Below are 144,179 nucleotides of genomic sequence, written 5' to 3' on the forward strand. Positions count from 1 at the left end.
GGCCGTCCCTGTCAGCTCTAGGGCCCTGGGATTCCTTAAGTCCGCAGTAGAATCGCTGCATCTTTACCTTGGTGAGCAGAAACTACCCCCATGGTTCACCATATAAATCAACACGGCCTTCCCGTTGCAGGGCCTTTAGGCACATGGCTTTACCAGTCCAGGGAGTGCTGCCCAGGACGGTAAAGCTGCAGATCACCACCTTGCTCGTTTCAGGAACCCCCCCCCCCATATCCACTTACATGAATATTGGCCAATCAACCTCAGTATCCGTTTACCCTCCCCTTCTAACCAGGGTCCTACCCAGTTAGGCTCGTCCACGGAAAGATCTGCCCTAAACGAGTCACAGCCACCTTCCCCTTCCCTTTCAGGAGCAGATGATATCCTGCTGTGGGAACAATAAACTCAGATTCCCTTCCCACAGATGATCACCCTTGCTTAAAAGAAAAGAGATACACACGATATTTTTTGGTCCTCTAACTCCGGATCGGTTTCCTAAGCTTCTAATTCAGCATCATACGCAGATATGTACTAAAAAAATTATTCCAACTATCACTGTGATCTTTTAAAACAGAATTTGCTTCTGTAGATTGGTAATTGGTTTTAAAAAAGCGAAAATGAGTAGATTTCCCGGTTATGTGACCGTATTTGACATAGTTACAGATTTAATGGTGCGATTAGCCACTTCGGTTTTTTACCTGAACACGTAAAGCTTATGTTCTCAGATGTTTTCATAATTTGTTCTCAGATGGTTTCATAATTTGGCAATTTCTCCCTCAAAAAAGCAAAAAAGGGAGAAAAAAGGCCTTGTGATTTCTAAGCTGCAGAAATTCACTCGGTTTTTCTTCTTGAAAACTGTCAGGCCTCTTATAGAAGGAACGGTCAGATAACCCCATCCAAGAGAAGTAGTGAGAGCCACACGTGGACTTCACATTTTCTAGCAGTTACATTGAAAATAAGTACAACGAAAGGAAAATTAATTTTAAAACTCTATTTTATTCAAGCTACCATATCTAGCCTGGTTTTGGGTCTCCCTGTGGCACCAGCCAGCACTCATGCGGGCCGCTCCTGTTCAGGACACGGGAGGAGGGGCAGGTGGGCGAGGGCGGCAGGAAGGACGGGTGTGGACAAGCGCGTTCTCTGGGGACTAGAAAGGGGCGCCGCGGCCGGCTGGCCTCAGCTGAGCTCACGCGGCTCGGCCACCGGGTGACTCCTTTTCAAAGTGCGTGATGAGTATAGTAATCCAGAGCTCTCGGAACTGTGGTGAGAATTAAATCGAGTGTTCATGGCACTTAGGAAACTCCTGGTGAACATTAAGCACTGAATACACGTTAAAACAGACACGTGTGCGTGCGTGCGCACACACGCACGCACGCACACCTCTTTTTAAATCCTCATGGGTGCTTGGCGGGACCCGTGGGAACCAGTCAAACTCTGGGCTCGTCCAGGCCCAGGAATTAGCTTCCGTTTTTGCCCATGAGGAATTTGCGTGCACTTTTCATTTACTTTTTCTTTTTTTTTTTTTTTTTTTTTTGCGGTACGCGGGCCTCTCACTGTTTTGGCCTCTCCCGTTGTGGAGCACAGGCTCCGGACGCGCAGGCTCAGTGGCCATGGCTCACGGGCCCAGCCGCTCCGCGGCATGCGGGATCTTCCCGGACCGGGGCACGAACCCGTGTCCCCTGCATCGGCAGGCGGACTCTCAACCGCTGCGCCACCAGGGAAGCCCTTTTCATTTACTTTTAAAAAACCATATGATACGAGGGATGGCTCATTTTCTATCCTTTTTCTTCTCTCTTCCTCTCCTCCATCCTTCCCTTCTCCCTCCCCTGCTTCTGCTCATTATTTACGTTTTTGCCATGGACCCAGGTGATTCTCTGGAGACAAAGGGCATGTGGGGAGAGCAGAAGCATTTGGTTTTCCTCTGTGTTCACAGAAGCGCCCAAGAGGGTTGTTGGCAAGGCTCGGAGTTAAGCTTTCAGATTTGTGATGAGTCTAATCGAGCCACCGATTTATCCACTCACGGAAAGACGGGAGCTGTAGGTGTAACTCGTGGCGACGCAGGAACTCCTTGGGTCTGTCCAGTGCTGCACCCACAGACAGCACAAAGCGTGGTTAATGTAACCCTGGCAGTCCCCTGAGGAAGGTGCTGCGTGGTTTGAGGAGGGCTCTGCCTGGGAGGGTGGGATTGGCCCCTGGGGGTTTTCCCCACGTGCAGGTTTGGAAGAGATACTCCCAGCAGAGAGCATCTCCAAGAGTTAACGGTCATTTCGGGGCGTCTGTTGTCCTGGAAGGGTGTCTCCAGCGAGAGCACGCTGAGTCCTTCCCGATCGGATACGTGTATTGTTGAGAAGCTGCTGAACAAGTACTGAAGATATTTAAACTTTTCCGTCCCGGGCAAGGATTTCCCTGAGTGGCAAAGGCATGTCAGGGAGACACCGGTGGTCCAGGTGTGTCAGAGCCCAGCACAGCCAGTGGTGGGCGTGGAAGCCGCTGGTCCTCTGGGTCTTGGGCCTTATTGTTGGAATTCAAGGACTCTAGTCTTGGGGAGGAATGTTCACAATGATTTCCAGTGGCTAGAAGTTTGATCCTTTAAAAGCATTGTTAGTGTCCTGTCCCCGGAGTGCCATTCTTACTTCAAAACATCTACCACATCTACCCCTTTCCCCCAGTCCCGGATCTCATTCCAAACTGAATTAGGTAATCAGTCGCAGAAGGAAAATGACTGCATTTATATGTGACAAATACATATCTGAGGGGGAAACTCTGACACAGCAGCTGTTTCTTAAGAGCAGGAAATTTACATTCTCCTTATGTCTTTGCATATTTAGTAACTGGTAAAGGTCGGTACAAAGTGTCCTTCTACTTGTCGGAGGCCAATGCAACGCTGTCAGGCATACACAAAGCAGCTTATGACCGAACACGATAATCATGTTGTTTCGCCTTAAAAACAACAACAAAAAATGAGTTCTTTCTATTTTCCTTATTTTGGGGGCAGCAATGACCCGTATCAAGATTTTCAATCCCAGTTCGTCAAATCGATGATTAGGGTGTCACATTTGCATGATGTGCCGGTACAAGAAAAGCACATGGTAACAATGTGGCTAAAATGTGAAAGTGATGCTTCTTTGAACAACTTTATCCGGACTGGTGATTGAACTGGCCCCTCCTGCCCGCGGGCTGTAATCTGAGGCAGGTTGGGATGTTGGCCGGGGAGTTGGGGGTTGGCTAGACGGTGCTGGTGGCCTGCAGAAGGGGCAGGAGCTTCTCGGGGGGTCAGAACCGGGTTGACCTTGGACTTATCTCTGGGGTGTCAGGCAAATTCTTCACTCTCCAGGTCTCACGATGCTGGTGGGAACACTCCGTTGTGTTGTGTCTGGGAAGCTAAGAGATTCAGGAGCTCAGGACACCAGGAGGTCACATCAAGATTTAGGGATATTCCATGTGTCTGGGCCCAACAAAAATCTTTGTTTGTTTGTTTGTTTTTTTACATTCAATATTGGAAACTGCATAGCAGTATTTACTATAGCTGGCCCTAAAATTCCATTCTTAGTTTTAGACCTAATAGAAATGAGTGAGGATCAACAGATATCTTTTTTTTTAAATTTTTATTGGAGTATATTTGCTTTACAATGTTGTGTTAGTTTCTACTGCACAGCAAAGTGAATTAGCTATATGTATACATATATCCCCTCTTTTTTGGATTTCCTTCCCATAACAGATATCTTAACCTTGACTAATTCTTGTTTTCTTTCTTGCAGGTGAGACGGCCTCTAACAGGTGAGTAGACAGGTCCCCATGGGTTAGATCTTAAAACCAGTGGAAAGTGTTCAATCTGGCTGTGCCTTTTCCCAGTTTTCTGGTGTTGGGCAGCTTACTAACTTTTCTGAGCAGCAGTTTCTCCATCAGTATCACTGATATGATATTTACTACATAAACGTGTTTGAGGATTTCAGGAGCTGAAGCATCCAGGCATCGTTGATGGGGTCTGACAGTGCAGACAGTGATTAGCCAATTAAATCTGCTTGCTTTGTAATTAGCTGCTAAATAAAGAGAGGAAATAGCAGGGTACTATTCCCAGACCACAATACGATGGATGTAATGTGTGGAAAGAGATGTAGAAAACATGAGTTTTAAGAAGATTAGTAAAATATTTATGCACCATGGCAAGTTAAGTTTTAAAACTTTTTCTAGGGAGGCAAATCAAGGAATCATTTACCCTCTTCTTTTCACTCAAAACGTGGTTCCAGTAGAAGCGTCTAAGGCTCTACTTCTGTGTCTAAGGCTCTAGGGCCTTTCATGGGCTGGTGACAAGGGTTTCCATACAGCAGCCCGCAACTGATCACAGCAAAACCCATTATCAATTTTTATTTCCTACCAAGTGTCAGAGGTACAGCACTGAGCACAATTTTGTTGCCTTCAGGTAGGAAATGGTAATTGTTTGAACTGATGGAATAAATTGTCTCTAATGGAAACCGGATCTTGGCATTCTTTGGTTTTAGATCTTTCTTTGGTATTTTGGGCTCTGCGTGTGGAAATTACAGTTCTTTACCTTGGATGTTTATAATATGACTCCCTTTCCTACCTACCTGGGCTTTTCGCCTCACTTCTCACTAACTTTTGGACATTTTAATGACCTGCTCCGTGGATGACTGTCTCACCGTCATCTTCTGTAGGTGCTGTTCGCGCTGTGCAATGCCTTTCTCCCGACTTGCCAGCTCATCTGTAACCAGCCCTTTTCCCAGGAAGTCAGAGGCAGGTGGTACCCTGCACAGTGTTTCCGCGGGAGCCTGTGTACCCATCACTCATTTCCCCTCCCCCACCAGGCTGAACCCACATCGGGGTGGGCCTGGCACACATGCCTTCTGATAAAACATCTGTCGTGTGAACATAGGACCCTTACTGTTCTCTTCGACATGAGATGGGAAAAACATGCAAGCCAAACAGGTGCTGTCAAGAATTATTTTCCGGGGCTTCCCTGGTGGCGCAGGGGGTAAGACGCCTGATACAGGGGGCCCAGGTTCCATCCCTGGTCAGGGAACTAGATCCCACATGCAAGCCGCAACTAAGAGTTCGCATGCCGCAACTAAGGAGCTGGCGAGCCACAACTAAGGAGCCCGCCTTCCGCAACTAAGACCCGGCACAACCAAATAAATAAATAAATATTAAAAAAACCACAATTGATTATTTTCCTTGAATCTGTGTTCAACGGGCTTACAGGAATGCACGGATATCCTCAGCCCCCAAAGTGATGTCAGCATCAGGAGGGTGGGGCCTCTATCTTACTGCTCACTAGATGCAGGTGAATTTCCTGCTGGCGCAAGCAAAGGTTTCCTGATCTCAGAGGCATCTGCTGGTTTGCACGTGTATTTACCGAACCCCAGGCTGGGGCAGCTACCAACTGGCAAAAGTCCTGTCCACTTGGGGTGAAAAAATAAGCCAAGCAGACTAGCAGACCCCAGGGCATCAGAGCGACTCACAGGCTCAGCTGTGCACTCCCCACGCTGAGCTCCTTGGTGGGAGGGCACAGTGCTTCCCATGGGATGGCCACAAGCGTCTCTAGTAGCTCAAGAAAGACCACAGCAAAACTCTTATCAATTTTTATTTCCTACCATACACCAAATGTACAGCACTGAACACAGCTGGTTGCTTTGATGTAAGAAATATTAATTGTTTGAAGAAACAGTGTACAAACTACTTCAAATTAAAAAAACGCGTACATCATTGCCTTTCTGTTGTTTACAAAAGACCCAATTTACAGTATCGATCATTAACATAGTGGAAAGGAAAAAAAATTCAGTGCACATTACAAAACAGATCAAGTACAAAGGAGGCAAATAAATACAAACATCCTTCACAGAAACGTCCTGTTCAAACTACGCAAACACAAATCGACGAACTTGAAGTCACAGTAAATTATAATAATAAATACATAGGTCGGTAAGAGGTTTCTTTTAAATTAAATAAAATATATAACAAACTTGTTAAAATATTTAGCAAATTAAACTTTTGTCTTTGTAATAAGTGAACTCATCTGTGTGCATCTATCAAGGACTGTACAGCAAAATGTTTGCAAGTACATAACTTTAATAGAAAATTTTGTTTGGTGTCCCATTTATAATAGACAGCACACATGGTAGCTCTTTTTTTTTAAAGTTGATTTTTAAATACCCACCGTTCCTACCTAAGAACAGACATCTCATTTTCACTAGACTAAGAGTCAGGGTTCAAATGAACCCCAAACCAAAGATAAGCCCCACTTAATAGAGAACAATGACCAGTGTCATGGGGTGAAATCACCGTGGACGGTGCTGTAGTTTGTGCAGTAACAGTAATAACAGTGGAAAACATCAAGCCTGTGAGCGCCATCGCATTCAGTCTACACACCCAGGAGGCTAAGAAAAATAAACACTTCATTACAGCACAGAAATCAAGCCCATTTACACAGAGGCACGTCGCACACCCGGGGTGTGTGCACAGCAAAAAGGCAGTTTAGCTGGTTGTCTATACCTGTTTCTTAAAAAAAATAAATATAAAAAAACTTTTGAAACAATGCTTAACTACTTTACAGTCCCTGAAATAGACATTGCCTTCACTATAGCAACTACTAAACTCTGATCCACCCAGAAATGCGAGATTGTGGGCTCAGTTTCGTGTCTGTCTGTGGGTTGCGAGTGCGTGTGCTTTGTAGCACTTGTTGTTCTGCAGAAAGACTTCTGTCAAACTGAAAGCTGTCTGGCTGCCTAAGGAGGCTGAGACAATGTCGCCAGCGTTTCAGGCAACGACTCAGATCTGGGTACCATTTTTGCATGTGTGATTATACTTTCCATTTCTTCCCAGTCAACCCAGTAAGATAAATGTTATTTCAGGGGATATGGTATCTACACAGTTTTCCATTTGGATGCGTTTACATTTGCTAAGGACAAATCTACATCAATATCGTCCCTTGTATATTGTGACAACGTGTGGCAGGAAAGCCTGGCTGGTCACATCAAGCCTTACTTCTCATCTCAGGGTCAGAGCTGCCCACTGTCTGGTGTGACTTGAAAAACAAATGGACAAACCTGCATCACTAAAAAAGCTTGTTTCTTTAAACCATTTCAAATAAATACTTCATATGAATTGAAACCGTACAGCCAAGTCGAATACTTTGCTGATTGCTATGTTTAATTATTGCTAACAGATTTGGAACAGGCTGTTTTCCAGTCTACTGTGCTTCTGTGAGGGCGCACATCCCACGAGTGGGCGCCTTTTATCTTGCTGTCCCTCCTGCGCACCTTACCTAAGCCTGTCTATAAACACAAAGCCCGTGAAGGTGGGACGGGGGTTGGGGTAGAAGTGTGCAATAAAAGTCAAGCCGGACCACAGTGCAGTCCGTAGACAAGGATTTCCTTCATTCTTATCTGTCTTCTCCTTGAAACCCAGCAAGGTATGTGATTTGAGAAGAGCATTTCTATTTAAAGTCTATTGGAAAATAAATTAATAAACACACTTGTAAAAATATGGCAGACTTCAAAATGCAATTAAAAGATAAAAAAACTCTTTGATTAGAAATAAATAAAATATAAAAATGTCACGTTTATTTTACATATACTGTACAAAAAGAACCCAAAAGAGTGCAATGAAGAAATAAAAGGAAAGCATATGAAAATAAATAAGATCTAATATTTGACTGCATTGCTTTTCATCCAAAGAGTCTATCATAGTTTTTCTTTCCTTTTCACGTTAGCTGGGGGGGGGGAAAATTAGTGCAATGTTGCAATTGTAGATGCAGTACGGCGCCTGCCTGCCTTAGCGGCCGGGGGCCCTCCAGATCCGTACACGCGGCTGCCGGTGGAGAGTCCGCGGCCCGTGGCGCTGTGCTCCTACACGTGGATGCCCTTCACCGCCTGCTTGATGCTCTCCAGCAGAGCCTTGCATTCTGGGGAATAGTCCCGCTCCAGATTGCTGTACATGTCTGTGAGCGTGTTGACGTACGCTTCAAAATTCTGCTCACTGATGGGCCCCTGAAGGAGGACAAAACACATGGCATCAGTCACGTGACCCAGGCTGCTGGGAAAAGGGGAGCCAGTCCACGGGGGGTACCGTGACTCTGGCATCAGGGAGGGACGCGGGAAGGCAGGCGGCTGCGCGCTCTTCACTCGGTTAATGGGGTGAGCGCGACTGCCCGTGTTTTGGGGTCAGTTTGGAGCCACACCAGGTGGAGGTCTCGCTGCTGGGCTGGGCCCTTCCCAGCTGCACCCTCCTCCCGAGAGGGGCTCTCGGCCTCCCTCACGTGCACGTGCTCAGCATGGAGACCTCGTCTGCAGAAGGCGGGTGTGGGCCCGGCAGGAGGAGGGCTTTGCTCGTCCAGAAGCTTCCTCTGACAGCCCTGGGCCGGGGTTTCAGGGCTGTGAGGCTGGACAAGGTGTCACCAGCTGTCTGGTGGGAATTGTCCTCCTTCATCGTCAGACTCCTTTGTCCATCTCCGCCTTGAGGGTCCGAGCTAGGCTTTCCCCCTCTCTCTGTCTTTCCAGGTGGAATACGGGATTCACAGAGTCCGGTCTGTTCACCCCCTGCTCTTTGCTTGTGCGTGGGCACCTCCTGTCCCTAACGCGGTGGCTCAAACAGAGCAGCCCCTCGCAGCGTGGAAACTGCACGAGTGGAAGGAACGAGTGGCTGGGGAACTGCCGCTCCGCCACTTCTTGGGCCTGCATTTCCCAGCTTTTTGGAAACGTGCCTTACTTACTGCACAAGAGGCGTGGAAGAAGGGACTTGTACAAGGTCTCAGTGCAAAGGAATAAAGGGTATTACTGTGATTGCTGCTGCTGAAGAGCTCGGCTTTCTCAACGTGGAGCTGATTTCACTGTGCCCAGCCGAGCACTGACTCCACCAGGTGCCTGACGCGGCTCTCCGTTCCCTTGTCATTTCTGCCTTCGCCGTGTCATGAGTTTCCAGCTGGACGAGGACCCGGATGGCAGAGTGATAAAGGCCACCTCGCTTGTGCAGGCTTTGGAACCTCCATCAAGTTACGTAAGGCTCAGAGCCTCCAATCCCTCCCCCACAAGATGGGAGACCAGTGCTCGAAATAAATTGTGAACATTTAGTGGGACCCGCCCCCACATCACCGCGAGAGTGCCTTGTATGTAACTATGCAAAGTACAACTTATCTTGCACGGTAACTGTGACTTTTATGGTGCCACTGAAGAAAAAACTATTACAGAATACAAATTTGAAGTATGAGAGAAATGTTAAGAAATAATATAACAAAACAAGAAATAATATAACAATAATATTCAATAATTACCTTAATACCGGCCATAAAGTAATCATTTATTTTCCTTTGGGTTCTTTTTTATTACATTATTGATTTTTAAAAAAAAATATTGTTTTCTTTTCTTATTGTCAGGAGACATATTTGGAATTGGTGAAGATGAGGGTTCCATGCTGGGAAGTTGGACAAATTGCGAGATTTCTTGCTTTCAGGAAAACCAATCCTATTTCTTTATTAAATTGCTGCTTTTTCAAACCCTCTGTAAATAAAACTTGCAGCTTTAGAAACCTTGTTCTAAACATGCCTGTACTGAGGAAATGGAAAGCATTCAACAATGCAGCCCTCTTCCAAATGTTTATTATATTTATGAAAATGTAAAGGAAATCAATCTTCTATGAATTTTAAATTGTTGCAATGTCTCAAGCATATGGTTAGGTTTTGGAAATAGGATTCCTTGCTCACTCTTGTGCTTTTTATTCTATATGAGGAGTACTTATATATATGAAGAACATACTTAGGTAAAGACGCAGACGTAGAGAATGGACTTGAGGACACGGGGAGGGGGAAGGGTAAGCTGGGACGAAGTGAGAGAGTGGCATGGGCATATATACACGACCAAACGTAAAATAGCTAGCTAGTGGGAAGCAGCTGCACAGCACAGGGAGATCAGCTCGGTACTTTGTGACCACCTAGAGTGGTGGGATAGGGAGGGTGGGAGGGAGACGCAAGAGGGAGGGGATATGGGGATGTATGTATACGTATAATTGATTCACTTTGTTATACAGCAGAAACTAACACACCATTGTAAAGCAATTATACTCCAATAAAGATGTTAAAAAAAAAAAAGAAAGCATGGGTCTCAGATTGTGTAAGCCACGTTAGCAAGCTTCCCATCTGGAAACAAATTTTGAGAGCGGGAACTTTGGCCTCCAATTTTCATTTTACATGATAAACCTAGTTTCAGATAAACCCTCATCATCTGTGAAAGGCTCCTGCGGTATCAGAAGCCCTTGGTCGTGACATAGGCTCAACGTAAACATCCATCACGTTCCCAGGGATGAAGCGTGGGTGGCCCGGCCCCTCGGAGCCGACTTTCCGCCCCAGCCCTGGGTGACGGCTCGCCAGCAAGGGGAGCCCTGGGACGGAGCCGCGCGGCCTCAGACTCACCATCTGCGGGAGTTGGATGTCAGCGAGGCTGGAGATGAGGGCTTGACTCAGGCCCGCCAGGTCCTTCAGCAGACTCTCGTTGCTCTGTTCTATCAGTTTGTTTTCCTCCTCTATCGTCTTTAAGTTGCTCTCCATAGACGTGATCTGAAATGGAAAGAACTTGGGAACGTGGGAAGCGGGGTTTGGAAGGGCGGGGCTTTAGCGGGGTCCGGCGCTGATCAGGCCTATGGCCACCTGTCCTCAGAAAGCGGCAGCCCTGCCCGCCCCCGCCCCCCCACCTTCGCTCTGAGGGCCGGAATCACAGCCCCAAGTGCGGCTCTTCAGCCCAGATTCTCCCACGCCTGCAGTTCCACACCTCCACGTGGCTGTAAGGCGGACTGCAAGGGCAAACCTTCACTATTTCCCCAAACCCGCTCCCTACACAGCCCCCTCCTTCCCAGCTGATGGCAACTTGCTCGCTGCCCAGGCCTGGGAGGCGTCCCTGACAGCGCTTTGTCTCGCACTTCATGTCCACTGGGCTCCCCCGTCAGAGGGCCCAGGACGGAGATGGTGCCCACCTGCACTGCTGCTCCCCAGGGGCAGCCGCCGTGGTGACTGTGACCCCTTCTCAGGGGCGGCCCTGCACCCAGCTGGGCACCACCCAATCTCTTGCTGACCTGTCTTCACCCCACCTACCCACGCGGGTCTCTTCAAATGTCAGGCAGATCGTAGATCAAATATGATCGTGTTAACCCTTGGCTCTAAACCCCGTAATGGTTCTGCGTTCATTCAGAATAAAAACCAACGTCTTAAAAAGGGCCTGGGAAGCCCTGTGTGTCCCCGGGGCCTCACCTCCTACAACCCCCAGGTCACTGACCTGTAGCCACACTCACTCTGCTATTTCTCAAAACGCTGGGCCTTCTCAAGGGTTAGGGGCTTGGCACTGGCTGTTCTACTGTTGGAAACACTCCTCCCCCTTCCTGTTTGGCTAACGGCCTCAGCTCCTCGAGTCCGGCCACATGTTTCCTTCTCCCTGTGGCTGAGCCCCGCTCTCCTCTCTGTATCGAACCCTGGCTGCTTCTCCCCATGCCCTGCCCTCGTGCGATGTAGTTTATCGCTTCTGATTTTTTTGGTTATTGTTTACCTCCCCTTCTAGACTGTAAGCTCCATGAGGGCAAGGCCTTTGCTTTCTTCACTAATGTTCTCAAGACAAGTTCTCATGATTGCGAAAACCACGCATGACGCTCTCTTTGTAGCTTAGATTGCTATTAATGGAAGATTATGACACTGGTCACGCAGAAACCTGCTTTTCAGATGGACTAAAAGCTTCTGTTTTAGGCCCCTGTGAGTGAAGACTTCTGAGAGTCAGTAACCTCAGTGGCCCAAACCTCACGTTTCAGGAAAGGAGAAAAGGGAGAAAGACACTTCAACTTAACTTTGTCTCATTCTTTTCCTTCTGATTTATTGCAATAGAGTTATTATGAGTGTTTTTAAAAATCCTGGACTCGAGAGTTCCCTGGTGGTCCAGTGGTTAGGACTCGGTGCTCTCATTGCTGGGGCCTGAGTTCGATCTCTGGTCGGGGAGCTAAGATCCCGCAAGCCTTGGGGCATGGTCAAAAAACAGACAAACAAAAAAAGACAAAAAACAAATCCTGGACTGAACTTTTAATTCCCTCGTGGGTAAATTTAATCAGGGGCTGGGGCAGACCCAGGAGAATGCAGAATTGAGAAACTGCTTGAGTTTTCAATAAAGAATGTCAGGAAAATCTGGGAAAAGATCCATTTCTATCAAAGACTGACGCATTCAGAGGTGTTCTAGAAAAATCAAATTTAAAAAGTTGCATTGATTTACTTGAATTTCCAATAAAACTAAGGCCTCCTATATCTTCTCATGACGGTTTTTCTAAAGCACCACATACTCCAGAGGCTCTGCAATTATAGGAAGATCGTCTTACTTGCTGATAAAGCCTTTGGTGCACCCAGGCTCACCCAGGTGAGCAGTTTGGCTACAGCTGCCAAACCAGTGATCGTCCAGCGTGAACCATGTATTCAAGCCTTCACAAGGATGTGTACAGGAGACACACTCTGTGTGTTCATTGCAAAAGATCCGTATGTTTTTCTTAAAATTTATTTTATTTATTTTTTGCTGCGTTGGGTCTTTGTTGCTGCGTGCGGGCTTTCTCTAGTTGCAGCGAGCGGGGGCTACTCTTTGTTGCGGTGCGCGGGCTTCTCTTGTTGTGGAGCACGGGCTCTAGGCACACGGGCTCAGTAGTTGTGGCACGTGGGCTCAGTAGTTGTGGCGCACAGGCTCAGTAGTTGTGGCACACAGGCTTAGTTGCTCCACGGCATGTGGGATCTTCCCGGACCAGGGCTCGAACCCGTGTCCCCTGCTTTGGCAGGAGGACTCTCAACCACTGCGCCACCAGGGAAGTCCGATAAGTTTGTTTTTTATCATAGGGTTTAATAGTTCAATGTGTTCCCTCCATTTAGGATTATGATTACCTAAAGATAACTCATTGCTCTCCTGCCTTCTCCTTTCCTCCATCCCTTCCCCCACTGCTTTTCCCTTCCTTCTTCCTTTTTTTTTTTTTTTTTTTTACCTGCGTCTGGAGTTTCATCATATCTGCTTCAATTTTAAGGTTGGACTCATTGAGTTCCTTTATTTCTTCATCCAAATGCCTAATTTCTTCATCACTCTCTATACCTGTAAAAAGTCAGACTCTTTTAGTTCAAACAGAAAATAAGAGACTGAGACAAATCTGAGCCCTTTTACACTGAGTTTGTGGTTTGCTAAGTGAAAATAAGATTTTAATTTATAACGTTGAATTTTTACCCATATTCAAGATTCTTAAAAAGTGGGTTCAAAGAGTTGCAGGATTTTCGTCCTTAGTAAGAAATGCCCCAGTGTTTAATGTAGGTCTGCTGTGTTCCAGGGCTGCTGCTGGACACTGTGGGGCAGGTGTCTTCACCCTTCCTTCCTCCCACAAAGGCCAGAGCTTCACAGAGGTTAAAGGAGGCCACGGTGACCCCCGACGGGGTCGCATCACCTGCCCCGGGGCCAAAGGAAGGGGCAGAGCCTGCCTGAGCTCCGAAGCCCGGGCATTCTCTCTTGTGCGATGCTGCCAGGACAGGAAGACCTGGATGGTGCTGACTAACAACCAAACGTATGGGGTCTTATGAGCCATTATTAGAGGCAGAGGGGGTCCTGGCAGGTGGGCTCGAGCCCAGGGACACACAGCTCGGCTTCTCCCCGGACCAGAATCAGAAGCAAATGCCGCCCGGGGAGAGTGTGGCTTTGGAGTTTGAATGCTGCCTGGCTCCTGTTCCTGAACTTGCGTCACTTACTTCACGTCCTTGTGCTTCAGTAAAACGTTGTGAGAGTTAACGCGATAAAACATAAAGTGCTGAACATACAACGGGTTCTCAATGCACGGGAGTTATTTTCCCATCATTCTTTTAGAGAAGGAATATGAATACATTTTAAAGATTTTAAAAAGCTGGGAAGAGGAGCTCGTGATCAGGATGCCAGAAGCAGGATTTAAGGTCATTTCAACAGTCCAGAATGATGACTCTAGACCAGGAGATAACAATTCAGCGGGATAAACGCGAATGCCAGCACTTAGATTTAGTGAGACCGATGCGTGAGCAGAGCCGACAATCTGTGCGAAACAGCTCTAGGCTCTGGTACCTTCCTGGGTCGCTGCTCTGGAGCACGGTTCATCACCTACTGAAGGCGGACCTCACATGCCCCACAGCCCAGCAACGCCATTCCTAGGCACACACCTGAGACAAACCTACAGCAGCAGGATGTGTAAGGTGCACGTGGTATGTTCTTCATGGAAGCACAACCTGGAAACAAGCCACCCTTTTTAAGAGTCACACATGGATTTAAAAGATGGAGTGATGCTTTCAGAGAAATAAAGTAACAACAGGTCACAGTCCCCAGCTTGGTTCTCCCCATGTGCTAAAGACGCTATCAGATAAAATCCCCAAAGTAAAGTAATTGTTTTGCCTTTGTTTCCCAAATGCGTCAGGATGGTCTTCGAAGGAAACAACACACGCCTGAGATAATGCTGGTGAGAACTCAAGAAAAGTACTCAAGAATCAGAGGGACACAGGAAGATCCAATATAGACCTCAGCTCAGCCACTGTGTATATTAACTGTGGTTGGGGGTTGACGCTAGGAAGGCATGTAGAGAAATAGAGATAGAGATGCTAAATTAAACCATTTGGATTCTCCACAAAAATACCATTCTGAGGGTAGAGCAGAATTTAAGGATTCAAACATAGGTGCTCCAAACTTGAAATTTGATAGAGGGCTTATACCAGGAGCGCGCACACACACACACACACACACACACACACACGTGCAGGCTCATACAAAAAACTATCATTTTCAGGACTGAAGCACAAAAGTTCAGCCAGTGCACCCTAATTCATCAAAAGTCTCATTGCTTGGTTTTCTCTGCTGGAGATCCTTCTTAAAAAGTAAGGTAAACCTAAGACACGGACACCACGAAATTAATTAAATCAGCTTGACTTTTAAAACAATTAGCATCTGCAACACCACATTTACACTTTTATTTTATCACAGCAATTAAAATTCCAACTGAAAAATCAGTAGAGTTGGGGTGGGTTCTGCACAACTCCAAAATCTTAGATATTTTTCTGAGAACTAGAAGACAGAATTTTCTCTGAACTCTGTTCTCTGAAGACCTGAGCATAAATGAGAGCAGAAAGGCATTTTGTCCAGTAGCAAAAGAACATTACATACCTGTTTGTCATGCTGTGTTTATATTCCTTTTTATGTATTAAAAAAAAAATTGTCCTGCTCTAGACTGATCTTTCAACCTACAAGTTTCTGGAAAAATAACACACCAGTCAACACGCACATCTGAAGGCGGCTAATTCCGAATTTGACTCTCTTTTCTTGTGACCTAAGTCATCTTCTCATGATACCACTTGTGTTCACAAGCCTGAGTATTCCCAGGAAACTTTATTCTTCAAGCACCCTTTGTCACATGTCGCCATGCTCTGCTAACTGCCCTAATCACATCACCTGTGAATCTGACCCCAAGGGTGACAGGTGCAGCATGTTCCCCTCTCTCATCATCCCTATGAAAAATCAAATATGGAAATTTTACCGCCATAACGTAATACTGCCAAACATTTTAAATCGATACCTGAAAGAGAAGGTTTGTACCTTCTTTTTCTCCAAGATGGCTAAAGTATTCCTTAGTTGTATCTTTTATTTAAGTTTTGGATTTCACTTAAATCTCCACACATTTTGAAATAGCTCACCGAGCTCCACTCTCTGTGCTGTATGTCACTAGACGCCACTAGAGGTCACAACAAGGTCACTAGGCTATTCTCTGAAAACATCACACAGTATACAAATATACCTATTTCAGCATTTTAACATCGTCATCAGGAACTCTAGCCCCCATGACCTAATACATTCCAGCAAACAAGCCCTCTTCCTCACCTACAGGTGACCAACGAGTTCACACCAGGACTCTGGCCTGTCCTTTGAAATAGCTCTTGGTCCCTATGATGAAAGTGATGGAACTCTGATATATCAGAGCCATTTCCAAACCAACTAGTCACCCCCATGTCACTTGCAATGAAGAAAAAAAAAAAGTAAGGAAAAAAACCCAAGAGATTGTTCTTTAGAGAAAGTTATAGTTTAGTTCAAATTTGAGGAAAGCTTCCTTCTTGCCTAGTGAAATAGCACTTCCCGCACGGAGGATGGTTTAGACACAGGACCCGCCGGAGACCAGGGTCCAGACCTCGGGGGTGGCCGCCCCGCCCTGCCCTCTTACCTCCAGATGCTTTGACCTTGATGGTCATTAGTTCCTCAGAGACCTTGCCCTTCTTGATGGCTTGTGCGTTGAGAGGACATCCAGATAAGCTGTGAAAAGAGAAATCATACCGATATGTGAAACACATATTACTTCTTACAAAAATTAAAATTTTGTACTCGCTACTTCCTCTTTAAGTCTTTGCCTGCCTACTCATTACATTACAATCTGCAGTCTCTGTGCAGAAAGTAACAATATCTATTAAAACAAAAGCAAAAGGCCCTCAAATAAAGTGTTTTGTGTTTTTTTCTCAAATCAAAATACAAATAGCTACTGTTGATAATTATCACTGAATTAATTTTGTTAAAATGTTACTACTTTGCATTCATGTAAGGGCCTTTTTTTAGTAGTGGTTATTTTATTCACTGTAAATGTAAAACTGTATGTATACATTTTGCATAAGATTTGTTCCAGATTAGTCAGAAATGCCATGAATAATAAACCTAGCTCTTCCTGTCTTTATACACACTGTCATTTGATCTTTACAGAATGACTCAAATTGATACAAGCCCCCAATAATATCCCTCCCCCCCGCTTCATGGCAAATCCAGTTTGGGTAGGGGAAAGTTTCGAATTTATTCTTTAACTTGTAAACATCATTTTTCATTAAAGAATCTCCACCTGAAAGGAACAGAAAAGGCAGGGCTGTAGGTGTATTTAAGCAGCCTCACTGCCCACGCAGTGCGCTGCCCGGCAGGCTCTTTATACGCTTTTCCTGGAGATCCACACCCTTCACACCTGCGTCCTTCCTATAATGTCATCTGTTTTGTTTAAATTACACCAAAATGATAATGACAACATTGAACGATACTTGTTTCCTGTAGCACATGATGAGATGATTTCGTTGCTCTATGCAGCCATTAATTCTTTTGTCATTTGGTTATATTTTTGGAGATACCATTTTTAAATAGAATTAAAAATGATAATTAGCCATTGAAAATATTTTTTCCCAGAGAAATTTGTTTACAGTTCATGCATGAAACAATCATTTTCCATCCAAAGATTGGAACACTTGGCAGAGTGAAAGGAGAGTATTTCTGAAACAAAGCCCTTAATAAATGTTTGCAGAATGAATTTTTTTTAAGAATTTAAAATTGTTCTATATTAAGATTTTATGAAATAAAACAATAATAGATATGTAATACTACATATAAAAAGAAGGCTCTGTGGGTTGCCAAGGTTTGATAAATTATGAAATATTTTACACAGGAAAAGAAAATAATGGAAAAGCACAAACTGAACTTTGAACCTGACTTTTCTATTTTGGAAGCTGCTCACTAAAAAGAGTGGCCTTTATAAGCTACATTATCTTTTTTTTTTCCTGGAAAGTTTGGACAAGTCTGTCTTGTCTTCTGTCACATATTGTGTTCTGACAAATGGTTACAAACAGGAGTAATGGTTGGCTGGTAAACTGGATTTTAAAAGTCACCTGTGGGAGGTTTGTAACAAGATGGATGTTAATACTTCCCAAGAACTTCTGTCTCTCCCGTCAAGGGTCTGCACTGTTTAGACAACACAGGGTGAGCGTCCAGGGCGGACAGCCGTGTGGAATGCTAGTGAAACTCCACAACCATGTGCGTTAGAACCAAGTACAGTTAAGTGATGGGAGGGAGGCTTTGGTCTAAAAAAATGCCACTGGATGTTTCGTACCTCCCAATGTGGTTATATCTTCCGGGATATAAAACAAATCCTAAATTTAAGAAAACTGGGGCAAGAAAATATTTTTAATGTCCCTTTTCCTTCTGAGGATGCCACATCCTCCACAAGGCTCGGTCTTGCCGCTCAGGAAAACAGGGAGGTTGGCTGGGCGTCGCCTTTGGGGTTCAGGCTCCGTATCGTAAGGCAGGAGAAACATGCTTTATACGGCCTGGACCAAATTCACAATTCTATGAAGGAAGGGAAAGGCAATTTTTTTTTAAAAGATTTTTAAAAAATTGTTTTTCAAAATTTATTTATTTTTAAAATTTATTCATTTATATATATATTTTTGGCTGCATTGGGTCTTTCTTGCTGCACGCAGGCTTTCTCTAGTTGCAGTGAGTGGGGGCTACTCTTCGTTGCGGTGCGCAGGCTTCTCATTGCGGTGGCTTCTCTTGTTGCGGAGCACGAGCTCTAGGCACGGGGGCTTCAGTAACTGTGGCTCACGGGCTCAGTAGTTGTGGCTCGCGGGCTCTAGAGTGCAGGCTCAGTAGTTGTGGCGCACGGGCTTTGTTGCTCCGCGGCATGTGGGATCTTCCCGGACCAGGGCTCGAACCCGTGTCCCCTGCATTGGCAGGTGGAGTCTTAACCACTGCGCCACCAGGGAATCCGCAGGGGAAGGCAATTTAAAACTGTATCTTCATCTGCCCTGTTACAGTAAAACGGCAGGTGACAAATCTGTGTGGTGGACACCATTGTTTATAATATGTTAGGAAACCTCAATAAAATTACAGTTATGGCGTGGCACGAAACGAGTTCTATTAGTCACAGGACTTCTGGTTTTAAAGCTGCAGACATCCATAATGATGTGTATTTAACATAATACCATTTGTCTTCTCAGTTGCTATTCTTTCAAAGTGGAAGTCTGTAACATGAAGTCTTAAAGAAAGGTTTTAAAGTAATTAGTATGTAAACAAAATGCTGATGTAATGCACAGGTAATTGTTCTCAGCCATCCTCTAAGGTAAGTTTTGTAATTATTCCCATTTTGCTGAATCTTAAATGGGAAAAGTTACAGACCTTGCTTTAGAGGACGGCTGAGGAAAGTCTGCACGAGTGCCTCGTCGTCGGGAGGATCCAGGAAACACCAGGGATGGGCTGGCACCCAGCTCGGGAGAGGGGCTCTGGGGCCCCGATGCTGTGAGCTGTGCAGGAGGGGGGCAATCCCTGAACTTCCCTGTGCTCTGATTCTTCTGTCAACTGAGGGCCACCGCAGTCCCTGTAGCTTACAGGGTTTGTAAGGGTTTAAAGGGATAAGTCACGTGAGGAACTTAGAACAGGCTGTCTGCTGGGACAGAGCAGCCTGGAATAGCAGTTGGCCCTCGGCAGTGACGGGAAAGAGAACAGAACAAGTCAGGACGTCAGGGCTGAGAACAGGACAGATAAAGGTGTAACGTAGGTCAGTACGTGTGATCCCAGCATGTCATTCCTACTTTAATGAATTATCGCATAGCTACACATATATTCATATAATTGTACAAAAGGGAAAGGAAATAGTCTGTGCTGAACACCTACTCTGTACCAGGCAATAAGCCAGGTATTTTATTACCTTATTTGTTTAAATCCTACACATAGTAAAGAAAAGCATTCCACCCCGAAGAGAAAACCCCAGGTTACATTTGGGCTCTTAAATCCTTTGAGTAGCAAGAGTGAAAAACAGTGAAATCTGAATTATTCATCTGTCTAAATTCTTAACTGTTTTTCTTCTCCTAGAACATAGTATCTCTGCATTAATACTGCAGCCCATATTTTTGAACTCATAATTTTCTTTTCTTATTATGAAATAAATAGTATGTACACAGACACATACAACGTGTACTTGCAGTTGAAAGAATACCCTTGAGGGGCATACCTTGAATTTACCTTCAAACACAGAACGCGCTTTGAAGGTTCACCTGCCCCGTAGCAACAGCTGTCCCCTGTCCCGCAGAGACAGCCAGTAACTCCAACTGCAGATGAAAGATCACCTAGTTTTTTAAAACGTGATTTTGCTACACGTTTTTTCACTTTGTGGGACAGAATCCCACCACACGTAGCCCTCAGCGCTCTGTCCCACTCAACACCTGCTCCAAGTCCGCCTGCGGTGCCTTTGCATCCACACGGATCCGAGGCCCTGCAGGTGGAGCCACTCCTGTGCCCTGCGCTGCAGGGGCCAAGGTGGCGGGCAGGCGGTCTCCAGCCTGGCGCTGGGAAGCCGACCTCCTGGCACACGTCCGTCTCCATCTCCGGGTGCAGGAGAGCCTCTGGGACTGAGCCTGGACGCCTGGCGGCTGGACAGCAGGGCACCCTCACCAGCTCCCTTACATCTGAGGCATCAGCTTCCTGACATGGTTCTACCAATCCCTCTTCCACTTACAGCTCTGAGGGTCCCTGCAGCTCTACATCCTCACCAGGCCTGGCGTCATCACGTAAAACCACTCCAGGATTTTTCAAGAGAAATCTGTGTTCTAACTGAGGGATGCACTCGCCACAATCCAGCATTAATATTTCATTATCGATGTCAACATGGATATGACAGGGTCCACGGTGAGAAAGCACAGCTGCTGTGCAGCTACGAGGCTCACTTGACGTGTGACTGTCCTTCCTGGATGGGAAACGATGGTACAGACCCAGAAGAAAACAACGTGCACTGTTGTGAACGTGATCAGGCATCTGAGAACCGTCAAAAAATAAACCACCTGAAGAGATCAGGTTTCCTCCATAAGCAGGTGTAGCTCTTGGAAAACTTCATCTCCTGACACCGTCGGTGTGCACCTCGAAACCGGAACCAGCTTTGCTCTGCGGGCATCCTGCCCATAAGCAGAGCTTCAGGACTCGCAAAGCTTTGTTAGATCCTAAATCTGTATCGTGCGCCACAGCCCCACGACCAGAGACGTGTGCAGTGAACCTTCCAGCCCCGCTCCTTAGTTTGTATTTTGGCCGTGCCGCTTGGCCCGTGGGATCTTAGTTCCCTGACCAGGGATCGAAACTGCACCCTTGGCAGTGAAAGCGCGGGGTCCTAAGCACTGGACCGCCAGGGAATTCCGCCAGCTCCTCTCCTTGATGGAGAATGTGGACAAAAGCCTGGTTTAAGATCAGTGCTCCTGACAAAGAGCCTGGTTGACATACATGCCGCTCGATGATGAAGGAGCTGAGTCCTTGTGAAGCTAAAAGAGTTTTCTCAATCTCTCTTGTCCTCCGTGTACTTAGTAATCGCTGTGTCCTTTCTTTCTGGCCGCTGGGATGACTCACAGCTTCCCAGCTGCAACATAACTACCATCTGGCCTGAGATGGAGCCGGGTGGCGAGCAGAAGGGCATGACGTAAACACGTAAAGTGAACGTTCACGACCACACGACAGAAGGGAGGAGCTATCGCCACTTGGGACTGAAGTGAACCACTGACAGAACCATTAAAAACAGCAGCACAAGCAATATTTTAGAATTAAAAAACCACAAGCACGGTTTCACAAGTGGTGGAAAATCGTGCAGTGAATTTCAGAAATAGAGAAAATAACATCTTCCATCCTTCAAACTGGTCCAATATCTAACTGGCAAGACTCATTACTATGAGTGCTATGATTAATGACCTTGAGGGGGTCTCTCCCCCCGCCCCGGACAATCCAGGTAACAAACAATCACAGCAACCACACATTAAGAAGCAAAGCGGGGCCTCCCTGGTGGCGCAGTGGTTGGGAGTCCGCCTGCCGATGCAGGGGACACGGGTTCGTGCCCCGGTCCGGGAAGATCCCACATGCCACGGAGCGGCTGGGCCCGTGAGCCATGGCCGCTGAGCCTGCGCGTCCAGAGCCTGTGCTCCGCAACGGGAGAGGCCACGACAGTGAGAGGCCTGCGTACTGCAAAAAAAAAAAAAAAAAAGAAGCAAAGCTTACCTCCTGTGGGTGACAAACACGTTGTTCACGTGGCCCAGCCCATTGCAGCCGGGCAGCGGGCAGTGGGGAAGTTCCTGTTTGTTCAGCTTCCAGGAGAGGGGGGCCCCATTGAGAGGGTTCTCCTTCTGTCTCTTGGCGGCCAGGGGACAGCCAGAAGCCGTGCGGTGGGATGTGTATTTACCTGATATGTGACCTTGGCCGTCACACCCGATCACAGGGCATCTGGAGAGACACAGACAGTCGTTAGCAGCTGGGAGAGACGAGATAAGCCAGGTGACTTACTGAGGCGAGGCACTGATGCGAGCGAAGGAGGAGGTGGCGGTGAGAGCAGACCACACGGGGGGCACGTGGGGAAATGACAGCGTCTACCAGATGTCTTCCAACCAGGGAGACAGCAGTGCTGGCAGCAGGGATGGCCCTCAGGCTCCCAGCTAAGCAACCGTCATGCATTATCTCACGTGAGCCTCACTGCTCACCTGGTGGGCAGAGACGCTGTTACCCCACTTTAGAGGGGCGGAGAATGACTTCTAGAGCTCAGGGGACTTGCCACCAGTTTAGAAGGAGTGGAGTCAAGTGTGTGGCCACACTTCTCAGCTCCAGAAACAGCCAGGGAAGCCCTTGGTTACAGGTTACGTTGCCTCCAAACAAAGACCAAGGGTCTAACGTGTCAACTGGCGCTCCCTCATCACAGTCCCTGGCTCAGAGAACGGGAGTTCTGATTTCCAAATGTCTAAATATTGCACGTTGTCGAGCAAGCCTCTGTACATTTCTGCACCTGTATCTGCATCTGTCACCCAAGACCTGAAGCATGTATCTCAGAGGAGGGAGTTCGCTTTAGATAAAATTGCGCCTTAAGTTTCAGGGGAGCCCGCAGCCATGTGTGTCACACCAGGGCACGTCCACGAGGCTGCTTTCCTTTAAAACCGCTGGGCAAGGACCAAGTCCTGCTTTCCTTTGCACCATCGGAGACCCGTGTGAGCACCACTGGGGAGGGCGAGGTGTTCTGCAGCCTCCGAGCTCCCATGCTGCTCCCAGGGCCTCGTGATGAGCAAGACACGCAGTTGCCTCCCAACCGAAGTCCCCCCGTTTGTCCCACAAGTGGCCTCTGCCCTGATGCCGCCGCCTCAGCTGTCACACTTACTTGAGTTCAGGGTCTTCTTTTTCTTCCTTCGTAGGGGTCACCTTGACACCACCTTTCCTGGCACGAGGGCAGCCGGACAGGCTGAAATACGGACCCAACAAAGAACAAAACAGAAGCATGTGATCTCACGGGCGCGGCTGCCACCGCCCTGACTTCCATCTCGGGCATGGGGTCAGTCTTACCTTCGGTGGGAGGCATAGTTTCCGGTCACGTGCCCCGAACCGTCACAGCCTGGAGTGGGACACCTGGAAGACACGAGAGCGGAGCTGGGGCCGCGTAGGAGTGGTAGGGGGTCACAACAAATCACACAGAGACAAGCAGTCAAACAGAATGAGCTGATTTGTGGGACTCTTTGCTTGTACAGAACTGGTTTTTGGCTAAGAATCCTTTTTTAAAAAAATAAATTTATTTTTAATTTATTTATTTTTGACTGTGTTGGATCTTCGTTGCTGCACGTGGGCTTTCTCTAGTTGTGGCGAGCGGGGTCTACTCTTCATTGCGGTGCGCGGGCTTCTCATTGCAGTGGCTTCTCTTGTTGCGGAGCACGGGCTCTAGGTGCACGGGCTTCAGTAGTTGCGGCACGTGGGCTCAGTAGTTGTGGCTCGCAGGCTCTAGTGGGCAGGCTCAGTAGTTGTGGCACACGGGCTTAGTTGCTCCGCGGCATGTAGGATCTTCCTGGACCAGGGCTCGAACCCGTGTCCCCTGCATTGGCAGGCGGATTCTTTTTTTTTTTTTTTTTTTTGCTGTACGCGGGCCTCTCACTGTTGTGGCCTCTCCTGTTGCAGAGCACAGGCTCTGGACGCGCAGGCTCAGCAGCCATGGCACACGGGCCTAGCCGCTCCACGGCATGTGGGATCTTCCCGGACCGGGCCACGAACCCGTGTCCCCTGCATCGGCAGGCGGACTCTCAACCACTGCGCCACCAGGGAAGCCCTAAGTATCCATTTTTAAAGGAAATATTAAGATGTGTTAACTACTGTCCAATGCTTGGAAGACACCGTATTCATTGTAACCCTCCATTCTTTTTTCCTTCTTTTTAAGCCTTATATTTTTAATTGAAGTGTAGTTGATTTCCAATGTTGTGTTAGTTTCAGGTGTACAGCAGAGTGATTCAGTTATATATATATATATATATATATATATATACATAAAATTTTTCCGATTCTTTTCCCTTATGGGTTATTACAAGTCTCGAGTATAGTTCCCTGTGCTACACAATAGGTCCCTGTTGTTAAACCTTATTTTGGAAGGAATCTGAAATTCAACCCACAACTTACTGCTGGGCTTCTGTCTACATCATGCAAAGTTCTTATCTTTTGCTTAAGAAAAAAGAGTTTCCAAATTGTTTCTGTGTGTAATTTATTTCCTTTGATTTGCTCCAACACCATGATAATCCCTTACATTCAGATGGACAACAGTGGTGGATGGGACAACCGACACCTGGTGGATTAATGCACCTGCCAAAGAACCTAGGACACTTGCACCTGCCTGTTCTGCCTCAGGGTCCACCTTAAGAAGTCTTGTGGAAACTCTACCAATAACTCTGACTGACAGTCAACCGTTAAATTTGGAGTCAGGGGAGTGAAGGTGGAAGGAGATTCCAATTTTACTTAGAATGCTAATTAGGAACAGGGTTTAAAATACACTTGAATGCAAAAATATACAGAGATCTCACTCTTTTGTTGCCTTAAAAAATGCCAGATACTAATACAAATGTAGAGGTGGGCTTCCCCGGTGGCACAGTGGTTAAGAGTCTGCCTGCCAATGCAGGGGACACGGGTTCGATCCCTGGTCTGGGAAAATCCCACATGCCGTGGGGCAACTAAGCCCGTGTGCCACAACTACTGAGCCTGTGCTCTAGAGCCCGTGAGCCACAACTACTGAGGCAGCGAGCCACAACTACTGAGGTGGCGAGCTACAACTACTGAGTCTGCACTCTAGAGCCCATAAGCCACAACTACTGAGCCCGCACGCCACAACTACTGAAGGCTGCGTGCCTAGAGCCCGTGCTCTGCAATGAGAGGCCACCGCGATGAGAAGCCCACGCACCGCAACGAAGGATAGCCCCCACTCGCCGCAACTAGAGAAAGCTCACACGCAGCAACAAAGACCCAACACAACCAAAAGTAAAAAAGTATAAATAAAATAAATAAATAAATTTATAAAAAAATAAAACGCAGAGGCTGTCGTAAAATGTTTGCTTTCCCGAAAGTTCTTGTAGACAAGGTCATTGTTATTATTTCACTTGTATGCCCACCCGGGTTCAGATTTCTACTCAAACAAGAGTTTGAGAAAGATAATAATCCAAAGAAGAATGTGAACATTATTCCTTTCCTTAAACTCTAACCCACTGAACTTTCACAGAAATTCTTCTATATTCAATCTTGAGGCGGAACATAGGGAGTGAATGCTTTTCTCGAAGGAAATATGCAACCTGCATATGTCTCCTCGAGCTAACCAGAGAACCCTGCAATGATTCTCTAATCAAACATTTAGAGATTTAATACATATTCTATACTGAAGAAAGGCTCAGATGCTATTAATATTCTTAGTAAAATAGTGGTTTACTAGCACATTGCAATTCTGGAAAAGTCTATGCCAAAAAAACCTTGTTTTGAAATTCTCCCTGAATATCCAAACAAGAGGTCAATGAAATGTCCCCTTTTCTTTCTGTACAGAAAAAACCACAAAGATGTTACTTATTAGGTGACTGTATAAAGCAGGTAAGTACTGAACATTGCTATAGAACCACTCAATCCACATGTTTTCAATGTATTATCAACATTTTCTTCTAGAAATAATGTTTAGAGAAAATACTTAGGAGAATTGATAGCTATTTTTAAGATACGGCAATATAGAAGTTCAGAGCAATTGAGTAAGACTGAGTGAGTATGCCCAGCCCTTCTCTCCTTTCAATCTGCTAATAAGTCTCCACTTCACGTCCTGCCATTTCAATCTAGAAAAATGGTAGCCAAGAAAATGATTCCTAGAACCTACACTGACACAATCAATTGTACACTCACTTTGTATATTTTAGAGTTGTCCTTACTATTCATGGTACTAAAATTCTGAATTTTTATACCTGTTTAATATCACATCTTGTTTCATAAACGTTTTCCAGATAATTTTTAGATAAATTTTAAACAAGTTAAAAAATGGAAATACTAGCAAAATATTAAAAAGATATATTCTCTGAAATTTTACCTGTAATTTAGACACCAAGTGTTAATTCTACTATTTACACAAATATTACTTTATCACTAGACTTAGTAACACTGGTTTTTCCTAAAATATTATGTGCAAATGCATTTTTCTAATTTTGATTAATGTTATTCTTCATCTTTTCTAAATGTATGCCTTATATTTTTAAAGGGTAAATAGTGGATTATAACTTTTTATTAGTCTACAAGTATTATAACAACACATGAAAATAACAAGTGAGAAGTTTGGGATAACAGAAGATAATAGTAGGAAAAATCAAATCAATCAACGAAAGTTAATATACGTGTGACTTTGAGATCCTGTAGACAAGGTGAAAATGAGCCAGAATTGTATGTTGCCCCCAAAAGTGAAAGGCTGTCGTATAATTCAAAATGCCCACAAGGTAAAGTACTGTGCAGTTTTCCTAAAGTCAGATGATGAAAATGCTGGCCGTACCCTCCTAGGTCTGATTAGTATACACATTCTGAAGGTAACAGAGAAAAGGTGTCGTAGGTGTTCAACATCATTGCTTTTAACATTTTTTTTTTTTTTTTCTGTACGCGGGCCTCTCACTGTTGTGGCCTCTCCCGTTGCGGAGCACAGGCTCCGGACACGCAGGCTCAGTGGCCATGGCTCACGGGCCCAGCCGCTCCGCGGCATGTGGGATCTTCCCGGACCGGGGCTCGAACCTGCATTCCCTGCATCGGCAGGCAGACTCCCAACCGCTGTGCCACCAGGGAAGGCCAACACCATTGCTTTTAAAAACATTGTAAAATACAAACCTTCCAAGTCCAGCTAATTAACTAAACTAAATTCCAGCGATTTGGTTTTAGCTGTTTGAGCTTTTGGTGAGAGAGCTCGTGGTCGTAATTTACTCAGGTGTCGTCTGCCCCTGGTTAGGGCCACCCTGGCCAGACACTTACTTGAGTTCCTGAGAATTGGCCGCCATGAGGGATTTCAGAGTCTTATCTGCCAAAGGACATCCAGAAACACTGAAGAGGGAGGAGAAAGCAAAAACAGAGACACACGCGCTGACACACGCAGGCCCGACTTGGGGGCAGCCTGAGCTGGTGAACACATGTTCAATCCACCGACGGGGTTTGGGACAAAGTCTGAACCCGGCTTTGCTGCTCTAGTGAGTCCGGGCTTTGGGCACCTTGACTACTTGTCACAGACTCTGGTTTGCTATTTACCAAACCAGGGGCTTTAGCCCAGCGAGACCCCCGGCTCCAGTGATGACTGACCCAGAGAACCCTCCCTCTGCATCCCGAGGGATGGTGCTCAGAAGTTAAGGCCCTGTCCAGAGGGACAGCGAATCACATGGGTGACACAGGTGGGAGGAAGGGCCGAGCACAGCCTCTGCACTACTGTCCCTCAAACCCTTTACTGAAGCCTTCCACAGCGTAAAAGGTCAGTTCAGGTCACTGCTGTCCTCCCTGGGTTTCACTTGAGCCCTAAAGCTAGACAATACCCGAGCCTGACATGAACTCTAACTTCTGGCTGTAGCCTGGATCATAGGATCAGAAAACCGTTACTGACCAGGGAAGTACACTTTCTTTACAATATCAGTAAAAAGACTGAAGACTTAGCTTTATTTCTGAAAAACGAAACGAACCAAAACCCCAACTAACTCAGTCTCCAACTCCTGATCGAGATAATATCTTTCTAGAGAGGGTGAGGGTGAGTCCTTACGGAGGACAGATGCGGAACGCCTAAGTGAGAGGGTGGGGAGCTACCTGCGATGAGATGCATAGTTGCCTGTGACGTGCCCGCTCCCGTCGCATCCTGGCGTTGGACAGCTGGGTCAATAAAAACATAGAATCAGGGTCAGGTGCCTTCACGGATGCACTTGCTCTGACTGGGTATGAGGTAGCTTCTCTTTTCAAGACCAGTTAACACATATGGGACGTGAAGAAGCTAATGAACTAAAGATGTAGATTATATAAGGACCAGCAGACGAGACAAGAGGGAACTGCCATGATCCTGAGTTATTAGTTTCCAGGATCACATCAGCTCTCTGATTCAGACGATGGAGGACAGTGATGCTAAAATACGTGTCCTGGCAATGGATGTGAGTCAATCGACAGTCAGTGGTGTTCTATTTCTTTGAAAATATGAGTTATAAAACATAAATATAAAAAACCCATGCTTCACCGTGATAGCAGCTCTTAGGTACCAATTATATCACAGATGTCAGAAAGAAATTTTTGTGACTTTTTTTAAAGAAAAAGATAACATAGTAACTTCATAAGCATGTTAGAAAACACCTGAAAAAGAAGATCTTTGAGAATACTACATATGGCTAAAATGTAAACTGACATTTTAGATGGGACAGCTGCTGATAGTACAGAAATAGTTACGAAGTTTAGTTAAGAAAGCCTGTGATCAGTTTCATCCAAAGTTTTGAACCCAGCAAAGACGATGAGGAATTAACCACCTAAGCGGTAGGCTCTCCGGGCTGCCTGCCCAGGACCGGAGTCTGTCCCGGGCACTTCATTTATCTCAGAAGCCGGTCACGTTCTGCGCATCTTATGTGTGTTTTAAAAATAATGCAAGTGGATAGTTATCCTGAGCAGTTTTGCTGCCAGAGTTAACAGATTCCTTGGTTTTGGAGCCCTTTATTTCCCTCTGACGCTGCTTGAAAGTCGCTGGTGTGAGGTAAGCAGATTGACCCCAGCCCACTCGGTGGTCTTTGTGTCAATAATCAGGGACATCAGCTACGTCACTCGTGCTTTCTGATGTTTTCGGCACCCTGCCTAACGTGAAGGCTCACCCACGCGTGGAACGCAGACTCTGCCTCTTTAAAGGGGCATTTGGGGATAGACTGATGACATCCAAGATTTCTGAAACGTCACCTTCTCAGTATTTCTTTTCCCTGTGAGCTACTTTCCAATCATTCTCAGGTACTCTAAAGAAACCGTAAGAGTTAGAACGTCTTCATCTCTCAGAGAGATGCTTGATTTCCGGAGCTGGATCCGAGCTGAACCAGCCAGCTCTTTGCCCACCACTTTCCTAGATGCAACATCAGAAAGGAAAATGCGGAAGCTACAAATATATGTAAACAAGTAAAGAAAAAAAGAATAACGACTAACACCTGAGCTGAGTTATCTTGCAAGTGCCACTCACCCGCTAAACAGAGAAAAAAATCTTTTCTGATAATTACACAGCTGGAATATTCAGAGCGCGAGAGATGGGTCACAGTGCCCTGCGAATTCCTACTTTGGAAATACATCGCCACCTGGTGTGCCAAAATAGCTTTGCATTTATTTTATTTTACTTTAACTTTTATTTCTATTTTTAAATTATGCCTATTAACACTGCCAGGAGAGGCAAAGTGCCAATGATTTTATAAACCAGACAGTTATAAATTACTTAGGAAGTATAATGATAAAGTGTGCACTTAAATAGTGGCTATTTTGTTTCAGCTTTGTGGTATAAAGAGGTCAAGGAATAAAGCCAAGATTGAAGGGGGCGAGGTGGTGGGAAAAGGTCCTGTTTTGGATCCTGACGGCTGGTTTAATTTACAGATCTTCAATGAGAAATCTTGTACAATAACATGTGCAGATCCCAGTTGGGTGATGTATTCTGGGAAGATTTGCAAATGAGAGTATCACAACTTACAGAAAGGAAACTAGCTAGTTCCCTCAGTAAGCGGTGCTCAAACTCTAAGCAAATTCATGTTGATCAATGACATCAAAAAGTCCTATTTTAGCGGAACAGTTTCTGGTAAGCAATTAAGGTGCATTTATCTCTTAGAAACATAAAACAAAGCATAATAAGGACAGGGTGAAACTGTAAAGCAGTGAGACATTTACAGAACCGGTGTGTGCCACAGGTGTGTAGAAGTACGTGGTACCCACCCAAGCGCTCCCCTGTTCCGAAAGGAGCGGAAAACCACGAGGCCCCTAGAGAGTCAATTTCCTAGGAATTCGTGATTATATTCCAAAAATTGTTCACCATCTTTTTGGAGCCCTTTCTCTCTGCACCCATGAGAAGTGCCCATTACAAAATGATCACACTTTATTTTTCTGTCTAAAATGTGATGCAGGTTAATTATCAGTTCTTTACATTTCATTTAGCTTGGAATGACTGGAAATTTCCAAAATCTACCTTCAAAGGATAAACATTAGCCCTTTTGGAAGATATCTGAGATAATATGCAGACACAAAACGCATCCAAAGATTTTAGAAACTCGACTCGCAGGCCCGTGGCAGCCTTGACACGGCTGCGCCACGGCACCTCCCGGAGGGCACTGTGCTTGGGGACGTGCAGCTCTGGTACGTGGGCCCTACATCACCAGGAAATGTAAACCTCCTAAGAGAGCATCATGCTCGAGGCAGCAATGTCTGCCCACGAAATCCTTAAGGAATGCAGCATAACCAATTATTTAAAAATCACTTGACCATAAAAAGAAATGAAATTGAGTTATCTGTAGTGAGGTGGATGGACCTAGCGGCTGTCAGACAGAGTGAAGTAAGTCAGAAAGAGAAAAACAAATACCATATGCTAACACATATACGGAATCTAAAAAAAAAAAGGTCATGAAGAACCTAGGGGCAGGACAGGAATAAAGATGCAGACATAGAGAATGGACTTGAGGACACAGGGAGGGGTAAGGGGAAGCTGGGACGAAGTGAGAGAGTGGCATGGACATATATACACTACCACATGTAAAATAGATGGCTAGTGGGAAGCAGCCACATAGCACAGGGAGATCAGCTCGGTGCTTTGTGACCACCTAGAGGGTTGGGATAGGGAGGGTGGGAGGGAGATGCAAGAGGGAGGGGATATGGGGATGTATGTATACATATAGCTGATTCATTTTGTTACACAGCAGAAACTAACGCACCATTGTAAAGCAATTACACTCCAGTAAAGATGTTAAAACAAAATCACTTGAGTGTGGACAGGACAGACTGATGCTGGACTGGGGTCTTCTGATCGACAGCTTGTGTGTGCAGGGCCTGTGCAGCGTCTGAGGTGTGTCCCTGTCACCGAGGAAACGAGCGGCAGTGCAGTGGTACCAGGGGCCCGCGCGGGGATGTGGAAGAAGCAACCTCAGTGGCTGGAACAGGCTGCCCTCCTGGGAAAGGGGGCGGGAGCAGTGGGGCTGGGAAGGGGGGACCACAGCAGCCGGGAAGGCCTCTCGATGGGTGACACGTGGAGGAAGAGCTGAGGGAGGGGAGGACGGGGAGGGGAGGACGGCCCCGCAGAGATTGGTGAGCAGAGCATTCTACTCAGGACAGGGTGCTTAATCTATTGTATTAGAAAAACGTAAACGTACTTTTCTGCTGGGGGATTCAGAAGAGAGGGTACAGATGCCAGTGCCTAAGTGCAAGGGTCCCTCTTTGCTAGAACTCTCATTAGCTGGCAGCTTTAACTGTATTGGGTGAGAATACACATGAACGTTTAATCACTTTCCTGTGGAAAAGATTTTCTTGCATGTCACTCACTCACTCCCGGCAAACACCCCCCCCGGGACTACACTATCTGCTGAGGATATAAATGTCCCAAAGCCACGGTTCCCGCCTTGCCTTTGCCTGAAAGCCCCTCCCCTCCCTGTGCCCTCTCTCCCTCCCTCAACGTCCACCCTGATGTCTCCATGTCCCCCGCACGGTGGTGACCGGAAGACGAGGAGAAGGCGGTCAGGATGGCCTGTGTGCTGGCGATGGCCCGGGCGAACTCACACCCGTAAGCGAGCCGTGTGCGCCGCACTCTGACCTCCAATGGCCCCCGGCCAGAGATCTTCGGGGTGAAAAAGGAATAAGGGTGTGCGTGCTGGCCACAGTCCTAGTTAACATCCCTGTGTCATTTGGCGGCACGTCCCTCGCACCCCAGCTCTGCCCCCGCCCCCCGCTCCCGCCACGCGTCCCCCCGCTGGCTGGCCTCGCTTATCCCCAAGGCCCGCTCTCCTGGGGTTTGCCCTGCCTTCTCTGCTTTAACCTCTTTGAACTTGCTGTGGCATCTGAGACCATCCAAGGCCCAGGTGGGAGTTTTCTGAGCTCTCAGCTCCCATGACCATCACTTGCCTCCCCCTTGGCCCCAGGTCTTTGCTCTCTGTGGGCTTCTTTTTCCCTGTCGGGTCCCAGCAGGATGCGTGCCCTCGGATTCTGGGCCGGGCACTCTGTCCTCTTCCTCTTATACATCTTCCCTGGAGGCCCCATCTCCCAGGCCGCAGCTCACGATCTCACGTCTGCATCTCTAGCCAACATTTCAGGTGATCTTCCTGACGCCAGACGGTCCCCACGCGTACCCGGCCCCTGAAGAATTCTGCACACTGCTCTTCCTAAGATACCCCAACCCTAGTGCACTTTTCTGCCCAAACACCCTGTGGCTTGTTCATGGGAAACCTGGCCATCTTCTCAGGGCCCTCGCCCTGCTCGCTCTCTCGCTCTCTCGCTCGCTCGCTCTCTCTCTCTCTCTCTCTCTCTCTCTCTCTCTCTCTCTCTCCCTCTCCCTCTCCAGGTCACCTGGTCCTGGGGCTCAGCTTGGGCCCTTCTGCTCCGGACGGCCGGGCCTGTCTCAGAACCCACTGCAGCTCGACTAGTATTTCCTGCCCTGTGCTTTCAACTTCTGAGTCACAGAAGCCCTTGAGAATGTGACGAAAACCATGAACCCCCTTCCCAATAACACTCTGCAGTTAAGCTTTATGAGTCTGTAGGCTCCCTGAAGCTCTGCCTTGGATCCTCTGAGGCCAGCGGCTGTTAGATTAAGATCTGCTGATCAGAACATAAACATTTCTAATTGTTTTACATGTTTTGTTTTTCAGTCGATTAGACTTTTAATTCTCTTAGCATGAGATCATGTCAGGTACATTTTTTTCATAATCCTTAGTTCTGAGTATAGGTCTAGATATATACAGAACATTTAACTACCAACGGGTTGAAATTGCCCTAAAACATCTGCAAAGTCAGCTCCGTAAGCCAAGGCGTTATTTGTTACTCAAGGTTTGGAACTGGAGTCTCCGTTCTAGAACCACAGAGTAAGCCACTCCAGATGACTTACGTGATTAGTTCTTTCTTGAGATCTCTTGCGTGGAGCTTGGGTTTAGGGCTTGGTATGGAGGCCTCTCCAGGGAACTTCTTTTCCTCTAAATTTTCTAGAGAGCTCACTGGGTCTTTCTGAAAACAAAAATAATACAGAAGCACACAAGGCATTAGGAAACCCTGGAAAGACAACTGTATTTGAAGTCATTGGGGTCAAATTTGAGTTTTGGCTTAAAGACCTAGATGACATCCCTCATCGGATTTGTACACAAAATAAATAAGATAATGAGTATAAGGGTAGATCTGGACCGCTATGGACATCTATGCTCGGTGAAGAATGAGAAATTGTAACTCACAGGCACACCTTTAGAAAGTTTGCATTTTGGCAAATATAACTACAGAGGTATTTCTTGAGCTATGTAAATAAGTTAATATTTTAATATATTTTAAGTTTTACAGTATAGCAAACATTTCGTAGAGAACGTAGGAACCGTTCTTTATGCACACAGCAGTCATTGGTAAAACAAAAGAAACACTGCAAAAAATGAATCACACATATTTTCAAACAGAGAAGGAGGAAGTAAATTTAGGCTAGGAGAATGTCCTTTCTTTTCTTTTTTTTTTTTTGTGGCAATACGTGGGCCTCTCACTGTTGTGGCCTCTCCCGTTGCGGACACAGGCTCCGGACGCGCAGGCTCAGCGGCCATGGCTCACGGGCCCAGCCGCTCCACGGCATGTGGGATCTTCCCGGACCGGGACACGAACCCGCGTCCCCTGCATCGGCAGGTGGACTCTCAACCACTGCGCCACCAGGGAAGCCCACAATGTCCTTTGTGATAAGCAGATAATTAAGATTTAAATTGTTTGTTTAAATATGTAATCACCGAGTCCACAATATCTACGCAACATTTAGTTTGATTTTTCTGGATAATTGCTTTTCGTCTCACATCACTTCCTGTTTTCCTTAAACTACCTCTTTTGCTAAGTTGGCGTTTTGTAATGGTTTTACTCATTGGATGGAATCTCTTGTTGGGTTATCACTAATTTTCATGGCCTTATTTTAAGCTTGGGACCGATCCTGATTTCATAAGGAAATCTCACTGATCCTTTCAAATCATTTATTTACCATCTGATATATTATCTTACAGAAAACTAATGACGGTTTTATTCAGTCACATAATTAGCTTACTTTTATCATTAAGTTTATATCCAGTAAATATAATACGTTCTGGATTTAATATTAAAATCAGATTAACTAATATAAAAACACTGTCTCCTAAATCTCAAAAGTACTGATCCATTTAAGGTGAGAAAACAATTTTGAGTTATTCAAGATAAATCTCATTTAAATCAAATGAATATGAAATTGCAAAAGGGCAAATACAATTTTAATAATCCTGAGTCTACACCCCAAATCAGTGGAAAAACAAAATCCCTGGATTTTCCCAAACAAAGAAAAACTCTAAGCCTTCATCTCAGTCATAAAGGCAAATGCAATCTCTTTCATTAATTACTTGGATAACAGTTCAATCAATTATTTTACATAGGACCACACAGTGGTAAATACGTTTACACGACCTCAAGTAACATTATCTTCAGACCAAATTAATAAAACCTGGTTTGGTCTAGTTTCTTCTTTCATATTATTTTTAATACTGAGTATTCCATTTTATATTATTGATTAACGTTTGAAAATAGTAGCAGATAATAATACACCCCTGAAAAATAAAGAGAAATAGGTGTTTGACGATAGTTGTCTACTAAGGTAGAAGAGAAGGGCTATTTTAATGCTGCTTCCGTGGAATCTATAGAAAAGAAGTGAATTACGCGTATCCTTTTCACGTTTCACAGCGTTAATGCCTAAGGCGAAGCATTAGCACTACCTTCCGTTTCATGTGGAGCTACCTGGATTCAGCCCGGTGGTGTTTTCCACTATAATTTACAAACGACTTGGCCTTTTGAAAGTCGACACAAATGATAAATCCAATTTTGTCTCAGTGTGGAGCAGCTTTTGTTTTTCTGTTCAGATGCTGAATTTTTCACAAAAATGGCATAAAGTGAAAAAGAGCTATTCTATTATTTTCTTTGCGATGAACGAGAGCAAAGTATCTCTAAGGAGGCATGTACAGATGAACACATAAAGGTCATTAGCTGTTGTTTGTTGAATCTGCACATTATGGAAGACAAGGGAATAAGGGATTTTGAAAGAAATGATCAACTATGGAAGTGTAACTTATTTGACTCAAATGCATTCAAAATTAATGCTTGCAGAATATATGGTATTTAACTTAGCACAGTAGTATGTGCTGATGTTTCAGTAGGATAATTTTGTTGGATATGACCTTTTAAATATTTTGTAACTTCTTTTAAAAACTATGGACTCTTGGGTATGTGACTGCATTATGAAATAGTTGTCTTTTTCCCTTTTTTTTTTTTTTGCTCAGCATTCTACCTCTAGAAGCTCGCAGAGAGCATAGGTATTAAAATACAGGTGACCGTCACTATAAGAATGCTTAATTTTGTTACAGAAGCACTGTATATTGGATAAACTCCTAAAAAGCACACCATAAAAATATGCCAACATCATCTGTCAGAATTTTTTCAACATTTAAAGTATCATTTTGAAAATAATAAATTTATATTGGGGAGACATAAAGAGAAAACGTGGCATACATATATGTGTGTGTTTAGACAGTATATGGGTGCAATGAAATTCCTTTAATGTACAGACAGAAGTTTACATAGATTTCAGTAAAGACCAGAACATAATGGGAACATGAATAACAGATAATAGCATCTGGCACTTTTAACATTTGAAGCCCTGAAATCTTTGGAGAACTGACAGTTGAATGCAACTGACAGCCTAGTTATTTCTCAGCGCTTTCCTTTTGAGATAATTTGAGGTTTTTCCAGATTCAGGATTTTGCTTTTAGAGGGCATCTGGACAGGCTATTTCACTGAGAGAGACAGACAATATTTTCTGAAAATTACCACCAAAATGAGGCAACTGTTGTGCATATGAACTAGATAACAATGAATTGGAAATAATCGCCCAGTGTCTGGTCGTGGCAACGGGTGTGAGTCTCGTGTGGGATGTGCGGGGCTGGGGAGGTGGGAACAGTCCACGTTCACAGAGCACCACTGGGGCCCCGAGCTGCGTCTCTGCGGAGCTCACGGGAAGGACAGCCAGGACCATCTGTCCCTGGTTTGTGTGGTCACGTGGAGTCACGTCCTGTAACCGGGCTCAGGGGCTCTGGTCCTGCCATCCTAAGAAGCACCGAAACCACTGTGGTCTCCAGCACACACCTGGCCAGGTACCACTGCTTCATTATTCTCTTTCTCCTTTCCTTCCTGCTTTGTCTCAATATTTCCTAGCTGTCTCCATTTCCCTGTGTACTTTTTTCTTCTCCTTTTCTCCATTTTCTCCCTCTCCCTTTTCTTCATTTTAGGGAAGCCCAGGCCCATTACTTATTTTCTATGTGACCAAAGAACAACAACTTTACCCCGGCAGGCCTCAATTTTCTCCTCTAGAAACTTTGATAATAATCCTGCCTTTCAGAACTGTTAGGATAATGAGCTGCTGTTTATAAAGATCTTTAATCTTTATTCTTACTCAACATGGCCTCCCTCTGCTACCTTCCCAACGACGACATTGAATACAATCTACTTTTTCAAAATAATAACTATCGCGTATCACATTTTTCATTTAGGGATTCAGAACAGAATGTGAAAAATACTCTCTATTGGTAAATTACCTTGGCACGGATGAAAGCACAAAGAACAAGGGTGAGAAGCTGCCCCAGGCGTTACAGGGGTTCAGAAGCACCTTTGTGTGTGTCCCCGCGGGGACAGCACCCCAGCAATGAACCACCCACGTTCAGACTGTGACAATAGGCGTTAGGCTGAAACCATATTTGTCAACTCAAACCTAGTGCAGGGCTTCCCTGGTGGCGCAGTGGTTGAGGGTCCGCCTGCCGATGCAGGGGACGCGGGTTCGTGCCCCGGTCCGGGATGATCCCACGTGCCGCGGAGCGGCTGGGCTCGTGAGCCATGGCCGCTGAGCCTGCGCGTCCGGAGCCTGTGCTCCGCAACGGGAGAGGCCACAACAGTGAGAGGCCCGCGTACCGCAAAAAAACCCCAAAAAACAAAAACCCTAGTGCAAGCACTTGGACTCCAAGAACTCAGTTGATGTCTCCGAAGTCCTCTTTGCTGCTCTCAGTAACACTGAATTTCCACTTAGCTTGTCAGTTCCAGACGTCAGGATACTTAGGCTGCCATTTGCAGCAGAGAGTCTACACTGTCAGACCTGAAGGGGGCGAGCCATTCCGGAAGGAGCAGAAACCTAATCTGAACAAATCCTCTCCCCCACGATTTTGCTGGCGCGTTGCACACACTCACAGGTCCGTCAGCCTTAGATAGGAACGTGCTCCAGCTGAATCCATGAAGCCGCCTGGATGAATCCACGTTTTGATAAAGAGAGAATATTTGTCACGAGACTGAATTTTCTGGTGATCTGAGGGGTAAGTACATACAAGGAGGGCCCTGAGGTGCTCACTAGACCCCCGAGCAGCAGGAGTGTCCCGGAATACGAGGGTTACCCTATAGACATCGCTGCACAAACTTAAAACCGATGTCCAATGACACAAACACCCTGAAGGGAACAAGAACCCGCTATGCTTCGTTACTGGTCGGGACTGGACTGGACGCCTGACTGTGTGTGAGCAGAAAGGAGACTGCTTGTCAACGGCGCCTTGGCCTGTGTACAGCGGGCTCGCAGGGGTGAGGACAGAACGTCTAAGCCCCCTGCACGCAGCACCGAGACTCCCCAACACGGGGGGTTCCCTTCCAGCTGGATCGCCCAGGAACAGGGACGCCGTGATGCTTATCCGGAAGGGATCGTCCTCCGTGCCACGTGCCTTTGACTGGACCTCTACCTCCAGGCCTCGTAACTGCCATTAGGTCCCCCTGTGGGGAGTGGAATAGGCCCGGTTGGCAATCGGGAGTCTCGTGGACCGGGGGCGTCCCGCGTTTCGAGAGCTGATGTGCACAGACTGGACCGAATCAACAAACTTGCTCTCAGCCCACCCCCGCCCCGCCTCCTGACTTCCATCTCAGACCCGCGTGCCGAGCGATCGCTAATGCGAATACCGGCAGATTTCTGGATTGCGTGATGACGTAAGTTAGGTGTAACTTCTGTGATTTTGCACAGCTGAAGCAGCCGGGGACGTGGAAGAGGGCAGAGATGCACACTCACCGGTTCACAGTCACCACCTGAGGCGAAGCAGCTTCTTACACATTGCAGGGTCAGTTTTATATTTATTAGAGTCAAATGTATATGATTTAAGAAACAGTTCTTCTAAAACAGTGTTATGATAGATTAAGACCATCCCTAAATACTTGGGTGAATATTTTTTAATAAATTTATTTATTTATTTTTATTTTTGGCTGCGTTGGGTCTTCGTTGCTGTGTGTGGGCTTTCTCTAGTTGCGGCGAGTGGGGGCTACTCTTCGTTGAAGTGCACGGGCTTCTCATTGCAGTGGCTTCTCTTGTTGCGGAGCACGGGCTCTAGGCGCACGGGCTTCAGTAGTTGTGGCACACGGGCTCAGTAGTTGTGGACTGCGGGCTCTAGAGCTCAGGCTCAGTAGTTGTGGCTCGTGGGCTCTAGAGCACAGGCTCAGTAGTTGCGGCACACAGGCTTAGTTGCTCTGCAGCATGTGGGATCTTCCTGGACCAGGGCTCCAACCCATGTCCCCTGCATTGGCAGGCGGATTCTTAACCGCTGCATCACCAGGGAAGTCCTTGGGTGAATTTTTAAAAGCCAAGCAGAATGACAATGACCATACCCCGTATGGCAGACTCCAACCTGAAGCTGCTGCTGTGCCAGTCCCCCCACCCTCCCCGTGATGGTGTGGCCAGTGGTGACGCAGAGCCTGCCTTGGGTCCTGGGGGCTCCTCCGGCCCTCCCGCCTACTCTGCATGCCTGCTAAGCTACTCGCTGGTCCGTGAGCTTGGTTACAGGTTGGTCCTCCTACCAGACTGAGCACGCGTGTGGAGGAAGCGTGTGCAGGAAGCGCGTGCAGGAAGCGTGGGCAGGAAGCGCGTGCAGGAAGTGTGGGCAGGAAGCGCGTGCAGGAAGCGTGGGCAGGAAGCGTGTGCCAGGTGGTGCTGCATCCTCAGGACCGATCTTACTGCCTGGACGTGGGGATCACAGTGAAAGTGTGTGGAGGGAGGATGGGAGGGAGGGAAGGAAAGAAGGGGAACAGGAAACAGCCCAGCCTTGTCATCACTGCCATTGACATCGACTCATGCCCTGAGATGTTGAAGTAGATGCTAAAATCACACAAGGAACTATACTCAATATTACGTAATAACCTATAAGGGAAAAGAGTCTGAAAAAGAATACACACACACACACACACACACACACACACACACACACGTATAACCGAATCGCTGTGCTCTACCTGAAACCTACACGATATTGTAAATCAACTACACTTCAATGAAAAAGCACCTGCTAAATGGAATGAGTCTTCCACTGAAGTCTCTGAGCTTCACACAGCTGTAAAAGGTGAGGATGCGCACGTTCAAATGCCTATTTCAGTTCTTTAAGCATGTCAACTGGCAAGTACAGACCACTTCCCTGACAAACAATCACCTACAGTAAAGCTGGGGTCACATCTGCAATGTCACTGAGTCTAACCAGTGGAGGGTGTGGCCATGAACTCTTTTGAATGACACCGAGTCAAGGCTAATCAGACCCAGCCAGGTTGCTCCAACTGTGAGATGTGGGCTGAGAATTCCTGCACGGCCACAGTGTCTGGCTTCCAGGGGGGAAGCCACCTCCAAGGATAACCCAGCCCACACCTCTGGAGTTGCCCTGGCTGAGACATCCCACGTCCACGATCAGTCCCCGGACCACGGCTCTGCACACAGGGACGCCAACACCATCCCTCCACGAAACCACGGACGGGGATTTGACGAGACGCGTCCTTGCCCCCTATTCGTTCTCGTGTTCCGGCATCCGGTGCGGAGCACACGGAGGCAGGCGGCTTGGTGTTGAGTGACACCCTGCCCCTCACAGGCTGCCGTGTCCGAGGGAGAGATGACGTCACCTCTCACGCAGCGCACGCTATTCAGCCGTAACGGGGGTACAACGCACTCTGATGACATATTGTTTTAGGCAAGGGATGGGAAACGTTGGATTCATTTATAAATTCCTCCTGAAATTTAAAACCAACGTTTTACCAAAATCAAAAACAAGGTACAGAATTACGTATTATCTACACAGGATTGCGAGAATTAATCCAGGAGGAAAAAGCTGACCACACCCTTCGATCTCGCTCCGTCTCAAGCTTATCGGCCACATTGAAACAATACCTCTTTCTCCTCCTCTGTCTTCCCGTGAGCTTTGCTATAGTTGATAGGCGTGTTCCAGCCCTCGTGATCACAGAGGGCCTGGTAGAAGGCGGCATTGACCAACAGGCTGCTGGTTTTGAATGGGGAAGAGGAAGCAGTTGGAACAGAAGGGTTAGTGGAAGTTAGGGGTGCAGCTTTGTCCAGGATTCGGTTTTTTTTCATGCTTAAGTCCAATGTGCCATTTTCATCCACTTCTATCTCGGCTCCCTGGTATACAACAGGAAACAGAAACACATTTAAGCAGTTTGCAGTGGCAGCCTAGCCATGTGGGCTTTTAAGGGATCATTTTAAATGCAAGCTTTTATGGAAGTATATCTGATTTTAAATCTAGCTTTCCGATTTGCTTTGGTTAATGTTCAATTCTTAGGCAGACTTTTCAGAGCAGCCCCATTAGTGAGCTTCGTGTTTCTGGGTTTAAACAAAGCAAGCCTAATATAAATAAGATGGTCCAAATACTAAATGTACTGGCTAAACCTGTTTTATCTTTTTTTCCCCCAAGTTTAGCTTTAAACCTTCCTTTCTAGTTTGCAGAATTATCACTCCCAATTCATCCTTTGAAGCAGTAACACTTGAGTTTACAAAGAGGCACAATATTAATCTAACGTGAAAAACACGCACAAATAACCAGCGGGAAGAGACTTTTTACTGGGAAACATGAGAACTATATTAGATTAGTAGGAAAGTGACATTTTACCCTGGGTGCCTTGCGCCAGAAAAGCTTGGTTAACTCGTGGCGGGCGTGTTGGGGGAGGCGGGCAGTGTAAACCAAAGTTCCCCTGGGGGCCTGGAGTGGAGGTACCAGGTGTCACATGACAGGACGGGGCGGGCAGCAGGGGGTAAGTTCTACAGTGAAAACTCCAGAATAAAGGTGATTCTCCTCCAGATACTCAGTATGAGACTTGAACTCTACCTCACGGCGTTTCTCTTCGGGAGATCTTTGGCTAAGCTTCGTCTTCTTTTTAAGGTTCAAGTGCCAACAAAGTCCCCGTGTGCCCTGGACCTTCCACAACTCATGTGCCCGAGGATGGCATGCGTGGCCCTGAACCGTGAACACCACCGGGCAGTAACTCCCAGAAGGCGGGGTGAACGAGCTCGTCACCCTCGCAAGTGGGTCAAATGAATACCTGAGCGGCACTGTCACTGTCATCCATCAATTCACAATTAGCTTCTGGACAATGTCTCTTCTCTTTTCCCTTTGGCTGGCAAAGCAGAAGTCTTCTCTGATATGCTCCTAAGATCCCTAACGGTTACTTCCCAGGGGTTTATTTTAACTCCCCATTTGCACTGCACCCGTACCCCCTCCCCAGCAGTTCCCCCTGAGATGTGATCCACCGTAGCGGCCGCCTGAGTTAAAAAATAAAAGCATCTCTTCTGTTTGCTTGTTTGACCTGCAAAGTTCCTATTCTCAATCTCTCAGCCTATGAGGTAGAAATGCTCTATTATATTTGTGGGAGGTAAATACGCTTCTAATATATTTGTACTAAGATGTTTGGTCATAGCTTTCTGTCCTTTTCAGTAAATAGTTTAATCTCCTGTGATAGTTTTAAGCCCTGAATTTCACAGTACAGCTTATCCGGGATAAGAACTTAGTAACCACCACATCGTATGCCATCTGTATAATATCAAATACGTTTTTATACCAGCATTAATAAACCTTAGTTACAAAAATCCAAGATATTAACCATATCAGTGCTTCGTGCTCTCTCCACGATACAATGTATTCTGCCAGGAGTACATGAAAGCAATTTTTGGCTTCAAAACTGATACATAACTATAGAAAAGAAACAGAGCTATAGCTATCAAGTTTAATGGCCAATGTAAAGTAAAATGCTAAATATTGTAGTTGCTGACATTTTTCATAAAAAAATAAAAAAACTTGGGTTAAGACTGCACAACCAACATTCACATAAAATTCCAGACCTCTGTGACAGATGGCTTAGGAAAAAGGAGTCACGTGACTGGGCTGCAGTGTTTTATAGTGCAAAACCCATAAATAGTGCAGATTCGAGCTTGCTGAAAAAATACCAACTATTCCAAGACAACACTAATATATATTTTAGCTTTTACAGGAAAAAGAAACTTCCCATGAGTAAATTAAAAAATCGGAGATTCTCAGAGTTGCGATGGTCCTACATCTTGAGTAATCATGGGCTGATTGAAAAAAAAAATCATTCCTAACGTTTAAAAGAGGTGCTTTTCTGCACCCCGTGCCCCAGCCGGCTGCTCTGAGCACCTGACTGGGCTGGAGGCGGCCGTGTGGGTACAGATGGGCTTGAAGTGAGCTCACAGATGCATTCAAAATTACACACAGCACCAGGGAAGGGCCCCTTTCTGCCCATGGATGGGCGGCTCACACGTTTACTGCACGGATTTTATTCAGAGCATCATCAACAGACATCACATCTCTCTGTGCTTGAAACTCCAAATGGCAGGACAACGAGGACAGGGTCGGGGGGGGCGGCAGGAGGGGGAGGGAACGGCTGCACCCTGACATGGACCCCCAGCCTGGCGCCGAATACGCTCATTTCTTTTCTTTTCTTTTCTTTTTGCGGTACGCAGGCCTCTCACTGCTGTGGCCTCTCCCGTTGCGGAGCACAGGCTCCGGACGCGCAGGCTCAGCGGCCATGGCTCACGGGCCCAGGCGCTCCGCGGCATGTGGGATCTTCCCGGACCGGGGCACGAACCCGCGTCCCCTGCATCGGCAGGCGGACTCTCAACCACTGCGCCACCAGGGAAGCCCTATGCTCACTTCTTAAAGGGCTGTTTTATACCCGTGTTTTCAGTATTTGAATTTTAAGCTTTTTGAGGCTGGTCTAACACTACTCATACGCTTTCCAACTTAGGAGCGACATCAGTGACCATCTACTTCAGCTACTTTTGAGTTACAGATGCTACCCTGTAATAAGACAGATGTATTTATTCATGAAATGACTGAGAAAGCACATAATATTTTCAAGCCACTATATTTACGGGTAAAAGAAAACTGAAACGTACAGTGTCCCTGACTTCAAGGAGCTTCTTTTGTGCATATAGGACATCTTTAGTGAAATAGACTATAAATTATTATTTTAAGTTATATAATTTATACATAAATTATACAATTATAAATTAGTATTCAACTGAAAGTTGAGATAATTTTTCATTATAAGTCTTATCTGTGCTATAAAATAAGAAGTGACTCAGATGTCTGCCAACAGAGAAACGATACTGCGCTGCATCTATTAAATGGCACGTTACAAAAGTAAAACAAAATAAAAATAAATAAATTTAAAAAAAGGGCTTCCCTGGCAGCACAGGGATTAAGAATCCGCCTGCCAATGCAGGGGACACGGGTTCGAGCCCTGGTCCTGGAAGATCCCACATGCCATGGAGCAACTAAGCCCATGCGCCACAACTACTGAGTCTGTGCTCTAGAGCCTGTGAGCCACAACTACTGAGCCCACGTGCCACAACTACTGAGCCTGTGAGCCACAACTACTGAGCCCATGCGCCACAACTACTGAAGCCCACGCGCCTAGAGCCCATGCTCCGCAACAAGGGAAGCCACCGCAATGAGAAGCCCACGCACCGCAACGAAGAGTAGCCCCCGCTCGCCGCAACTAGAGAAAGTCCGCGCGCAGCAACAAAGACCCAACGCAGCCAAAAATAAATAAAAATAAAAATAAATAAATTTAAAACAATGGCATGTTATGTACTCAGTCAAATGATAATTATGAGAAGTTTGTTGCAACAGGGAAAAGACTTATGTCACTGAAAGCAGGAGACAGCCTGGCATGCTGGCTATGTGTACAGCTAGGGAAAACGGGGAGAAATTCATTTTCTGAAGAAGAGCAAATGGGAAAACACAGAAATTCTTGCATTTGTAGTTAGAGGATAGGCCGATGGCTGTTTTCCTCCGATATTTTCCGGGCAAATGATGATATTATGTTGTTTCAACAATTAAAAACGATCTTACATTCAAAGATGGTGATGAAGTAAAAAAAAAGCAAAATTGTAATTTTACCTTAAATGTTCTGATTATGAAAAGCATTAACTTTCAAGACATTGATAGGATAAGATAGCCTTGTTTTCCTCATTTGGCAGGTTTTCTGTTAATACGAGAGAGTCACCACCACCTTGCCTTTGTGACTGGGCAAAGAGGACATGCAAAGACAGGTGGCCCGCAGCCTGGTTTCTGCTTCCAACTTGCCACTTCTGCTCTTCTGCTCGTGCCTCAAGGAGTTTGTTTGGGGGAGTATCTTTTTGGTACCGAAAGTTCTCTGAAACGTTTTCAAAGCAGGCAGCGTATTGAGTAGAGTTCCCTGTGCTATACAGAAGGTCCTTGTTGATTATCTGTTTTATATATAGTAATGTGTATACGTCAATCCCAAACTCCTAATTTATCCCGTGCTATTTATAGCACAGGGCACTCTACTCAATAATCTGTAATAACCTATACAGGAAAAGAATCTGAAAAAGAATGGATACATGTGTATGTACAACCGAATCACTTTGCTGTACACTGTAAACTAACACAACATTGTAAATCAACTATACTCCAATATAAAATAAAAATTAAATTAAAAATTAAATTAATATTAAAAAAATCCTCTTGCCTATCCTCAAAAAAAAAAAAAATAAGTAGGCAGGGTATTAACAGTAAACAGATGAGAGACTTCCCTGGCGGTCCAGTGGTTAAGACTCTGCGCCTCCACTTCAGGGGTGCGGGTTCAATCCCTGGTCCAGGAACTAAGATCCCGCATGCCACAAAAATATAAAATAAATAAATAAAATAAAGTAAAATAAATCAATTAACTGAAAACATCTTATTCTTACTAAACAGCAATCGAATATTCGAATATTCGAACTACTAAGAGTATAGACTTGTGAAATGTACTCAATATAAATCCAGTGATGGAATTCAGAGGAGAATCAAGTGGCTGATATAAGGTATAAAATTAAAGTTGAGTTTGTAACCATTTCCCCCAAGTCTTTGTCTGGCACTTGGAATCACAGTGAAAACCCTTGGTGGGCCAGCAGTCTGTACACCAGGGAATGATAAACTCTTCAGGCAGGTCAGAAGTTTGGTGCGTGTGGATTCAAATTTTTGCTCCAATGGCTATAGCTGTGTCACTCGGAAGCAGTCATTTAGTATCTCCACACTACTTTTCTTCACCTGCAAAATGGGATAATTGTATCTGCTTTACAGAGTTTCTAGAAGGATTAAAAAGGATTATTATGGGCAGAGTGCTTATTTACAGTGCCTGGCACATAGTAGGTGTTCAATAAACAACAACTGATAATAAGAATAATTTGATTAGGTTTTTGGACCCGAAGAGATCTCCCTATGCTGTTCTACACTGAGGAAAAGAGGCAGTTTCCCCATACATGTCAGCTGGTTCCTTGAGATCCCAACTCAGGTCCCTCAGGACATTTCACTCACATTCTATAGCATCCTCCGACTTCATGTTAAAGTTACTGCAAAAGGCTGCTTTTGGATTCTAACCGCACCCAGAGCCGCCAGGCTACTTCTGAGAGCAGGCAGCAGGAATGGCGATGTGATATCCTGCTGTGTCTAGGCCTTGTTCAAGCACAAAACAGACTTTGAACTTTAAACATTTCAAGCAAGTGTCAATTTTTTGTTTTCTTTCAAGGCACACTGTGCATATGCCACTTTGTCTAAACAGGTGGGGAAAACACCAAAACAAACAACAGAGCGCTTGGCAAGCGGCAGCGATCGGGATAAAGATAGACTGTGTGCCTATTCCTACCTCTGCTGAGGGGAGGAAGAGGAGGAGAAAGATGGGGAAGAAGGAGGACGGAGCTCGGGTCTTAGGGAACGTGGCGAACCCCCGCCGCTCGCTTCTCCTGCCGCTTGCTTCTACTCAGCCCTGACCTCATCTCGGGAGCACCCGTCTCCAGACTAAAGCGGGACTGATTGAAGCTGTGGTCCATGTGAGCTCTGCAAACTCACATTAACTCCAAATGGAAGTAAAGGACATGATACAAATCTCAGCACCAAGGACCGTGCTAGCATTGAGATGGGGTTCATCCTTCAGACAAAAGTACCCGTAACCATGACAATCTCCATTAGGGATTTGCTGTTACTAACTTTTCCTCCTGACTTGATTCCTCAAAGAGATACTTAAAACACGCACAAGTGATTTAGGTGGCGTAGACCTGCTGGGTACGTGCTGGCCTGGATTTTAACATATAAACAATTCCTTCTAAGATCTACTTTCAGGATGTGGTGGACTCAAGCTTGGGCAGCGATGGGCAGTGTTAGCCCTGGCATCTCAGCTCAGTGCCAGGGAGGAGGTGTTCTAGTGTTGGGTGGGCAGGTGCTCAGGCTGAGAAATTCTGGAAGGGGGAGAACACTTTGGAACGTGCCTATAGTCCTTCACTGTCTTTAGAAGATGTTCTCTTGCATCTCTGAAGTCTTCCTTCACCCCCTTATCTTCCAGAAGAGTAGGGATTTTGAAAATCACGGATGCAGGCCTCCCAGTAAACCTGGAGTCAGCTGTGAGTCTGCACACAGCATGAAAACCAATCTGTATTAGCTCCGACCAGTGGATGAACGCAATCTCACGGTTAGTGACCTTTGGCTTGATTTTGACAAGGTCATGCTCCTACTCATGACCTGTAATTTGTTCTCCTCTTGGGCTCTTTAAGCAACTTCAGAGAAGCTCATCGGGTAAAGGGAAGGACATGGAGGCAGAAGGAAAATAAATCCGTTGTCCAAATTCTGATCAAATTCCTTACAAGCCACCCATGCCTCCCCTGAGCCTCAGGAACATCACCTCTGAAGACCCAGTTCTCCACCTGGAACGACCACTTCTTTCGTCCTTCTCTTCCTGTAAGCTCCTTGAAGGCGGGGTCTCTGAGGGACTCTAACCTGTGACTTGGGCAGTCCAGCACCTACAGACCTTTCAGGTGGGACAGCTGAGTCCATCTGCCAGAGTATCTCTGGTACATCAAAAATGCTTCTATGCTCTGCTATAGAAGTCAAGAGTAGGGAAAAGCTGTGTATCCTTCTTTCTAAGCTAGGAACTCAAGACATCTATGGATTTGGGCTAGAAAAAACAAACGTACTAACAGCCTGCCATGGAGGCAACACCAAATCCTGGTGGAGAGAGAATCAGGCTAGTATTCAATGTGGAGGGGAAGATCGTTTACACTTAATCCTACATTAAGCGAAGGGCACAGAGCAGAGAGCCACACAGACAATAGAGATGGCTGTCACATGGCTTCACAGGCAAATTCTATCAAACATTTAGAGAAGAGCTAACACCAATCCTTCCCAAACTCTTGCAAAAGATTGCAGAGGGAGAAACACTCCCAAATTCATTCTGCGAAGCCACCATCACCCTGATACCAAAACCAGAAAAAGATACCACAAAAAAAGAAAATTATAGGCCAAGAGCACTGATGAACAGAGATGCAAAAATCCTGAACAAAATACTAGCAACCAGAATCCTACAGAACATTAAAAGGATCGTACACCATGATCAAGTGGGATTTATCCCAGGGATGCAAAGATTCTTCAATATATGCAAATCATTCAATGTGATACACCACATTAACAAATTAAGGAATAAAAACCATATGATCATCTCAACAGATGCAGAAAAAGCTTCTGACAAAATTCATATGATTTTGATTTTGATTCATATGATAAAAACTCTCCAGAAAATGGGCATAGAGGGAACCTACCTCAACATAATAAAGGCCATATATGACAAACCCACAGCAAGCATCATACTCAAAGGTGAAAAACTGAAAGTATTTCCACTAGGGTCAGGAACAAGACAAGGAGGTCCACTCTCACCACTCTTATTCAACATAGTTTTGGAAGTCCTAGCCACGGCAATCAGAGAAGAAAAAGAAATAAAAGGAATACAAATTGGAAAAGAAGTAAAACTGTCACTGTTTGCTGATGACATGATACTATACACAGAAAATCCTAAAGATGTCATCTGAAAACTACTAGAACTAATCAATGAATTTGGTAAGATTGCAGGATACAAAATTAATGCACAGAAATCTCTGGCATTCCTATACACCAACAATGAAAAATCAGAAAGAGAAATTAAGGAAACACTCCCATTTACCACTGCAACAAAGAGAATAATATACCTAGGAATAAACCTGCCTAAGGAGGTGAAAGACTTGTACTCAGAAAACCACAAAACACTGATGAAAGAGATCAAAGATGACATAAACAAATGGAGAAATATACCATGTTCTTGGACTGGAAGAATCAATATTGTAAAAATGACTATTCTACACAAAGCAATCTACAGATTCAATGCAATCCCTATCAAACTACCAATGGCATTCTTCACACAGAATTAGAACTAAAGATCTTACAATTCGTACGGAAACACAAAAGACCCAGAATAGCCAAAGCAATCTTGAGAAAGAAAAATGGAATTGGAGGAATCAGGCTCCCCAACTCCAAACTATACCACAAAGCTACAGTAATCAAGACAGTATGGTACTGGCACAAAAACAGAAATGTAGATCAACAGAACAAGACAGAAAGCCCAGAGATAAACCCACGCACATATGGTCAACTTATTTTTGATAAAGGAGGCAAGAATATACAATGGAGAAAAGACAGCCTCTTTAATAAGTGGTTCTGGGGAAACTGGACAGTTAACATTTAAAAGAATGAAATTAGAACACTCCCTAACACCATACACAAAAGTAAACTCAAAATGGATTAAAGACTCAAATGTAAGACCAGACACTGATAAAACTTTTAGAGGAAAACATAGGAAAAACACTCTTTGACATAAACCACAGCAAGATCTTTTTGGACCCACCTCCTAGAGTAACAGAAATAAAAACAAAAATAAACAAATGGGACTTAATTAAACTTAAAAGCTTTTGCACAGCAAAGGAAACCATAAACAAGACAAAAAGACAATCCTCAGAATGGGAGAAAATATTTGCAAATGAAACAACAGACGAAGGATTAATCTCCAAAATATACAAACTGCTCATGGAGCTCAATATCAAAAAAACAAACAATCCAGTTAAAAAATGGGTGGAAGATCTAAATAGACATTTCACCAAGGAAGACATACAGATGGCCAAGAGGCACATGAAAAGATGCTCAACATCACTAATTATTAGAGAAATGCAAATCAAAACTACAATGAGGTATCACCTCACGCCGGTCTGAATAGCCATTATCAAAAAAGCTAGAAACAATATATGCTGGAAAGGGTGTGGTGAAAAGGGAACCCTCCTGCACCATTGGTGGGAATGTAAATTGATACAACCACTCTGGAAAACAGTATGGAGGTTCCTTAAAAAACTAAAAATAGAACTACCATATGACCCAGCAATCCCACTAGTGGGCATATACCCTGAGAAAACCATAATTCAAAAAGAGACATGCACCACCATGTTCATTGCAGCTCTATTTACAATAGCCAGGAGATGGAAGCAACCTAAATGTCCATTGACAGATGAATGGATAAAGAAGATGTGGCACATATATAAAATGGAATATTACTCAGCCATAAGAAGAAACGAAACTGGGTTATTTGTAGTGAGGTGGATGGACCTAGAGTCTGTCATACAGAGTGAAGTAAGTCAGAAAGAGAAAAGCAAATACTGTATGCTAACACCTATATAGGGAATCTAAAAAGAAAAAGGTTCTGATGAACTTAGCTGCAGGGCAGGAATAAAGAGGTAGACATAGAGAATGGACGTGAGGACATGGGGTGGGAGCGCGAAGCTGGGGCGAAGTGAGAGTAGCACTGACATATACACGCTACCGAATGTAAAACAGTTGGCTGGTGGGAAGCAGCAGCAAAGCACAGGGAGATCGGCTCGGAGCTTTGCAATGACCTAGAGGGGTGGGATAGGGAGGGTGGGAGGGAAGCTCGAGAGGGAGGGGACATGGGGATATATGTATGCATATAGCTGATTCGCTTTGTTGTGCAACAGAAACTAACACGGTATTATGAAGCAATTATACTCCAGTAAAGATCTATTAAAAAAAAAAAGAAATGGCTGTCACTGGGCACTGTTTGATCAGAGCCTATTTTTCAGGGTTAATTACTTTGGCTTTTTCTCTCTCTCTTTTTTTTTTTTGTTACAATAATTACCTTTTGTGGTTTCAGGAATTTATGAGGTTCTCTTTTATATTCAGAAAATAGGATCCAACCAGGATAGAATTCTGCAAACTGTTACAGTTGTGTGCAAATGCAGGCCTGGAAGAAGGATTCTGTACCAGGTGACAGTGTAGGGTGCCACAGTGATCCTATTTTAACAACCACGATGTCAAACAAGACAATTTTCGTGGGAAAAAGGTTCCTAAAACCGCCAGCATCACAAACTCTTCCTAAAAGCCGACTGGTGCACTTTCTGTCTCTTCCACCCTTATCATCAGTGGTTTGGCTTTGCAGTTAGGGCTTGGTTGGCAGTTTGGAGGCTGAGACGTGCAGAGGGTTCCTGTCGCCCGGGACAGGCGTATCAGCTCCACAGAGCAACCCCGGCTCACAGAATGCTCCCAGCAGGAGCATCAAATACACACGGCGTGTCCGCTGTTTGAATTTTCGAAATGTGACGATTTAACAGTCACTTTTCTGACCAGAAATGTGTTTTAAGAAGAGAAGAACATATATCGATAAGGGAAAATACCTTCAAATTTTAGTCATCCTTGTTTGATTCATTGTTTGGCTCCAGCAATTAATAGAACGTGGAGAATATAAAGGTTAAAGGCAGAATTCTGAGGAACAAAAAGTGTCTACCTTGCAGATGGAAAGCCTTCACTCTACAACCATTTACTCAAGTAATTTAAGCAGATTTAACCATTATAATAGCGGCACTTTTATTCTTGTAGGACAGCCTAGACAAAGAATAAAGCACCAGGAAGGAAGATAGTTCAGTATTTCTCCAACAAGCTGTATATTAGAATATCCCTTTAAAAAGAAGAAATGTATTCAGGTTTTTAAAAATGAATTTAAAAATAACCAAAGTTCCCTTTTAAAGGACCCTACCTCATTCATTTATGTACATAATTTCTGCCTGTGATTTTGGAGAGCTTGGCATTTTCTTTATATTTTTGAGGCAACGTGTTTTTCTTTGTTTAAGAACCTCATTTGTTTAAAAATTGTTTTTGAGTGGTTTTTGGCCACCAACTCTTCCTGGGGTTTACTTGGCTGAGATCTGTCCAGAAGCTAATTCTGATTCTTCTGTCAAAGGCTCGACGCACTGTGCGCCCTGCTCTCCTGAAGGCCTGGCACACGGCACAGGTGGCAGCTGACCACGCCGGGGACGGGCTGAGCTTAAAGGGAAAAGAGAGCTAGAGCCTGTGCTCGCCGAGTTTCGGGTTAGAGTTTAACCTGGGCGATCTTCCACTGAAAGCAAGGGTAACATCTCTTCTCCAAATAAGCCTGGGCACTCTCCTCCAGCTGGCTTCAGCTGTCTAGGTAGGAAAATAACTTCTTTTAACAGCCCTTAGCTTGGACAGGAGTTACAGGTCCCTGCTGACTGCAGGAAGCTCACGCTCCCTCCGAGGGTCCCTGTTACTTTGGAGCATCACAACCCCCTCCTCAAAAGGCAAGACATGAAGGATCTTTTTGCTTTTTGTTTTCCTCAAGGCATCATAAACACAGATGTCTACTTCTCTGCGTTAGTCGGCGAGGAGAGGTTATTAGAGAAATGTGATTAATTTCGTGAGCTCCAGAAAGCTGGGGTCTCCATAAACTTCACAGAATTTGATTTTGGATTTGAATTTGGGCCCTGAGTTCTCAAGACGCCCCCAGGACCCTGTCTTGTCGATTTAACGGATCCAGGTTTTAGGATGTGTCCCTCGTGAAAACTACAGCAGCTCAGACCACCTTACGCTATACGACAGTCACATGTACGATAGTGAAATTTCATGAATTTTGCCAGTGTTTTACGGGGGGCTGTGTAATGGAACACGTCCTACCATCTTTGATTCGAAGGCAGCGAAAAGCTTCCGTTGTTCAGCGTGATTCTAGTGGCAATCTCTTTCCTCGTGTGCCAGAGTCCCCAACACAAAAAGAGGTTTGGAATCTATCGAGCTGCCCCCAACCGGCTTCATACCGCACCCCTGCCCCAGCTCTGGGGCACAACCTGCAAAAGCGCCACTGTCTCCCTCCGAGGTCCTTCCTCCCACCACACTCATCCCTGCCCAGGTTCTCTCCCCGAGACAAGGGGGGCCGTGCTGCAGGGGCGGGGGAGAGTGTGGCCGGTTCACGCAGGCAGTGGATTCTCGCTGTGAGCCGCTGCCCCCCTCCGGGCTCTTGGCCGGCCTACCTTGGCAGGCAGACTCTGCGGTTTGTTGGAGAGGATGTCTGCAGCTTCCCTGCAGCGGGTGGAGAGGTTCAGGATGGCAGCAGCTGCCGCTACGTGGGTGTCTTCGCCGCGCTGACCGTGGCTGTGAGAGCTGGCACGGCCGGGGCTCGGTGTGTGAGCGCCCGCACTCAGCAGCCGGTTAGGAAATTTCCCTGGATTGGAAAAATGCTTCGCTGTTGAAGAGAGATTTGATTAGCAATTGCTCGTACGTGGATTTAGTCATTAGATAGATTTGTTTTAAAGATAGAACTTCCTTGCATGAAAATACGTGAAGAATAAATTAAAACATGCTCCATTCTCCCTGCGTACGTTAAATGAAGGTTATTCAGAACGGTTTTCACAGAGGTTCACAGATCAAATGACGTGATTGTGGGGGAAGAATGCCTGTTCTCTGAATATTTTTTTGCATTTCCACGTCTTATGACAAAAACTCCAGAACTCATGTTAGCGGGCAGGTGCCATGGCAGCGTGGGTAGCTGCAAAACCCATCAGGGACTAGACAGGCATAAGGCCGGTACAACCACAGACGGCGTACGTGTGCGGCCCAGTAACCCCAGGGGAGAGAAACGGACTTTTCGCATTTGTTTTCATAATAACAGTTTTTACTTAGCCATGGAATTGCATTGTTTTGCTATTGGATGTGGAGGTTTGTTTCGTGCTTAAAACAGCATGAGTTTTTCTTCCTCCAACTCAGGGGGACGGAGTTGGTGGCAGAGGCTTCCCTGAGCTGGCATCTTCAGGCTCGGTTCGGGGCAGTGAGTGAGAGATGCACAGAGCTTCCAGGGGAACGGAAAGGCACCGCGGCGGAAAGGTAGCATTCTCAGTGCTACCGAGAATGAGCGCTGCTTTATGTTGTTGTGGGTACCAAGGCGTTACTGAGAGAATTAACGGGTTTCTCTCCACTCTGGGTATTTGTAAACCACTCAGGGACCAGGAAACACAGCCAGCATTTAATGTGGGCTAATATAAAGGCAGTTATAGCTGTTTCACCGTAAGTAGTGTTTACTTTAAATATTTGATCATTATTTTTCACGAAATAATTTAAAACATTACCAAATGTTATTCCTGTAGTTATAAAAATATGAAAATGTCACTGAATATGCTACATTTTTAAACCAAAATCCATACTACATGAGCATATAGAGCACTCATTAATTAGTTTCACCTGAATTCAACATATATGTATGTGTGTATATTTTGTGTATATATCCTAGAACTATATCTATATCTAAATTTATACAGATAGATACAAAACATTGTGTGTGTATATTTGTGTGTATATCTTTCTTTCCTGAATCTAACAGGCTGTCAGTGGTTACTTATGTTGGCTGTACCCTATTTTTAGTAAGAACAGGTAAACTATCTTCTGGAGTTTAATGTACTTCTTGTTGGTGGACAAACTCCTTTCAAGTCTGTTTATACACTGTTAGGTTTTATACGACATTCACGTTCTTTATGGAAGGTGACCACGGCACAGAAGGGAGAAGCACCCTGTGCTCCTAAGAGTACTACGTCTGGGTTAACTACGCGTGAGATCAAAGGGATTCCAGGGATTTGCACAATGTTGTAAAAAATTCCCGGTCTATGTAGGACTCCAACTGGGGGATTATTTTGCTTGGCAGAAATCATTCCTGGGTTTATTCCCAACATTTACTTTCTAACCTTTTCATTAAAACATTCAAGGACTCTAAACAACTTGAAGAAACTGTTAGTAAAAACACCAAGTTTTATGCGTTACAGTGTCTCTGTGTTAGCATCAGAGAACTGACACATTTTAAATGTTTCTGCACTAATTCTTAAATCTGTGGATGAACATCTCCAAAGCCACACGTGTTTGTTTTTTTTTTCCTAGTAAAACCTTGATTTCTGAATTGAGTTCCTTCTTAGACTTTTCACTTTTTCTCCCACCTTCAGTGTGAACACTTGCTGATGTAAGTAGTATTTCCATATTTTTACCTGTATTTCTTCAGAATTACTGTATTTAGATTAAAAATGGCACCAAATTTGTAGAATAATTAATCCACTATTTACCATACTCAGTGTCACTTCATGCAAGACCAGTAGTACTGATTAACTTACTATTGTTATCCTTATTTTATTTCACCGTACAATATATTTTCTCTCCTCCCAGCAGTAAATAGTATATTACATATTTAAATACATGCCCCTCACCCAACATGCACATACACAAGATGCATTGTTTTTGGAATAAGTATTAGAATTTGAAGCTTACATTCAGGAAATGGTGGTGTTTTTCGGCCTTGACCTGTTTGTACGAGGGGATGTTTACCAAAAACCTGGGCATCGAAACTGGCATAATCGAAAGGTACTTTTCCAAATTTCTCTTGCTCTTTTGACACCGTAGCTCTGGGAGAGATGATGGCTTGGGATCGGAAATTGAACTCGATTTGCTTCACCAAGCTTGTCCTGAAGAGAGAGGGGCAGAGCTCAAAAGAAATAGGACGACACCGTTGGTGAGCATCCCAGCATCAGAAGTTAAAGCAGCTCAGGTGTGTCACACCTGGAGTTTCCCACTGAGCCCCGCACTAGGGAATAGAGCTGTGGTCACACAGGATGGGGTGGAGTGAGGGACAAGGGGGCACTTCGGGCGCTGGGTGGCCTCAGGGAGGCTGCACGTTGTGTGTCCGAGTCTCCCATCAGTAAGAGAGAAAGTGCCATGGAACTGTCATCAGGGCACTGATAAGGTGTGTACTTCCTGCTGCTCAGGACTGTTCATCAGAGTAGCAGTGAAAAGTCACGCCTGGAACTAGTGAGGAAATGTCATTATATTCTGATGACAATATAATGTCATTATATTCTGTTCAGCACAGTTGGCAGGGCCCTGACGCCTAACAGGGGCAGGGGCGGCACCGGAAACTGGATTCCTGAACTGTGAATTTCTTCTTAGGCTTCTCATCTTTTTCCCCACCTTCGGACTGAATGCTTTTGCTGCTTTAAGTAATATTTTAAATAGTATTTCAAAATTTTATCTATTAAATTGCCACTGTTTCAATATGAATAAAAATTACTGTATTATAACAGCTATCACATTTTTCAATAGAATTATCTTAATCCAAGCTAAATGTGACTTAAACATTCCTTTAGAATTACTGTGTGGATTAAACAAGGGTATCATATTTGTATAGCACCAATGCCGGCCAAGGAAAACACAAATGCTGTCGTGCTGTGGTCTATTGCTAAAAGGACACAAATAAATATACTTTCAGAATTTAGCAATATCAAAAATACATACTTTTATTTTGTTTTTCACCAGAACATACCTTACTCATCAGAATGTCAACGTTTTGATGATGTTTCTTGGATTAGGTAAAAAACTTTTTAGCTGCTACATCAAAATATCTGAGTGATTAGTTGAATTTGTTATTGTCTATATAACTTGCTTTATACCCCTAATATTGCAACAGCGTTCTAGTCTAAAATAATACTTCTAAGAAATGAGCAAAATGAAACTTAATGCTGTTTCTATGTTTGATAACTAACCTACTTCGGGAGAAACTAGAGAATACGGTACTGTACTCCTAACCAAGAATCTTGTTATGAGATTTTTAACCCGTGATTCAGTAATTCATGATATTTGCCTGATTTACATTCCTCACTCATGTGATTTTGACTCTCGGCAAAGTCATGACAATTTGAGTCTTTTAATTAAACCTACAGAAGCAAATATTAAGGGACATCATATCTTGAAAATGTTCCTAATAACTGTTTTTCATTCCAGTGTCTTGGTAACGACAATGAGGACCTGGTCATCTGCTGTAATCCCCAAATCACTTTTCTTATGTATATGAGTTTTGTATTAATAAGTGTATCACCTCATACTGTGTCCTCATCCATAGTTTATTATTTAGGTGTGAGTAAGGTCCTCCAGACTACTAGAGACTCTGAAGGACCTAGGACCGACAGGAGGTATTTCCATAGTTATCAATTTGGAATGAATTTTTGTTTCAAAGAGACTGTGCGCATATCTGGAAGAGTGGGACGACCATATAGCATCACATATTTTGAGTGATGAGGGATTAGGAGGTGGAAAGGTTACGTCAACCATAAGGGGGCCCCTACCTGACCAGGGGGCGGGCTTGTGCTTAGCGACACAGAATTTGATTAATCTGTTATCGTAGACTTTACATTTTTTGGATTCATCCACATTATGTGACCTCTGCGTGCAGAATAATTTCAAGTTAAACTTCTGGAGGTTCTAGCAGTTCATTTCAGTGACAGCACGATTAGCCGGCCCAGCCTCTCAAGTGGACACTGGTGGCTGTGCGTTGGAACAAAGGTGGCCCACGGTGAGCTGGCACCTGGGAGGAGAGGGACCCTCTGTGTAGGCGCTCGGCACGCAGGGAGTAACGGGAACCCCAGGGGAGCATCCTACCTGTGACCCTGCTCAGGACACTGCCCGGTTTTGGCAGAATCCAGCTGACTTTTGTCCTGGGACATTGCCAATTTTTCAGCTGCAGCAATTGGACAACCAGAAAGACTGTTTAAAAAAAAAAGTAGGCGGATCTGAGTTAAAAAGATAATGTAATTTGCTCTGGCACCTACCTCACAGCATCCTTGGCAAGCACCAAATGTTAAGTTGTATTAATAGTTCACTTAGCACCATTCTCAGCCTAAAAGATCCCAAAGGGTTTTGCAAACTACTGTGTCAACGTTTGTCCCCAAACCTCATCTCAGAGGTGATAAAAAAACAGAGTCATTTTTAAGATCAAAATATTATGTAAGGGAGGAATAACTAAATTATTGAAACCTCACGATATTTTAAGTAGAATGCGCTCATCCAGCTGCAACTGTCCAACTATGGATGTCAGCACGATAATTCTATGATAGCTTAGGGTCTTTTGCAAAATGTTAGGGACTTAATTTTATATCTCAGTTTAAATGGAGAGCACAGAATGTAAGTTTCCTGGCAATAGGCTTATAAGTCAACTAGTATCTCATGACCACATAATCTATACATGAAACACATAAACGATAAGCATTTTCACCAAAAGTATTTATATATATGCAATATATTTGTATAGAAATGCACATATGTGGTTTTAAGTTAGCTGCGATCTCAGTGAAATAAATCTCAGTGAAATGAAATGACGTTTACCTTCAGTAATCTGAAGCTCTTGGGTACCGTTTTAATGTGCATTGGATGGGATTCAAGATAACCCCTAAGCCACTCTTTCCAAGGTCAAACAGCTCTGGGGTGGGGGAGGTTCAGAGCAGAGACCAGGCTCTCTGTGTATCGCTATATAAGTATCTACCCCTGGTCTCCAAATATGACATTTTTTTGTTGGCATACTTGGCTGCTCAGCGAAAATTTATAGGGGAGTAAATAATGGGGTATTTTTTACTTTTTCCTCTGCACACATTGAGAATATTTGTCACCTATGTCAGGTGCTAACATATCTGATGCTGATCCAGGAATTTTGATAACACACGGCAAGTTCCTTGTTTTCTTGGTGGAAAGTTTCTCTCGAGTCTCATCCCAATTACCTCCTGTGCGTGTTGCGGTTGCTGTTCACATGCCCTCGTCCTGTGCATCCCGGGGTGGGGCACTTGAGCACATTTTCATGCATGGCAAGAACTAGGCACGAAATAGCACATAAAAGAATAGAGCAATTTATCATCAATACATCACACACCGACAAACTGTCTCAACTTTGCATTCAAAGGAATTCAGTTACATCGTCCACCACGCTCCCTAATTCTTCGAGAGAATAAACACTTTTCAAATGCAAACCAACCAATGGGAGCCCACACCGGACCTTCTCCTCTCTCTGACTCTCACACTCCAGGACACTCTCCACCTGCCCTAACCCCCAGGGCCAGGTCCCAGACAACCACAGACAGCGCCAGAGGCCCAGAGCCCACTAGAAACTCCAGCTGGCCAATCTGAGGCCAGTTCACTCCGCTCCCTCCCACGAAAGCTCAAAAAGGCTCTTGCTTACAACAACTCATCCCTCCCCGCCGCGGGTCCTGGTGCTTCCCCCGGGGGCCCTGCCTGGCCTGAGGTGCCCCCTCCTCTTGGGAGCTCTGAGTAGCAAATTAGGTTTTCAATGTCAGTATCTCCTGATCTACTGGCCTCACTGTACCCCAAGTTTTCTATTAATATGCTCTGTTTTAAACACCCAGCTAGATGGAAATTGTCTTGACACAGAGGGAGAAAACTTGGTATTTCCGTTTCTGACTCCAAACTGGAGGAGGAAGTGGGTAACTTGGTGGACTTATTTCAGGGCCGGCGGTACTCACTCTCCAGGGGAACCCGCACTTTGTGAGGGCACCCTGAAAGGCTGCGGTGGTGAGGGTACAGCCCTGTCACGTGCCCTGTGCCGTCGCACCCGGGGATGGGGCACTTGGTCTCCCTCTTTTCAGGCCTCGGTGAATCTGCAGAGGAATTAAATTGAGAGAGATATCTGGTTATTCCTCTTCCCTCCCCTCCAGCAAAGTGGCCTTGCACACGACCTTCTCACTCTGTTCACCCTTCTGATGATAAACATTCTTCTCACATCGCCTTGGATAAGACCCTCAGCTAAGACCTGCGGAAGCAGAAAGAATGTTTTCAATTTTCCTGGTTCCTTAAGCAGAGGCTGACACAGGGCAAGGGAGTGTTGAAACAGTGACGGTTTTAAGTTGTCACGTCACAGATCATAGTTAGAGCCTCATTATGAAATGTCAGCCCTACACCAGAGGATGAATAGGCTCTGGAAAAGGAAAAGGGAAAAAAAAAAGAGAAGGAAAAAGGAAAGCATTTATTGAAACCCAAACTGTCTCCTATTGAAGGGATCTGTAAAAGGCCAGATGCAAAAATCACACGATGAAGAAGCCGCCGTATCTGGGGAGGGCCCGTCTGGGTGGTCCAGTGGGTCCTGGCAGCAGGTCCAGTGGCCCCGGAGTTCTGGGCTTGAGCAGCTGTTCCTAGACATGTGGGGAGGCTGCTCCAATAAGAGTGACATCTCGCGCCACGCCCGGCCAGGGGGCAGTGCTGTGAGGGCCCAAGACGCCCAGAGCCCCGCGGTTTGAAGCTCTGGATCAACGCGCAGTAGCTGCAGAGGAGAAGCTATTGGTTTCACTCCTAGTGTGGAAGCGGAAGACAGAGGCAGCAGGAAGAGGCTTGGCCGCACACAGGGTGGGGACCGGCTCGAGGGGTCTGCCGGGCGCTGCCAGGAACATGGGCTGCGGGCGGAGGACCGGGTGCTGCGGCAGGGGAAAGGGACACCTTGCAACCCATGCTGCCGGGCTGCCCAGAGGGGGCGGCTGCACACAGCTCGGCACACACACTGCTGGCTTAGATAGAGGGTTATATAAATCCATAAAATAAATGAGGACTAACGTGAATATTCTCATATTCGTGACCGAGAGGGTAGATAAGCTTAAAACAGAAATGCATTCTCAGAGCCGAAACTGCCCCCCTAACTCGTGCGTGGAGTGACAACGTCAGGCATCGGGGCCAGCCTGCCCCTCACATTCAGGGCATCTAGAGGAACCGGGACCAGAGCGGGCAAGGCGGCCTCAGAGACAGGACCAGCGTGGGATGGAGGCCGGCAGGCTGCAGGCTTCTCCCAACGCGAAGTATCAGGAATCACGAACACACGACGCTGAGAGGGAAAATAAATAGTCTGTACCATCCTGCCGCAGGAAGGCTGCCGGCGATGGGTACGGGGCAGGGTCCTGGCTGCGAGGACGCCGAGGGCCCGTGTGCTCCGGCTCCAAACGTGGCACGGAGAGCAGGGCAGCGCTGCCGGAGGCGACAGACGTCCCCAGGGCGGAATTCTGCGGGGGGCAGACGTGCCCCCGTGTTGCCACGCCACCCCGGCCGTCGGACTGGGCAGGTGGGTACCGTAGGTGGTACACGGGGCAATTATCTGGGGACGTGGTTCCAGCCAAGGGGGAAGGGCCAAGGACCCTCCCCGTGAGCGCGCAGCCAGGGAGGGCGGCGTCAGCAGGGAGAGGACGCGTGTCTTGGGCGGGAAGGGAAGGACCCGAGTAGCGGGCGTGTGTGTTTCCTGAGACGGGATTTAACGCCACGAGGTGGAGACTACACTCTTTGCTGTACGAGACAAAGGTGCATACGAAGGGTTTTGACATGCTGTATGATTTTGCGGGGGTATTTCTTACTTAGTCCGAAAAGACGGCCGAATTTCCAGTCCGTTTGGGCACTCACGTGTGTAGAATATGCTAGTAAAAGTCCCCAGTGTCTCCCTTTGCGGCACGGCAGAAACTGACAACGTTGTGAAGCGGCCGTACTCCAACACAAATTAATTTAAAAAAAAGAACAGAGCAAGAAATACAGATCATTTGAATAGAATTTTGACCAGAATTACTTCTTATGATATATGGGAACTTGATGTGTGAAAAAATAAATTTCTATTCAATTGGGAAAAAAAAAATCCCCGATGTTTGATTAACATGGAATTGGTGGGGGCTGGGTGCTGACACCCTGTGAGAGCGACTTGGAAAGGATCGGGAAGAAGGAGAGGTGATGTGAATGTTGATGGGCTTCCTCCCTTGGATCTGGTCCGGGTGAGGCCGCCTTTCTAAACCACACGGAGCGCTTTGGCCACACTGTCTGCGGGAAGCCAGGGAGGGTGTGGGAGATAAGGCCAGGCTGGCACCTGACCAGGTGTGGGTTGCTGACTGTCCGTCTTGCACTGTGTCTGCCAGCCCCTCCTCTGCGGGGAGCAAAGATGCCCCACGGTGCTCTCCGGGGCCGGCGCCGGTGCCTAACACGAGCTGGAGCTGCAGCTCTGGGGGGGCTCCCGGGCCTGGCTCTTCCTCTTTGATTTTCTTTGCCGGATGCTGCTTCACGAAAATGACCTTATACTCTGGTGACCTGACGTCCCGGTTTGCCTGGGACTGTCCTGTTCATACCTGATGGACTCGTGGGATTGCGCCCATGGCTCCCCTTCACCCCGAAAGTGTCGTAGGCTGTAGGATAAATTATATGGCGACTCTAGTTAGACTAGGGGGACCCAAAGTCTCCCTATTGCTGGGTGGCAACAGGATAGCAAAATTTGGTATTGTTAGAACTGCCGACTCATTGGAAGGCTTGGGTGAAACAGTATTTTGAAATCCTAGGGTTCTGTCCCTGAGAGCAAAGTCACATGCCCAAGGTGCACGGGGATTAGTGCTTACTTAGGAGCATGGAGTACTCACAGGAGAAAAAAGCTCCTCTTTCGCTCCCACACCAGGGACGGGAGCAGGACCGTGAACCTGGGCAGCCTCTGGACAAAGCCTGGAGGCCCCTGCAGTCGGTCACTGTTTTGCCTGTTTCTTCCTGGTCTAGTCTGGAGCTCCCTGCGTGGACTTCACATCCCAATGCAGGACCTCACCCTACACACAGGCTACACTGTGGACTCATCCAGTCCCATCAGTGATTCTCTAAGTCTCCACCGTGCACATTCTATTGCCTTGTTAATTTCTGTAAACAAAAAAACCTTTAAAAAGTTCTAAAAAATGACCAAAGTATCGTCAAGTGTTTTAAGCCATGGCACAAATAATTAGTGTCTCCAAAGACTGGATTTCATTGGCTGAAGGTACTATCAGTTGCAAGGTGAAACATCATTTTATGTGCCAGTGAGGAAGGAGAAACGACTGAAAACTGAATAATGGCACATGTTTCTAATTTCACAGAGATGCTAAGATGGGAAAACTGTGCACCTTAGAATGGATGAAATATAGTATATTGGAAATGATGGGGTTTTGGAATTTGAAGTAAATTTCATCTTTTTTTTTTCTGATTTTTTAGTTCATTAAAAAAAAAAAACAAAACCAACACCCACACAGGTAATTTCCACAAGTTGGGTGTGAGTGGAGTGCTCAGAGCTGCCACCACACCCTCCTGCCCCAGACCACATACTATCCTTGATATTCCGTCTCCATCCCAGCCCTTACAGTATGTTTGCACAGAACTATTATCTTACTCCTCACTAAATGACATTCTTTTATTCTTTTTTTCTCAACTCTGAGCTGCAAGACAGTATTTGACAAGACTACTTGTAGGTGAGTACTAAAATGGACTTAAAATATACAATGGATTTCTGGGTAAATCTCAGCAGTCAGGACATCTAACCACACTAGCGCATTATTCTTGTCAGCGCTTTAGGTCCACGACCTTGATTACCTCTAAGATACTCCTCTCTGAATTCTGTGGTTCTCAGATTTTAGGGTGCCCGAGAATCACCTCAGGAACTTGCTTTTAAAAACAAGCAAGTTATGCACATGAAAAGATGCTCAACATTGCTAATTATTTGAGAAATGCAAATCAAAACTACAATGAGGTATCACCTCACACCAGTCAGAGTGGCCATCATCAAAAAATCTACAAACAATAAACACTGGAGAAGGTGTGGAGAAAAGGGAACCCTCCTACCCTGTGGGTGGTAATGGAAACAGGTGCAGTCACTATGGAGAACAGTATGCAAGTTCCTTAAAAAACTAAAAATAGGGCTACCATATGATCCAGCAATCCCACTCCTGGGCATATATCCTGAGAAAACCATGATTCGAAAAGATACATGTACCCCAATGTTCATTTCAGCACTATTCACAATAGCCAAGACATGGAAGTAACTTAAATGTTCATCGACAGAGGAATGGATAAAGAAGATGTGGTACATAGATACAACGGAATATTACTCAGCCATAAAATAGAATGAAATAATGCCATTTGTAGCAAGATGGATGGACCTGGAGATGATCATACTAGGTAAAGTAAGTCAGACAGAGAAAGACAAATATCATATGATATCACTTATATGTGGGATCTAAAAAAATGATACAAATGAACTTATTTACAAAACAGAAACAGACTTGCAGACTTCAAAAACAAACACAGTTACCAAAGGGGAAAGGTGAGGGGGAGGGATAAATTAGGAGTTTGGGATTAACATGTACACACTACCATATATGAAATAGATAAACAACAAGGTCCTGCTGTATGGCACAGGGAACTCTACTCAATATTCTGTAATAACCTACATGGGAAAAGAATTTGGAAAAGAATGGATATGGGTATATGTATAACTGAACCACTTTGCTGTACGCCTGAAACTAACACTACATTGTAAATCAATCTAATATAAAATAAAAATTAAATTAAAAAATTTTTTAAAAAAGCAAGTTCTGAAGCAGCAAGTCTGATGGGATCCTGGAAATACTCATCTTCACAAGCCAAAGACCACCCCTTGGGAAACTCCACGTAACTGGAGGCCTCATCACCGGGCCCACCTGGTGCAAGACCCAGGGGCGGGGGGCATCTTTATGGGCACACGGAACAGAACACAGCTTTCCTAAAGTCTGAGGATGGGTTTTAAGGTCTCCTCCGAGCACACTGACTGTCTCATTCAAGTCTGGTCCAGACGTTTGTGGACCCTCCGTTAGAGAGCTTGTGAAAGCACAGGCTTATGAAGGCATCAGCATCCGGTCTTGTCCTAAGAAGGATCGAGCATCCTGCCTGGCTTCCTGGTAGCTTGACACTATTTTGAAGCTCAAAAGCAGTCAGATGGGGCTTCCCTGGTGGCGCAGTGGTTGAGAGTCCGCCTGCCGATGCAGGGGACACGGGTTCGTGCCCCGGTCCGGGAAGATCCCACATGCCGCGGAGCGGCTGGGCCCGTGTGAGCCATGGCCGCTGAGCCTGCGCGTCTGGAGCCTGTGCTCCGCAACGGGAGAGGCCACAGCAGTGAGAAGCCCGCGTACCACAAAAAATAAATAAATAAATAAATAAATAAAATAAAAGCAGTCAGATGATCCCAGAAAGAGGGCGGGAAAGAAAAATTAAATTTCTGGAAATGATTTGATTCATAAAATGATTTAAAATCCAGTAAATACAAATGTACTTTTAACATACCCAATATAGTACTTTTTAACAAGTACGATATATTTTTTAAAAGCAGTCCTATTAGAAGAAATACAGGTCTTTATTTTGCGAGAGTTAAAACCCTACAAACCGACCAAGTTTTAATCTGAGAACAATCTATTGAGTAGGAAAAAAAGTTGCTAATTTTAAAATATAAATTAGGTTTTTAAATTGTGCTGTCAAAAAGCTATCTGGGAGAAGCAATCAAACCTTACTCACTTACCACCCCCCCAACCTCTAAAGACATTTTAAATAAAATAGAAGCAAATCGGTGTCTTACGTTTACTGGTAAAGACTTGTCTTCCGCCCACGTCGATGACTTTGTTTTGCTTCCTCTCCCCCGAGAGATGCTCCAGAAGAAGCCTGTCCAGCTCCTTGTAGGTGCTGTGGAAGACACAGCCTCGCTCAGCCTGCAGGGCGATCGCCTGCTCCAGCAAACTCAAGTTCCCCTTGGTTTTCTCCAGGGCAGCGGCTTCCTCCACCCCCGCGGCCGGACACCCGTGCCTGTGATCATCCTCCTTACTCCCAGGGAACGAGGGCTGGGCTTGGCCATCCGACGGGTCCACGGGAGCATGCTGTGGCTCTCTCCTTTCTGTTTCCGAATCACATGTGCTTTTGCAAGAGATAAACTTGTCACCTTCAGTTTTTATTTCAGGAACTTCCAGTAGGTCTTTCCTATCATCCACGAGAACATACTTTGGGACTCTCTGAGGTTTGGTTTCTTCTGAGAAGTTGGAGTCGCTGTCCCAACCATTCTCTGCACTTTCAGAGTTACTTTCGTTGTCATCGGAGGAGCAGAACGGCAGCTGGGAATCGTCGATTTTGTCTTTTCCATCGTCGGAATGAACCATAAAGCACTCATCCACTTCATCCCCCTCTGCTTTTAGAGACTGGATGCCACTGTCATTTAAGTTCTCACTTATGGTCTGAACAGATGCATTATTTTCAAATTTCCCCAAATGCATTAGCGATTTGACCACGAGTTCTTGATAACGGCCGTATCTGTCTTCCTTCCCATCGGAATTTTCTTGTGCAGTTGAATGAAGCTTCTCCTCCATGGGTTTTATCATGATTTCTTCTAGGGAAAAAAGAAGGCCAATATTTGAAAAATAAGAACAAAAAGTATTTTAAGGGAATTACAGTGATAGATAGATAGACATATACATATATAATACATGCAATATGTGAATATGTGGACTCCATCAATTATATAAACATTGGGTAGAAAAATACATACCCTCTTGACAAAACAAAACAAAACTCAGACCTTAATATTCTGAGAATTGCCTTTAAAGAGATGAGCTATTCTAATTTTCAGCACGTCAGAGCTAAGCTCGTCTAGTTACTGAAATACATACTCAACCATCACAGAGTCCTGAATGTGAAATTCGTGTTACTGTACCTCTTATATTTGCAAATCTCAGTCAACTGGAAGAAAATTAAGCATATGTCCTACTATACATTATAAAAAGGAAGTATTCATCGAATTTCTCTGCTAGCGTAGCAATATATTTTCAAAGCTTATTAGGTTGATTTTCTCTGCCTCCATAGAGTCCCAAACATACTTTCAGATTTTATGGAACGCTAGCTGAAATACACAACACATCTACACGAGACGATAACTAAAAGAAGCCTGAGGTTCCCGAGACTCCCTCATCACTGTCATAACTGTCACATGAAAATGCCATGACGAGGAAAACACAAGTAAATGGGAGAATGAACATGATGGAATAATATCTTGAATAGTAGCTCAGTTTCTGGCCTGGTACCTGCACGCACTTGTGTAGAAAGGAGATGAGTCAGGAGTGGGGACGGCTGGAGGATGCTGAATGTTAACCAGTTCTTCTCAGTCCTGATGGTAAAGAAGGCCTGGGACTGAGAAGAGCGCCCACCCCCCAAGTGCCAGTCTGCCCATGGGGTGTCCACTGTCCCAGAGCAGCTGTCCGTGTCACCCCCTTCCCTCTTGGCAGTGGCCCAGTCGGGGTGACAGATTGTGTGTGTGTATATATTTATGTGTACAGTCACCCTCCCCAAGCCTGTCCCGGTGCAAACACACCACCTGAGGTGCAGATTCGCCAGTGCCCCAGCCCTGGCCGCGCACATGGCGGGGTCCAGGGAGCTCGGCGCCCAGAGATCGCCAGGCTGTGAAATGCACCAGATAACCAGGCAGTGGTCCCTGGCAGTCACTGAGACGAAACAAAAAGAAGCAGCAGCAAGACTATTTCTGTGTCTCTAAAGGCAGGGTGGTGGATGGGAACACAAAATAATAAGCCCCCTTAAAGACTGTTAAAGACACCAGGTGAAGTGCATTCTGCCTTAATAAACATCTTGGGAGGAAAGAAAAGCACAGCCGTCCTGTGTAAGGGCTGCGGGAGAGGGTGTCTGTGCAGAAGACAATGTGCCTTTTTTGGGTCTCGTTTAATTTTTTATAAACATTGCGTCTGACAAGGACACTCAAAAATGCATCTCCATCATCTTCCTTTCTGGTAATTATCTCCCTAAATCAACACTGGACTGCCCGGATCAAGTAAATATTGCCATAGTAACTAAAAGCATTTTTGGATGAAGGGAAGAATTCAGTCACAACACTAGCCCCTTTAAATAATGCTGATTATAGAGTGCAGTCTTTTGTTGGGATCTATTCAACATAAACTGAAAAATTTAACGTTTTACTTCCTAGAAAAGAGGCTGGCGAAACCAGCACATAATATTTGAACGGATGGTGTATCCTCTCCTGAATTCATATCAGAGGAACTCCAGGTTTAAATAATATATTAAACATAGTCTAAAATGCAAATGAAGTTTTTCTCAATATCACAGTTGGCTGTTAAGAGAAAGTGTAAAGGGTTATGATAATTTTAGAATATTATGAACTACAGAAAACAAATAAAAAGCATTTTCAGTGAATATGCTCAATTCATTGAACTATTCTCTCAACTCCACTTAACTACCCACATGTGTACAATAATGATTTATAGACATTATACCTAATTATGCATATTTGGGCTGTGTGAGAGTGCTAACAAAAGCTCTAGAAAGCAACAATTACCTCTGTTGCTTAGCTACATAGTTTAAAATATTCCTATTAAGTGCAGATCACCAGAGAGGCGGGGGTGACAGCAATGCACGTGTGCCCGACGATGCGTGTCACCGAGCCGCTGCCAGGCGAGCGTTTTGGGTCATTTCCAGTTTACATAATTGTTTGGTTCAACTGTTGGTTATATGCTAAAAGAAAATATTTATTAATTATTCTTCAGAGAGAGAGGAGCCCTGCTGGTAGAGGTGCCTTCGTGCGTCGCCCGCGGGGTTTCCAGGGGTGCTCTGCAAACCTGCAGACCAACTTCCCACGCGCCCACCCCCCTCTGCCATCACTGTCATTGTCACAAAGAGAGAAGTTGAGTTCGCTTTTGAGCAGACGTATCTGCGATGGGGCGCCCCTTCCCCCCAGCTTTGTAACAGGCTGCCTACTTTTTCTGTGCTTGTGTGTTTTTGTTTTCCGGGGTGGCCCGCTGGTCTGTTTTGTGCTTTTGCCACTGACATAACCCAAAGAGCCCTGCGTTAGGGACCTCGTTTGATTCTGGGCCTGGCGTGTGTCTCTGTGCCAACTCCGATGGGTTCCTCCCCCTTTCTGAGCCTCGCCCTCACAGGAAAGCGGGTGCCACCCAACAGGTATGCGGTGAAGGATGGCCGCTTCTCCCTTCCCTGTTACTACGGTAGAGCCAGCAATGGCAGAGGAGACATGGGAGCTTCCACCTAGATAAGGTGCGGCCCGTTTTTCATTCAGAGTAAGTGGTGACCACGCCCGCTGTGGAAGGTCACAGTCCAAGTGCAAAGAGGACTCAGCCCAGTTCACCATCACCCACGTCACACTTGCTATGCTCGCCAACTGCCTTGGGGATGGGAGGGTCCGTGCACGGCGTGGAGGGAGACCTCCCGGGTCTGAGGTCCAGAGACTGGGGTCGTGTGGTTGGCCCAGCACCACCTGCCTGTATGGCCTCGGGCAGGCCGATGTCTCCCGAGTCCTGGGTCCTCATCTTTAAAACGAGGGTGATCTGATGTCCCAATGACTGGATGACCCTGTGACATGCTAAGACAATGAACTGGTATGTTCCTGGCATGGTGTTCAGTTACTCATTTCATTTAATCCTCACAACAACTACAAGAAAAGTACTTTCAACTCCCTGTTACAGGCGGGAAACCAGGGTTCTAAAGAGCTAAGGGCTTGCTCAAGTTCACACAACCAGCCAGTGGGGGGGCTGAGATCCGGACCCACGGCCAGGTGCCTACTATTTTCCCATATTTGGATACTTTCAAGAGTGAATTTATAGGAAAATACCAGAATACACTTGTCAGGTAACTTGTAATGAAAAGCAACAATCCTTAAAGTATAAAGAAAAACACATAAAGACAAACAACAACAAACAAAAACTAACAAAGTGCATCTCACAACAACGTGGGGTAGAAAATTCCTCAGGTGCACTTCTGGGGCTGGAGTAGGACAATACTTTCCTCATAGAGCAAAAAAGTAAATAAATAAACTTCCTTTGGGCCTGATATGTAAAACCTCACATCTGTTGATTTGCTTTAAACCAAAGTCTCTCCTCTGAGGGGTCTGGTAATCCTGAAGTTACCTGCTAGTGGATTCTCCACAGGTATCAACTGTTCTGCATCAAAACAACTTAAACAAAAGAAGTCCTCTGAAAATCACATGTTTTGAGGTTGATTCCTTCCGTACAACTGGATTTCAGATTTTAGTTCTGTTTCTGTAACTATCTAAGTGACTTTTACGGGTAAACTAGTTTTCCAGGCCTCCTGAGTATGTCAACTTTGTTGGGAATAAAAGATGAATTCATCTTTCAGAGTTTTAGAATGGGAGCGGCGTATCCTTTATTTGCTGTCTGTTGAGAGATAACATAGTCAAAGTGTCATCCCAGCTCCCAGAGCCTCCACAGGTGTGACGGGTTCCCTGGAATCACGGTCACGTGCTCACACCCCGGGAGGACCCCACACACTGGCTCACCCTGCTTCTTTCCCTCGTCTGCTCTGGGAACACACGAGTGCGTCCTGCCTCCTGAGAGAGCTCTGCAAGGTCACCTTCTGTTTGCCCCAGTGAAAACTGTGCATCTGCATGGTTTTGTCCAAATTTTCTTCTATCGTCCTTAACGCCCACCTGCAGCCCTTTGAAAGACAGCCAGGGGAGGGCATGGGGCACAATTTTGCCATTAAAGGGATTCAAGCTCATGGCCTCAGCCTTCGTGAGCCTAACCCTCTCTCATCAACTGAACCGCCTGCTTAAGACAAAATTGGGCACACACCTGGTCAGGTGAAGACCTTGGGGTGCCTGGAGTGACCGAGATGGTAGATGAAACCCGTTATGCTGGGCTTGGGCGCAAACTCAGCTCTCTTACCTTCCGGGGGCTGGGGGTCACTTGCTCAGAGGGCTGAAGGCAACTTAGACTTTTCCTCTCTCAACCAGGGAGAGAAGCATCTGTGACCTGTCATTTCTGGAAATGTGACTTCGTAATTTGACCTCGTAGGGACTTTGCCCAACTTGCCTTCCAAAGGTGGTCAGAGCATGGGAAGGGCTGGATTATGGAGCACGGTTAGCTGGGAAATAGTTATTTTGCTTGTCCTTCAATTGTTTCCTAATTATCTTCTTTCCAACGCCTACAAGCTGTGTTACCTTTAGCATTAAATCCCTTTGTCCTCAACGGTCTCATTTGTAAAGTTTTGGCCATAATAATACGCACTCACGTCACTGTTGGGTGGATTAGGTGATATGATTTATGTGCTCGGAATATATTAAGAATTCAAAAATAATAGCCACTACGGCTGTAATTTTAGCATATTCATTATGATCAGTAGTGGCTCTAATACTAAAGAGTGAACATTTGTGAAGCTGCAGATAGAAGTCCATCAGTGCTTCTAAGTGAATATTTAACTGAGAATATTTGACAGTATACTTTCCTGGTTACTACCAAGCATCTACAACGATCATTCAGCTACAAAAGAAGGCGGGAAGCTGGTGGGCAGGTACCGTCCTGGTCCTTAGGGCGCCTGCAAAATGTGTTGGTGCAAAAGATGCCCATTTTCTTAAATACCTGGTAAATTAATGTCAGCGAGATGAATGAGATAACCATCCTGACTCAAGGACTTTCCCTAGTACTAACCATACTGACTCAAGGACTTTCCCTAGTACTAACCATACTGACTCAAGGACTTTCCCTAGTACTAGATTCAACCTACAATTTTCCTGAGTCAACTACAACAAAAAACTGACCAGCTCAAGGAAACAAACAAAAAGGTCAAGGATGATTATAATTTACAGATGAGCCACGAGGTTTTACGCCACATGTTAAATCCACAGAAGCCAGGAAGTTCAGTCAAGCACTAGCAACTCAGAACACAACTGTTTTAACTACAGAATCTCCAATTAACTGTAAGCCGGGATGACTGGAGATCTGATGATTGTGATCTGAGATCTGTGCTCACTCAGTCGATATGCTTTCATATCTTTTCTATTAACACCTACTGCAATTACTACCATTCTATATGCAATAGATATTTACGATCTAAGAGGCTCGCTGCCTTCGGTTTGTATAATTTATACTTCTTTTCAAGTAACAACTTATTCTGTATATTTTGATTCCTTAAAAACTCACAATCGGAAAAAAGTGTGTATGTAATAGAACATACACACATCTAGTTTCATTTTCTAAAAGGTCAAGCTTTAGATTTCCATGTATTTCCTAAAATAAACTTTTGAGACATTCTGCATGTCCTTCGATTTTAGCCTCATGCACAAAGTGGTCTGTGATGGTCCAGGTCCTGGAGGCACTGGGACAACCAGGGTCTAGTGGGGGTGACCGCAAACTGCGGAGAAGCACGTCCTAAAATTTCAAAAAAAAAATTAGGGGCAGGGGATTAAGAGACACAAACTATTACGTGCAAAACAGCTAAGCAACAAGGATATACTGTACAGCACGGGGAATTACACCCATTATCGTGTCGTAACTTTTAATGGTGTATCTGTAAAAATACTGAATCACTATGCTGTACACCTGAAACAAATATAATATTGTAAATCAACCGTACTTCAATAAAAAATTAACAAAATAAAATTTCAAAATAGAGACTGCGTCTCATATGTCCTATCGGAAATGTCTCAAAGCTTACTTTGCAGGGGTTTTATCTTTCAGGGACTAGACATCCACCCCATTAGGGAGTTAAGGTCCTCTTCACCTTTGGGGCTTAGTCGCTTTTATTTTCTTCGGAAAGAGGCACAGTCCACACCCGTGCCTGGGGCCAAGGATGCTCTGCGCTCTGTGGCATGTGCTTAGACCCCCTACTGTTAGGGAAGGAAAACCGGTCCTCACTAGCGGATGCTGAGGGAAACCAATGTCTGGTTTTGCTCTCACGTTGGGATTTGCTCTTCCCACCATACAAACGGCACGTCCCCCTGAGGTGGGCCTGGGTCTGTGCGCGGGCAGGAACTCAAGCTGGGGCCACTCCATCTCGCTACCTGCACCGGGGTGATGGTGGGTCTCCGGGGCGCCGTCCTGCCCCAACGCCTCCGCCGTCCGCTCAGCCCGTCCCTCCTCGCGGTCCACGCTGGGGCTGTAGTGTCGGGGCTTCATGAGCAGGGACTTTCTCTTGTTGACCGGCACCCCCAGAGCCTGCTCCCCGGCTCTCCTCTTCTTGGCCGTGGAGCAGTCATGCGCAGCACTGCAGTAACGGAGACGGATTAAGAACATGATGAAAGAGTTCACGGCTGTCTGCCCTTCGACCATCACCAAGCACGACCAGAGAAACCTGGGACCCAAGGTTTGGGGTTAGTTGTCGCCATTAACGAAAACAGCCCATCCGCTGAATTCACTGAACTGTGCAGATTCTACTTTACTGCCGATCAGAAGAGCTAAAAAAAAAAATCATCCTTAATCCTGAGTAAGCATACGTTAATCTGTACTTTGCCTGGCACTACACTAAATACCCAGGGAGGGATGAAACAAGATTTGCACTGGTTTGTTAATCCCAAGAAAGAGCTAATGTGAAAAATATACCACCAGCTACAAGAAAACGTGTCCAGTATGGATAAATCACAAGGTTTTTCGGATAGTTGTTTGCTACTGAAACTGCTTATCTCCGCCACAGTTGCATGTCAACCTTGAGATGCCATATCCCGGGCTTTGACTTGAAAGACAGGGCATTAACGGGGGGACAAGCTGTGAACATCTGATCTGCCCATCTCCAGTCCCAGAAAAAAGTGGAAAGACGCTCGTGGCACTCTGCCGTCTGGTTCTTACCCATTTGGCACACAGAACAAACAAATAAAAGGAGGAGAAATAAGATTGGATTTCCCAAAAATGGACCACAGTTTATCCTTACTCCTGTTCTCGTACAGTTTTATTTGGAAGTCCTCCTGAGGATGGCCCTTTCAAAACAGATTTCCTACATATAGCTCACTTGGCATTAACGCAGCTCACTCTATGTGCTGAAGTTAAGACAAACATCCTCTTGGCAAGACCCAGGAAGACCAGAGGGTTTAGCCAACAGTGAGTCTCTGACATATATTTATTAAACACTCTTTGAAGAAAAATGCAAACTTAAAATAAAAAGATCAGGAGCAGAGAATCTGGACTCAGAGTAACGAGATATTACTCCATCGCTAAAAGAAGACTGAATATTCAGCATTATTCCTAAGACAAGGCCTTAAATTGTTTTGAAGCATCAGTGCAGAGAAACACCAGTGGTGGCCCATTCGTGAAAATTATTTAATTAGCATCACACATGAATTCTTGAATTTGGAGGAGTAGGTTTTAAAACTTCAGAAGAAAAAAAAGCGCTCTTCCTTCTGGGAAAGAAAGAGATTCTGGAAGGAGAGAGAATCCAAGAGGGTTAGAAATCTCTCACAAAAGATTAAACATTGAGAACTGAAGATTATCCCAGTAAGGAAGAGAACAGTGAGTTTCCAAAATAAACTAATGTGCTTTGGCAAAATTTCTCTGATGAGCCCAAATTTAAAGTGACCACGGAGACTTCCCTGGCGAGTGGTTAAGACTTCTCCTTCCAGTGCAGGGGGTGTGGGTTCGATCCCTGGTCGGGGAGCTAAGATCCCACATGCCTCGCGGCCAAAAAAGCAAAACATAAAACAGAAGCAATACTGTAACAAATTCAATAAAGACTTTAAAAAATGGTCCACATCAAAAAAATCTTTAAAAAAAAATAATAAAGTGACCACGCACAGACGATGGAGCGGAAGAGCATCTCAGCAGGTGGGCAGGAGAGCACATGCCTTTGTGAGGACACTGGAAAGTACAGGCCTGCACCGCCTGAGCCTGGCCTGTCAAAGAGAACAGTCTACAACACGCGTGTCCCGTGTCAGGGGAGCAAAGTGCAGAGAAGCACACGCCCCGTGCAGGAGCCTACTCTGTCCGGGGGAAGACCTCTGAAGGGGGAGGGGCAGGAGGGCAAAGTTCCCAGGAATGTGCAGAGTTCAAGGCCCCTAAACCAAAGTCTTCTAAGTCAAGTGCGTTTCCATCCAGGATGCTCAGAAGATACACAAGTGAGGCCACTAACCATTATCCCGAACCAAGAAGATTTATAGAAAAGGAGAGGCTCCTGGCAAATGACATTCAGCTATTAAAGCAGGGAAAGAAAGTGGATTCTAAACACTCATGTTAGCATAGCACGGGCACGGGGAAAAGGGCTGAGAAAGTTTATTCAAACAAGCTTCGTCAGCACCAGGAAACACTGATCAAAGAGACCTGGGCTGGTGGGCTTGGTCGGTCAGACAAACGCCATTCCTTCCTTTGGTGGCTGGGGGGATGGATGAGGCTGAATGTGTACTTCCGGTAAGATCCTTAGAGATTTCGTCTTGTTAATATTATCATCGAAGTTTACATAGAAACACAAGGAACATTCCCCAAATCACGTGACCCGTAATTGGTGGGGCTGATATTTGAGTCTGGTCTGCTGGTCCCCAAAGCTCATGCTCTCCTACGTGTTGCCGAATCAGAACAAGGAACCTGGGTAATTTCCATCCGCCTTTGACAGCCGGGTGGAGTCGGACCCGAATAAACCAGCCACGGCTCCAGCTGGAGGAACCTGCCTACCACAGGGCTGCTCCCGATGGTTCGGGACACTCTTTAGATCGGGAGATGGCGCTGAGCTGCGGCAAAGAAAAATGCTGCAAAACGTGGTGAAGACACCGCCCTGCCCCCCAACATGTCCACAGTTGGGAGCGGTAGAACGAACGTGACGAGAAGACATTAATGATAATAAAAATCAAATTCAATATTTGGGTCCAAATAATAACTTGTGGAAGGAAGGACGAAAAGGATGTTGAGGTTTTATCGAAAGTACATATATACACGAATATGTATAAAATAGATGACTAATAAGAATCTGCTGTATAAAAAAATTAAATGAAAAAAATGAAAAAAAAGAAACAAACAAATTTAGCTTCAAATAAATTATTATATTTGACACTGTGTATGAAGTTCCCTAAATAATATTGGCTGTGTCATTTGTAATGAATAATTGAATCTTTTGGAACACGAAATTCCTTAGCCAACAAAGGGGGATAATAATTCCCATGTTAGCACATGTTGTAAAGAAGGTGACATCTGTGCTGCGAGTGAGAAAAATAGGTCAAGACAGGGCTGTTCGGACTCCTGGTTCTGACTCTCTGCACCTTGGACTCCACCAAAACCAGGCTGAGCGTCACCTGCACAGACTCTCCAAGCTTGTGTGTCCATAAAGGCATTCTACTTTTAAACATGGTATTTGTATTCACATAAATCACATTAGATTTATACATAACATTTGCTTGAAATCTCCCTTTCTGTGCGTTTCTCCACTGCAAAGTAGCTATGGCCCAGGCAGCATTTGGAGCTAAAATGGAAGGCTTTATAATAAATATTACCCTTTGTGTGTGCATGGAAAATGGTCCCTTTCCCGCGTTTTCCCTGAGGGCACACTATTTTGGCTTTATTGTGACACTTCACTGTGACACTGCAATGAGGGAAAGCCAGGCTTTACATGTCACTGAAAGAAATGCCACAGAATGCTAACATATCTTCTCAAGGTTGCCAGAAATAATTTCCACTGGGTTGTGTTTTCCCATCTGTGGAGCTCTGAAATGTTAAGGAAATAAATGAGCTCTATTATCTATATTTTTCTAGTAGATGAGAAAGAAAGGGAAAAAGCACACTCAGCCCTGCATTTATTGTTCTATTCAATCAAACTGTTGCTTTAAACATTCAGAGTCCTCCAGGGGACATTACCAATGAGCCAAATACCTTTCAGTGCCATATTTCATATCTGCAGTTTTGATTTTATTAAAACATCTTTAAAGGATCTGTAGTTTTACCTGAAATTTTTGGTTACCTATGTGAAAAATGCTTCCATTTAGAAACTCGAATTCTAATTGGAAACGGTACTCCCTTTGATGACAACATATGGCTGAAATTTTATTCAAAAAGTGATGGAGGAAAACAACAGTCAATAACGCTAATGGGAGTCTCATTGCTGGAGGTGTTTAGAAGTCAAATTCACTGACCTTTCAGGTTTCGGGAGAGAGTACAATGAAGTGGGGAACTGTGAATCCCCCCAAATCTGTACAATGAACACTGGACCCTAGAACAATTTTCCAGCTTATTTTCCACTTTCCACAGTAATAAATCCTCAGTGCAAGTTACCAGAAGATACGTAACACAATTAAAAATGTAGGTGCATATATGGGAACAGAATCTAAAAAGAGTGGATATATGCATATGTATAACTGAATCACGTTGCTGTTCAGCAGAAACTAACACAGCATTGTAAATCAACTATACTCCAATAAAAATTAATTAAAAAATGTACCCAAAGTATTGCATTTTGGGTACATCCCCCAAAAAGAATAAAACAGAAAAACAAATGGAAGTTATAAATCCCTGAGTCCAAGGAAACTTGCTCCAACATTTCCATGGAAAATTCATAGTGGGTATTCCTACTGATTTCTTCTAATTAGGCAGAATACCACAGATTCATGGGAAGGGACCAGGAAGTATGAATTTGAATTAAAAAGACTGGCAGGAAAAAACAAAGGTATGATGACTGAAAAAGAAAAGAAATTATACTATTATTATTTTCAGAGACATGACTGTATTTGAGGAAGACCCCAAAGAATCTACAGATAAAATATTAAAATAAGGAAGCAACTTCAGTGAAGTCACTATTAAAAATGATTTGAACTTCTATAAACCAGTGATAAAAACATTAGAAAAAAATTTAAAATAAAACCATTTATGATGCATAGAAATATGAAATACTGAGGAATAAATCTAACACAAGACATGTTAAACTTATAAAAAAAATAACATTTTGAGAAAATTAAAGACGATCTTAATAAATGAAGAAATAAAAAATGTTCATGGAATAAAAGACTCAGTACTGCAAGATTTCAATTCTCCCTAAATTTATCCACTAGATTTAATGCAATTCCAAACAAAATCCCATGAAGAATTTTTTTTTTTAGAAATTAACAAGTTAACTCTAAAGTTTGAATGGGAATGAAAAGAACCAAGAGTAGCAAAAAGCACCTTGGATGTCAGAGTTTATCATAAGCCATCACACATATATGGTCAATTTATGGCAAAGGTGTCATTGGGGAAAGGGTTCTTTCTTCAGTGACTGGCATTGGGTCAATTGGATATTTATCTGAAAAAAAAAAGGCTTGATTCTACTTGATGGTGTATACAACAAACAATTCCCAAAGGATTATGCATTTAAACCATGCACTAGAAAACAATAAAACTTCTAGAAAAAAATGTGAGGATATACCTTCATGACCTTGGCAAAGACTTAAGCAGTTTACAAAAAGCACTAATTTAAAGGAAAAGACTGATAAATTAGAACACCTTAATCTTAAGAACCTTTATTCATCAAAAGATACCAGCCAGGAAGGAGAGCTTTCTATCAATATTCTGTTTCTTGATCTGTTTACATGAGCTTGTTCAGGTCGTGAAGATTCATTGAGCACTACTCTTATGATAAGTACGTGCTTCTATAGGTGTGTTACACTCTTCAAAACAGTTATTAAAAGGCCAATAAGGGAAAGAATTCTTCCAAATAAATAAGAAAACGACAATCAATTTAAAAAGTGGGCAAAGACATGGCAGGCACATCGCAAAAGAACTGATACCCAAGTGAAGAGGTGCTCAGGCTCTTTCCTCTCCAGGTAAATGCAAAAACATAACTCACTTCTTGACAAATAAAGTGGAATTATAAGTGGAATCTTTTAAAGCTTCTCCTTCCCATCATCAAAATAGCAAACCCAAACATCATATTCTAGAAGAAATGACAATAATTAGTGCCTCCCTTAACACTTAGAGGATGCATGGCTGGTGGTCCCTACATTTCTCCCTGAAATTCACCAGTGCAGACTCTAGTAAGACTGATCCTGGGGGTTAACAGCGGGCAACCACAAACCCAGGCAAATAATAACTTCTAACTGCAGTTGCTAGACCGAAATACGGGATCTTTGCTTTGCAGATTAACAGAGACTCAACTACGTGCTTTGCGGTCACCGACATGGCAATTACATCCTTTTCCATCTCCATCAGAGAGCGAAACCAGGAGTGTTAGCATTCCAGTAACATAGAAAAGAGGGCAGATCCACAGTCCTGCTGAGGTGTGTGCAAATCCGGCTGCCCTCCACCGTAATACAGTCTGAAGGGGCCTGCGTGATCCGTGCGTCCCACAGATCATCACGTGGGTAGATGAGGTTGATGACATCGTGTTGATGAGAACAGAGAAGCAAGAAGTGGCAACTATTTTAGAAGCTCTGGGAAGACATCTGTGCCCCAGAGGGTAGAAGATAAACCGACAAAGATTCAGGGGCACATCATATCAGTGACACTCTGAGGGCTCAGTGGCCCAGGACGTTTCAGGTGTCCCCAGTGATAATAAAGGACAAGGCATTGCATCTACTCTTCCCACCACTGAGAAGGAAGCACAACGCCAGACTGCCTGATTAGGTTCTGGGGACCGCACGCTCCACACCTGGGCCTACTGCGCTGATCCATGCTTGGGTGACAAGGAAGGTGGCCAGCCTGGACAGGGCTACAGAGCAGGTCCCGGCTGCACTGAGGACAGCCTCGCTGGTTGGACATAAAACCTGGTAGAGCCTATGGTATGTCTGTAGGCATCTGTGGTCAAAGGAAAAGATGCTCACAGAGTTTGTGGCAAGATCTCACGGAAGGATCACGACACAGAGACACAGGTTTCTGGAGCAAGGCCACGTCATTTGTGGCAAAGAACTACACTACTACATTCTAGAGATAGAATCCCTGACCGGGAGGCCAGAGCTGACCATTAGGAACTGGTTTCTATTGGACCTACTAAGTCATGACATCAAGCAGGGACAAGGACGTGAACGGTTTACCTAGAAGATCAGGGTCGAGGGGCTCTAAGGAAGACGCCTGAGGGTGGACCTGTGACAGTTAGTATGAGATGAGAAGGTCTTTCCTTGCATGATGACACCCACCAGAGAGCACATACCCGGGAAGAAGCATTCAACCACCAACCAGACAGAGTGTCCTGGTCAGGAGAAGTCAGCTAGCCTCTGCCTTCGACTTTCCTACGCTGGAGTTGATAGTGGAGGAGACATCACGGCAGGGACGGAGGGACAGTACCGGCCCCATAGCAGGGCTCCCACTAAGACCGCTTCAGCTACTCTCGCAGCCCATCGTCCAATCTGTCAGCAGAAGAGATAAATGCCAACCTCCCAACAGGACACCATCTCTTGAGGCCAACCAGCCGCTGGACTTTTCACTGTGGAAGGGGCAGCAATTCACCTTGACTGGAATTAACACACATTCTGGGTATGGATTTGCCTGGCCCGTCTTCATTGCCTCAGACGGTACTGATATCTGAATGTTCCATCAACGAGAATTCTCACACGTCTCACGGACCAAGAGACCCAGTTGGGAAGACGACCATGGGAAGAGAATAAGTGGATACACCGTTGGCATCACTTATCGCACATCCTGGAAACTGCAGTCCTGATGGGGCGATAGAACAATCTCTCGAAGGCACAGCTGAGATGCTGGCTTGAAGGAGGTACCTGCCAAGAGGGCGTGCCTTCTTTGGGGCCAATACGCACGCTTGAGGATCATTACGTCATGCCACGCCCTCCATAGTCTGAATATATGGGCCCAGGAACTAACAGGAATTAGGAATGGTTTGGTTTACCATGACTCCCAATGACCAGCTTGAAGGATCTGGACATCCCTCACCCCAAATCTACCCTCCGTGGGTCTAAAGATCCTGGTCCCCTAAGGGAGTGCTTCCACCAGGGGACACATAAGAGTCCCATCAAACTTGCAGCTCTGCCTGCCTCTTGGTCACTTGGGCTTCTTGGGCTGGGAGACCAGCAGGCCAGGGAGAGAGTCACCATCCTGGCGGGAGTAACGGACCCTGGCCGTTGGGAGCAGCAAGGCTGCTATTACGTTAGGGGAACAGAGAACACATCTGGCCCTTGAGTGACCACTGAGGCGTCTGCTGGTTCTTCCTGGCCTAGCCTTGACGGCCAATCGGCATGCACAGCAGCCAGAGAATCTGAAGGTCATGGTGAGCAAGGCTCAGCTCCCTTAGGGACGAGGGTCTCACTTCCACTGCCAGGTAAGCCGCCTAGAGGAGCAGAGATGCTTGGCAAGGAGGGCGGGCCTCCTTCCAAGGATGGAAGAGAGCGCCCAGGAGGAACGGCCTAGGCTTCCGCAGCAACTGCACCGCAGTCTGCTTCCCACTCTGCCCTGTCCTCTCGCGGCTACTGGACCAGCTTTTACGAAATCATGAGACCCCCTGCGGGAAAGCTAAGCCCTTGTTCATTGGATACGGGCCTCCTGATTCCCAAGAGTTACAGGCCACCGCAAGTGACAAATTGACTCTTACACAGACAAGACTCTGAGACACTGTTCTTTCTTGGAGGATGGTCCCTGAATCCACGCCCAGCTCTCTCAGCCGCATCGGAGAAACTTGTGCCTGAGCTCGTGTTTACAGAGCTGAGTGGTGCACCCGCAGCAAACCTATAATTAAGCTTCTCCTATGACTCATGTCACCCATTCAGCGTTGCTATCTATTGATGGTTGGTTTGCTGTCATGGAACACTGACTCCATTGGCAAGGTTATTTGATAATATCAGGTTTTTAAGAGGGGAGAATTTTTTTTCCCACAAGGCCAGAGCTAATAGATGCTTTTTCCTCATTTAATTGGGATTAAGTTTTATGAGTGATAAATTAATTGCATAACATCCACAACAGTTTTTTCATAAAATAGTCGAGCCATTAAAAGCCACATTGCAATAATAATAATAATAATAAAACTTGCTCTGAATCCTGAGTAACAGTGGAAGGAGCTAAGAAGACTCCCTGAAACCTCCTGCTGCCCCACCACCTTTTCACACCCTCACTGGCCAGACACACCTCCCTCTGGGATGTCATTCTGGTAACGCTGTCAGAACACATCCTTTTTACACCACTGTGGGTTTGGCATTTTCCATGATTATAAAACTTAGCCCTCTGAATGGTCGTTGTCTCTCCCAGGAAACTGGAACCATCTACAAGGGAATGGAGACTGCTTCTTGTTCATTTCTTATCTCCTGGGCATCTGTAAAGCTTGGTAACTGTGCCCGGAAGTTGAACTCCACCCAGATGCAAGTGTATAAAGATGACTTGGATGCAATTGCCTCTCCCCAGGAGAGTCATGAGAAAGCTACCCATTGACTGTTCAGACCACGTGGCTGCCCACCCCCTTGGAACAAAAGGTCACAGATCCACACCAGCTTTTGTATGCGGGGTAGGGGGAATTAAGTTAACAGGAGCAGATAACTCAGGAAATCCTACTTGGCCCACACAAGGATTGACCAAATAACCAACTGGTCATTCCCAAACTCTGCTCTCCAAGAAGGCAGAACGATCAGTCAGTTTTAAAGACAGTTCAACCCTCACATGAACCAAAATTTTAAAAGAAACAATATTTAATCATCAACTAAAACACAAATGAATACACCAAAATTTGGAATACAGTCTAACAAGATATAAATGTCCTCCAATTTATACCCAAAGGAAAAGGATGCATCTCAGTGAAATAATGTGGAATTGCCAAGTTCCTTGTAATTGCCTATAGGTTGACTAATTGATTCACTAATGTACAGCCACAGCTTAGCCATGCAATACATAAATAGCTCATTGGTCTCTTCAGAAACATAACATGGTAGGTCATAGGAATTTCCCCGAAAGAAGAGAAGTTGGATCTATTAAGATAAAATTAGAAAGTAAAGACAGTAAGAGGTGGTTATTATGTGGATGTTAGAATCAGGATACCCAAAGAATTCACAAAGAATTTAAACACAAAAGGAGATTTGTTGTTGTTTGCTAGCAAATTTGGCTTCATTAAAGCCACAGTTTGTTTTTTTTAATTTATTGAGTAATACTTCAAATATATGCTCTAAAGTATATAAAACAATAAGATATATATGGTTTTATATTAACTTTGTCAAATAGCACTATAAAACTAAAAGTATTATGAAAAATTAAACTGATCTTATTTTGATCATGAAGAAATATAAAAATGAAATTCACAGAGTTCATGAATGTTTGCCTTAAAAAAATCGTATTTGAGGAGAAGATAACTAAAATGGACTTACTTTAAAAAAAAACTCTAAATGATTATTGCATCATCTTAGTTGCTCTGATAAGTATTTTACTATAGATTGCATCTGCTAAAAAAATTAAATGCGGTTGAGTAATAATAGCATCTTGACAATTTAAGTTAAATGCATTTGTAGAACTGAGTTCAAAGTTACTCTTTTCACTTTAATGAATTAGGCAATAATCTGAAATTTTTTTTTTCTTAAAGTTTGTATTCCTATCCAAAAATTAAGATAAAATAAAATAATGAGAGTGGTGAAATTCCATGATAATGAGGATAAAAATACTGTGCTTTACCTTTGTGTAACATGTTAGTATATGATAAGACCATATACATTCATTTTTGTGCGTATTCACAAATACCTAGTTTTAGAAGAAATTCAAGCAATCCCGTCTAATTTCCCTGGCACAGTATTTTACATAATTTTAGGTAGCAATTGCGCTACCAGCAGAAATTCTATTAGCACAATATGCTTGCAAAAATGGTTAAATTAAAAAAAGGACCAAGAAGGACCTACTGTATAGCGCAGGGAAATATACTCAATATTTTGTAATAACCTATAAGGGAAAAGAATCTGAAAAAAACCATATATGTATAACGGAATCACTTTGCTGTACACCTAAAACTCAAGTGACATTGTAAACTAACTCTACTTCGATTAAAAAAAAAAAGCAAGAGGCTTGGGTGCTGTCAGCAGGGGCTGGGGGTGCCCTTGCTCCCTAGGCTGGATGGACAGGCTGCCGGCTGCCAGGTTCCCTGCCCCGCCCCCGCTTGCTGTGGAGGAACCAGCTCAGCTCGTCCCTGGGGAAAGGGTTGTAAGTCCCAAACTTGAAAGAAAGAGAAATCTTAAATGCCAGTATCTTCACGCTATTTCCACGTCCCCCCCGTGAATGAGATGCTTTGCTCACGCTGCCATTTCATCAGCATCCCACCTCATCTTGTTTGGAGACGTGCAGGAGACTGATGTTCCACATGTATCCTCCCTGGCCTTATACCTTACGACACTGATTTGTACTTTATGCATGCGCGTGTGTGTAACTCAGGGCCTTCCTGGAGGTCACAGAGCATTGGTTACAATCATGTAGGCACCGTGCGAGCACTCTCTACGGTTGGACGAGGACCAGAAACCTTCCACGCACACTTCCAAGGAAAGAAGACACACTTAACTTCATCATAAAACTTGGAATTCAAAGTGAATTTGAATAATCTGATTATTTGGTAATCAGAACGAGAAGGTTAAGTTTTTACAGAGGTTGTTGACTAGAACGCTGGACCAGGATCCAGGCACAGGCAACAATTTCAGTTCAGAAAGGCCATTTCAACCCTCATCTTTTTTTTTTTTTTTTTTTTTTTTGCGGTATGCGGGCCTCTCACTGTCGTGGCCTCTCCCGTCGCGGAGCACAGGCTCCGGACGCGCAGGCTCAGCGGCCATGGCTCACGGGCCCAGCCGCTCCACGGCATGTGGGATCCTCCCGGACCGTGTCCCCTGCATCAGCAGGCAGACTCTCAACCACTGCGCCACCAGGGAAGCCCTCAACCCTCATCTTTGATTGGCAACATCAGACAGAGTACGTGACAGTGACTGTAAAAGTCACACGGAAAAAGTCTGCTCCAAAAGTTACTCTTGAACCAAATTAATAAAGGTAATTGATATTTCATTCACGGTCAGGTGAATAAACTCAGGATCCTGTGAATCAGCCAGACAACTCAGGCGGAAAAAAGTTTACGGTGGGCTACTCATAAAGGACACTACTATGCACCAGGTCCAAAGCTATCAGATACCAAGGTCCTGTTTACGTCTGTGGCACAGACACATCCTTAGGAAGTGAAAACGATCTCATTTATTCACAAAGTAAAAATCACGGACTAGGGATGGGGTTTGCAGCTTCTTTTTTACCGTGGGTCATTCACTCCCAGAAACACTCGCATCAGGGCCACAGAAATAAAACCGAGTACATTGGGTAGCTTTAAATGAAGACCAGGAAGCATAAAGTACCAGCTATTTAGCACCGTAATGAGTAAAGTACAGGTGTCCTCTGTTCTCTACCGTGAACGTGTATTTATTTTTTCTTTTTCCCAAGATGTGCAGATGTGAACTCTTTCTAAGGAGCAGGCTCTGAAGGGTTGTTGAGAATGACACAGAGTAAGGCTTCATATGCTTAAAAATTTGATGTAAGAATAACATGGTTTTACATGCGATAGATAATTATAACCATATTTTGCATATTAGAAACTAACACAGTGGCTTCATTCTCTTTAAAATATAACGAGTCCACTTCTTTAGATGAAATTTATGTACAAATACTTTTGTCAGGTAGTCTTTACATTTGATTATTTTTGTAGTAGGAAGGAGAGCCACATTATTTCTGTCACCTAGAACAGAGTTCATCAATGTTGACCTTTTTCATTATTCACTAATTTCTTTCTCTGGCCATTCCTGTTGTGGTTTCTACTATAGATATTTCTCCGTGTTCAAAAGAATGGTTTTCTCAGTTTTGAGCGTGTGTGTATGGGGTCTAGTAGAAATATTTAGAGTAGAAATTTGCAGAAGAAGGAAAGATAATATGAAAAGAAGGAAAGTGAGAGAGAGGGAGAGAGTGTTAGGCGGAAGAGTCAGTGGACGGAGGCAGGGAGGCTGGGAGAGGGGCGGAAACTAAGTGTGTGTGTGTGTGTGTGTGTGTGTGTGTGTGTGTGTGTGTGTGTCCTCGTGTGCCGTGGGCACAGTGTCACAGAAAGACCAGCAGAAGTAGACACTGAGAGCAACCAACATGAGGGAGAGGTACACCCACCGAGGGAAAACAGAACAGACCAGGCACACACACAGACACACAGACACAGCTCCATCAACTAAGACGGCGACGTTTTGGCTTTTAACATGACGATGACAAAAGACTCTTTAAGACCATGTGGCTCTTTTATGACTACTGTCATAAATGCCGATTTTATTTCCTGACATTTACATGAATGCAGATACTTGGTCCATAAATCTCAGTTCCCTGAACTAAAAAAACCAGAAACCTACAGATCTACACAAGGTCTTCGGTCTGATATTTGGACGGCTTCCATTCATCCTTCTCGACTTCACCAAGACACATTATGAACCATCTCACAGAACTTGCTGTCATGCCGGAGAAATATTTAAAAGGGGGATCAACTGTTAAAATAGTCAAGCGAGTGCTGAATTAGTAGGGATCACCTCCTTTGTATATTATTAAAATGACGTGTATATAAATGCGTGTGTCATCTGGCTGCACATGTGTATGTGTAAGTATACATATATATGTACACACACAAATCTGTGCCGTGTTGTGGAGCCAAGTATCCAACTGAATCAGAAATAACTCGCGTTTAAGGGCTACTCCTGATCTAGATGCTCTCAGGCTTCTACATTAAACCTGCAAATCCACACGTCACTTCCCGTAAGTCACCCCGTAAGCGTATCCGTGCCATCCTTCCCCGAGCTCCTGAGGACGCCCCCTCCTGGCCCACCTCTATCCCCAGGCCCCACCAAGTCAGGCAGGCTCGGCCCCAACATGGTTCCGCCACCCCCGGACCCGGCAGGCGGCCGTCCTCCTGGACCACTCACGGGACGCCCTTACTCCCATTCACTGGTGGGCGCAGGGCGGCGTGACTACTTTGCCCGTGCCTGCCTTGTAGTTTACTATTCCATCATGTAACCTTTTTTAAAAATTCATATTCTCATTCAGAATACTGTACGACTGCTTCCCTGAGAACACCGAAGCGATAGGAACCCGCTTCCGAGCCAGAGTTCACTCCTCGAGACGACGCGGACAGTGGCCCCTGAGACACAAGCAGTGCTTCTGGGCCCAGAAGTGCTCGGGACCCCGTGTTACCGCTCCACACCCATGCTGGCTGGGAGCTATCCTGTGAGTCATTGTTTTCGAAATGTTTCCACGGTTAGTAGGAATCACGAAGTTAGAAACCTGTGTGCAGGCTTGGTCTACAGTGTTGTCAAGAAATTGTCCTGCATCTGTTTTAGGTGTAGAAATAAACTGGGCATCAAAGCTTAATTCACTGAGGCACAAAACGGAAGACACTGGGCTCACAGAGTCCAGGCTTTCTATTGGTACATGATTTTTCATTGCTTTTAAAAAAACACGGGGCCGTCTTGTTGAGGAAGTGGGTTTGAAGTCCTGGAGGGAACTGGCCTTCATCTACACTCAAGGGACCCCCTCTGTTCTCATCTGTCCCTCCCCCTTGACTCTCTGCCACCCAAACCCCCGGCTGGCCCAGAACCAGGCCGCTGGAAGAGTCTGCCTTGGTTAAATCTGGTTTAACCGAGTGCCTGTTTCCTGCCCGTAGGAGTTCCCTGGGTGGACACGTTCTCACCCTCCCAACGCAGGTCAAAACCTGGCCGGAATTCACTGCTCATGTCACTGTGCTCTTGTACAATAAGCCTCCCGTACAATAAACGCGGAGCCCCCTGATCCCACGACAGACGGCAGGCTCTGTGTCGGCCTCCACCTCCAAGGACATGGGCCCTCAGAGGCTCTGGAGCAATTTCCACAGACCCTTCGAGGGCAGAGGGGTCTGAACTCCCTCAGCTCTCACGGGGCACCGGGAAGAGCAGAGTCTACTCCGCGGCACCCCCGGACGTGTGCCGTCATTTCCCTACAAGTTTTATTGTCCCAGCCCTGGACAACATCCTCACCTCACGAGAAGATCCCACAGGTGGGGATGCGCCCCCGACCTCAGGTAGGGACCACGGTGAGGACTTTTAAGGATCAGATGTCCTGGGCCCCAGTTTCTCCCAAGTGTTCACACGTCCAGCAGCGGCGGCTTCACCTGCTGACCTGTGGCCTCAGGGTCTCCTGTCCACAGACTCACTGGCTGATTCCTTCCTACAAGCAACTCAGAAATGGGCAGTAGGCACTTCTGTTCTAGTTGTGATTTCTTTTCTGGACTGAAAATGACCAAGTGAAACTAAGGGAGAAGTTAACAGAATTAAGAGTACCTCATTTTTATGTTGTAGAGGAAGACACGTATTGATGGTAGAAAAATAAATTAGAAATGATTATTATAGCAAGAGCAGCATGGTTTGTAGTCAAGGGCCCGGTAGAAGCTTTGTTGACTAAACAGTCTAGACTTTAAAGGGACAGACGTAGGGGAAGAATCTAAGAACTGGAAGGAAAGAGGTTACAGGCATTATGAAAAGATAAAGAGAATCAATATGTTAAATAGAAGTTCCTTGGCAGTGAGTTACTAACTATATTATTCTCAAAACAAATATTGGTAGACAATGTAAAATAAGATATCTCAAGTAACATCACGTACTAGGGATACAACGGTGAATAAAATAGATTTCTTGTCTTTAAAAAGTTTAAGGTGTATCAGAAAGGATTCTATACGATTAATTAAAGTTTTTTAAATAGTTTATTCTTTTTTTTGATGTCTCCCCAACCAAATTCTAAAATTGAAGGCAGGGAATCTGCTTTCTTCTGGATGGGTGGACAGATGAATGGATGAGTAATAAAATAGCTACAATTCAAAGTAATAAGTGCTTTAAAACAGACAAGAAAAGAAATGCTTTGGGGACACAATGGAAAAAAGTATTAGTCAGCCTGGGAGGTCATGGGGACAGCTCATTGCAGAGATGACATCAGTCATTAGCCTTAAAAAATGAGTACAAATCCCATAGGGGATTAGATGAAGGGAAGAATTTTGCCAGGAATAGACTGTAACAGAGTTGAGATGGAAAGAGCATTATATAAAATAAAATAAAATAGTAAAATAATAAAATAAAATAAGAAGTAGCTTTAGGCTTGGGAATTCCTGCAGAAAACAGTCTGGTGATGAGATTGGAAGAATATTTGGAAGTGGAGGTGATTCGAAAAAAGGACTTTCTCCTTCAAGGAGGATAAAATAAATAAGGAGAAGGATCACACAAGTGGAAAAGGAACAAGTGAAAATGTAGCAAAGGAGAGCTTCAGTGGCAAAGACGAATCAGAAGATATGTCTGAATAAAGCCAGAGGTCAATTTAGCTCTGCTTGGAGATGGGGGGAGCAGTTAGGTGAACCCAGAGGCCAAGACTGAAAGCGCCGTACGGAACAGTTTCCTTAGTCAAGAAGGCGGCAAAGACGTGACATCTGAACATGTCTCCAAGGTCCCACAGCTGGTCTGACCGGACCCCCAGAACCCAGGGCTGCTGTTCACCCATGTTCTCGCCACCACACGCACCCGTCAAAGTCCAAGTTTGTGTTAGAGTTACGAGAAGTCACCCATGGAGAGGAAACACTGAAAACTAAAGCACACACACGCTTTGGTTGTAGGAAGTTGATGTATCAACATTGTGGGACACATTTATCTCAGTTCACACTTCAAGCAGGAAAAACACGACAGTTCTCAGAAATCTTATGTTTGCAAACATACACGGCAATTGAAACGGGACTTCGAGTGGGTATAACTTACCTAAGAGATAAGAGCAGAAATGAAGAGCTCTGCCTGGCGATTCAACTTAATCGTTCCTTCATGGAAGATGAAGGAGAAGCAAGAGATGGAATTCAATACTTTCACGTTGTGCTAGAGATGCTCCAGAGCACGTCAGGGTGAGAAGATCATGACCACATCCTAACCTGTGACGTGCCTGGGTGGGCTGAAAGGAACCTCAGCACGTCGGTTATCAGCACATCAAGGTGACAAGGCAGTCACGTGACCTATGGAAGCCGATGGAGAGTGTGGACTTTGTTTGAAACATAATAATGACATCGCCTGAGAACACACTCTAGATGACTGTAGAGGCATATAAAGTGGGGTTTCAACGCATCCTTACACGAATTCTCTTTCTAATGATCTGTGGAAAATATTTAAGGAAGATTTGGTTGATTTCAAACACGTCCAAGAGGTTAGAACAAAGACTCTCAAAAGACCAAGGCTTGTGCTTTTTGCTACACTACTGTCAACATTTTGTTTGTTCAGTGTTCTGCTTCTCTCCATCAAGTAGAAATGCAAACAGTCATTAACATTAACCCAAGAATTCACAGACCAAGAAAATTCCAAAGAATCCCAGACACTTGTCTTTCCCTGCCAACCCACGCCATGAAAATTCACAATGGAGAGAAGAGCTTTTCCAGGTACGGAGTGAAGTCTAAGCTTGTGGGTGCCTCTGGAACTTTAATATGCAGGATAACAGCTCAGAGATCTCGCTAGAACGTAGGTTCACTCCGTCTGGGGTGGGCCTGGGAGCCTGCGTTGCTAATAAGCGCCCAGGGGGTGCTCGGAGCAGCCGGGGTGGCTCCCGGTGACACGTGATCTCCGAGTGGGAGGGGACCTCTCCCGCTGCGGTGTCACCCACAGTGTTGTTATCACATACTTCCCTGGTTTATTACATCCATGTGCTAATTCTGTCTCCACTGCAGTACGTGGTCCTACACTGGGGCAGAAGAAGTGCTGAAGCAACAAATATAGATGGAGATATTCTTCCTCCTCGTTTGTGTTACAAGAAAAGAAGAGCTAAATGGATAAAAATATTATCTCTGTGGGCGAGCTGTGCAAATCTGAAAACCACGGTGAAGTGAATCTTCGCGTGTGGCCTGCAGGGGTGCCACGTGTCACGGTGTTAGAAAAGGTCTAATTTCTGGAGATGTTTGCGCCTTAGATTCCTAGAACCGTTGGCTGACACAGGCCACCGATATCCTTGTGATAACGTTGGAACATGGAAAGAAAAGGTAAAGAAAAGAAAGCGCATTTCCTTGTTCTTATTTTTTTCTGAGAAACTTCACTGAATATTTACGTATAAGCCCCATGGTGTTTCACGTCATAATGCGGGCATTATGATGTAAAATAAAACATATACAGTTAAGATGGGGCGCAGCCTGCCCCATGCAATCATCATTTTATATATGCAAACTGGAAAACACATAGCTATTCAGTCTCTAAGCTCAACTGTGAAGCGACAGGAGCCCACTGCCGGCCCAGTTCTAAATGCCCGTCCTTGACCTCACGTGGACGGCAGAAAGGACACACACCTCACACTCTGTAAAATCAGTCTCCGAAGGGTAAGGCCCATGATAGCTCATCACCTGGGAGGTAGCACTTGGAAAGGAAAAACAACTAGAACGAACGGAGATTTGTATCAAATCCAGGTATTTTAACAGACTTAAAATCACATAATTAATTCATGGAATAAAAAGTCCAGAAGGAAAGGACGGCGGCCTCTTTATAATCGGCAGTGCCGTGAATCAAGAAAATGTGCTGGCAGGGAGATCAGCTCGGTGCCCTGTGACCACCTAGAGGGGTGGGATAGGGAGGGTGGGAGGGAGACGCAAGAGGGAGGGGATGTGGGGACATATGTATGTGTATAGCTGATTCACTTTGTTATACAGCAGAAACTAACACACCATTGTAGAGCAATTATACTCCAATGAAGACGTTAAAAAAAAAAAAAAGAAAGAAAATGTGCTGGGGTTAGTTTGTAGGTCTGATATATTCCACCTTGATTTATTAATTTATTGATGAAGTTTAAGTAAATATTTCCCCCAGAACTCGGATGATAAGATAGGATCCCAGTGTGTCAGTGCAGGTTCATCAGTTGTAACGAACATACCACCTAGTGGGGAAACTGATGGTGGGGGAGCCCGGGCATCTGTGGGAAGTTCTGTCTGTTCTGCTCAGTTTTGCTGTGAACCGAAAACCACTCTAAAAAGTAAAGTCTATCGGGGAAAGAAAGGAATGCTAGGGTCTGCAGTAACAGAGGACAATACAGTGGCTGCAGTGGGTCTGGGGAGGCGTGGGGTGCACCCTGGACCACAGATGGGCCCTAAGTTCTGCCTCTGGTCCAGTCTCTTATTAGTCAAAGACCTGGCGTGTATAAAGCACGTAACCTCCCTGAACCCGGCTTGTGAGTTAACTGTGGACCGTGTCACTTGTCCCAGTCACTTGTCCTAAGGGCTGGTTGTAGGGATCTAATCAGAACCTGCGCACTATTTGCCCACCTCACTCAACAGACGCCTACTGAAGGCCGCTCATGGCAGGCTCAGTGCTAAATGCAGGCCCATAAGTACTGCCGGCACACAGTTAAGGGAATTTTCTTGTTAAACAACGAACTCTTTTCAGATTTTTATTCTTGTTGAAAGCCTCCCTAAGATATCTTAAGACACTTTATACCCCGGTAAGTACAGTAATTTCTGGAAGGATTACTCATGCCCCCGAGTTGCAGGTTGGACCCCAGCCCCCTGCCCTTTACACGGAGGCGGATGACGGGGGGTGACGGACTGTGATGCCTCTGGCACCCCCTCGCTGGAGACTTCTCTTCCAAGTTAAGTCCTTATCTTCACCTTCTTTGGTTATCAGTCTCACTTCCCCTCAAAGGGGTTTTAGGAAAATGGGTTTTCTTTAAGGTGTCAGTTCCTTGGATTCTAAGTTATAGGTTTGGCCACGTTTAGAGAGACACCTGGCTAACGGGAACGTAATAGAGATGATATGTTATTAAATATCCCAAACATGCACTGCGCCATGCATTTGGAAATCACGGCAATAAAGGAAAGAAGAGGGTTTCTTCCTTCTTTTCTCCAACCTTGTGATTAAAACAACGTATTTCCTTTAACCTGGATAACAGATTTATGACATTTAACTTTAGAAATCAGTTTCTGTTCATTGTACTTCCTTCCGTTGAACGTCCTCTCCAGAAATTCTGTGCAACAAGTAGTTCCAAGAAAATCATGACCATTAAAGGAAACTTTAGTCTCAAGAAAAAAAGAAAAATTGGAAAGAAAACTACTAAGTATTAAATATTTAACTGACATAAAGACTTTAGTGCATGAAATAACATAGAAGAAAGAAGAGAAAGCCATCTAAATCTGTAAGTCGCAAAATATTCTCACGTCAATTAAATATTGTTATTAAATCTATAGCTTACCGATTATAGAACTCATAAAATGTTTAGTATTTTAAAACTTACAAGAAAATACCAAATGCTAAGGTTTTGAATGAAGGAACAAATTACGTAAAACAAAATAAAAAGAGAAAACTAAATTAAAATTTTATTACAAAACTTAAGCCAACTGGGAGGCAGCAAGAAGACCATGAAAGGACAGTGGGATGTGTCTCTAATATAATTGAGAGCCTTGAATTCACTTGTGCCTCTAAGGAGTCACATAGGAAAGCCATTTCAGAGGCTGGAATATATTTTCCTCATTAGAGGAGAGGGGCCGGGACTGGCGTAAAACACTTTGCCAACGCAGGACACAATTACCAATATTAGCAGATGCAACTGCAGGCAGATCAGATTAAAGAGAATAGTAATAAAAGAAAAGAGCAGAGAAAATCCAATGGTCATGATTTAGACGGGCTCACGAGAGCCTTCTCAGCACCACCTGTAACCTGAATTGTGCTGGAGAAAAGGCTGGAAATGCTAATACGGCACGTGATTAACGGTGGGTCTGGGGTTATAAATTGCTTTTTTAATGGTGAAGACAGAGTATCGTAAGAAGATGAGAATGTCAGTATCAATTTTTATTAGTGTCAGGAACAATACGCAGTATATTTAAATCAGCTTCATTTGTATTAGTATTTTTATAGGTAGTAGCTCTGGAAGCAATAACACGGCCAATGCATTCTAAAAAGAAGAACTAAATAAAGTTGCCAATGTTCTCCACAAAAGACCCATAACTTTTACACTGAGGAAAATATGCCACATTTCCTGAGATACTCAGAATTCAGGTGCACAAAAATGCTGGGTTCTGGACCACAACGAAGCTGCAGAATCTACTGGAGGAACAGTTGTAGCAAATGGATGAAGTTGGACAGAATTAAAAACACGCTAAAAATAAACCTTGCATATGAATCAGAATTTTTTCCCAAGATTTATGTAGAATGGCATTTAGGGTCCATATCTGGGTCAACTTAAACCATTTAAGAAACAACTCGAGACCTGTTTAGCCTAAGCATGATCCGGCTGTTGAAAATAAGTAATTATCAAATTAGCAATAATCAGTAATTTTTATAAACTCGCTGTTAGTAAAGAAAAATAGGTGAGTTCATTTTGTTTATGATTTTCCAGCAATTATCACCAGCTTTCTGAATTGGTCTAATGACAAATTAGGTAAAGTTAAATATCTGACAAAAAGTTCTTTTAGAGAATTAGGAGACTAGGAAATGCTATTTTTAATTAAAATGTATTTTTTTTTTGAATTTCAGAAAACTAGGCTTTGAAAAATAAACCATAAGGGTTAAATTGCAGACTTTTAAGAATCCAGGTTCTGAGGACATCAACAATGGACCGTGGTTTTGATTTATATTCTAGACAATTAGTATTAACTGCATGACAGAAAGCTCAGCCCGGTGAGCGAGAAGCTGGCTCGAGTCAGAAGTCTGGATTCCTTACTAGTTGTTTAATCTTAGGCTATTTATGTAAGCTGTTTATTTTCACTTTCTTCGTCTGAGAATTGGAAGTATCATAGTTTCTACCTTCTAAGGTTCTTGGAGGATTGATGAGACAGATTGCTCCAGGACCCTCAGGACTTCTGGCTCTCAATAAATATTAGTTTTATTGTAATTACTGATGCTAATAAAGTGCTTAAACAGTAACTTCTATTTCTCCAGGAGGGTCATATTAAACATTTTTCCTCTCAAAGTTGCTTCTCTCTGCTAATGTCTTCTCTTTCTCTATGAATTATATATTTCTCCTTAATCCAAAGCACACAAAGTATTCATTCCTTCAAATTTCTCTTTTTCTTTTCAAGTTATTCTTCAAGACACATTACTCTAAAGGACTCTTCCCGCCTCTGAATAGTTTGATTCCCTAAAAAGACTCCAACTGGAAACACAATTCTTCAGCTGTGGGATGCCCGAGGAACCCACTCTGGGAGGCACACATGGCAGGCTCCTGGAGCCGTGAGCATTTTCAACTTCTCTCCGTCATTCTACAAGGACATCAAGTCTCCAAACAAATAGGAATTGTTAACGAGGGCAGACGTAAAAAGCAAGAATGTAAGGCAGCCAGACACTCCGGCCATTTAATCCTGTCCCGATGTGTGGGTGTATCTGTGTTCTGCTCTCATAAAAGTAGTTTAAAATGTAATATTTTCAACGATACAATCGACAACATATGCAGGGCCATGGATTTCCTACAAACACATCTCCACAGAGAAGAGCACAAGCCTGAAAGCTTGCACCCAATTCTGACAGATCCAGTTCCACTAAGCTGCTGAACCGAAACTTGCAGAATGAAGGTACTAAGCTAGCCCTCCAGAGGAAATCACAGAGCACAGTGGCCTGGAAAACAACCGTGGAAATCATAAATGCATACACCGCAAATGTCAAGGTGTGCCAGACGCTGTTACACATCCAGACACTGTTACACACGCTCCAGTTTTCACACATTTCCCAGAGGAACACACAGACCATCGCTGTTTCCAGAAAGGTGGATTAGACCCTGAGTCTGGGACTTTCTGGGCTTGCAAACCTAGAGAGGAGACAAGGGTTTCCTCTTTCTCCTGCAGCATTTCACTACAAAACAGCATCAGGACAGAAAATGTATTGGCAGCATGCGTTTCTTTAAATACGCACTTAAAAAAACCCAACAGCTATACCTTGCAAAGACTCTGTGAAAGAAAACCCACTTGGAGTTTATTCTGCAAAACCTAGTCAGGTGGAATTTCCAGAGCATTGCCTGAGGCGCACAGCACAGTATCTAAGGCGGAAGTGCTCAGATCCCCCCCAAACACCACCATCTCATTATCCTCAAATGTCTGCTGTCAAAAATTCACGTGATTATCTGATAGGATTATCTAAATTTTTTCAAAAATTGAAGTATAGTTGATTCACAATGCTGTGTTAGTTTCAGGTATACAGCACAATAATTCAGATACACACACACACACACACACACACACACATACACACACACCCCATATACATACTTTTCTTATTCTTTTCCATTATAGAGTTATTACAAAATATTGAGTACAGTTCCCTGTGCTAAACAGTAGGTCCTTGTTGATGATCTATTTTATACATAGTAGTGTGTATTTGTTCATCCCGAACTCCTAATTTATCCCTCCTCCCCCTTCCCTTTTGGTAACCATGAGTTTTCTATGTCTGTGGTTCTATTTCTGTTTTGTAAATAAGTTTGTTTGTATCAGTCAAGACATGGAAGCAACCTAAGTGTCCATCAACAGAGGAATGGATAAAGAAGATGTGGTACGTAGATACAATGGAATATTACTCAGCCGTAAAAAGGAATGAAATGATGCCATTTGCAGCCACATGGATGGACCTAGAGATGATCACACTGAGTGCAGTAAGCCCGGCAGAGAAAGACATATCATATGATATCACTTATATGTGGAATCTAAAAAAGAATTATCTAATTATTAAAAAGAAACATGGAGCATTCTGGACTTGGGTTATTCCTCACTCATGTTCTCGGACGAGCTCAGTTCCTTACTTCCATCAGCACGAAAACAAACCACACACGGGTGTGTGCACAGAGGCAGCGCACCCTCCAAGGAGGAAGTGGAGATTTTCCCACATTACAGAACAGCGTTTTTGTGTTTTGTTATCAAAATATTAGCTTGAATTGTTTCGGATCGACAATCATTAGTTTTTCCCTTTCTCGGTTTCTTTGGTGTAGAGACAGAGGCCAAGTGAAATAGGCCTGTTGGCTTATTCCTCACAGTAAAATGAGGATCCAGGCTTGAAAGGTACAAAACATTCTAATAATTAAAGTTGATCAATCTTAGAAAAAAGTAAAGTAGGGCAACCCTTACCTGAGCTCCTGGATTAGAGAATCCATTGGTGCTATTGACAAAAAGAAAGAAAGAAAAGGAAAATCAGTTTATAATTTTGAAAACTGTATGACAGAAACCTTTTACCGTCTAGAGATGACGACCAATGTATGATTAGTGCAGACCCCACTCAGTTTCCCTCTGGGCCGATTCACCTTTTCTGGTTCTGGTTCTTTGGAAACAAGAGGACAGGTGACCATGGCCCAGAACAGTGCCTCAGGTGACCCTGGGACTTCACAGTCATGGATTGGACTTCCAAATACCTGTCTTTAGAGATTCATTGAAGAAGTACAGGACTTGAACTATTTTTTAAATCAATTTTACTGTCTCTAGGAAAAACTTCAAAAGAATCCTGTTTACATTTTTATTGACATAAACAAGCATTTAAATAAAACTGGCAAAGTTTTATTAATAAATATCTTAAGATTCTGTTCCATAAATTTCATTCCTGTAGAAGGAGAAGTTTTAGTCACGTTAATTTCAACATCCTATTAAAAGTAAGATACTTAGAGAAAAAAAGAGCTTTGATTTTTCTGAGATGAAGGGAACGAAAGAAGTTCATGTTTATGAATACCTGCCTACACCAGGATACGCAGCATACTGAGAGAGACAACAGGTGGTTTTAAAGATGACTCATGCTGCACGAGAAAAAGTTGTCTCAGTTCTCAAAGAACATTTTGGCTCTATTTAAGGGTGTATATGTATGTGCCAAAAGGATTCAAAGTCCAAAAAGAATGGCAACTTAAAATACTCACATTTTAGAAGTATGATAGAGTTCTGTGCTTTCAGAAGTCAGAATAAGAGATTCCAATAATCCAAATACAGTTCCTAGAATGCTGACGTTTGTGGCAGACGTGAGCCTATGCTAAATAATGATAAAACTGTCCTTGTTTTAAAAACATGTATCCCATGGAGAAGTCTGCTGCACAAAAATGTGATATTTCCAAAACTGCATTCCAAATACTAGGATATATGATGTAATTACTTTTAAAGTAACTTAAACTAAACCTGGAAAACAGAACACTGTAAAACTTCAGTTGGGGTAGAGAAAAGTCCCATATCTTGTACAGCATGATTCTGCATTTTGGTTATCATGGCTGATGATAACGAGGGTTGTATTTTAACTGAAAAAAAAATCATCCTGGAATTAAAAAAAAATGGGGGATTCTGGACTTTACTGAAACAGGAATTATAAACAAAGCTAATGAAAGCGCTGAATTTGGTTAGACATCTTCATCTGTACATCTCTGAACGCTTACAAACGACTGCCTGCTCACTGTCGAACCCAACCTTTCCTCAGCAAGACCAACGCGAGAGGGTCAGGTGGGGAACAGCTACCCGGCTTCCTTCCAGAGGCCAGGCTAAACCTTCCATTTAGAATGAAGGGTCACACAAATATAGCTAATTATAATAAAAGTTATTTTCCTTAAGGGGTATTATTGCCAGTCAATCCTGTTTTCCAGATGTTTGGATCATCAAGGGCCTGTCTATATTTCAATATTACATTACCATCTGTTGGTTACAGAAAGAGAGGGATAACTGACAAGTTAAACCTTTCAGACGTTACTTCGCAGAGCTGCTGGAAATTCCCAGCAGGGACAGTCCAAAAGCAAACGTCGTCATTTTACTTGAACTAAGTTTAGACTGGAAGCCACGAAACCGGACAACATAAAAATCAAAACCTGCTTTGGCAATAAACGAACAGTTCGGTCTTTTCCCTTGGACGTTAAAGTCACGTCAATGATTTGAGGTCTCCGTGAAGTATTCTTCCCTTGCTGACCATTATGCTACTTCGCACGAGGTTTAAATCTACTCATGATTGCATTTTGTAAAAATTAGCATCCTACATCGTTTGGACTATTCTGAGTCTTCTACTCCTGGTTCATAGTATTTAGTCTCTCAATGCCATGATCCAATGTCCTGGCTTGGTTTAAAAATGGAAGCCCTGAGGAAGTTGTAATTCTTCTGACTACACGTCAGGGACTGAGCATGGAACGCCCACATTTCATGGTGTGGTGAGCACGGTGTCGTGGAATCTGCTTGCTAACTCACCCTTGGTTCCTTTCGCACGGGTGCGCAGTGTTTTATCTTCAGCCTCTGCGTCCATCTGTAACGTAAGCACAGAGTCCTGAGGTCACCGCTTTGACATTGGTCAAAACACGAACGCATGTCACTAGAAGTTCTGAAGGTCGTTACGAAAAGCAGAGTAGCCTTTCATGCTCTTGAACAGCATCTGACTCTGAAGAGAGAGAGCTGTGACTGCCTCACACCCCATGAGTTCTGGAAACACTTCTATAGATGCTGGAACCAGACGGAAGGGACAAGGGGGCAGATGTCCTTGCCCACAAGTGTTTGCTAGTGATTCAAACACTTCCGGCATGACAAAGATAGAAAGGGGGATGGTCTGATTAACAGTGATTGTGAGAGAGACAAAACCTCAAATGCCAAACCAAAAGGTTTCAGATTAATTTACTAAACCAGATTCCTTTGCATTTCTAGAAACTTTCTGCTACATGCCTCTTTCTAAGTTAGGAAAAATAATTCCCACTGTAAAAATCCAACGTGAACACAAAACCCTGAAATGCCCTCATTGTAAAATACCCCGGAAATGTTTACGATCAACAATGGCATGCATTTACTCCCATAATTCCAGAATAAATGCGGGTTATAATCGTCCAAATCCATAAGGAAAGTAAAATTTGAGTGTTGTGTCTGTCAAATTCCCTAAAACAGCATTACTGATGATTCTAAATATAATGAAGCTAATTATCAAAGGGATGCCAAGACATAAAGAACTTGTTTTTGTCCACACGGAGATAGAGTCTGACCTGACTACACCCAACCATTCCACTAGGAACCTCTAAGCATCTCGTAGTTTAATTCACTTTTGCACTTTATCAGAAGGAATTCTTAAGTAGAAAGAAGTTGTTCTGCTTGTTGAAAATCAGAAGCAGGCCGAAGGCGCTCTCCACGGCTCATCCTTAAATCCCGACGCCGGCGGGGGTGCGGTGTGACTGCAATGAGAATGGGAGACGCATCTCTGCTCTCCGAGGCTGAGTTGTGATGGAAAGCACTGACCTGCCATAGACTTATAATAGGGGAGCAGGTGTGGCAATGATGGACTTTAATTTCCTTTAATAAACCTTTTATGTGCCACACTTTTACTGCCATTCGACGCTCTCCAAGGTCCTGCACATAATAGGTTCATTACTTTTGATTACTATAGTCTATTGAGACAAACAACTCCAGAACACACTATATATTATGTTCAGTTAAACCAATATAGACTATTTATCCATCGTGCATTTTTTCACCTGCAACACTACAGACAAAATTAATGACAGCTCTTGTAAGCTAAAACTATTAAAACCACCAGCACCCTTTTGTCATCATTTCATAATAAACACCACACCAATCGCTGAACTGTTTTTCACATTAGCCAACAAAAGTGTCCACTGCTTTTTTGAGCAGCCATTGCTTTAGTCTAAGTAAAACGGTCCATTGTTAACGAATATTTTCAAACTACATGATAAGAGAAAACAACAGGAAAACAGAGGAGATTTTTTTTCCTCCTGTAGATTTCCCTTCTTTTAAAACCACACAGACTTATGATACATGTGACACTGCCTGGGATTAACGTGGCTTGGTTTACACAGGACGGTGGGCACTGCGCTGTGAACGCCTCCTCCGTGAGGGTCTCTGCTGCGTATCAAGTGGCTCAGTTCACGCAAACCCCCTTCTGTGCGCTAAACGAGTCACTTGGTTAGGAGAAACCAGTAGCTTGAGGGTTAAAATGGTGCAAACCATCACCTATTTCTGAGGGAGCTCTTCCCGTGGGAGAGCATCATCTCAACTCGGGTCTGCAGTTACACTGCGTGCAGGTGCTCTGAGAGCTCCCCCCACCACTCTGGACGTCCCCATACTCCCCCGCCCCAAAACACAGGTGAAGGTTGAGCTCCACGCGTTTCTTTACAGAAACACGGTGTGCAGAGTGCCAGCAGGCACACAGAAATGTCAGAAAACTGCTTAAACGTAACCTTCTTCATAACGGCTCCAAGACTCGTGCTATCTCACAGTTCAGCTGTCCGAGGACCTGAGCGGACTGCCGCCGCCCTGTGCAGCCACCTCCCCGTTAAAGTCATCGGAAGGGAGACATAAATATTCATGGGCCTCTGCTTGAAGGGGCCTGGAGTGCCAGCCTCACGCTTGCATTTCGTGGAGCTATTGGCCTCTTGCTGGTGGAGCACATACATCCCACACAAGCCTTGTAAGAACTGGCAACTCATCCACGAAGCTCAGCGTTCATTTTAACTTGCGGGCCAGGCTGCAGGTGTGGGATGGATCAGGCCCCAACATACAATCCATCCCTTTCACCTCCTCTCTCCTGTTCACACCTGAAGGACCGTGGCTGTTACTAAGTTCAGGGTCTAGTCCTGTCTTGCAGCTCTTTGGAAATGAGAACATCAGACACCTGGAGCATACGTGCTTTTCTTGGGGGGGCAACAATCATGAGAAAGCTCGCTCTCTGGTAGATCTCAGTTTAAAAATAAGCCTTTGTTCTCAAACACCTGACACGTGGGAGCAGGAATCCCTCAATATTCTCTGTATGGATTATTCTCATGGACTTTAATAAATTGCCAATGGGAAGACTTAATTTTTGTAAAATCGAACCTCAGATTCAGTGGGTACCACGTTCCGGTGATGGTTCATTCAAGGGGAAAGAAGTTCTACCTCACTGCTTGTGCTGAGACCCAGGGGGCGTGTGGCAGGGCAGGGGGACGGCCACCCCTTCAAGCCCTCCACGTTACAGAAGAGGCCACGGGCACGTACGATTCAGGACATTGATCTAACGAACATGGCCTATATCTTGAAAACTCTACTTCCTGTTGGGAACATGGGGGTTTTTTTCTATTGGAAAAGGACACTAGACCATCTTTACTACCAAAGTCGCAAATTCTATCGACAAGCCTGCAACTGATTTTGTGAAACTTAATGAATCATTTCTTTTCCCAAAACAGAGCTTTGATTTTCTAAAAAGCTGTCCTTCTCCTCACTTCTTAGGACCTTTCTCTCCATCCCACTGTTTATGGATGGGAACAAGACATTTTCTCACATTCCTATCACGGGTTCCTCCTGGCTTTGACAATCTACTCAATCGAGATAAAACAGCAAAGGCAAGTTTTGCCACTCTTATTTTTCCTGAAACTAAGAAAAGTTCTTTTAACCTATAATTATGGATATGTTATGTATAATATTTATGTAGAAAGGGAAAAAAGTGTTCCTGCTTGCTATCTATTTCATAATAAAGCCGTGAAAAAAAATTTTTAAGACTTTCTTCCCCAGTTCTCTGGGGAGAGGAGTTAATACAAGAAGAGGCAAGAGGGAAAGAAACTTATAAAATAAAGAAGGCAAAGAAACAAAACTTGGGGGAAGGATACGCCAGCACCAACAATGGAGATAAGCAGATAGGCGACAAAGAAGAAAAATGACCATAAAATAAATGTTCATTACTTAGTTGCATTTGGAAAGCCTTCATTTACCATCGTCACATATTTACAGACCTACATACAGGTGTGCACAGTAATTCCCTAGTGACATGGACCTGACCACCTTTTCCTCCTGGTGCTTAGTTAGTTACATGAGGGGCGATCAGGAGATCTTCCTCCTGCATTGCTCCAAGGCACAGATCTGGTGCCTTCTTTTGGGCTGAAGAGGGACCCCTGGAACTGCTGATTTGTGGAAGGGAGAGATTCAAGGAGCAGGACACCAAACTGATAAACTCAATTTTGCTTTCATTCATGCAAGCAAATTATGGGTATGTGAGGAGATTTAGTTCCCTTTGATTTTATTTTTCACTCAAAACTCCTATTTTAACCTAATGGTTAAACAAACAAAATTATTTGTCAACAAAAACAACCTCCAAGTAAATATTTAATCACTTCTTAAGATTTGGGGAAAACAAATCTCTCGGTAATGCTTACGTTTTATTTCTCCTTTCAACAGAACCCTGGACAGTGACGTCCTCAATATTTATAAGCAGTCTTGAGTTTCTTAATATTAGTAGAAAGGCCATGGTGATCATAATGTTTTGAGGACAGTTTCTCAAAATCCTTATACAATTAACTGTCATACTGTTTAGTGACATATAATTTCATGCGGGTAGTTACTTTCAATTTGAGAAGTCCTTCACATACATTCAACTTGCAATAAGTCCCACTTTTAACAAGATTTCATTGTGTTCCTCTCCTGAGAGCTGGGAACTGACAAAGCAGTTTTGTCTGTTGTGCCTCATGACTTGTGAGCTGTCCCTTCAATCTCAGGAAACTCACGGCAACGGTGAGAGGAAGTTAGTTCTGTGCCTGCCCAGAGGAGGTCCAGGGGTCCTCCCCACGAGGAGCACCTTATCCTCAGCGGATGCTTTCTTTACAAAATCATCTTTTAAAAAACGACAAAGAGAAACTCAGGAAGTTGGAAAAGGCTAAACCCAGAAAATGGAGCAGCTAAATGATGCCAGTACCTTGGGATGAAACTTGGCCAGATTGAAGAACAAAGAACCCTACACCGAGTGCCCTTTCTTTTGATGATTCTGGCATTATTTTGTTTTAAACATAGCTTTGGATCAGCCCAAAACGGCAGCAAAAGATGTTTCCCTGTTATACAAGAAAAAGATGGGGGAAATGAGTTGTGAGCCTAAAAGAATACTTGACTCATTGATAAGAATACCAAGGTTGAATGTTCAAGTATGTTTTCCTCTGTTCTTACCCTCTTATTGTTTTCCTGGCTCTCCTTTCACACATTTATTGATTCCTCAGGAAGAGTAATTCAGAAAGTAAAACGTAAAAACATTTAAATGAATAAATTCAGGAGCTTTGACATCACCCTTGATACCACGTTAATAATTTTCTGAACCTTTTCTGAATGCTTTATCCTAAATGCAATGAAAATTTTCTGAATCCTCTATTTAAGGCACAGGATCCCTGATGTCAGCTCTCTGTTCCTGTCCGTCTCTATTTGTACTGCCGTTGATTCTGCATAAAAAGCTGAAGAATTGAATGGTGGTACTGTTTACACCGGTAACCCGTCTCATGTCCCCTGATCCCCCCCAGCCTGGCAAACACCACACCTAATGGAAAAGCAGGTTCAGCGCTCTCTCAGACGAAGCACAGCTGTCTGGAAAGAGCTCTCCCCGAAGGCCAAGGGCATGCACATCCGCTTTTCAAAGGGAATTTCTAGAGTCAAGTGGAAATGCCCAGCAATGAAGGAAACCTTGGGCCTGGGAAAGCTTGGGTGGCTTTAGGAGGAGGCTGAGGTGTGTTGATTCCTGCTTCTGATTTCTGAGTTTCTGCGGCTCCTGTGTGTAGACTAACCCTCTAGCTTTGCACAGCTGGCCACGTGACCATGAACCAACGCCATACGTCTGTGTCCTTGTGCCTAACGACTCCAGCAAATAGTTCTATTACTCCCTTAGGTGGACAGCGTGTGCCAACGATTTCTATTAGTCGCCGAACCACGGCCTCTGAGTCACAGTTTTGTGCTCTAAGGGGGCAGCCGCCAGCTTTGTGTTTTCGGAGACTTAGAATTTTTTAATATTCCCTGTTTAAAGATAGCTCAGTGTAAGGAACACCCTAAATGGGCCTTAAATTGTTTTTTCTCTTCCTGATATTTTGAGAGGCATGTGTTGAAAAATGTTAGAAAACAAGCTCCTTCCTACAGGGATAGGTTATTCTAAACAGAATTTTTCCCAAGGACAACCTAATTCCTTACTTTTTAGTGTCCGTAGGAGTGAACTCTAGATGTCAGCTACAGTGCTTTTAAAAACATGCTTTAAAAACATCTCACTTATTTTACTCTTAATCCTCAAGTAAACTGATTTCAAATACAAATGAATTAAAATTGGAATTTTACAGCTATTTTAATGCTGAATCCTTCTCTAAGGGCAAACACGTTTAAACAAGTAACACATACCAATCAACATGCTAAAGGGTTTGTAGGTACGGAGAACTTCACCTGTTTAATATTTTAAAGGATTAAAGTGACTGTACTTCTGACAAAAATCATAATTCTAAATTGGGTGTTAAGAGTAAATTTCTGTCAAAGCAAATGGGCAGAGATAAAGTGCTGTTGTAGAGGAGAGTCTTTATATAAATGCTTTGGTCGGACTCATTTTATTTCGATATATTCTACTCTTTAATAAAAACGTTGCCTTACCTCTCTCTTTCTCCAGGTAACTTGTACGCTAACTTGGTTTCCTTCCTCTCTCAGAGTGACTGAATACCTTTGTCTGCTTTAGTGAGAAATCCTGCAATTCATTCTATTAAGATAAAAAGTAAGAGAAGGCATATAAGGCAGAACAAATAAATAGAAGAGCAATAATGAACAGTGAAGTGCACAATCAACAATCACCTATAATTCCGGTGGACTACGCTACAAACAGAATGAAAGCTTCACACTAACATATCAATGGGAAAACGATGTTTAGCTTTTTTACGGTAAGCCAAATTAATTTTTGTTTTTCTTACCGAACAAAAATTGGTAAGAAAATTTTCTTACCAAACAAAAACTGGTAATTTCCCCCTCTCTCTCTCTCTCTCTCTCTCTCTCTCTCTCTCTCTCTCTCTCTCTCTATATATATATATATATATATAATTTATGTTAGGCCTTCAATTTACTAGGAAAATTGGATAATAGGGACTCTCAGTATCATTATTGTCATTTTTACTTTTAACCACCAGAAGAAAAAGTTCAGACACGGTCTGGCACGTGCTATACTCAAGAAGTCACAAAAGACAAGATTCCAAAGGCATCTGTATTTAGGGCGCTGTTGAATGAGGCTGTCTTAAAAGGCTACTAACGCTTTTTGCCAATGTTTTAACCTGCTTCCTGTGGAAACAATTTGCACGTGGCTTCCTCGCTTTCACAGGCCTGTGTCACCTCTATTTGGTCCCAGGGATGGAACAGAATCTGTCTTCAGTCCACTTGGCCCTTGAGAGAATACTCTGAAACTCTGTAATACACTCAGCCTGATAAGAGACTGGCTATTGGTACAAACACTATACGTATACTATCTATATTAAGGCACATTTACAATGGTTCACCGTCAGTTCTGACATACTAGAACCCAAGTCACCAACCTTCCTGGCAGAAGATTTCTCTCGTCCGTGTTTTACCCTTTGCAGTAGGTTGGTGTGCCCAGCTTTTTAACCATGGATTTCTGTGTTACTTGAAAGCTTTGACCGGACATTAAGCAGAGGCTTCTTCAACTCACCTCAGCAACTCGAGTTCCTGGGGAGTAATGGGGATAAAACCCTCAAGAGACAGAGCAGATTATCGCACGGGATGTAAGGATTGAAAAGTAGCACAGGACTCGGGAGTTCTTAGTTTGTTTGATTGCAACTGAAAAAAAAAAAAAAAAAAGAGCTTTCTCTACAAACGTGTTTGGCTTCTTCTCCTTCACCCTCGGTCCACCTGCCTGTCCCCTTTGTTTGCCACACTCTAACCTAAGACAAAAGATCCCGGAAAACAGTGGTGGGCAGAGCTCTTTCTAAATCCTGAAAGTAACGGCTTTTTGTCTACACCCTATCGTGTTGTGTGTTTATTAGCAATACATTTTCCATTTATTTTCTCAAAGATTGCCAATAAAGAACTGAATCACATAAGGGAGTAGCTGTAAACCCTCTGAGTTCCCTAATGTCAAACTCATTAGCATCCGAATAAGCACACAGCAGCACATCATCTGCACAATTGCAATTTTTTACTACTTTTAATAGCGCTTCTCAAAGGGCTCATTTTCAACTTTCTTCAGTGGTTAGTTGGTTCTCAGGGGAAAAGTAGCTTCCTGACGCTCGCGGCTTCCACTCAACAACCCGGCCGTTTGCTGTCAGATGCATCAGCCCTCTGCCCTAACCCCATCTGCTGTCTCTCCCCTCCCCGGGGATGAGAGTTAAGGCAGCACAGCTGAGATCCACGTGGAGCCCTGCACAGAGGGCGCCGACAACGTATAAGTTTAGAAATATGATTTGACACAAACGGGCTGGGAAGTCCAAGTGCACCAAAATACGGATGGGAAAGAGGGGCCCGCGGACGCTCGCCGTTCCAGGCGTCCATCATTCGTGACTCCACCCACCGCCTTTTGGAAACACACCCTTGGCGGATACCAAAAGGAATCTTCCACTGCAATCGGTTCCCTCCATTCCCTGCTTGTGTCCTGTTATTATATCAAAGAGATACCTTAAAAAAACCCATTTTTATTCATTGCCATCTTTAATCTCTTTGATGACCTTAAACCATGTTGTAAAACTTAAGGACTTCCTAAAATTTTCATAGGAGATACACATGTTGGAATACAGTTAACCTAAGGCTTGGCATCTTGACCAAGCTCCCCCAACTTGTAACTGAGTTAGTTCTATCCCCCGCCTACCAGGATGGACACTTTTCCATTGAAGCCCATCTCTTCATGAAACAGCAATCTTAAAAGGTAAAACTATATGACACCCAAGGTGTTGGGAATGGGCTACACAGTCCTTCAGTGTGTGCTCTAAGTAAGACATGGCTTCCCTCATTAAATGGAGTCATCACAGAGTCCTCCATTTGTCTGCTCTGCCACATGCCAATAATAGTGGATGGAGTCCTAAATTTACAGCTGCTTCAGGGGTAAGTACTTGCTTCGGAAAAAGACGGTTCTTTAAACCTATAACATAATGTAATGAATCTGCAGTGTTATTTTTTAAAAAGGGTATATCAGATTATATTTTATTGGCGGTGGTGGTGGTGGCGGTGGGGTGACCTAAAGTGATAGGATGCAACCGTCAATTGTGTCCTTAAAGCAGAGAACCATAGATCTACTTACGATTCAAAGAAAACTCTACATTTAAAAAAAATCCTCCAAACTAAACTCAAAGTGAAAAGTCTGGTGCAAAGGCAAGTCAGTTGAATATGAAATGTCGTAGCACTGGTAGCCCTGTGATATAACTACTATTTTGGGAATTTGCTTACCAATAGAACCAGTTGGGATGCAAAATGCATGGCAGGCTCCTCTCAGAAGTTTGGGATGCTAATTCAAGCTCCAAACACCACTCTCAGATTTAGTCTCCTGCCAAGTAAAACGAAAACAGGAGAACGCCAGCATGTTAACCTCAGCACTGCGGACCCTCGAGGTCCTGTCTCCTAACCTCTAACACTTTTAACCTCTCAGTCACTAACTCCGGGATCTTCACCAATTGTTCATTAGTTGACATGCTGAAAAAGGGGGATTATTCCTGCTTGTTTTTTTCTTTTAATGGGAAGGCAAGTCCTCTATAGTTCTAAGTTTCCAGCATTATTTTTATACTAATCACCATGATAATTTTAGTGAGAGTCAAATTTCGTATAAATCTGCCTGGACAGACAATCGAATTCTTTGTCTTTCCATTCGCCATGTTGTGCCATTAAATTTCTAATGAAAATTTAAGCCCCTTATTTTGATGTTTCTAGTCAATGAGCTATAGAGTTGCCTCTCCTATCATAGCAAGAGATTATATATTGAGAAACGGATGCACACAATTTACGGTAGCCTACTGCCACTTTATATTTATGCCGTCAAAGATGACTCTCCTCTTCTTAGCTTTCCAGGTTGATATTAGGGGGTTAGGCTTCATTGGCTGGGGGCAAATGAAGAGAAGTGGTGAGTTTCTTTTACGTCGTTTCAGGCAAAGAAATATACTGTTGATTGGCCACAAGCTTTACTTTGACCATCAGCCCAGAATGAGGCTCCTGGTCAATGTAGGAGTAGAAGGAAGAACTTCACCAAAACTGGAACAGCTCTGCAGGAAAAACAGCTCCCGCTGCAAAGTGGGGTGGTGGTATCCCTTACTTTTAGGGGGTATGTTTTGGATTTTAAGTCGTTGCATTTTCAACGAGACTAATTCTTTGATATCAGCAACCAGATTGCTTTTCATGATCCATTCTGAACGTTTTTTGCTTCCCCAAGTGATCACTGAAGTTCAAATACAAACAAAACTTCTTGCTATGCAGTAGAGTTTGTTATTTTACAAGAAGAGGAGAAATAAGATTTGTCAATGTACAAAATTTCCATGGACGGATTTAATTGATTTTTACTGGTTTGCCTGGCGTTTTGAAATCTCTGCCCTATGGAGTCTTTCAAGGCATTGAAGTACAAGGAATGCTATGGCAACCCTGATCTTCTCTAGAAAATGTAAGTTTTTGCTTTGCAAATTGCTGCAGTCATACAGAGCATCAAAATAACTTCTGCTTTCCACTGAGATGGATAAGAAGTCACCTGATCCTTGTACTAGCAGGCATTATATTATTTGTGTTTGTCCTTCCATCACCTGTAAAAATAAAGCACAGGCCTCTTCTCCTTAAACAACTCGGAAGCAAAGCCAATAACTTGTGCAAGACCCCTATTTTTTTCCCTGCGAGAGGATTTAACTTTCACCTGATTTAAGTCACAAAATAGCCCTCAAAGCTACTTAAAGCCTTGCTGCAATTAACATAGCTGAATTCAGATGCCATTCATGACCGATAATTCCAACACCTTGTGGGGAGAAAAAGTTGCATGCTGTAAACATTATAAACATATTCAAATAAGCTTAACACAATCTGCCATGCTTATTTCTGCCTAGATCATGGACCAGCGAAATGGTTAATGCAAATGGATTTATAATTTGCTTTGGGGGGCCAGTTTCTTCTCCTTATTTATTAGCCCAGCTGATGGGGCAGATTTGATGAGGCACTTCTGGAATAATTGAGTCATCACACAAAGAAGGCTGCTAGCATTCAGAGTGGTTTTATCAGCAGTGAGCAGCCCTGATTACTGACAATTACACTCTGATCCAGTGATGGAGGAGAAGCGCCAACGAGCGGGAAATGTCCGTGTTTCTATCCAGGAATAATTTCTACATTCATTTTACATGCTAAGTGTTTCCTATCTCTGCATAATAAACTGTAAACAGGAATCGATGGCACAATGTCCCTTAATATTTCCTGGTAATGAAGACACAAATGTACAGTGAGTGCTGATAAATATAGATGAAACATAAGCTATTCTCCTAGTCTGTATTGTTACCTTTAAAACAAATGCATCTTTCTGGTAAAAACATAATCAGAGCTGATGCAAAAAAATGACAGAAGATTGAAACTGTCCTTGTAACTACACAGAAACTTTGGAAAAGTCCTCTTAATCACGGCTGCGTTAAAGGCTCCCGGGCTGAAGGTGAGACGCTAGACGTCATTCTGCTTCTCCACAGTCAACGGTGAAGAACTCCTTGGGTTACACGCATCAGAGGACACGGCCACAGTGACTGTCTTTAGCACGCAGAGCCCATCTCAGTGAAGCTGGCACGAGGGGGGCTTCACCAGCGCGGCTTCCCGTTTCCCCTTCATCAGGCCTCTCGACAGAATGGTGATCGTGAATGACCAAGTTAGACCTGAGATGGCAGGATCTGCCTTGCAGGGCAAGGCAGTGCTCTCTCCTGCGTGGCTTTTAAACCACTTGTTTACGGCATGGTTCTTAGCAAACACTGTGACCAAAAGTGCATCTCACGGAGATCATCTCATGAAACCAGCTTCCCCTCTGACTCAGAACCTAGCTGGGAACGCCCAGGGAAAGGGAATGTGCGGACTTCTTACCGTGCTGCTATGGATTTTAGTGGGAAAACTTTATTTCCTGTAATTTCCGCTTTTAAAAAGCCAATCAGGTCTAAAGCCCTGCGTAATGAACCTGCTTGGGTCTGTTTGCTTAATCTTTTCTCTAAAGCCCCTTCCTGGCTTCCAAAGAAAGAAAAGTTATCCTCTGTTCTCCTGTGTAACTATGGAAACTCTGTTTTATCAAACTCACCACTTAACTTCAAGGCTTGTGTTGCAAGTAAACGTGCTATTTTGAGTAAATCTATACTAAACAACCCTATAATGTCAAAACATTTTTAATAAAGTTCAAAGAGCACTTGTTGATTCAAAAATGAGGTTTTTTATTACGTAAAGGGAGTTTTCTCTATTTAAGCTGTTTTATTATATAGATTGTTATACAATATGCTTGATATCCTAAGACATTTTCTATTTTCCTTGCCCGTTTTTAAGAGGTTTTTTAGAATTTTTTTTCAACAAGTGTGCTGCTTTTCCCGACAGGAACTGTTCGTTTTGCATTAAAATCTTCACCATATTCTGTAAACTTGAATTAAGATAAAAGAATAGAGTCATTTATCTTTATTGTCTGACTAGGAAATATGGGATGGGAGAATCTAACGAAATTTACAAAGAAATGACCTGATTCTCAAACGCTGAAGTCAATGGGCACTGGATTTTTGCAGAATGATTTTTGGATTTTGTTCTCATTACAGTGTTTAATTTAATATGGACTCTGTTAATATCAATCTCTTTGTCCTAAACACTTTACTTATTATTGGGTCAATACACATTTATTGAGAACTGATCTAGGGAACTCCATGTTAGTCTCGGGCATCAAAAGATATAGAAAGCACAGCTCCTGTCCTCATGGTACAAACCAGAAAACTGAGGATTCCAGTAGGATGTGGAAAGTATGAAAACAGTTGCTTCCATGTCCTGGCTATTGTAGACAGTGCTGCAGTGAACACTGGGATGCATGTATCCTTTCGGGACATGTTTTTCTCCAGATACATGCCCAGGAGTGGGATTTCAGGGTCATACGGTAGCTCTATTTTTAGTTTCTTAAGGAACTTCCATGCTCTTCTCCATAGTGGCTGCACCAGTTGACATTCCCACCAACAGCGTAGGAGGGCTCCCTTTTCTCCACACCCTCTCCAGGATGTATTGTTTCTAGACTTTTGGATGATGGCCATTCTGACTGGTGCGAGCTGATACCTCATTGTAGTTTTGATCTGCATTTCTCTAATAATAAGGATCTACTGTATAGCACCGGGAACTCTGCTCAATGTTATGTGGCAGCCTTGGGAGAGAATGGGTACATGTATGTGTAGCTGAGTCCTTTGCTGTGCACCTGAAACTACCAAACATGGTTAATTGGCTAGACTCCAATATAAAATAAGAAGTTTTTTTTTAAAAAAACCCTAAATTCTCAAGTAAAAAAAAAAAAAAGAAAGTATGATAATGGAAGAGGCAGAAGCAGCGATGGGAGTGCAGCCTGGAAACGCTTCCCGAAATGATGAATCCTGAAGAATGCATCCTGAGAGATTCAGAGACTTTGGCTAAAATAAATAAACGTCCCCAAAGACCAGTTGAAAAAAACTACAAACAGTCGAAATCATACTTGGCTTGGTGAAACAATGTATTGAAGCCATGCTTTTGTATAGTTACACGAGGGTCCAGGGAGGCCAGCTGGTCAAATGACAGAGCTCAAAGTCAATGTTTAGAATATGTTGATGTCATTTGTAACTTCCAAAGGAACTTTTCCCTTCGGTGTCAGAGCTGAAAAATCTGTCTGTTGAAACGCAATTTGTCATCCATGCTGTGCTGCAAGCGGCCGCGCCTCACAGAATTGTGTCCCGGTCCTGTCCTGACGGCACCTCCACCTGGATTCATAGGTGCTGCCTGACGCCACGCTGACTCAAGGTCGCTTTATCGTCCCAGCGCCAGTAAAGCTCACGGACCTGAGGGGCTGTGTAGTGTTGACCTTTCATTGCAACATGATGTTGTGGCCAAAGTAGGTGCTCAATATGTTATGACTGAGTTCAACGAAAATAAGCCAAAGGTAATACTCTTCAGATGCTTGAGATATTATCCTATTAATTGTATTCAAAACATAACTTCCCAGCACAACACCTGGAACTTATAGATTTTGTCTGCTTGATTGCAATGCCCGGTAAGCAGAATTCACGATGTTGTCTTCCCTTGTGTTAAAAAGTCAGCTCCCAAAACACAAAGGGGAGCAAGCATAGATTGTAACAGATTTTATGGTCAGATTTCTTCCCCAATGTCTACTTTCATCTAATTTGCATGAAAAATGACAGCATGTGATTTAAATCAGTCCCTTTGTGGGGATAAAAGCCAAAGGTAAAATAGAAATATTATTCTTATTTTTCCAAATTTGGCAAGAAAACCATTTAGGAAGATCTCCAACTCACTTAAACTCCATCCAGTTTCCAGTTTCTGTATCTCACTTTTCTTACTCAAAATTGGTCAGTATGGCCAGTGTCCTAACTACTATGCACTTACATTTTATTTTAAACAAGGTACGTCCATATACTCTAAACTGATGACTTTTCTATTGGAGATAAAAATGGAACCACAAGGAAAGACAAAAGTCATCCTTTTTTTTTTTTTTTTTTTTTTTTTTGCGGTACGCGGGCCTCTCACTGTTGTGGCCTCTCCTGTTGCAGAGCACAGGCTCCGGACGCGCAGGCTCGGCGGCCATGACTCACGGGCCCAGCCGCTCCGCGGCATGTGGGATCTTCCCGGACTGGGGCGAGAACCCGCGTCCCCTGCATCGGCAGGCGGACTCTCAACCGCTGCGCCACCAGGGAAGCCCCATCCATTATTTTTTATCAAGATAGTAAAATGACATGGTATTTTCTAAATAAGTTGAGCTCACCTTGACTGAACTCTTGCCCCGTGAAAGACACTCTTATGCACACCGTCACGCACTCTTTTCCTGTCATCATCCCGTGCCTATAGGGAGACTCTATCCATTTCACAATGAAGAAAGGGAACGAAGTCAGCGTCCCCACGCTAGCACCGGGCTCTGCGTGACAGCGCTGTGGTTCTAGGCGCCAGGCTCCGCATACACTACGACGGTCAGATCAATTTTCTCTCTGCATCAGAGAGGTCGCCTTTCCCACGGACGTTCCATTCCTCTCACCCAAGCACAGTGAAACACAGATGTACTCACCACCCCAATAAAGCAGGTACTCCTTTGTACCTTGGAGGATACAGGCATCATGTTTACAAAAATATCACATGGAGAACATTTTTGGTGTGGGCAGGGTGTTGCGATGCAGAAGACAGAAATCTCAGAGTTACTGAAATAACCATCATTACAATCTACAGATTCCAATTCCTAAAAACGACTTATCAGTCTTGGCCTCTCAAGAAATTTTTCTTCTCTTCATTCAAACACAAGAAATTCTTCATAGGATTTATACTGTCAGCTGTAAAATACGTCCCATCTATAGGTTGGCTTATCTTCTGTATTAGTTTCCTGTTGCTGCTGTAACAAAAGTCCTCAAACTGTGTGGCTTAAAACAGCACAAATAAGTCAGTATCTTACACCTCTGGGGGTCCGGAGTCTGGGACGGTCTCACCAGCCTGAAATCAAGTCAGGCTGAGCTCTTTACGGGAGGCTGCAGGTCAGAATTCCTTACTGTCATAGGACTGAGGTCCCTGTTTTTTCAGTGGCCGTTCTCAGCATCTCGAAGCCACTGCATTCTGGGGCCCAAGATCCCTTCCTCCTTCTTCAAATGGTTGGTGGAATTGAGTCCTTCTCAGGCTGCATCTGCATGACTCATTCGTCTGCTTCTCTCTGAAAGTCGCTGGGATTAGCTGGGCCCACCTGGATAATCTAGGAGAATCTCCTCATCTCTAGACTCGCAATTTAATCAACTCCCTTTGCATGTAACGTAACGTATTCATAGGTTTCAGGAATTAAGACACAGATGCTTTGGGGCCGCCATTATGCTACCCACCACATTCTTCAGCCACATATGTAAATCCTGACTGTGTTAAAGTATTAATACTCCTCATATGAGACAAGTGAAGTCATAAATCAAGATGAACAGGTATACACACTTCTCAAAAAAAAATACACAATTGTGACTCAAATGACCAGGATGAGACCAACATTAACAAAATCAGGCATCTTCGGCTGTCCCCTAAAACCAAGTTCCTTAAATTCTCAAGTTTTAGAAGGCCACTGAAAAGTTAGGGATACTTCTCTTTTGGGGGGGAAAGTTTATTTCTAAATAGTCTTCACTTACCTTCCCTAGCGTCCACTGGATTTGAACTGGAGAGTTTCCATTGCTACTGACGAGAAGCATCATCAGAGGGAAAATGGAAAGAAAAAGAGAAACTTAATTAAATGGTAATTATCTACAGCTTATTAACTGTATAAAACAATCTTTTCAAGTAATTTACATACTGACTATGGGAGAACGGATCAGGGCACAAACCAATCTTCAATAGTTCAATAATATTCATTTGAAAGAACTCCCCCTCAACAAGAAAAACAGGTGTCTACTGTGATCAGAAAATGCTTTTTAGATTTGAGTCCTTTTGTCTACAAGTACATTTGAGAACCTTTTCTGGGGACACACCTGAGAGTGAAAGTGAATTATCAATGACAGTCATTTTTTTTTTTTCTTAAAAAAAAAAAAAGAATCAGTGGTTTAACACTAATTTCTAATCAGATCCTACAGAAAGGAACAGCCCGCACGGCAGCTGTACTTTTCCCAGGGTTAATTACCTTTCACTGCTCTCTGCTAATGAGTCAGCTGTCCCTGTCAGAGCACAGCCCTGCTTCATCTGGAGGCCTCGCTGTGGACAAACAGCTAGTGACAGTCCTATTTACATATGGGGGTGTTTGTTGTGCAAAAGATTTCCAAAGCCTTTTTTTAAAAAAAGATCCCTTCATTTTCATGTGTTTCCACGCTAAAAATATTCTTACAAATAAGATTTTACTTGGTCAACTATTCTTTTCTGCCCAGGCCACTGGCTTCACCACGAGAAGATGGAAAATGCCGAGTCCTGGAAAGAGGCAAACTTCACGGCCTCCACAGAAAGCTTTGTCTTACTGATTCCTCAGCATTGTAACAACGACCCTGTGGGGAGGAGGCGGGACTCGAAAGTTTGCAACCTCCTTCCCTGGTAAAAAGACTTTCTAAAAAGATGCATTCCAGAAAATTAAATCCGAGGGTAGAAAATAAGATAGAGAGACACAAACACATCTTGGATTTATTTGTACATGAAAAGTGAATTAGAAAATTGAGTTTTCAAAAAAAGTTAGACTTGAAAACTATGCTTTCTCTTAAAATGTCTAGGTCATTGTGGGATATATTGATATATATGGTCTGTATATGTGTGTATGAGTATATGTGTGTGTGTGTATATATGTACACATATGATTTATTATCCAGTTAACAGCTCTGCTACTCATATCATGGTTCTACTCTCCATCTCACAATGTAGACAGGGTGCCTTTACATATTTTTGAACATTGTAGCCACGAGGTTTACCCATCTCTTCCCCCTTTTTATTCCAGAGGGAACTGAGAGGGATCCACAAAGAGCAAAGTATCCACTGATCTCGCTCAACAAAAATGTGTGTAGTTTGCCAAGCCCTCTACTAGAGATGACTGAAAGTTTTGGCAAAAAGATAGATGGTCAGAATTTCATTTATTTAACTGCAAAATGAAGACAAACAAGGATGGAGTTATCGATAGAGGAATTACTATGTAAGTGTTTTTTGTTCTGACAAGGGACAGAAAAACTGGAAAATGGAATGAAATCACTGGTACGAAGTGGTATAAATAATAACTGGGATTCAAAGTATATCATTTAAAATATACAAAGCAGATAGTAAAAGATTATATTTTTTTTAAAAAAGGAGAGAAATAAAGAAGAAAATGGAAGTATTGATATATTGATGTAAGGTAAACACTAGAATAAAATTAACAACTTCTACCAGAAGAAATTAAAAAATAGAAATCACAATATAAAAAGCTAGGGAACATTTAATGGGTAATACTGCCTTGAAAATAATTAAGGTTTAAAGGTAATATTTCGTAGTGGTTTTGTATTTTGTTGGCTGAATGACCTATTAACTACTTTATAAAATAAGCAAAACACATGAACTCTTTTCTTTTTTCATGCTGTTATCTGCAAACATTTCTCTCTGTACTCTCAGGGTTATTCCCACAGTTCCCTAATATAAATAAGTTGAATTAGGGTGTTTGAATATATTTCGGGCAGTGAAAAAAAAGCATCCACTGATCCCACTTTGACAGCCTCCCAAATGCCCCTGAATGGCAGGTACCCTCCCCTGTAGGTTTCCTGCTCTAACCCTTAGGTCAGTGGCTTTCAGGTTCTAATAGGCATCAGGGTCACCTGGGTGTCTTGTTAAAGTGCAGGTCCTGATTCCGACACCCCGAGGTCCTGTAATCCTAATGAGGGTCCAGGGGCTCCCGTTGCTCCACAGGCCACACTTTGAACAGCAAAGTGTCAGAGCAGTCGTTCTCAAACATCAACCAGCGCCAGAGTCACCTGCAGGGTCATCTGGAGAGGGCCTGAGACAGCACCTCTTCAGCATGTTCCCAGGTGATGCAGGTGCTGATGGCCCGGGGACCACACTTCGAGAACCGTTGCCTTAGAGAGTCACTAATACAGGCTTTGAAGAACTCCAATCCCAAAGGCTACATCCCCTGCATCCACATGGAACAGAGGCACTTCCCCACTCTACTCTAGAGCTATGTATTTGCTCTGTATTTAATAGTTCACGATAGAGAAGAACAGATAAAAAGTGAACGTTCTGGCCCATCCCTGGAGTACATTCTGAGAACCACTTTATAGCTTATTGAACTTGATCTTCCCTTCAGTTGAAGCCGTTCATGTTGAGAAAGGAACAGCAATTATGTACTTCTTCATTACAGGTGCCTTTATCAAATGTGAGTTCACAAATTACAGATCTAAGACCGCACAGCATTTAAACTGGCCCAAAGCGAATAAAAGAAGAGGATGAATTAATGAAAAATGATATCATAAAAATGAATTTCCATGTCAAGCAATGATGCGTATTTCCTTGAGACGTTCAGTGATTTACCAGCCCTAGTAAACTCGGACTTATTTCTAAACGGCACAGCGAGTTTCTCACGGACGCTATGCGAAGCGTGCCGATGGCTGTTTTGAAGAACACATTATCCCGAAAACTTCTCGAAGGATGAAAACACCTTTTAGTCTGATACTAAAAATAAGTGTGCGTCGCTGTCCTGGTAAATACCTCAGTGGCAAAGCTCTTACGAGGTCATTTGTCAACATTGTTCATTGGAATACATATTTTAGAACTAGGAGAGTACAAGCAGTTGGTAGTAAAATAAATTGTAGAAGGAAACACTGCTGAGGAGTGTTTTAGTAACGAGACGGAGGGTGATTCTCCAAACAGAAAATGACTCACGGAGCAGAAGTTAGGTGCTTTAGCAGTGATGTGCTCAGGCCAGGAAAAACTATTTAGTGTCCTGAAACATAAGCTTATTAAACAACACTCCAGTAAAGCTGGGAGAATATGGCTCAATATAAGAAACAGCAGTAAGCAAATGAGAACGGTTTTTTCAAATTCTTTTCCCATTTAGGTTACTTCAGAGTATTAGGCAGAGTTCCCTGTGCGATACAGTAGGTCCTTGTTGGTTATCTTTTAAAAATAGCAGTGTGTACGTGTCAGTCCCAAACTCCCAATCTATCCCTCCCCCTCCCCCGCCCCGAAACCAGAAGTTTGTTCACAAATGAGAACAATTTTAAAGGAATCAATGCCCCTTCTGAATTCTCACCACCTCTTATGTCTTGCTACCCCACTGATATTTATTTAACAAAGCTATTTTAAAAGTATCAGCCTCATCTAAATACAAGATAATGTCCCAAATAAGTAATTTGATTAATGCCGGTATAACCAACCTTCTCTGTATAGAACAGTATTATTGAATGAACTCATTAACTTATTCGCTCAAATCTTCACTAAGCACCTATTCTTCTGGAGAAGCGGGAAAAGTGTTTATATAAACAGGTGGAGTCCTGTAGAGTGGAGAGAGGTGTAAGGTGTGTGCCCCTCTCACAGCACAGATACTTCTGTCGAACAAAGCAAAGAGGCAATAAAATGAAAATCTTTGAGAAGAGGGTGCCGCGTTTATTTCTTGGTAAGTTGGGAGAACCATCTGATGGGTTTGACAAGCTCTCTCCTGCAGAAGCACAAACATCAGGGTGTATAGTTTGAGTAGAGAAGAACTCATAATCCTACAAATTCAGGTCAGCTGTGCACGGTGCTGTCACGGCTGACTGTTGTGTCAAGATCCTAACCGATCTCTCTGCTTGGGCGGTTTTTAAGTTACAATGAATCAGACTAAATAAGAGCCTTCGGTCATCTGAACATCTGGTTGTACAGAGAGGTCAGGACCGTTCACGTCAGGCACTTTGTCCTGTGCGTATCCGATTCCGGTCTGTTATTTTTATTGGTTTTTGTTCGTTTTTGCTGGTTTCTCTCTAGATTCCGGTGTTTCATTATCTGTGGCAGGTTACTGAGGGAATCTGATCTTAGTTTTCCATCAGAGGTAACAGACTACGTATTCTGGGGGTACTTTAAATTTTTCGAAAAGTGTACAAGGAGAAAATTCCTTGGAAGAACTACAGAATGCCTGCTTTTCAAGACTTAATTTATACAGTGTGTTTTCAAAGTGAGTAATGAGAATGCTCATGAAATGAAGACTTGGCCTCCAAGTAACCTGGATGGGTTTCCTCTCACCTTTTAACTCCTCCTCCCAAGCGTGGTTCCGTGTTCCCAAAGGAAGCCCCCCTAACCCCATAATGTATCACCCTCGACATGCTCTCCGCCTGCTCACTGAAGGCTCCTGCAGGGCCGGGACAACCTCCTCCCTGCTTTCTCCATAGTCCAGAAGCTCAGTGAGAGTGCTGACTATTTGAGGACCACTGCCCAATTATTAAGAAAACAGGGAACTGTGACCAAGGCCCTGCCTCTGGGATATGAATTTTAGGAAAACAATGGATCAAATATCTAGAGATAAAGTATGAAAGTATCCAGAGCATGTAGCAAAAAGTTATGCTGGTGAAAACATACAGGGTAGATTAACTTGTAAGACTAATAAATGTAACACTTAACGTAGATTATTAATATCTGAAAACTAGTGAGGTACAGAATAACAATCTTATGAACAGTTTACTTGTGAACTGAGATTAACTTCACAAATTAAAAATAACTTTGCAAATTAAAAATGGACAGAAAACGTATGTAACTATTAATAACTAGTAATAACCTTCCTAACCATTGATGTTAACTCAAAGTGTGGGGGGGAATTAAAGCTTAAGGACTGTCACTGCCAGTTCAGTCATATGTTAAAAATAGAAGAGTGACTGGCGTGTTACAAATGCCTAAAGAAACTTAATTGGGCAGTTCTTAAAATATCATGAAATAAAATTAAAAGGTAATAGAAGAAACATAGTATTAGTTATCATGAATGCGCTAAGCAACATGCTGATCTCAAATTAGAATGAGGAGGTGGTGGGGAGTAGAAAGTGGTGGACGATGCTTGAAGTGATCTGCACGAGGCAAGACGTAAACACAAAATCAGACGAGGCTCTCAGCTATCACTGCCATCAGTCGTGCCTGGATGTTCATTCACATACCAGACTAGGCATCTCACGGTCTTATTGTCTTATTTAAGCCTCACAACAGCCTAAGGAGGGTGACATTATGATTCCTAATTTAAGTTGAGCTGGTGCTCAAGACCATGTGCGATGCCAGAGTTTCTCCTGCCGTGTAGTACTGTACGTCTTTCTTTGAGCAAACCCTGGAAAGACCCATGAACTCAAGGAATGAGAACTTCTGTGCTGCATTTAGACTGAAAATAATGGGATAGAATGTTTAGACAATCAGTAATGCGTGTTAAGATTATGGAGACTCTGAAATACGGTAAAAACCATAAAACCACATGTGGGGAAATACAGTGATAATGACCTGGGAAATGCTTGTTGATGACAGGAGACCCTGAGCCCTGGCCCGAGGCAGCAGGTGTAGAAGGGTGACGCCAACCTGAATTTAAATCCTAACTCTAACATTTGCTAGTTCTGTGATCTCAGGTCTGTATTTAACCTCCCTGATCTTCAGGTTCTTCATCTGTTAAAAAGATACCATAACAGATCCTCCCTCTAGAGCTGTGAGGACTCATGAGATGTCACTCATAAAAGGCATGGCACACAGTACAAATTCTATAAAACTCCATGATCCCCAAAGAGATCAGTTTTCATGCAAAGCCCACAGGTAGGTGGTACCCAATTAATAACCGTGCCTGGTCATGGTGAGGACATGTGTTGGTGAGGCTGATTAAGTCTGGAAAGTTGACACACCACTTTCTTTGTTAGTGCGAAAATTCATGAAGTTTTCATTCAAAAATCTCTGTTGACTTTTTCATTCTATTATCTCTTTGTGCTAGATACTGTTGTAAATGCTTTATGTTTTTATATAGTAACTCATTTTGCACAACAATTAAGTGAATCAGGGATTATTAATCTTTCCCATCTTTCAAATGAGGAGATTAAAACACAGAGAAGTCAAGTGCTTTCCCAGAGTCACCCAGCTCTCGATGAGCAGCCCTGGGACTCTCGCTGCAAGGTCCATGTGTTTAATCACAGCAACCTTTCATCATCATGAGAGAGGAGATGGAGAAGCAAGGATGCACAAGACAGAAATGATATTCTTGGGATTATATTCTTGGAGGCCAAACCAAGAACCAAGGAAACAACACGTGTACAGCGCAATCTGAAGCAGTGATAAGCGCTACGGGAAAATAAAAGATGGGGGGTATTTTAAATTGAAGTAATAATCATCTTTGTTCATTTAAGAAAGAGTACAAGAACTGTGCCTAGGTTGAAAAGAGTTAGAGCCCTCTATCCAGAATGTATAAAAAAGATCACAACTCAATAATAGAAGGACAAATTACTCAGTTAAAATTGGGCCAAGGACTTGAACAGACATTTCTCCAAAGAAGACATACAAATGGCCAATAAGCACATGATAAGATGCTCAACATCGTTAGTCGCTAGGGAACTGCAAGTCAAAACCACAGTGAGAAACCACTTTACACCCACTAGGATGGCTATAATAGAAAGACACATAATAACAAGTGTTGGTGAGGATGTGAAGAAATTGGACCTTCCTACACTGTTGGAGGGAATGTGAAATGGTGCAGCTGTGTTGGAGAAACGTCTGGCAGTTCCTCAAATGGTTAAACATAGGGTTATTATATAATAGAGCAATTCAACCCCTAGGTACATACCCAAGAGAAATAAAAACATACGTCCACACAAAAAATTGTACATGAATGTTCACAGCAGCATTGCTCATAATAGTGGAAAAGTGGAGACAACCCAAATTTTCATAAACTAATGAATGGATAAATAAAATGTGGTCTATCCAATGCATGGAATATTGTTCGGCAATCAAAACGAGTGAAGCACTGATAGATGATACAACAGAGACGAGCCCTGAAAACATGCTGAGTGAAAGAAAAGTCCCAAAAGACCACACATGATGCTCTTACGTTCCTATGAAGTTTCCAGAACAGGCCTATCTACGAAACCATAAAGTCGGTAAGTGGTTGCCTAGAACTTGGGGCAGAGAGAACATTGGAGGGTGATGGCTAAGGGGTGCAGAGTTTCTTTTGGGGGGGAAGGAAAATGTTCTAAAGCTGCTGCATAACTGAATATACTACAGACTTTACTGAACTGTAACATTAAATGGGTAAATTGTATGGCATGTGAACTATATCTCAATAAAGCTGTTTTAAAAAACAGATGGAGGGCTTCCCTGGTGGCGCAGTGGTCGAGAGTCCGCCTGCCGATGCAGGTGACGCGGGTTCGTGTCCCGGTCCGGGAAGATCCCACATGCCGCGGAGCGGCTGGGCCCGTGAGCCGCAGCGAGGAGTCTGTATTTTGCTTTAAGTGGGATAGGATGCCCTCGGACAGCTGCGAGCAGAGGTGAGAAAGCAGGGAAGTGAGTGTCCAGGTCATGGCGTCATCTGGGTGTGGGCAGGTGGACCTCCCTGGGGTGGAGGTGGTAAAGCAACAGACAGCCTTGAAGTTGCGTCTTCAGCGTAAATCAAGGAAAAGTGCAAAAAGGAGAGCGATAAAGAACAGAAATGGATCTGCTGCCTGCTACGAGACGAACGCATCACTCCCAATGTCCTCACGAATCCTGGGTGGAGAGAAGCCAACCCCTCCCCTCCCCCTCCCCCTGCTCACCTCTTCCACATCAGCCCCAGACCGAGAACACTCTCCTCTTCCCCTCCCCCTTCCTAATCGTCTGCATCTTCTAAGACAGCTCGAAGCCCTAGCTCCTCTGGTTGTCTTCAGTCTTCTGAGTTTCCATGCCAATATCCATTATGCATAACATTTAGGAGCGAAGTAGAACCTGTTGTTTTTAATATGATGTAAATGTAATAATTAATAAAAACTAACATGTTAAAGGCACTTACAGTTTAAAACCATTCCACACAGAGTTGAAATAGGACTTTGCTGCCTAACTTGACAGAAAATTTTGGGGGCTACCTACTCTGAATGGTCCTAATGTCTCATCCTTCCATGCACAGACCTTCTATCTGCATCAACTCCTACCTACTCTGAATGGTCCCCATATCTCATCTTATACATGCAGGACAGCCTTTTATTTGCAGCCTCTCCTCTCTCCCTTGCTCCGGTTTTAGGGTGAGAGTTCCCTGCTGCTTTCTGACGGTAGGCTCTCCACTGGGCTCTATGACATTTGCTTCCTACTCGATCTAGTTTGTTTTTCATCCATATCTTCAAACTTTCCAGCCTTCTTATGTCTTCTGGTTCCTGCTCTTCAGTATATAAACACATTTCTCCCTATATCTTGTTAACTCTGTTCTTCAGAGTCAAACTTCTTAAAATCCCCAGAGGCTTTCTGTTCTCAGCACACCGTTCCTGCACAGCCCAGGGCCACCTGGCTCCCAGCCCAAGTCAGCTCGAGCGTCTTTGGAAAGACCACCAGTGACCTCCTAGCCGACGTGTCTCGCGCTGCATCGTCAGTCTATTTCCTGAGCAAGCCGGTTACATCCTTGTCTTCCCTGAATCCCGGCTTTCTCCAGCCTTCTCTACATTCCTCCTTTGTTGGCTCCCCCTTTTCCATCGTCCCACCAAACACTGAGATTTCCCGGAGTTGCTAATTTTGATCCTTTTCTTACTCCGTGCATTCTCCTTGGAAACCACGTCCAAACGTCCATCTCTCTGTCTCAGATCTTGCCCTTGAATCTCAGATCCACAGATCAGCTGGATACTCAGCATCGCCACCTGGCTGTCTTGCATTCAAGATGTACATCAGCTTCTCCTCTAAATAACCTCTTCCTTCTGAGTCTCTTCACCTGGTTACCCAGCCACCTGTAATCCCAGCCACATGGCTGTCATTCACGACTCCTGACTGGTTTTCAAATGGCTGCCCTGGGGCTGCCTCTTGCATAACATGGGCCCCTTGGGACTGTGAACATCAGTTTGCCCGTGTCACCTGCTATGGTATGAGCTCTTACAATACTTGTGTCTGTACCCTCCATGCGTGACAGAGATGCTGGGACATAGTAGATTCTCAAGAAGTTGGTTGAATGGATGGATTCAAGACCCTTTAAATGCCTCTTCTATGAACTCTTCCCTGAGGCTACTGCTAGGCAAAGGTGGTCATTCTATTCTCTAGGCCATAACCTTACCTTTTAGGGGAAAATAAAACTGACTGTGCCTGGTGAGGTGCTCTGGCCCACATACAGTAGGGCTGAGTGGCAGAGTGAGGTGACGCGTGGCCGTGGCCTATTTCATCTTTGCACCGGCCATGGGGAAGCCCCCCATTCTGTGAACAATGACGCAGCCAAGGTTGGAGGCTTCACCTACACCACCGTGCTTTGCTCCGGCTCATAAAGTCCCTCAGGGCAGGTGCCACGTCTTATATCCACTGTCTATACTTCTGGAACCTTCTAGACAATATTTCTTAGTCAACTGAGAGCCTAAATAACCTGTTCACGATATTTACATTTCTTCCTTCACTCTCTTGGAAACTATAAATACAAACAATATCTTAAATCATATCCAGCTGGAATAAAATATTTTAATCTCCTGTGAACGTCACGTGGTATCTACAACACCTAGGAAGAGTTCCATTGTGATTAAAACTCTTCATCCTTAGATTCTTTATTTCAACAAACACTTTTGCATTGGAACTCACAACGTTCAAAGTTCCTATGCTAGATACTGAGAAGAATAAAATTGTTTTAAATACAGTTTCTCTTCTAAAGGATTTTTGTCAAATCTCATTAACTTGACTCTTTTTACTCGGTATTATATTTTCAACATGGTATTTGCAAAAGATTAAACAGTGTTTTTGGGTTAATCTTCTATAATAATTTAAGGAAACTATATGAGTATTATAATAGTAACTGCCTAATTAAGATCTAAAATGCAAAAGTAAATACTACAATGAGTCTAAACATATCTGTAATCCGTAATTTATGTTTCCAAACCTTTTTTTAAGCAAAGCGAAATCTTCACAAGTCCACAGAGAGAGGGGAGCACAGAGGCTGGCTGTGTAACCCACGCTGCCTGAGGCCACAGTGCCGGGCGGGGTCGGTCGGGCTCTCACCTGCAGCCCTGGGTCCCGGGCAGGCTGCTCCGTATCCCAGGGGGGGTCTCCTCATCTAGGAAAGGGGATGATGGCAGACCTCACCTATTGGCTTTTGCTCTGGTTGTGACTGTGGTTAAAATGAAAAGAATTCTTCTCTGGACTCAAAATACTGGCTGACACCAGGTCAGTGTTGTATTGTTATCATAGCAGAAAAAAATAACGTCTTCCGCTCGACACCAAAATTCTCAGAAGAATTCAATGATCAGGTGTTTCCACGTATCTGTACTTACGCTCACAGACCTAAGATTTCTGGCTGTTTGGCAAATGTCTAACTTCGATGTGATGTTTAGTCTCAGAGCTAAAGCGCATACAGTTCTTAGAACAGGCTACTTCCGATACCAAGGTTACTGGCCTGCTAAACATCTACGTCTTAGGTATACCGAAGACAAGCTGTCCGTGAACTGTTTTTCAAATCTTGGGATGTTTCATTATAAAAGTTCATGGAGTTACAGAATTTGAGGAACGAAAAGGACCCCAGTGGACACCAAGCTCAGCCCGGAATGTGACAGATGTTCTCAAAATAAAGCAACTGGTCGAGTCAAGATCATTCAACCCTTAACCATACTTGGCTGTGAGTAGAGCCCAGAGTCCACGGGACCCAGTGTCACTGGACACTATGTCGCTGACAATGTTTGTTTTTCCCTAACCTCTGTGCCCAGAGACCGCATAGCAGAGAAAGAGATTAAGAGCATGGATTTGGGGAACAGTTAGATTTGGGCTCAAGCCTCAAGCCTGCTGGTGACCTCAGGGAAAGCACCTGAATGTGCCTCAGCTTCAATTGCTTTATCCGCTAAAAAGGGGTACGAAGGGAAATCTTACAAGTATTACATCACGTAACGCGTGCAGGGGTCGAACACAGCGCCGGCACAGCGCGCGCGCTGGTGAAGGACAAAGATTGCTATTTTATTACTGTCGTCACGTACGTCATCCTTGTTACGAAGAGATTCATGCGCACAATGTTCGCGTCAGAAGTTCTTTTTCTTATTGGCCAAACCTAAGAAATAGTTCTTGGGTTGCCGACTTAACAGGTGTGCGTTGATTGTGAGCGCGTGCATGTGTTAGGGAGAGGGAAGGAGGGAGGTGTGTGTTCCCATCATTTGACAAAGCCAAGTCCTGGGATCCCACGGCTTCTGTCCGTCCCCCTCAGCTCACTTGCAGTCTGCTGTGATACGGCCTATATACCATCTCCAACCACAAAATCTGATTGTTGGAATCTCTGGGATTGACCAGGTTCGATTATGTAGGAACAGTCCCAAGGAAGTAAGTGAAGCAGGCATGGGATGTCACCAAACTCCAACTGTTTATGGGAGCAAAGAAGGGCTACCAGAAGATTCCTGCCACGGGAAATCTAATCAGCTCGTGATTTCCTACAAAAACGCTTGGAAATTTGACCTTCAAACCAAAGATCCACATCAAAATGTACAAACTGTTCTACAATCCGAAATCTATGGCTGGAAGGTAATTCAGCCGAATGCATTTCAGATAAATAAAACCAGTGGAATATTTTATTAGCTCAAAAGGTCTCAGTGAAATAGATTCCATTTACCTGTGAAAACCAACGTAAGCAATATTCGGAAAGGTCTGTTATTCGTTTGTTTTGTTTAGACTTAGAAACTGCCTTTCAGGAGTGAAAAGGTAGAGCTTTAATCCCTAGGAAAAAAATTCCTAAATACCTCATAGAATTAGGACAATCCTTCATGGAGTCAGAAGCAGAAAAAAAGAAAAAAGAAAAGGAAAAAATAACTTCCTCTACCATGAAAAGTACCCACCACGGTACCCCGATCTCCATTCTTTCCCTTCCTCAGGCCTGACATTCTGTAGATGACCGCCCTTATTTGTCCCTACATGTTTTCCAAAATATAAAAGTGAAATAGAGTCCCAAGGGCACAGTACTTGAAAGGTTATGAGAGTTGGAGAATTTTAACCGTGGCTGCCAAATCAGCAGATGGCTTGTTATTATAATTATATGCATCAATAAAACGAATAATCTTTACAAAATTTGAATTTCTACTAAAGTAAGGGATTTAGTAAGCAGATGCAACAGAATGCATTTTGTTTAACCCTTTTGGTAGACGCTGGTATATTTAACACACAAAAAGGTCAAGGGCTCTGTACATAATAGGTTTGCCCCTTTTCTGGAGTAGTCATTTTGTCAGCGTCAGTCTTTCCTTGATTTCATTTTCTCCATGAGCATGTTTCACCCTCACCCCTTTTTCACCCTTCAGCATAGAAATGTGAAGACTCATTCCTGAGCAGTGTTTGTTATTTGAAAGAAGAAAATTTAAAAGAGGTAAATACCTTCATTCTAATTCATACCAAATATGCCACAGACGCCAAAGAGCGAACGGTAGATGCATCTTCCTAGCTGACGGTATTCCTTTACAAATTAGCTTTTCAATAACAAAATTTTTCATTTTTTGTTTTCTTATTCTCTGTAATCTACTTGCCAGGAATGAAAATACTGTTTATTCTATTTAAATAATTAACCATTTCATTTCCGGCTGCTTCTGCCTAACACTGCAAGTCCGGATAACTAAGTTTTGTCCCGTGCCAAGCATGAATTCCCTCATATAGAAATTGGACACATATATGACACATCTGAAAAAAAAAGGGCGAGGCAAGGTTTACACACTGGCCTTGGGCCATGTTTCCTTCATGAGGAAAAACTCAAAATTTAGGAAATTAAATTAAACTACCTATGTTACTTGTAAATTTCGGAAAAGGTGGAGAAAATGTACCATCCATACTGGTATACTTATTTGGCAATGAAATCATGATGTAAATATCTTCTCATGGAAATATCAAGTGTAACTCTTCGTCCTAATAGCATATCAATTAATAGGTATTTTACTCTGATACACCAACAAATATAATATTTAGGAATATTTGGAGAACATATATTGTGCAAGTACCTCTATACCTTCGTATTTACACTAAGTCAAATAAATGAAAATGCTCTGATTTCAAAAGCTATTATACTTTTGTAGTTAATCCTACTTTGTAGTATAAATAAGTCACTAGTAAGACTTTGAACGCATTCACGTTTCTGAGGTTGACGCAATTTACCTGTGGATACGAGATACATGAGATCAGAAATTCTTCTTAGCAACAAAATCCTCACAGAGTTGCAACTTAAATGTACAGGTCAAACCCCATCAGAATAAACATTCCTACAATCAGAATCTGAAGAGTTAAACCAAAAAAGTAACAAACTCGTACCTGAAAGTTTATAAATTTGATGCTACATTTGACAAAATACTGTTCAAATACCTGTAAAGACACTTGGGTGTCTCTTAGAGTTCACTGGAATGAAATTTTAAAATATTTAGCCGTCCACTAGTTTCAAGTTTCTTTAAATAGTTCATAGAATAAAATATTTTCCAATCATAATGTCATTGAAAAAGAAAATTTTGTTTTACCAAATCAAAGTATCAATTAAAAGAAACAATCTAAGTCAAAACCTTATGAAATAAATCTCAAAGGGACAAAAAATAAAGATACTAATTTTAAAAAATGAGGAGTAAACCTAACAGTAGTAGATAGAGACCTTTGCTTTAACTAAATATTTAAACTATGGATATTCCGTTCTGAAATGAAATGAATTTCAATTTCACTGCAATGAAATTTAGTGTTTCTGCTTATAGACAGTTGAAATGTAATGAAATTTCAGCATACACCTGACTGCTGTTAGTAAAGCTATGCATAATCAGTCTAATGACATATCAATATACATTTGGTATTTTTAACTTGTTACCTTAGACTCGATATGAGCACGCAGCCATGTAAAATGGTTTTCACAGTCTTTCAAGGAATCTCACAAAACTGAGGGCTCTGAAAGTAAACACACGAGAAAGAGCTCTGTAAGGGTGAGGCAAACGTGGAAGCATCTTCACCTGATACTGGCAGGGCCACTCACTGGTTCGAGCTCCAAGGGAAAGTTAAAGCAGCAGAAGCTTTTCAAATACTTACATTATCTTATTTAGTTTTCACAGAAGTTGTAAGGCAAGATTTATCCACCCTGTGCCCCATCTAACAGACCAGAAAACTGAGGCCCAGAAAAGTTCAATAACTATCCAGGACCACAGATTTGGTCAATGGAAGAGCCAGGTTTCAAACATATGAACTCGGGAAGGGAGTGGGGTAGATTCTCTGGTCACTTGGTGTCACTCACATGACACTTATAACGACGGCCTTATCTCTAGGAAACATGTCATAGTTCTGCTTAGATGGTGGGTAGTTAGGGCTGGAAATGAGCTCCCTGTACTACCCACAGCAAGTCACACAATCCTTTGAACTCATAATACTTATTTCTCAAATAAACCAATCTGAATAAAAGTAACAAAGTTTCCTTCTGTCAACAGAAATGAAGTTCCTCACATTTCTTTGAAGAAGCAATTTATACGGCAGATAAAACCATTTTCTTCAGGTATTTTCAGTTAAATTTTTAAAAACATTTTTCCAATTCAAGACCAATACTGGTGAAAACAAGTTCACGTAAAGCAAAAGTAAGGATCTGTGCCCTGGGATCTTAATTACAACATAGCCCCATTTTATTTTGAAGGGTGACAGTCATATCCCTGTGAAAGTAATCCCACTCAGTTTTATCCACAGCGATGCAGCTAACAGACTTGGGCCAAGATTGCCCACCGTTCGCTGGACTGGAGGGCAGCAGTCAAATACGTATAGCCGTCCGAAAGGATCGTGCGTTTTCTGAACATTTCACTCCTGTAGTAACATGATGAACATGAGCACCCGTAGAAAAAATAAATTATACGTCACAAGATTCAGATTTAAATTGTTCAGCACAGAGAGAGGACCTCATGCACCTAGAACGCCCAGAAGGATGACCTAGTTGCATAACTCTGCCTTAAACCAAAATCGTTAGGTTGCACGAGTAGCCACTTTCAGACAGCTTGCTTTTTCCACGAGTTCTGTCCCATTAAAGGCCTGGTGATGAGATGACATATTAGAAAAATCTGAATTGAGTAAAATCAAAGTATCTCTCCCCTACATATAGTTTACTTGAAAGAACGAGACACAATTATACCACTTTCTTCACAAAATCTATTTCCCTCTAAATTCTGGTTGCTATAAAAATAATACTTAGAGTTTGTAATACATAATACGGTTATATACTCTACACATACAGTCTTAAATGACTCATGTAAAGAAAATGAACGTTGGGAAAGGAGAAAAGTACTTCAAGACAAAAAAATTTAAGAAGTATGTGACCTCTGGTCACCCAGACCATATTATGAACTATTATGAATCTCCCATAAATACCAGTAGGAAGCAATTTATTCCGTATCATAATATTTCCATATTCTCACATAAATAAAAATGTTTCCGGGCAAGTAATGCAAGTTTGCAAACTGGTTTCTATGTAATATGGAGAGTTTTAATTCATGAACAGATGACATGCCATTATGATATTAAATGACAGTGTCTTCAAAAATTGAATCCTGACACAGATATTATGAATCCATCCATTTTAAAACAGCACACTTAACAATACTTTAAAAAATGTTTTCAGTGAGAGTGTCAGAGTTTATTAAACCGTGGACAATCCACTGAGCTGACAGTTCTTAGAATAAAATATGGAATTTACCTGAACGTCGTGGAACAATATCATTCTCTCTTGAACTAAACAGCCTCTGAGTACACACGTCTAAGGCAGAGAGACATTTCAGCAAGGCAAATAAGACTTTCTGGCAACTTCCTGTTGCCATATTTCTCTAAAAGGATCCTGCGACGTTATAGTTCAATACTAAAAGCATTTTTCAAGGGACACAGTACCCCCGTGCTACTCAGTGTCAAATAGCTTTGATTTTTTTCCCCCAAGTACAGCAAGCAAATAGCCACTAATCCTACTCAGCATTACAGATTCACAGCAATGATTTTATTTGCAGCTTCAAGAGAACTGGAACGCACAGAAAAAGAGGAGCTATTATCTCCTTGTTTTGTTGTGTCTGATTGATTGATTTTTAAGATACTGATCGAGGAAACGGTTGTCCCACATCTGTTAAATACATACTAGTGGAGGGAACAATTTTATATTAACGAGAAAGAACTTCACTGCACCCATTCATACCCCAGTTTCTGCTGTGTCTTAAAAGCAGTAGGACTAACTAAAATCAGAGTTACCTCATGCATTTGAAAGTTTCTCAAAGCTGCACACACACCTGAACGGTCGTCACTTGCAGAAGCCCCCTTTCTCCAGCCAATAGCCCACCTCTCCAATTCAAGTTCCCTTGCATTTTGGAGTACACCCGACTTTGAAATGTAAAAACTTTTATGAAATGGCAAAATGAAACAACCGTAACAGCAACATAAGAGCTTTGATCACTGAAGCAGTATTTCCAGGAGGGATAGCAAAATCCCTCCATTCTGACCTACTTGTCGAGAACCGGACTTGCAACGCCACGGTTAGGCTAAGATTTGTTCTACTTTCTCCCTGGGGCTTAATTGCCAGACTGACTTACCCGCACCTCCTAGCCTTTGTTCTGCCTCTCGCGATGACCTCAGGGAAGCAGTAATGCAGAATGAAGCAGGGGTGGGCTAGGGTAGTCCAGTGTTTGTGTCGTTGTGTGGTGTGCAGGGACACTCTGTGATACTCTAGTGAGCTGCTAAGCTTTTTTTGTAGGCTTTGTGTCATTTACTTAACGACCAATCTCATTAGCTGCCAGGGTACAATGGGCTGATGCATTTTCTATGTACATACTCTACACAGTGACCCTCAAGGTTGCCGAAGGTCTATTTAATCAGTCAAATGCTGAATATATTTGCAGTAAATCACTAAAAAAAGAGAGAGAGAGAAAAATATGAGACTCCCGAGGTATCTTGCAGGCTTCCTGTTGAAGGGTGGTTCCTCGCAGGTAATAAAATGCATGCATCTCTAGCCAAAACAAGGGCAGAGCAGGCGGAGAGGAATTCTCTGGTTGGCATGGGTGACCTTAATTTTTTTAAAACAGAACTTTCAGCATCAAAGATATTTCCTCCGAGCAAGGAACCCGGATTTGAAATTTAATTTCTGTCTCAGTTTAATCTTACGAGCAAACCCAGAAAGCGCTGCATCCTTTAGCAGTTTCTCCTGACTCCGAAGTTGCCCCTGCCCCAGTCCTACCCACTGCCCGAGCAGCCTTGGAACTGGCAAAGTTACGTTCCTGCCCTCTTTCCGTGACAAGGTAAAAACGCTTTTAACTCTTATGAAAAATGAAATGCTGACAGCACGGTGAATGACGACAGCTGTCCATAAGTATCAGGGAGAGCTCTATTGTCCAGCCAGTCCCTGGATAAAATGAACCCTTTACAGCAGAGGCTGTTCAGCTTGGCTAAAGAGTGTGGGGAGAAGCGGAGGAGGTCACTGGAGATTTCGTACACTAATTTAATCTGGGAAAAGGACAGGCTCTGCATCTCCCCTGAACAGACTGGCAGCAATCTGGGCCCCGCAGAACTATCTCCTTTTGCCTGTGCTCTATTTATTCCTTATCTCTGTTTACCAACCGCTAGGTCCCTTTCATTCACACCACGAGGCCGTTTTTCCTACTATCAGTCAGCAGCTGACACTGTGGAAGAGCCTCAAAGGCAAAAAAAAAAAAAAAAAGAAAAAAGAAAAAAGATCAAAACTAAACCAAAGCTGTATAAACAATGCAACAGTACAAGTAAATGCATAAACCCTGATTCTTAACCCAACCCACAGGGTGCAAACAAACCCACCACAGTGAGCTATGACCACAGAGAAAGAAAAGACCAAAACCATTCATGAAATCACCATCCGAAAAGAAGGGTTTGAATGGCTGCTGGCTGCTGAATCAGGTCAGGGGCGTTCTTACCTCTATCATAATCAATTAAGGAGCAACCAGGACACATTTACCTTGCCGGGGAAGGTGAGCTATACATGTCTAAGGGCAAACTCGCTCTTATTAAGATGCCAGCAGATTAAAAAAAAAAAAAAATCCACCAATACGATTATAAGTTAAAGGGAATCCAACAACGTTAACTTTTTCAATACCTCATCGTGTTGGTTACATGTAAACAATTCAAGAAGCTGGGCGTGAAACCTCTATCGTTTTTTTATGAAGATACTAAAAAGTCCCGTGCAATCCAGCCAACCAGATCTTTTTCCGTGTCCTATGTCAACGTGATTAACGTAGAAAAGGAGTTGGGAAAAGACAACTTCAAGTACAACTTTTTTATCTTTTGAAGACCTCTACAGCGTGTGGGTAAAAACAGAGGCTGGAGTAACTAGTTCGAAGTGTAGAAAGAGGAGAAAACAAAACAAGTGTTATTTTGAACCTTGCAACTTTTGAGTAAATATGAATTCTGAATCTGAAGTAGGCTTTACCTGCATTCAACTCGAGTACTAAGTAAGTCTGAATATTTCGACAAAGGGGAGGATGCCACTTAATATTAGTAGCTCATTGAAGTGATTCGGGATATATATGATTCAGAGTAGGGGTACGTATATAGTGTAAGCATAGACACACACACTGCTACCCACATACACATACACAAAATGAGAACGTGTATAATTTGTAATGCTACAGTTCCCTCGATTAAAAATCGTGACTCACTTTAAATTTCCCTGATTTTTTTTATCATTGAAATGATTGGAAATGATTGGTTATTGTCATAAAAATCAACACCGTATTGACTCAGTCACTAAGACCTTTAGTAAAAAAGGGAAGACAAAATGTAGCTCATTATCTAGGATGATCAATTGGACCAGATTTCAGTTTGTGTTTTCACCTATATGCATTATGAGCAATGAAGTCTTTACTACTTTGGATCCTTTTTTCCAAATGAATTAATGAATTAAATTTATCCTTTCACCAGCTGCTAGGCAGCAGATGGAACCATTTCTGAAGCCTTGTTGAATTCAATCCATAAAACTCATTTCCTAGGATTAGCAGTCCAAAGTTTCTTTTAATGTTTATATACCGCTTGGGATTTTGCATTTCATGATGTTAAACTTTCAATTTAACTATTCTTTTTGCACTTCATATCAAACAATTATGATCTTTTGGATTTCTATAGCAGACATGGCAGGTCACATAAGGACAAGAATTAATTTCAAGAGCAATAAAGTCATACAAGTTACATTTTTTGATGTTCGTTCGCATTGCCCTACTGCCATGGAAACTATTTGCACTGTGGTTTTCTTTTAATGTCAACCTAAATAATTACATATCTAGTAGCCTGTGATTTTTGTTTATTTACTCATAAATACATTAAAGCTGCAACCAGAAACATTCATTAACATTATGGAAGCTTAAAGTTTTGCAATTGAATTGTAAGCATAAGATTGTTACATTACCTGCAAATAACTACCGTACATGCCGGGTTAATTTATCTAATAAGAATTTAATCCTGACCTTTTAAAATGGTAATAAAGCCAATTACACAGAGTATGCAGATATGCATTTTATAAATCTAACTTTTTAAAAAGCATGCTACCATGGACAGCTCCTAGCATTTTCTATTCTTTTCTAGTTAATTTGCACTTAAAATGTCTAAGTTAAGAAGAACCAGGAAACTTTAAATCTTACTAGCTGATGTTATAGCAGAATACTAATGGCCACTCTTAAAAAAAAAAAAAGACTCCTTTAAACGTAACTAAATTAGAATTTCCATAAAAGTTCCAGTGTACTTTGAAAGGTTTTAAATACAACTACCTTATTTATGCTCTCCAAGGTACAGTATATCCAAATTTAAAATATAAAAGCTCTTAAGCTTAAAATGATGCTGCTTCGATAACATAAATACAACTAAAAAAGAGTGAATCACTCTTATGTGCAACAGTGATTTCCGCTAATTTGGCACAAGAAATCTATAGTAATCTAATATTGGGGTAAGCCAAGAAGGCCACATAATCACCACTGAGTAACTGAATATTTAGAATAAGGAGAAAAGAGATCACTGGCAATCTTAGGTTACACACATAAGAGTAGGATAATATGCAGATGATATTTGCAAGGGGAACAAAAGTTAGGGAAAGTCTAATTTCAGTTTTATTTTAGACTCTGAATCTGATTATTCCCTGGACCTTATTTATTTTTTCCCTAACATAAAGACAGTGTACACAATTATACTGAAGGTTTCTTCGTCAATTTTTTTCCCTTGAGTTTATGGGATTTTGCAGTGCTCCTTATGGCATAAGATAAGAGTTGGTGTAACTTTTCTGACAATAAGCCACTTCCTCTTAGAAAAAAATACTGAAGAAGTTATTTTACACACTTTGCCTATTAGCTGCTTTGTTCTTTGAAATTGAAAGAAAAGCTCAGTATACCCCTTTAGGAGACTTCTATGATTTCCACATGTATCAAACCAAAGCATGTTTAACAAATGCCTTGTGAGGATGAAAGGAACATGAGGCCAAGTACTGTTTATCAAGGTATTTGAAATTTTTCTCTATCCTTTAGTAATATTTCACTGAACTCATCCTTCAGCAAAATTTTGTTCAAGGTTCATTTTAAGTCTTTCTCCTTCTTCAGCCTTTTCTAATATCACTCTTTAACTTTCTGAAGAGTCTCCTGACATCTGAATTTATCAAAAAATGAACTGTATCATTTTTTAAGACTCCAATTCTCTAAATATTTAAAGACAAGATTATAAATACCGCACTTATCATTTTAAATATCTTTGGGACTTCCCACAAACTCTTTCCCTTATGTGTAGCCATGACCAGCATTTCGACTTTCCAAAAAGAATATATGAAGCATCTTTTTGATATGGTTTTTGTTTATAAAAATAACCCATATCGTTGTGTTGATAACCCTCTTCCCCCCCGGAAAAGATTTCCTCTACCCTAGTGAGCTGTCAGATTTGGGATCTCAATGGTAGTTTTTGCGATCTCAGAAATTATTTCCACTTTACTTTGTTTCAGAGAAAAAAGTGTACTAAGTATAATTTTGTATCAAATATTCTCTGTTGTAAATTTGCACATTTCAAAAGTGTATATGAACAAAGGCATTATTGATGCAGTATCAATGCAAGTGCACCGAGACATTTTATTCTGAAATCCTTCTCAATGAAGATACAACAATCCTTTCTGCAAAAATTTAAGAAAGAGAGACAGAAAGAGCATTTAAAATAATGACCAAGTATATACCACAGGAGAAACCAGAAACAGAAGTTCAAAACAAACATCAGAAAAACCCGTCTACATACTTCTAAAGTTCAACCTTTAGTGCTCTCATTATTTTTTTCCCCCAGAAACAAAACTCAACATGACGACCTAAGACACAAAAACTTACTACAAGGATGAGGGACTTAAACCTCCGTGCGAGCAGTACGCGGTTCCAAAGTTTTCAACTTACTTTTTTGTTCGTTTCCAAAACTTATATTTCTCTCCTCCCTTGTGTGCTGAACGGAAGCACTAAAGCTGTTTCTTTGAAAGGTAGTTCCCATGATATGACATCCAGTGCCTCTGACTGCTCAGAGATAAGCACCTGCCTTGTGTCCTCTCTTTACGTCACACCTCCCTATTCAGACCTTCTCAATATGATTCCCATTTGCACATCAACAGCCTCACGCGCATACACAGATTTTTTTTCGGCTCTGGGCCCAAAACTTTCACTTTAATTTTCATCACATGATTGCCGTGGCATATGTCCTTCCAAACCTCCCATATATCAGTCATCATGCAAATGAGACGGAGTATCACTCCTCGGCAGCAGATGGCCAGGGATGATAACAATGGCTCAACAGAGGAGATGCAATGTCCCTGACTTTATCGCCACGGCAACAACAACCTAAAATATATGTAATGGAAGTGGCGCTTATTAATTTTGCAGGCTCGAGTGTTCTGATTTTGTGAGTGAATGGGCTGAGTTAAAAAGGGGGCTGTGTCCTCCTGCCTTTAGAAGACTATCTATAAAAGCCAGGGACCTGGAAATTATTTTCAGTGACTAAGAAGGCAACAGCCTAGCAATTATTTGAGTAATTAGGTGTAATTCCTCCCTGTAGGCCTTGTACCCTCCTGTGCTTGCTTCACAGAAGCTCACGCATTAGACAGGCACAGATACTGAAAAGAAAAGTGCCTCAAGATACAGCGGGGGAGCTTGCAGGAGCCCTGTCACTTGGCCTCCACCAGGCTTGGTAAACACAAGCCCCAAGCTATAAGTAAATAGAGGCCCCACTTCACAAACACAGACCAATTAAAATGACAAAGGCGACCACACTTCTGGGTGGAGCTTAGGGAAGCTCGATGCTGCATGGGGCTCCCACACAGAATGGTCTCCAGCTCCGAGCCCCCCGGCGCCCCATCCCTGCATCCCCATCCCTGCCCCTCACACTGGACCCTGGCTTCACTTCCCTCTGCAGGTCGTGCCCAGCTCGCCAGGGAATTTTTTCATGTGGCTCTTTTCATCCCTGACTCCTAGCGGATCCTCGATCTGCTACTCACTCCTAACCGTATGAAAGAAATGAAATCATGGGAAGAAAAAAAACCCAATCAATCCTTCAAAAATGTGCAGCAAGCCCTTTTACATTGGGAAGGGCAGACCCCCAAACGGCCAAGACAAGTGGGAGCTTTTAGGAAATGGGACAAAAAACCGAGAGGAAAAATCTGGCTTCCAGATATTTTCTTGGAAACTATTTTTTGAAACACCCTTGGCAGTATTTTCCGACTAACCGATAACATAATGACGATTTCACTTTTTGTTTGTTTGTTCGTAGGGTTGAACCACATAGCAACATTTTGAAAAGTTTGAGTCGATTTATTTTTCAAAGAAAAACCACCGTGGCAGTAGCATCTTATGACAGCAAACTAGGTTCTGTGTCCATAATGGGAAAAAAAAGATATTAATAAGAATTTATTGCCTTAGAAGAGGAAAACTATTAAAAAAAATTTTAAAAGAATTAAAACCTTCTCACATCCTTTCAACCTTGAACAAACCTCAAAGACACCCTGCTAGGCTCTCTGAACAGACGAGGGATGTGAGATAAAGGATCTTAGTGTTCTCCTCCAGCAGGACCTTAATGAATTGTTTGAGACCCTCTCCCCGCACTGTTCTGTGTCTCGGTTTCCCGAGAGGTACCAGAATCCTGCCCCCTTCCCCGACCCCAGACCTGGAGCCCAGGCCCAGGATAGGACTCCTCCAGCCTCCAACTGTCTGTTCACCGAAACAAAGCAGTCTACCACTTGCCTGGATCAGATATGATATTAAATGCGTTACAACCTGAGTGTGTGGGGTTGCGGTTTATGCCTACATCACTGGCCTTCCGAGCGTGTGGGCCATCAATTCACCCGTGTTTCACAACACTTTGTCGTTGTAAATGATCTGATTGCCTAGTGCAAAATTTCATCGTGCTATTTAATCCTCCAGTGCAAGGACAAATGAGGAGCAGAGGATGTTCACTCTGAAAATCTCCACCCTGGGAGTGTAGGGTACTCAAATCCCGCTCTTTGAAATGAGTTGCTTTCCTGAGCTGTCACCCATACCATTAGTGAACCTGCACAAGATGCAGATGTTTGCAGTGTAGTAACGACATGGATTTCTAGCGGACAGACCAGGCGCTTGACCAATTTCAGTGACTTTACTGACCCTATTGACACTGAAATAAACAATCACCTACTATTGAAAACATGTTTCAAGAACAGCTTTATTGCAATATAAATGACACACTGAATTAGTTACCCATGGAAAGTATACAATTTAATGGTGTTCATCTTGTTCATAGTTGTGCAACCATTATCACAATTTTAGAGCACTTTCATCACCCCCAAAAGAAATGCCATAACCGTTAGCAGTCCCTCGCCATTCACCCCTCTCGCCCCATCAGCCACTCTAACTCCCTCCTTCAGGCCCAGATAACCACTAATCTATTTCCTGTCACGATGAACTTGCCTATTTCGGACATTTCACGCTAATAGTACAGTATCTTGTCCTTTGTTACTGGCTCTTTCATGTGGCGTATTTTCAAGGTTCATCCACGTCATGGCATGTGTAAGGACATTTTTCTTTACTACTGAGTGTGCTGGTTCACTGTTTGGATATACCACATTTTATTTATCCCGTCACCAGCTGATGGACAGCTATGAATAGTGTTGCTATAAACATTCATATACAAGTTTTTGCGTGGAGGTATATTTTCATTTCTCCTGGGTGTATTCCTCGGAGTGGAATTACTAGGTCATTTGGTAGCCCTACCTTCTGAATTGTTTTCCACACCATTTTACGCTCCCATTGGCAGTACACAAGGGTTCTAATTTCTCCACATCTTCACCAACACTCGTTATTATCTATCTATCTTTTTTTTCTCACGGCCATCCTGGGGCATGTGAATGCTATCTAATGGTTTTGCATTTCCTTAATGACTAATGGTATTGAGAATCTTTTCATGTGCTTATTGGTTATTTGAAATCTTTTGTGGAGTACTGTTTATTCAGATCTTTTGCCCATTTTTACACTGGGTCGCTTGTATTTTTATTATTGAGTTTTAAGAATTCTTTATACGTGTATCCTAGATACAAGTCCCTTATCTGATATATAATTGGCAAAACTTTTCTCCTGTTGTATGGGCTGTTTTTTTACTTTCTTGATTTTGTCCTTCAAAACACAAAGGTGTGTGTTTGTTTGTTTGCGGTACGCGGGCCTCTCACTGTCATAGCCCCTCCCGTTGCGGAGCACAGGCTCCGGACGTGCAGGCTCAGCGGCCATGGCTCACGGGCCCAGCCGCTCCGCGGCATGTGGGATCTTCCCGGACCGAGGCACGAACCCGCGTCCCCTGCATCGGCAGGCGGACTCTCAACCACTGCGCCACCAGGGAAGCCCAACACAAAGGTTTTCAATTTTGATGAAGTCCAGTTTATCTGTGTGTTTCTTTGGTTACTTCTGCTTTGGTGTCGTATCTAAGAAACTATTGCCAAATTCAAAGTCACAAAGATTACATCTATGTTTTCTCCTGAGAGTTTTATAGTGTGAGCCCTTACATGTAGGTTTCTGATTCACTTTGAGTTAATTTTTGTATACGGCACGAAGAAGGGGTCTAACTGCATTCTTTTGCGCGTGAATATCCAGCTTTCCAAGCATCTTTGTTGACAAGAATACGTTTTCCCTGTTGAATCGTCTTGGCACCCTTGTTGAAATCAATTTACCACAGAGGTGGGGATTTATTTCTAGACTCTCTATTCTCTTCTATTGATCTATATGTCTCTATTTACACCAATGCCACACTTGCTTGATCACTGTAGCTTTGGAGCAAGTTTCGAAATTGGGATTTGTGAATCCTCCAACTTTGTTCTTATCCAAGACTGTTTAGCTCTTATGGATCCCCTGAATTTCCATATGAAACTTAGGATCAACTTGTCAATTTCTGCAAAGAAACCAGCTGGGATTTTTATAGGGAATGTGTTGGATCTGCAGATCACTTTGGTTAGTACGGCCACCTTAATATTGAAACTTCTAATCCATGAACATGCCTTTTCATTTATTTAGGTTGTCTTTAATTTCTTTCAACAATGTTTTATAGTGTTCAAAGTTTTACACTTGTCTTGCTAATTTTATTCCTAAGTATTTTATCCTTTTTGATACTATTGCAAGTAAAATTATTTTCTTACTTTCTTGTTTTGTTTATTGCTACTGTGTAGAAATACAATTGATTTTTATATGTTTATGTTGTAACTTGAAACCTTACCGAGCTTGCTTGTTAGCTCTAATAGTTTTTTTAGTGGATTCCTTAGTATTTTCTGTATACAAATCTATATACTGCATCACGTCATCTGTAAATGGAAATAGTTTTACTACTTCCTTTAAACCTCCAGTACAGAACAGAAGTGCAAGGAACAGACACCATTGTTCTGTTCCCGATCTTAGAAGGTAAGAATTCAATCTTTCACACTATGCATGATGTGAGCTAATTCTGGAATTTGGAAAGCTCAGTGTAAACACATTTTAAATATAAAAGCTAATGTCTACCTGGGACAGTAAACTGCCCTATATTGGTGTAACTCCTGGGGAGACCAGAAAGAAATCCCCCAGCTCTACAGTTTTACAAGTACCTGGTATGCGATTTGTCACGGTGCTTATTGCCTCCTAAACTGGAGTGTGGTCTGACACAGGGGATTCATTCCTTCCAGTTTGGTCTGCCTTGGTGGCTCAGAGCATCCCCAAGGAAGTCAGTAACAGCCTGCCGGAGCTAAGTTCCAGAGTGTCCTTTGAAGTCTCTCGGGTTCTGGTAGTAATGGTCACCTGGATCCCAAGTTCACTGATGTTGTAGAGGCCAAACTATAGGTTCAACTTCTAGGTCTTCACCTTTCATGTCAACATTTGTGAACACGCTGTCAAGGTCAGGTGTAGGTGGCACACCTAGATTCCACCTGCTGCCTGGGATTAAACCAAACCGCCTCAGTCATAAGGATACGGCCCATCCAGTTCACATTTTCCATTTTCAACCCCTACAGATGGATTCTGAGTATTTCCTATACCTATTTGCAAAAGTAGACCTATTTGTAGCCAGTAAAACGTAGCAAATTGAATCAGATATTGGAAAACTATAGAATCAAATGACATTTTGATAATAAATGAAAGATAAGACACCCCCAATGCAGCATATTAGCTCGAATTATAATGAGGGTGATATTATCCACAGTAATAGTAGCTATCATTCGACTTAGCGCTTATCTTCTGGCAGGCACTGCTCTAAGTGCTTTTCACAGGCTAATTTGGAAGCTGAACCCTAAAATCTCATAAATTTCCCAAATACGTGCTGCTGGCAAAGCTTCTGACCCAGGCCTCGAGCTCAGGTGGTCTGCGGCCAGGCCCCTTTTCTCAACCACCAGGCACTTCTGCCAGCTTCCCTCTTGTCCACACATCAGATCCGATCAGAGAAAACCACCATGAATCTGATGGGGAAACTCTCCGGTGAATTTGTTTTCCCTTCACCTTTAGGCATGTTTTTAAGAAATGGATCCCAGTGTAAAAGGTTTCGAGTGCTCCATCTTCTCATCTTTTACAAAACTGTTATCATTCAGGAAAATGAAGATTTTTCAAGCAAAATCGATGGGGTCAATAAGAAATTTCAAAGATCTTTCTTTTGTCAGGTGACGCTTTTCATCAGGAACCACATGAACACTGATATACAGTTAAGATACAGCGAGGAGTAAAATCTTTGCTGAGAAAGATTTTTGGTACATGTACCTTTACTTCTGTACTTGTATGTGTACCTTTGCCTATATCTACGCCCACACCTATGTCTATATTTGTCTCTATCCATTATGTCTGTATCTATATATTTGCAATATGGCCTTGACATCAGATAGATATAGTTTTGCTTCATCCCCAGGCAGCTGAATTGCATTTGGTCCGTGGTGGGCAGCTCACTCACTCACGCTGCCTTGTGACAGGCTGCATCACTCAGCTGCATGAAATCCGTGTTAAGATCCTTGTACCTACTTCACACGTGGTGACATTGTGGCCTTGGATCATGGACTTGAGGGATCTGAACAGGGTCGCCATGGTGATGTGCTCGTCCCAATCACCCCTCCACACCCTGCTGATTCTGGATCACATTCCTGCAGCCGGAGGTCCAGCTCTGTACACGCACTGAGCACACACAACTCATTCTAGGTGTGTGGGCCCTTATTCTCATTTCGCTGCACAACCCCTTCTCCTCCTACACACAGACACACACACACACTCACACACAGCAGTTATTCTATTTAGATAGATTTGGGCTTAAACAAGTGTCTTAGCTCAGGGTGCTATAACCAAATACCACAGACTAGGCAGTGTCAACAGCAGACATTTACTTCCCACAGTCCTGGAGGCTGGTAAGTCCAAGATCAAGGTGATTCCATTCCTGTTAATAACTCCCTTCTTGGCTTGCAGATGGCTGTTTTCTCACTGTGTCTTCACATGGTGGAGAGAGAGAGAGCTCTGGTCTCTTCTTCTCCTTATAAGGGCGCTAATCCCCCCATGGGGGCCCCACCCTCAAGATCTCACCTAAATTTAATTACCTCCCAAAGGCCCCACCTCCAAATACCATCACAATAGGGGTAGAGGCTTCAACATATTAATTTAGGGAAGACATAAACATTCAGTCCATAATAACTAGCTTGTCCCTCTCTTCTCAGAAAGGCAATCAGGCCTATTATGATTCCACTCAGGAAAAACCCTGCATTTTCTAGACTCCCTAGTTTCCGTCTCACTGTGATTTGATGTACTAGACCACAAGGTCTCCAACAAAGGATTCTCTGTGGTTTCTACAATTCATTTTGTAAATGTGTTTGGAATAAGTGTCTTCACGACTGAACAGTTAGCATTTAAAACAACAAAAAGAAAAGAGCAGAAGAGGAGGGATGATTTCAGGATGGCCCAAGCACACAAACAAGCCTGCTGGCTGACACTCTGAATGTCCTGAATGGCGGAGGAGGCCAGCGTGGTGCTCTGGAGGCCCAGCTGCTGCCACTGACTTTTAAAGAGGTGAGAAGAGAAAACACATCTAAATAAATCAGTTGCAAAGACTTTAAGAATGTTGAACGTGTTTCCAGAGATCACACAATATTTTTCTTACCCTTTTTTGAACAAAGATATGACCAGAGATTATTCCGGACCCCATCCCAGGAACAAGGCAAGGATGACAAATGACAAGACTTGGGGCCGTCTCGATCCAGGCAGGCCTCCTGCAGTCCAGTGTTCACCCCACTCCACAGCACAGCTACATCCTCAGCAACCTGCAAACACCGTGTCACTGGCCTCGGATTCTAGGCGCCTGTCATTCTCACTGTTCCATGTTGGGTTAAACCCCAAACATCAACTTCTCAATCTGAACGGGAAGCTCAGATGTTAGAGTTCGAGTACTACTGAGTCACTGGGTGGACCCCTTGCCGACCGGTCTCCACGCTCCATACGACACCCACACTGCATGCAGGACCCCAGACTCCAAGGCCCCTACCACCCCCGTAGCTACAGCCCTTTACAAACTCTTGTGATGATCCCCTTCCAACCCTATTTCCAGGGCCTGTTCCAAGTTCCCATCATCCATCATCTGAGCTCCTAACATCACGGTAGCCAAGCTCTTCCACAGTCCCAGCAATGTGCCTCTTTCCAGGACATCCTTTCCCGTGCCGCCAGCATCATGTTTTCTAGAAGGCGAATCTAGTTGTGTCCATTCTATGGCTTTTCCTTTTCTTCCTGGACAACAACCGGGCTAAGCCTCCCACCCCCCTCTTTGAGGTTAGGTGTGGCCACGTGCAGAGACAGGGCCGCAGCCTCATGCGTTCATCACTTCCCGTCCAGCCCACAAAGCCTCCCCACTGTCCTCAAGCTTCATTCTCTTCTGCCAAATGCACAGAGATGACCTTGAAAGCCATATGTTGAAGCCGGCAGATCCCCAGTCAGTCTGAGTCCTGAATGACCACGTGGACCAAAGCCCCCAGCTCCCCTTACAAAACACGAAGTTTTGAGACTATTTACATGATCAAAATTAAACTACTCTTGTGTTTGTGTTATTGTACATCTTTGTGTGGATTGCTTAGACAGCTAGTGTTAGCTTCATAAACACATCCTCTGCTTAGAAATCTCTTCTATCTGTACGACTAGGTCCAGATGTCTTAGTACTACATGGAGTTTCTCAATTTTATCCCACTTTGCCTCTTCAGCTACTT

General features: G+C 43.6%; 1 protein-coding gene across 1 annotated transcript; it reads right to left on the reverse strand.

Moving 5' to 3' along the window:
• Positions 1-7,859: 7,859 nt before the first annotated feature.
• ST18 (ST18 C2H2C-type zinc finger transcription factor) lies at positions 7,860-72,546 on the reverse strand. The gene is made up of 19 exons (XM_033843267.1): positions 72,279-72,546; positions 65,453-65,834; positions 65,037-65,368; positions 59,152-59,286; positions 58,396-58,486; positions 57,284-57,388; positions 55,124-55,317; positions 52,852-53,063; positions 40,531-40,776; positions 33,169-33,284; positions 27,900-27,962; positions 27,087-27,155; positions 23,145-23,207; positions 22,963-23,043; positions 21,822-22,043; positions 16,216-16,304; positions 12,994-13,097; positions 10,415-10,558; positions 7,860-8,000 (listed from the first exon to the last, which is right to left on the reverse strand). The coding sequence occupies exons 1-19, from the start codon at positions 72,544-72,546 to the stop codon at positions 7,860-7,862; spliced, it is 3,057 nt and encodes a 1,018-aa protein (XP_033699158.1).
• Positions 72,547-144,179: the final 71,633 nt, after the last annotated feature.

The sequence above is a fragment of the Tursiops truncatus genome, chromosome 17 (genome assembly GCF_011762595.2).
Source record: "Tursiops truncatus isolate mTurTru1 chromosome 17, mTurTru1.mat.Y, whole genome shotgun sequence".
In the NCBI taxonomy this organism is placed as follows: domain Eukaryota; kingdom Metazoa; phylum Chordata; class Mammalia; order Artiodactyla; family Delphinidae; genus Tursiops; species Tursiops truncatus.

What these genes read in the sequence shown, in the direction of transcription:
- ST18 (XM_033843267.1), bottom strand. Translation starts at nt 72,546, where the DNA reads ATGGTCGAAGGGCAGACAGCCGTGAACTCTTTCATCATGTTCTTAATC. An exon ending in GTGTTTGTCACCCACAGGAG is followed by an intron (nt 16,305 to 21,821) that starts GTAAGCTTTGCT and finishes CTCTTTTCACAG; the next exon opens with CTTATCTGGATGTCCTCTCA. An exon ending in CAAGGTCAAAGCATCTGGAG is followed by an intron (nt 13,098 to 16,215) that starts GTAAGAGGGCAG and finishes GACTTTTTACAG; the next exon opens with GTATAGAGAGTGATGAAGAA.